Here is a 125,464-nt window from a genome sequence, read left to right as displayed (position 1 = left end):
TAGTCCTTACCTGCCAAAATTAGTCTGTAAAAACTGGAAGAAGTTTATGCTCTTCAAATATAAAGACACCAATGCAAGGCTAAACAGATTATGATGAATCAGGCTAACATGTTGCCTCCAAATGAAACTAATAAAGCTCTGGTAATTGACCTCAACAACAACAAAAAAAACAAACAAACAAACAAACAAACAAACAAAAACTGGAGACCGATGAATTACCTGACAGAATTCTAAATGATATTTTCTTTAAGTTCAATGAGATGCAAGAGAACACAGACAAATAAATGAAATCAGAAAAATAATACATGAACAAAATGATCATCTTAATAAAGAAAGAAAAACCATAAAAAAGAACCAAACAGAAATTCTCATGCTGAAGAATATAGTGAAAGACCTGAAAAATTTAACAGAGAACTTCAATAGCAGACTCGATCATGCAAAAGAATCAGCAAACTTGAAGATCAGTTGTTTGAAATTACCCAATTAGAGTGACAAAAGAAAACAAAATTATGCAGAAGAGTGAAGAAAATATAAGATATCTATGGGATAACACCAATGAATTATGGGAGTCTCAGAAGAAAGGGAGAGAGAGAGAAAAGCAGAAACTTATTAAAGACATAATGACTGAGAACTTCTAAAACCTTGAGAGATGGATATCCTGATTCTTGAATCCCCAGAAACCTCAAGAAAAACTAATTCAAAGAATAACCCCCAAACACATTATAATCCAACTGTCAAAAGCCAAAGACAAAGGAAAAATCTTGAAAGCAGTAAGACAAAAAAGAATCATCACATACAAGGAAACCTCCATAAGATAATTGGCAGATTTCTCAGCAGAAACTGTATAGGCCAGGGGGAAACGGGATGATATATTCAAAGTGCTAAAAGAAAATTCTGCTAGCCAAGAGTACAATATGCAGAAAAATTATCCTTCAGAAATGAAGGAGCAGAAAAGATAGTCCTCAGCATAGGCCAAAGGAACTCATAACCAGTAGTTCTTCCTCACAAGAAGTTCTAGAGGGAGTTCTTCCCATTGAAACAAAAGTATGCTAAATAACAATATGAAAGTATAAAAGTTACGGGTAAAGGTAAACAAACATGCAATCAAATTTAGAACACTCTAATACTATAATGGTAATGGGTAAATCATGTTTAACTCTAGGATAAGAGTCAAAAGACAAAAAACATTAAAAATACTTATACAATAATTTGTTAATAAATGCATAATATAAAAAGATGATATTGATACCATAAAATGCATATGGAAGGAAGTAGAGGTGTAGAGTTCTTATATCTGATTGAAGTTGTTAGCGGCTTAAAACAGAATACCATAGCTATAAGATGTTTTATGAAAACTTCACGATAGCCAGAAAGAAAATGACTCTAGTATATACACAAAAGTTAAAGAGAAGGAAATCCAAGTATAGCACTAAAAAAGAAAATAGCACATCACCATAGAAGACAGAAAAAGAGGAAGAAATAAAGGAACTACAAAAGTTAAAAAACAATTAACAAAATGGCAATCGTAAGTCCTTTCTATTGTTAATTACTTAATGTCAATGGGTTGAATTATCTAATCAAAAAGAGTGACTGAATGAGCAAAAAATTAGATCCATCAATATGGTGCCTACTAGACACTCGCTTTAGCCTTAAGGATACAAATAGGCTGAGAGTGAAGGGAAAGAAAAAGAGATTTCAGGCAAATGCTAACCAAAAGAGAGTAGGTGTAGGTGGCTATATTGTATTAGCCAACGTAGACTTTCGGTTAAAATTTGTCACAAGAGACAAAGATTATTGTATTATGATAAAGGGGTTAGTTCATCAAGAGGCTACAGTAATTATAAATACATATGTACCCACAATGGAGTACCCAAATATCTAAAACAAGTATTAACAGAACTGGGGAGTGGGGAAATAGCAATACAGTAATAGTTGGGAACTTCAATACCCCACTTTCAACAGAATATTGATAGAAAATCAATAAGGAAACTTCAGACTTGAATAACATCATAGACCAAACAGACCTAACAGACAAACACAGAACATTCCATCCAATAGTGCCATACTACACATTCTTCTCAAGCTTATATGGAACATTCTACAGTGTAGATCATATGTTAGGCCATAAAACAAGTCTTCACCAATGGGTCAATAAATTAAATAAATTAAAAAGAAAATTAAAATGTATCTTGAGACAAATAAAAATAGAAACTCAATATACCAACAAGTGCAGTAAAACAAGTTCTGAGAGGGAAGTTTATAGCAATAAATGTCAATATAAAGAAAAAAAGAAATATCTCAATAAATAACCTAACTTTACATCTTAAGGAATTATAAAAGAACAATCTAAGCTCAGAATTATCAGAAGGAAGGAAATAATAAAGATAAGAGGAGAAATAAATAAAATAGAGACTAGAGAGATGATAGCAAAAATCAATGAAACAGAGTTGCTTCTTGAAAAAATAAACAAGATTGACTAACATTTAGGTAGACTAACCCATGAAAATAGATCAAAATAAGTAAAATTACAAATGAAAGAGGAAACATTACAACTGACACAGCAGAAATGCAAAGGAGCACAAGAGACTATGATAAGCAATTATGGACCAACAAATTAGATAACCTAGAAGAAAGGTCTAAATTCCTGGGAAAATATAACTTATGAAGAATGAATCGTGAAGAAGTAGAAAATATGAGCAGTAGGAATGAGATTAATGTGTAAAGAGATTGACTCAGTAATCAAAAATATCCCAACATAGAGCACCCCAGGACCAGAAAACATACTGAGCATTTAAAAGAAGAGCTAACAGCAATCTTTTTCAAATTCTTAAAATATTGACGAGGAAGGAACACTTTCAAACTCATTTGGCCAGACCAGCATTACTCTCACACCAAAGCAATAGAAGGATACTGCAAGGCAGGATAATTAAGTTACAGGTCAACATCCCTGGTGAACATGGATTTAAAAATCCTTAACAAAATCCTATTGAACCAAATTTAACTGCACATTAAAAGGATCACACATCATGAACGAGTGGGATTTCTTGCAAGTGTGGTTCAACATATGCAAATCAAAAAATGTGATGTGTCATATTAACAGAATGAAGAATTAAAATCATGTGATCATCTCAATAGATGGACAAAAATCATCTGAAAACGTTCAACATATTTTCATGTTAAAAATTTTAAACAAATTAGGAAAGAATGTACCCCAACATAATTAGGCCATATATGATAAGCCCGCAGCTACCATATATGATAAGCTCACAACTTAACATCACACACAATGGTGGAAGACTGAAAGATTTTTTTCTAAGATCAGAAACAAAATAATGACTCTTGACACATCTATTCAACACAATGCTAGATGTTCTAGCCAGAGCAATTAGGCAGAAGAAAGAAGGCAGGTAGGCAGACAGGCAGGAATGGGGGGAGAGAGAGGAGGAATTCCAAGTCAGAAAGGAAGAATTCAAATTGTAGAAGACATGATCTTATATGTAGAAAAAGGAAATAAAGAAACAATCCCATTTACAACAGCATCCAAAAAGTACTTAGGAGTAAATCTGTTCAAGGAGGTGGAAGATCTATACCTTGAAAACTACAAATTGATTAAAGAAATTGAAGACATAAATAAATGGAAAGAGGGGCTGGAGTTGTAGCTCAGTGGAAGAACGTTTTCCTCGTATGGGTAAGGCACTGGGTTCGATGCTCAGCACCACATATAAATAAATAAAATAAAGGTCTAACAACTAAAAAACATTTAAAAAATAAAATTAAAAAAAATGGAAAGATATTCTGTGTACATGGTTGGAAGAATGAATATTGTTAAAATATCCATACAACCCAAAGTAATCTACAGGTTCAGTGCAATCACTGTCAGAACCCCCAGTACTTTCTTTGTTAACAAATAGAAAAAAAAAATCCTCATATTTGTATGGAACCACAGTAGACCCCAAATATTAAAAAAAAAAAAAAATTCTTGAGGAAGAAGAACAAAGCTGGAGGTGTCACACTTCCTGATTTCAAATCTACTACAAACATATAGTAATCAAAACAGCATGTACTAGGCAGGGAAAACAGCTCAATGGCACAGAATAGAGCACTTAAAAATAAGTCTACACTTTGATCCCATTTATGGTCAACTACTCTTTGACACCAAGAAAACACAATGGGAAAAGAAGTGTCTCTTCAACAAATAGTGCTGGGGAAACTGGATATCCACATGTAAAAGAAGTTATTGGACTTTTATCTTATACCATATACAGAAGTTAACTCTAAATGGATTAAAATTTTACATGTATACTATAAAAATATACCTGATACTATAAAAATCCTTAAAGAAAACATATTAAGAAAGTACTTTGACATCACTCTTAGGTTTGATTTTGTTAAAAATATGATACCTAAAGTACAGGCAACAAAAGCAACAGGAAACAATTGGGACTCCGTTGAACTTCTGTACAGCAAAGGAAACAATTGATAAAATGAAATGCAACCCATGGAATGAGAGAAAATATTTGCAAGCTATGCATATAATAACAGGGAGTGTTAGTCAGCTTTTGTCATTGACAAAATTACCCCACAAGAACAAGTTGGAGAAAGAAAAGTTGGTTTGGGGCTCACAGTTTAAGAGATCTCAGTCCATGGTCAGCTGACTCCATTGCTCTGGAACTGAGCTAGGCAGGACATGGTGGAGAAAAACTGTTCAGTTCATAGTGGCTGGGAAGAGGGGGGGGAGAGAGAGAGAGAGAGAGAGAGAGAGAGAGAGGAGCCATGGGCAAAATGTATTCCCAAGGGAAGACCCCCAGTAACCTACTTCGTCTAGCCAAGCCCTGCCTACCTATTGTTACCACCCAGTAATCCATTCAAATTATCAATCCATGAAATGGATTAATCCACAGCTGAAGTCATAGCTCTCATAATCTAATAAATTCATTTCTGAACATTGCCTTATACATGAGCTTTTCCAGAGACATCTCGTATCCAAACCATAGCATGGAGGTTAATATCCAAAATATGTAAGGAATTCATACAATTCAACTGGTGGTCTTGGAGACCCCAAGGCTGTTATACACGTGGTTATGATTTATTACAGCGGAAGGAGTCATATTAAAATCAGTAAAGGCAAAGGTGCATTAAGCAGAGTCCAGAAGAATCCAGGCACAGGCTTCTAGTTGTCTTCTCATGGGGCAGCTGTACAGACAGTGCTTAATTTTCTCAGCAGCTATGCATGAAAACCCATTCAAAGTATTATTGCCAACAAGGGAGCTTCAGTGTCTAGAGTCTGAGCTTTGTTGTCCAGAGTTGGTATTGAAGGTCAGGCAGGTAGGCCTGGAATACCTGAGTGACTGTCCTTAGTGCTGGGTCTCCATGCCTCCATAGGCCAAACTGATATAGCACACTCCAGGCTGCAGGTGGACAAACCATCTTTCACCATAATCACATTGTAGCCCAAATTATCTACCATGGCCTAGTTATATAAGGTTTCAGTTATACACCGATGCTCTCGTCAGAAAGGATGTTCTGTGGGCCCAGAGGTTATCTCCTAGGGTCCAGTCAAGGACCAGTCCTTTCTTCAAACTGTGCAATGTTTGAGCATCAGAGTCTGTTGAATTAACTCTTTCCTACACAGGGCAGGTATAGTGCCTGGGAATTCTGAAGACACCAGAACACTGCAAGAGATGTAGAGGCAGACCCAGCCCAAATGTGACCCTACAAACTAATTTCTAAACTTGGTCTATATATCAATCCTCAGACAGACTCTGCACATTTCTGCTTTAGAGGGATTGATATTCTAAGAGTGTCACAGTCTGCCCACTCTAGGAGTTCTCCCACAGAGTAAAAGGGAGAGAAGCCATATTGTCACTCAATAATCTCCACTGAAGTAAGTGTTTTATTGCTGGCATATTGAAAACTTCATTGTAAGAGAAAGACAATGAAATGTATGGGATTCAGGTCATGGAAAACTCAGAATGGCTAGAACAGATAATGGATTTAGTATGTCACATCACAAGAAGTTCCAAGATAGTAGAGCCCCAGGGTTGTTCAATTCAGCACCTTGACAACATCATCAGGAACAAAAGTTCATTCATTTGCTCCAGCATTTTGAGAGTATTAATCTCTCTGGTTGCTATAACAAAATACCATCATGTGCTTAGTTTATAAACAATAGAAATTTTTTTCTTACAGTGAAGCTGGGAGGTCCAAGATTGAGGCCTTGGCAGATTCAGTATCTGATGAGGGCCCACATTTTGCTTCATAGGCAGTGAGATCTTGCTCTGGCTTCACATGATTGAGGGGGCAGAGGATTTTGGGGCCTCTTTTAAGTACACTGATCTCATTCATGAAGGCTCTGAACTCATGACCTGATCATTCCACCCCCCTAGGCCACACCTACTATCATCGCCTTGGGAGTAAATATTTCAACATATGAATTTGGAGGAAAAACAACTATTCAGATCACAGAACAGAGTATATGAATTAACTTTTCTTATAGCCAAAAAAAAAAAAAAAAATGGCTGCCGCAGTTCCAAGAATCATGTCTTCATACTCTATTATATACAGGGGACGGAAATGAGATTTTTTTTTTCCTTATTTATTTATTTTTGAGATGGGATCTTACTCTGTTGCCTAGGCTGGCCTTGAACTCATGATCATCCAGCCTCAACCTCCAAATACCTAAGATTACAAGTGCATGCCACCACACCTGATTCTTCTGTCTTTTTAAAAAAGCTAAGAGGCCTTTCCTAGAAGCCTCCTCTGCTAGTTTCCCTCCTGTCCTCCTGGCCAAAACTGCTCTCCCAAAGCCAATCATTGGCAAAGAAAATGAAATGCTCACCTTTAGGTTAATATAATCAAACTTCAATGCTTAGAAATGGGAATGGGACTGACATTACCTAAAGTTCATGATTTCTTGGAAAAAAATGTGGATATAAGAACAAATTCAGGTCTTGAGAACAGACGAAGCTGGTTGGGTAGGCAACCAAAGGTGTCTTGGGCTGCAGACACAGGCAGAGAGGAGCACCACACCAGAAGGATTCTCCACCATTTCTGAAACCTGTCCTCATGGGGGCCTCAGTGTTTTTTCTGTACCAGTGTCCTGGAGTTAAGTAATTTCTAGTACAAACAACAAAAGCCTAAGAGCTGTATTTAATATTCATATAAGCTTTATTTTCCCACATTTTGTCCAGATGTTCTCCACAAAGCCCTCTACTCTAGAAAAGAAATATTCCCTTTGTTTCACAAATTTATGCATCATTGATTCTTTAATTTGCCTCTAGAGTTTGAAGATACTAATTAGAGCCTCTTAAATATCACTTAAGGAATCCAGAGAGACCACACCTGTTTTTTCAACATTTGTTACCCATAAGTCTTTCCTGTATCCCATGGGACTCTCCAAAATTAACTCTTTCTGTCTTCCTCTTTCTCTTCCTCAACTCTCAGTCTAAGGGTCCACAGACCTCCAGCTTGATAATATTCCATGGGAAATGGTGCTGCTGAGATTCTTCCCCAGAAAACCCAGTGGAAGATTCTACCCCTTTGGCTAGTCCCAGTCTTCTCATTTGATAGGAACAAATCTATGCTTTCCACTGGAAAAACAACTTTCTAGCTACTATTTCTTAGTTTAGACATTCAGTTTCTTTCATAATTTGGTATCTTGTATCTGGCTTTTAATACAAGTTCACTTGCCCTTAAAAGCTTGCCCTCCAGAGTTTTTACCTCCTTCATTGTGTTAAAATGCAGGAAAAGACATTGACATCCTGACCCCACTAGAACTCAATCCCTTTTTCTTCTCACCTCTCTGTCCCTTTGTCAAGTTCCCTGAAAACCAGCACAATGGTGACCTCCCATTTTCAACCACCTGTTGTTTCCTTCTTCTACCTGTTCCTGTTAAGTGATTTGGGATAACTGTCTTTTTGTAGGTTGGCTTACACAATAGTAAATAGCTTATCTGTAGGTGCAAATATGCTCTGGGATAATTTTTTTTCAAACAAATACTTTCCAGTTGACAGGTTCCAGAATCAACTTTGATTGATACTGGAGCCTGTCAACATGAAAGATCCCTCAGGAGAATGAAGAATGAGAAACAGTATCACAATAATTCAAGGGTAGGCGAAGACTTATGCTTTAACATATGAACATGTTGTTTTAATAGTTTTTGCTTCTTCTCTGATTATAAAAATAATACTTATTCATTGTAGAGTATCACAGAGGGGAAAAAAATTGTTTGCTTTATATAAGGGCAGGCAGCTGTTAGAAAAGATATGGAGGAGTATGTTGAAGGCAAACATTCTAATGAATAGACTGAATCACATACTGTACTTACAGTTGCTGTAATATGAATCCAAGGGAGAAATACAGATTGTTGGTCCTTATGTCGACAATTTGTTATCAGTTAACACTTACCACCAACATCTAAAACATTTAAGATATTTCCTACAGAAATATGAATCAGGTTAATTCAACAAATGTTTGATGGTAATGAGCTTGAGTGTGGTAATCATTTTACAATGTGTCTGTATATCAAATCATCAGGTTGCGGCCCTCAAATATATACAATTTTTATTTGCCAATCATACCTGAATAAAGCTGGGGAAAACCCACTCTCTATAGAGATGTATGTTTCTATATAGTTTATATATGTATGTGTGTGTATTTATTTATTTTGTCTTACTAGCAATTGTTCCAGGTGATATTCTAGATAAGAGAGGATGGCAGAGAACAAAACAAAGTTCTTATGGAACTTACTTTCTTATAACTAAGACAAAGAAACAAATGTATAAGGTGTCTCTTGAACAGAATTTTGAAGGAAGTGAGGAACTTGGTTACGTTGATATCTCGGGGAGAACATTCAAGCCGAGGGACTTGTGATATGTTGAAGGAACAGAAAAGAGGTCAGAGAACCTTGACTGGGGTAAGCAAAGGATTGGGTGTAAGGAGAGGAGGTCAGAGAGACATAGGAGGCCAGATCATGTGGGGCTCAGACCCTGAAAGGACTTCTAATTTGATCCTGAGTAAGATAGAAAATCTTGGAAGGTTTTGTGCACATACAATCAGACTTAAGTCTTAAGATATAAATGGTAAACAATGAACCATTACAAATTAGAAACATAATCACAATGAAGGGGATACAAAGGGAAAAGACTAAGTAATTTTGGGGAAATAATATTTTCTTTATTTAATATGTATTAGTCTGTGTTCTCTGGGAAAATGAAGAGATTCATTATAAGGAATTAGATCATGTGGTTATGGAGATCAAGAAATCCCAAGATTTGCTGGAGACCCAGATAAACCAATGGTATAGTGCTAGTCTGAATTTGAAAGCAAGAGAAGCAGGAAAGCTGAAGATTAAGTTCTAGTCCAAGTCCAAAGGCCGGAGAACCAGGAGAGCCGGCCATGTATGTTCCATTCTGAACCCAAATCTAAAGCAAGAGAAAATCAGTGTCCCCACATGGGACAGTCATGCACAGAGAAAGGATTCTTTGTTTTTTTAGTTTTTTATTCTATTCAGCACTTCAACCAATTTGATGAGGCCCACACACATTGGGGAGGACAAATAATTCAAATGTTCTCAGTTCTCAGGCAAATTCAGATAGTCTCAGTCTGTTCATTCAAATGTTAATCTCACCCATAAACACTCTCTCAGGCATGCCAGAAGTAATATTTAATCAAATATCTGGGTACCCTCTGGCCCAGTCAGGTGGCACATAAAATCACCATCACATATCTTAAGGCTAAAAACAAAGAGAAATTTTTTTTTTCTAATTAGTAAGTTTTCCCAGAGGTACAAGTTAGTGCCTCTGAAACTGTACACATTACAGGATTGTACACCTAATTTAAAAGGTTGTGGATATGGAGAGCCAGATATAATATTAGAAGACAAAGAAGTTATAAATGGAAAGGAGGAGATTATAGTGGACTTGTGATTTGGGGTTGGATCAGAGATTCCAGTGTAAATCATGGCTTCAGACAAACAGATCCATAGATCAATAGAGATGTATTGGCATGTGTGTATACATACATGTATTTCCTAGTTGTTTCCTGAAAGGACCTAGAAGCAATGGCACCCCAATAATGATGAGCATACCTACCACCCAGATGCTTGTTTCTAAACATTATTCACCAATAAAAGCAGACCTGGTTCCTTAAAGAGGCTGATTCCAGTGGTGATAAGTTTTAAACAAGGTAAGTCTGAACCATACTGTTATGCCAGAAAGTAAGGAAATGCTAAAAAATATGATGGAGGCATACCCAGAGAACTCAGGGGCCAATGTGAGGGAGCTTCCCAGGGCCAGATAGGGGACCAATTGAACAAGATGATAAATAAAATAAATATCTATGAGTTTGTACTGATATAAATAAATGAATGAATAAATTATTCAATTCTTCTTTACAATATAATTCTAATTTATAAATGCAGAGGAATGATAGAAATAGAAAATCCCTCTTGGGTAAATGCTATGATAACTGTTTTAGTGTAGCAATACCAATAGATGCTACGATTAGTGGACAACACTCTGCTGAGAAACAGGATATTTCTACAGTCGTTGTTTCTCTCCACAAGACACCTAGTTTCAATGTGAAAACTCAGTTCAGAAACCTAGTAGACACCACCCCAATCACATGATCAGAGCCAGCATCACCGAAAATGAGACACAGTACCATCACATACCTCCTGACACCATACACTGAGAGGGAAACAATACAATTTTTGCATTTTTTTGACAAAGATTCATAATCCCTGAGAAAATATCAAACAAACCCAAGTTAGAAGACTCTAAAACATTGAAGGTCATAGAAAATAAACACTGAGGAATAGTTCAAGATGCAGGAGACTAAGGGATCATGAAAAAAATAGTAATGTAGGATCCCAAATTAAACTTTAGACCAGAGAGAGGAAATTTTAAAAGATGTAAATTATATCTACAGATTAGTTAATATTAATATATCTGTTATTTTCTAAAATAACAGTAAGCTTTTCCTTAGAAAATGTTTTTAGGAAAATGATAATTACATAGAAGACTATTATCTATTGTAATCATTCTAGAAAAAGAGAAAAGGCTTAGAATTTAGAAATTTAGACATTCAAAAATTCAAGTTAGCTAAATTACACACTTTAAAATTACACCAAAAATTTCCAATTGATTTGATATGTACATTTGAAATGATTCAAGTTCCATTCATATTAAATCTGATAACTCTGTTTATCTCCCAATTGAAGTCCTTCAAATATGAGGACAAGGAACTGTGAACTGATAACATAGAGAAAAGAAAGGAGAAGGCCTGTGTCCACACAAAGGGGAAAAAAAAAAAAACTAGTTCTCCATAACTTAACTTTGAACCCATGGATGGTTTTCAGAGAAAGATTTTTTTTCCAACTACTTTTTAAACATTCGATTTATTCTTTCCTCTGAATCATGAAATGCATAATATGTATGTCTCTGAACAAAGAGGATAAAGATCTGTGGTTTCCTTTGTCCCATTTCCTTCTCTGGTAATTGATGTTTTCATCCAAGTTCCTTCCCATGAGATGGCGAGAGCTGGCCCATGAACTTTCCACACAGTCTAGGAATCTATGCCTCGTCATGCTGATATTCCTTCTGCATGTTTCAATATGTGGTTGTTTAGTGGAGTGGGAAGTGCTATGCTGTTTTCCACCATGTCACATGCATGTAACATATTATGTCACCATTGGGAGACAATTCTCCAGGGTCTTCACATTTCTGTACATCTTGTAAGCCAAGTGCTGACTGGCCCTTTGTTCCACACCGTAGGACTCAGATTTGTGTCATGAAACAGCAGCAGGCTGACTTGTGAACTTGTCATGAAGGTACAATCTTAGGTCCTGGGCAGTCCTTGGCTACTTTTACCTTACTGACCAATTATTAATTTCAGGTACAGAATTTATAGGATCAGTGGTCTATACTGGAAGTGATACTCATGAGGACCACAAAAATATTCATTTGAAACAGGTTTAGCACATAAAAGAGTTGGGATTTTATTTTGTTTTGTTTTAAACTATTTCTCCTAAAGCAAATGTCTTCTTTATTGGGTACAGGACCAAACTTATGTTTTAGTCACCATGTAGAGTTGCTTTCAAAAACCAGAATTAACTGGAATTATATTCCTGATTTGTGGTATTTGATGATATTTTAGTGTCCTTGTAAATGGATTCTTTAGGCAAGTACCTCTTAGCCATTTTATAATCAGAATCTGCTACCTAAAGGATAAATGTGAGTGTGTGTGTGTGTGTGTGTGTATTCTTCCTGACACTAAATAGGTGACACCAGCAGCTCCAGGGTCACAAGTACCTGTCTCTCTGAACAGCTCCCTATTGTCTCCCCCAACAATAAGACTTGCTGTTGTGATCAGTACATTTTCTACAAGTCTGAAAAATTACATTCATTACATTCTTGCCTGGTTCTATTTTAGAAATAGCTTTGAAAATCTGAACTTCATTATTTTTGGTTTGGTTTTGCTTTAGCAGGAACCCATTTAGTGGGGAGAAGAAGGTTGAGGAGATATGGGGAGGGTGGGGCCAGGTGGCATGGATCACATGGGAGCCTGAGTCGCTGGATGATTCTGACGTGCCTTCTCTTAGGAACAGATGTGTTGCCAGGTTGCAACAGTTCAGAAAGATGAGATGAGTACTTGCCATGAATCTTATCTTTTCTGTCAGATTTATTGAACAGGAATAGGATTTGGCTCCTTTTTTTATGTTGGCCTGTAACCAAAATAAAGTATTCCATATGCTGGAAGGAACTACCCTCTTTCATCCAATGTAAGATTTCCTCCATTGTAAGGTGCTCTGTTATTCTAGGATTAACTAAGAAAGAAAAAAATCACTATGAAATTATAAAACATCACCTGCTGTGAGACACATTCCAGTTTCAGGGATATTAAAACATGACAGCTCTTAGAACAGAAGGAATCTGATATGTAAATCAGGGATTGCAGACTTTTTGCCTGGACCATTTCACAGCATTTCATGATCCCTGTTATACTTTGAGTTTGTGACCACGATGTTGAACACATGCTATGTCCCTGTCACATTTGCATTCATTATCTGCAGTCCTTTCAACTAGGCTGCAAGGAAGAGGTATAAATCCCCATTTTACAAGCAAGAAGCTGAGCTGGAGGTTAGGAGGGTAGGATAGGCGATGCTGTCATGTGCAAGAACGGTGATTTGAATGGAGCCAGGTCTCTCTTCAAAGCTGAGATGCTTCCAAGTACTCTAGGAACTGCTTTCTTTGAAGAAGCTGCCAGAGTTGAGAGTGGCTTTGAGAATGGTACTAAATCTAAATATTTGTGCATTGTTTTAGAAACGAGTTTCCACCCATCACACAGCAACAATTGTGAGACCCAGCTCCTCTCTTTCAACTGAAATCAAAAATGAAAGGGCGGTGAAAGGTGGCTTTCCCCTGCCCAGAGACCATTATAGACAAATGGGGCTAATGCTTTGTGAAGCTGCAAGGTGCCTCGTCATTGTTTACCTTCTGTGGAGTCTTCTTAAGAGGGAGAAAGCCCTTTCTGAACTCTGCCTTGATAAGGTTTTTAGCCTTTCAAGTGCCTGAAATGTTGGAGCTTTGAATTCTTACGGCATATGCATGAAGTATTTCTAGTACATTATTTAAAATCTACTTTTTTATTTTTCTTTTAAGTCTTCACCATAGTCAGGAACAGAATTTTAAGTGATGGCAAAAATACAAAGCCCTGAGGTAATGTTTTTATCACTATTTATTATTGTATCCAAAGAAGAGGCCTTGACAAGTGTTGGCTTCTGCTGGGTTACCATGGCAGTAATCAGTCAAACAGGGATGGGGATTTTAAAGCCTGCTTAACCCTTTCTCTTACTCCACAGTGCAGAATGGATAGATTTTCATTTTGCACAATTCCACTGGATGAAGCAAATGTATCTCTTTGTGATGAGGTTCCAGCTTTGCACCTGGCCCCCAGGAACATCGTGCCTCCCAGCCCCCTGGCTCCATCATACTACACCAGGCTCATTAATTGAGTGTGCTGTGGTGTCTTGGACCTCTGAGCAACACATGGTTGCTTCTGCCCCAACACCCTTGAGCTCCTTGCCTTACTCTAACCGCTGTGCATGTTCAGTTCTGTGAAGATGCCACCTCCTCCAAGATGCCTTCCCCATCCTTTCCTCCACGAAGTATTGATTATGCTCCACTAACACTCTATTTACCTCTATCTCAGCACATGCCACCTAGATTACAGTCGTTTGAGCAGTCTTGGTAAAGACTATCTGGAGCAGGTCTGCCTGGGTTTGAAGTTCTGTTTCATTTCTTCCATGTGTCAACTTGAGCAAATCATTTGCTTCTCTAAGCTTCTGCTTCCCACCATGCCAAAGGAGAATAATCATGAGATCTAGTCCCCAGAATTACTGTGGGGATTAAATGACAAAACCTAAGTAAAATGTTTACATCAGTGAATGCTCAATAAACATTATAGTGAAACTTGTCTTCTCATAGAGTCTAAGCTCCCTAAGGACAGGAATCGTGTCTTTTATCTTTGAATACTCAGAACCCAACAAACATCAGGGACACAGAGGATATTCCTAATTGTCTAACACAGTATGATCAAGGAATGGGCTTCTCACATAAATGAATTTCCATGTAGGTAAAGCGTATCCTTAAACACACGCAAAATCCTTTATTGTTTCTCATAAAATTAATTCATATCCTTTGATGAAAATTGGGGAAACAGAATTATAAAGATCAAAATAAAAACCATCTGTGATCCTACCATCCACTATTAATGTAAGACTATACCCATTTAATGTGCATTTATACATTTGTATCATAATGAGACATTCTAATTTAACATTCTTTTGTTTATATTTTTTTCTAATACTAGGGATTGAACCCCAGGGGCACTCTAGCCCTGAGGGTTCTATATTCCCAGTTCATTTTATTTTTTATTTTGATTCTGGATTTCCTTAAGTTCCTGAGGCTGGCTTCAAATTCATAATTCTCCCTTCTTGGCCTCCTGAGTCTCTGGGATTACTGGCTGGCTTTAACAGGCCCAGCTCTAATTTAACTAATTTTCAAATTGTTTTGTGATAAAAGCATATATCATAAAATTTCCCATCTTAACCATAGAAAGATGGACAGCTCCCATGTACAGCTTTCTAAGTGTACAGCTCAGTGATATTAAATATATCTGTAATGTGTGACCATCACCATCTCTGTACAATCATCCATCTCCCTAACAGCATGTATTAGTCAGCTTTTTATCACTGTGACCAAAATACTTGACAAGAACAACTTAGGGGAGGAAAAGGTTATTTTGACTCAAGGTTCAGAGGTTTAGTCCGAGGTAGTTCAATTCCATTGCTCTGGGCCCAAGGTAAGGTAGCTTATCCATTCATCTGTCAATGGATACTTGAGTTACTTTCATGTTTTAGTTATCGTGAATAATGCTGCTACAGACATAGGTGTATAAATATTCCTTTGATGCTCTGCTTTAAATTCTCTTGGTTATATACCCAGAAATATAACTGCTGAATCATATGGTTATTCTATCTTTAATTTTTGCCCACAGTATACTGTTTTCCATAGCAGCTGTATCCTTTTATCCTTTTCATCAACAATATACAAGTGTTCCAAATTCTCCAGTCTTACAACATTTGTTACTTTCTGTTTTGTTTTGTTTGTGGTTCTGGAGATTGAGTCTAGAACCTTATGAATGCTAAGCACATGCTCTACCACTAAGCTATACCTGCTAGCCTTGTTTTAATTTTTATAGCTGCTATCCTGATAGGTACTATCTCCTTGATGGTTTGATTTGTATTTTCCTAGTGATTAGTGATTTGAGCATTTCTTTCATGTGTCTACTGTTTGTATATCTTCTTTGGAGAAATGCTTATTCAAATCTTTGGCTGATTCGGATTAGACTGCTTGGTTTTTGTTGTTGAATTTTGGCAGTCTTCTATGTTATTTGGCTGATACAAAGATGTCACAAAATGACATCTTGAAATATTTGTGTCCAAATATATGAATTAGAATTTTAACACATTAGTCCCTTAAATGATTTGGAAAACAAAATGAAGAATGACAAGCCAAAGTTATGTAGTGTTATCTCTTAGGCTAAAGCTTTTTCATGTATTAATTTATTATATAATGTAGAAACAAGTGGAATTATAAACCCTCATTATAATAATACTAGCTTTTGTATTTGCCCATGTATTTACCTTTATTGAGATCTTTCTTTATATGTCTTCAAGTTACTACCTAGGGCCCTTTCATTTCACTGTGCAGAACATCCTTGAGCATTTCCTTTTTCTTTCTTTTCGATTTATTTTCTGATGGAAATTGAACTCACCTAAGCATATGCTTTACTACTGACGAATTCCCTCAACTTTTGTTTATCTGGAAATGTCTTAGCTTCTTCCTTACTTTTGAAGACAGTTTTACCAGATATAGGATTTTTGTTTGATTAGAGTTTTTAGTTTGTGTGTTTTCTTTTCTTTCTTTCTCTTAGCCTTTTGAATATATTGACTCAATCTTTTCAGGTTTCAGATAAGAAATCTACTGATAATCTTCATTTGTTTGTTTATTCTTTTTTAGTTACACATGACAGTAGAGTGTATTTTGACATATTATACATACATGGGGTATAACTTCCCATCCTTGTGGTTGTACATGATGTGGAGTTACACTGGCCGTGTATTTATGTAGGAACATTGGAAAGTTATGTCTACTGAAAAATCTTATTGAGGATTTCTTGTATAACAAGTCACTTTTTTCTTAATGCTTTCAAGATTCTTTGTTTTTCCAAAGTTTGATTTAATGAGCATTAATGTGAGTTTTTTGAGTTCATCTTATCTGGAGTTAGTTCAGTTTTTCAAATGTCTATATCCATGTCTTTCTTCAGATTTGGGAAGTTTTCACTAATTTTTTCTTCAAATATTTTCTCTTTTTTTTTTCTTAGACTGCTACCATAAGTATGTTGTACTTTCTGTTCCTCAGTCTTGATAATTTCCATTATCCAATCTTCAAGTTTACTGATTATTTCTTCCATTTGATCAAATATGCTTTCAAATCTCTCTAGTGAATTTTCATTTCAGTTATATTTTTGAGTTCTAGAATTTCTTTTTGGTTTCTCTTTAAGTTGCCTATTTTTTCATTGATATTTCCATTTTGTTTATACATTATTTCTCTTGACTTTCTCCATATCTTTTAATTCTAACTAATCTAAAAGGCAGTGGTTTTAAAGTTTTTATCTATTAGACTTGTCATAAGGACTTTTCAGGGGATAGTTTATGTTGATTTGTTGTTATTGATGTTGATTTGTTGTTATTGATGTTATTTGTTGTTATTTGATGTTATTGTTCCTCTGAATAGCCCATATTTTCATGTTTGCTTGTGTACCCTATGATTTTTTGTTGATAACAAGGCATTTGAATTGAATAATGTAGTAACTGGAAATCAGATTTCCTACTGCCCTCTGCAGGGTTTGTTATTTTTGTTATTGTTTTATTTATTTATTTTTTATTGTTGTAGGCAGTCTCTGTATCAAAGTTAAGCATGAGGCATAAACTTAAGATCTCCTCAAGTCTTTTCTTGAGACTATGTCTTTCCTTGGACATGCATAGTTGCTTAATTTTCCCATATATGTGGTTGCTTTTGAATGTACTGGTCTCTGATATGTGACTTCTAAAAAGGCGGGGGGGGGGGGGGGGGCATTAACTTCAAATCTCTGGAAATCACTACAACTGGAATGAGAGGGACTTGCAATAATTAGGAGAGGTACAACAACAGTGGTTGTCTTCCTTTTTGTCTGCACCTCTGTGATCAGAAACATCTATCAGTTCTCGGAGCATGGATTCCCAGTATATGGAGGACAGAGGATGCTTTGCTTATCTTGGCACCCGCAGACTGTGTGTAATCTGCTCCAAAAATACTCACCTACTCACCATGGAGCTTTGGGTATGGGGAACAGCTACTGTGTTAAGAACTGAAATTTATAGATATTAACTCCAATTTGCCATCCACTCATTGTGCTTAATGTGCATTTGTTCATCCAGCTTCCCCTGGAAGTTGCAAGCTTTCAATGGACTTCAGGGTTCTACTTAATCAGGTAAAGTCTATCAGTATCATTGTTATCAAGATGGGGAGAAAGGGCTGGGGATGTGGCTCAAGTGGTAGCGCGCTCGCCTGGCATGCGTGCGGCCTGGGTTCGATCCTCAGCACCACATACAAACAAAGATGTTGTGTCTGTTTATAACTAAAAAATAAATATTAAAATTCTCTCTCTCTCTCCCTCTCTCTTTAAAAAAAAAAAAAAGATGGGGAGAAAGGCTCTTGGCTTCCCAGAATTCTCTAATTAAAAAAAAATATATGTTGAATAATACTCCTCTATTGTTGGTTATTTTCATAGTATATATTAATACTGCAATGATTAGCCGGGCTTGTAACTCCAGTGACTTAGGAGACTGAGGCAGGAATAGTTCAAGACCAACCTCAGCAAATTAGGGAGGGGGTAAGCAACTTAGCAATACCCTGTCTCAAAATAAAAATAAAAAGGACTGGGTGAAAGGAAAGTGACCACTGGGGGCGACCAGTGTTGCAGCAGTGAGAAAGAGAAGAAAAAGAGAGAGAGAGAGAAAGTAAGGGGGCGGTGGTAAGAGAGAGAAGAAAGAGAGAAAGAGGGGAGAGGGGGTGAGAGAGTATGAGAGAGAGAAGAAAAAGAGAGTAAGAGATGGGGGCCCAGCAGGAGAGAGTTTTTATAGCCAAAATCTAATGGGGTCTTTGGCCCTGCAAGCTGCCTGTTGGTGTACAGTGATTGGATCATACAGTAGTTGCTAAGGGTGTCATCTTCTGCCTTCAGGCAGACGGAGCAGGGGTCAGATGTGGGTTTCCGTTGCACCAGACGGATGGGGGTTGAGTGTTCAGCCTTGAGTGGAGTTGAGTGTTCAGACTTGAGGCAAACAAGCGATAAGGAACCAGACGGGTGAGGGTCCAGTGCTCAGCCCACCCTGCAGCTAACATTCGGTCAGCCTGCTTTGCAACTAACACTGGGGATGTAGTTCAGGGGCAAATCATTCCTTGGTTCAATCCCCAGTACCCCCAATAAATAAATAAATATCAAAAAATAAAAAATAAGAATATTGTAATGATCATCTTTGTACCACAAAAGCTTTGTAATTATCTGACCTTGTTCTTAAGACTTGTTCCTAAATTGTTCACACAACTTCCAACAGTCTACAAGCATGCCCCATTTACTGTGCCCTAGCATCACCGGTTTTATCAAAAGGAAACATAGTTGACAATTTAAAGGTGAATAGTTATCTCATCCCCATCCCCCTCTGTAAACCAATCACAAAGCTCATCATTGAAACCCGGCTGATGATTCAGCGTGGTCATTCGGAGCACTAGGTACTGCAGCCCTCTGTATCTCCCTGCTGTTCTCATGAATTTAGGATGCCTGTGGAGCTCTTCATCCCTACACTGAACTGCTCCCAGTGACTGGGTTTTCTCCTATGTTGGTCCTTTGATTTTGTGTCTTCCTACACTATCAGCCTCTATATGTGACTTCTTGCTGTTTCCAAAAGAACTTCTAATTCCCCGATTTTGATTCATCATGCTTAATGTGCATTTGTTCTATGCCTAGACTTCAAGGTTTTCAGAAGGATTTAGAAGTAAAGAGGAATATAAATATTAATAAGACATAGTAAACTACCTGCCCTGAAAAAGGAGACAAAGGTATAAAAAAAACTAGGGAGAGAGGAAGTGCTGAGATAAGACTGAGGATAAAAGGAAATGGCCTCGAACTCCAATGTGGGATGGGAGCTTGCTTTAAAATTCTGCCCAAGGAAATTAGCATTGTATGAAATCCTTCTTTCTGGTTGACATAGAAACCAAATAAACAAAATTAAGTCCTGTGCTAAATGAGATTAAATAAGCTTTGATTTGGGACCTGAGTGTTCTTCTGAGACAAAGGCTTTAAACCTGCTGGCACTGATTCTAGGAGCTTCAGTTAACAGTTCAAAGGACATTCCGGCTTATTTCTTGGGTCTCAGCTATATTTTTTAGAGGGGAGATTTGGTTCTATCAATCTCCAATTAAATTAAATGTATGTAACAATGAGAAAGGATGATGTTAATAACATGGCTTATTTGTGATTGAACAAGCTGAGTGTCTTCACTTTTGCCATCTCTTTAAGAAAGAGGCTTATATGGGGATGACCCAACTGGTTGAAATGTAAATAACACTCAACATTTTATTGTTTTATTTACGTGTGGCAAAAATATACATTTAAAGACTCTGCTTATGTGAATCCCTACTGTGTGCCAGGCCAAATATTTGGCTATGAGTTTGTTAATCTTCATGTAGGACTATTTCATCCAATTGTCATCTTGATCTACTGGCATCTTCTGAGCCCAAATGTGGTTTGTTCTAAGATGATTACCCCTGCCCATTGGACCTTCAACCTGCACTGATGTAGCAAAACATTTATCCCATTTTCCTAGAGCAGATTGTTGCACATAGTACTGCCTTTGACTGCAAAGATAAAACCATTTGATGACAATAATGAATGAATGATGGGCACTTTCACTAGAATTGCTTTTCATTTTTGTCAGCTTTATGAAGGTTTTCGCATTTTCACACATACATTTCCAAAGAGTATGTGTGCATCAGGCAAATATTTTGAGAACTAATTTGACACGTATTCTTTTAACAGCTCCAGTGAGAATACATTCATTCCATCCTGTATTTACTTGTTCAAGGGCTTATTTATATAGGTTTTTTTATGACTAACTTCTTGAATTTATTATCACGATCTAAAGTTGGACAAAGTTGACTGAGTTACATACTCACAAAATTTTGCTTCTCTGTTTCAAAAAAGTTGTTCCAGAAGGCTCACTTAAGGCAATCATTTGGAGCATAACATATACATTATTGTGCATATTATTATGTTATTTAGGAATGTCTTCAGGGGCTACTGAAGCATTATATGCCAATTAGTCCTCTTAAATTAAAAAGTCATGAGCAATAAAAATCTGACTTTATATTAGCAAATGAAAATTTAAATTTAATGACAAAGTAGAGTCATTTGGCAACAGCTGTACATATTAACATCATTATTGTAGCATGATTTCTTTGGGTTACGTGTGAAAATTCTCCTTCCTCTCATCACAACTGATTTCTTCCTCACTCCCCACCCTCTACACATACATACATTGAGCCCACCCTCTACACATACATACATTGAGATTTAAACACTAGCATGGTTTTTGACAGCTCAAGGCCATGTCTCAAGGTCAACCCATCCCTCTAAATTAGGCCTGGAAAATCTCAAGGCTGTCAAAAGAATTTACTCTTTGTTCTGGCCAACACCTGCAGATAGGACTCCTGTCTCCTGTCTCTGTGGGAGGATAGGAGCCTAACTTTTAATAAGTGTCTGTTAACAAACCCAGATGGTCTAATTACATCGACCAACCGCCCTACCTGACTTTTGTAATTTTCCACTTGCCTGATTCTGCTTGAGCCTCCTGTCATTTCCCCTCCCTCCTTTCATTCTTCCTTTAAAATGCTCAGTCACCTCCATATGGACTGGAGTTGAGCTCAGTTCTATACTGATCTCTCTCTCTCTCTTTTAAAGGATTTAAATTTTTTTTCCATATCTTTATTTTATTTATTTTTATGTGGTGCTGAGGATCAAACCCAGTGCCTCATATGCACGATGCAAGTGCTTTGCCACTGAGCTCCAGCCCTAGCCCGACCTTTCTTTTTTCCTACTTCAATAGTTACTGAACAGGGGCTGGGGATGTGGCTCAAGTGGTAGCGCGCTCGCCTGGCATGCCTGCGGCCCGGGTTCGATCCTCAGCACCACATACAAAACAAAGATGTTGTATCCGCCGATAACTAAAAAATAAATATTAAAATTCTCACTCTCTTTAAAAAAAAAATAGTTACTGAATAAAGTCTGTCTTTACGACCTTTAACTAGTGTTCAGTTTTGTTAGTTTGTTTTAACCTATCCCGCCAAAAACTTGAACTAAACCAATTAAAGAATGGATGTGTAGAAACTTAGCTTGCCTCAGAAACATATCAACGGCCACAGTCTATAATTTAATATAGTTGAATGGCAACTTGCCATAGTTGTGACAGTAAGTGATTTACAACCCATTCTAATTAAAAAGAAAAAAAATAAAAACACCTGAAATTAATGTTCTGCTCATCTCAATCAAAAAATTTTAATACAAGTGCTATATTGAAGTGGCACCCCCTTTCTCCACAGAAAAGCCCTCTTCACCATGGCTGATTTTAGGACTGTCAGCAAAAGAGTTCAATGTAGATAAACTTCCTATTTTCGTGTCACCCTGTTTACTTGGCCACTGGCCGAGAAGATACCAGCACTCCAGGTGCTGGACACCCCCTTACTAGTTTTTCACAAACGTATCCAGTATAGTACTTTGAAGAAATGTGCAAACAAAGCCTCTGGCCTTGAGCTGGGCTTCATAGAGATGTCTACATTTTTAAGATAAGTTACAATTGGGCTCCATGGTAACAGCTGGCAGGAGGAGGAAAGAAAGAAGAGAAGAAGCTCCCCCCTTCTCAGGTGTTGTCCTTGAAGAGTTAACATGCCCAGAACAGTGAAAGGAAAAGCTGCTTTTATGTGAACTTCTGCAGACTGTGATCTTCTGAGCCCCTCCCCTTTCATGCTGGGTATAAAACTCTGAAACTCCCTGAACTCGGGGTTCAGGGGATTGATTGATTACAGCAAAGGCTGTGCCCTCTGAACCTGGCTGCAGCCAAATAAAACTGTTTCCTGCTATCTTGGGTGCCTTGCCTCGTTTGTCCCTACAACAATATAACACAGAAATCTTTATGAGGAAATGAAGGCCCCAGGAAGCAGTTAGACCTGAGTGTTTTTCTACTAGATTTGATGAAAAGTGGAAAGTCATAGAAAAGTAAGATAGCATGAGGGAGGTTTGAGGTCAGAGTCATTAACTGAAGGACACTTAGTCAGGCCTGTTTGCAGGCCCCTCATCAAGTCCTATCTTGCAGGCTTTGGAGATGGGGATGTTCCTTCCCTCTCGGTGTAGGGAGGGTGTCTCTCACAGGAGTGTCCTCTGTCCTGTTTCAGGGGAGGAGGGAAGGTCAGAGGACCCTTCCTGCACCTGCCATTTCTCAGATTCCTTCAGCTTAAAATATCCAATATGCAACGGCACCATATTTCAGGGTAGTATGTTTGGATAACTTTACTGTTTAGTTTCTGTTTATTATTATAACTAATTCTTCCCCCTTCACACACTAGATTGGAATGGTTCTGAATAAAATTTTATCATTATTATTGTTATGGTTTGGATGTGAGGTGTCCTCCGATAGCTCACGAGTGGGACAATGCAAGAAGATTTGGAGGAAAAATGATTGGGTTATAGCCTTAACCTAATCCGTGAATTAATCCCTGGTGGGATTAACTGAGTGGTAACTGGAGGCAGCTGGGGTGTGGCTGGAGGAAATGGTTCATTGGAGGCTTGGCTTTGGGGTATGTATTTGTATCTGATAAGTGGCGAACTCTCTGCTTTCTGATCACCATGTGAGTTGCTTCCTTCTACCACACTCTTCCACCATGATGTTCAACTTCACTTGAGCCCCGAGGAATGGAGCCGGTCTTCTATGGACTGAGACGTCTGAAACTGTGAGCCCTCAATAAACCTTTCCTCCTCTAAGGTTGTTTTGGTTGGGTCTTTAAGTCACAGTGGCGGAAAAGCTGACTAAAATAATAATATAATAATAATAATTATTATTATTATTTTGATACTGGGGACTGAACACAGGTGCACTCTGACACTAAGCTATATCCCCAGCCCTTTTTAATTTTATTTTGAGACAAGTCTTACTAAGTTGCCTGGAACTTGTGCTCATCCTGCCTCAGCCTCCCAGGTAGCTAGAATTAATTCATGTACCACTGTGTCTGGCTTAAAACATTAATTTTAATTGTACTTTTAATGAAATTCTCCTTGAATTTCTAACAGTTTATATATGTAGCTACTATTTTTTTAACACATACAAGATAATGACTGTTATATCTTTTACATAAATTATATTTTTAAGTCATTATATAATGCTCATTTTGACCTTCATTGGTTTTTGAAACTTAAATTCTTTCTTATCTGGTATTAACATTAATTTCTAATTTCTTTTGTGATATCTCTTTGTTCATTTCTTTATTCTTTAATCTTTTTTAAAAATCACTTCTTTTAAGCATTAAAAACAATATATTTCTGAGTTCTGTTATATTTGTTATCTAACTCAACTGTCAATTTCCATTTTTCAACAGAAAAATTTAGCTCATTCATATAAAGTATAACAGCTTTTTTATTGCTTAATGTTTACTTTTTGGACTTGCTTTCTTTTCACTTTTAATTTAGTTAATTTATTTTGCTGTTTTGTTCAAGGTAATCTGCATTCCCCAGTTTTCCTGTTAATTGGAGGTCCTACTAAACTCCTCATTCCATGGTAGTTACCTTCCCTTCTTCATGCCATACAGGTTTCTGGACTAATATATTAGTCCATTTCCTGTTGTTATAACAAAATACCTGAAGCTGGTACTTCATAGAGAAAAACGTTCAATTAGCTCACAGTTTTGGAGGCTTGAAGTCCAAGTTTGGACGGCCCCATCTGTTCATCCTCTGGCGAGCATCTTCTGGCTATCTTATGACATGGCAGATGGCATTGTGGTGGAAGCACATAAGACGGGGAGAGATCATGATAAGACAAGAAGCCAGAGACCAGAGAGGAATTAATTCAATCTGTAAGACAGCAATGAATCCCTGCTAAGGGACTTTTTTTTTTTTAAGTATTTAAAGTAATACCCTTAATTGCACTTCCCCCCAAAACCCCTGTTCAGATTGTTGCCTCTCTCAAGTAGCAATTCTGTCTTGCTCAGAGCTCCTACTATGAAGGTTGTTTTCTCTCCCTCCATCTGTCTGAGAGCCTTAAGCCATTTAAGGCTTAAATCATGGCTTCCTCAGACTTTAAGCTGTATGTGGATCACTGGGAGCTTTTCAAACTGTAGATTCAAACTCAGCCATCTTGAATGCCTTTTCTTCCTTCCTTCTTTTCTTTTCTCATGCAGTACTTGGGATTGAACCCAGGTCCTCTAGCATGATTGGCAAGCTCTCTAGCTTCAGACTGCACCCCTAGCCTAACTATGGGCATCTCTAACAAGCTCAAAGGTGCCACCAGTGCTGCCAGTCCCTGGACTACAATTATGGCAGGTGGAAGAAACCAACCACCAGAAGAGTTGTAGATTCCCCTCAAATATATGTTTTGCAACTAAATAGCTATATACCATATATGCTTATATATCTGGATAGTAAACACATAATTATTTTAAAATACCCTTATTTTAAAATATAATTATTTTAAATATGATATTATTCTTTAAGTCAGGTGTGGTAGTGCACACCTGTAATCCCAGTGGGTGGGGAGGCTGAAGCAGGAGGATCACGAGTTCAAAGCCAGCCTCAGCAATTTAGCAAGGCCCTAAGCAACTCAGCAAGACCCCGTCTCTAAATAAAATATGAAAAAGGGCTGTGGCTCACAGGTTAAGCTCCTCTGAATTCAGTGTGTGTGTGCATGTGTGTGTGTGTGAGTGTATTCTTTAAAAATTTCTCGAATTTCTGTTATTCTGTACTTTCTGGTGTTTAGCATGGAAAAACTGAATTACAAGTTGTGGAAAAACTGAATTGCTAGTTGAGTAAAATATTTATAGTTAACATATGTATCTAGCTGATAATGATAAATATTTAATTTTTTAAATATCATAATATACTAGACAGAAAGTAGACAAATGCCTCTAATCTATGAGCAACAAAAACAACTTCAGTGTAAAAGTATTTATCCACTCTTAGCCTCTCATATTTATTTGAGATGCTAAATTGATATTAACTTGCACAGTATCTTTATAATTAAATTAGTTCAAGACACTTTTCCAAAGGAGCCAAACATCATTATTAATTTATTTGCTCATTATTAGAATATTATAATGATTTTTTTAAGTTGGGTTGTAGCAATTTCTAATGTACAGAATTTTTTTTCTAATGTATAATGTGTAGTGTGAGATTAAGAAACCTGTATATTTGCTCCTCTTAATGATGGCTTGTCTTAGCCAACATTTCTTTAAAAATTATTGCTCAGTGCTTTCCTTCTTAAAATGTAGCTGGATTTCAGACCTGCTAAAATCAGGAAAACAATAAGGAAAAGAAGCATGATATCATGACTTCTAATAAGAAATATATATATTTTGGTCTTCTGTGGGAGACCAACCTTGCACGTGACTGAGTCACACTCCTCGGCTGGGTGCTGAGGTGCTCAATCACAGAAATGTGGCAGAGCTTTCCCCACCCTTCATGGATTCAAGGGTCCGTGCATGGGTGTGTCTTGCTACAGCCCCATGGGTGGAACTATGCTCACCTGTTCCTTTGTAATATAATCCCTTGCCCTGTTTAGGATAGAATCTTCCATGGAAGTGCCTTGTCTGTGCCCCCTTCTCTTTCTGTGCCTTTGGGTGTGGCCTACCCAGATGTCAGTCAACCTGCTGACAGTGGACATCATGAAGATAGACTCAGCCCCCTGAAACCTGACCCCTTGCCTCATTTGAATAGCTTCTCCTCAATAAAAGGGGTCAGTGTTCCTGCAGACCCTTAAGGTCAGAGGAGCCGTCACAGCGACCCTAATGAAAAAGGTATTTGTGTCTCTTGTGTGGTTATTTTGTGCCCAGTTCAACTGGAGTGACCCCTGAGCTTTTCAGTTGTGAGAACAGAAACCCAGCAGTCTTCATCTCTGGTTCCTGGCACAGAGCGCCTAACCCCTTGGAAATTGCTAGGTGACAGGAGTGTTTTTTGCTCTAATGAGGTAGCTCTTGCTGGGTTCCTGGATAGGGGCTGGTCACCAAGAAGATCAAGCCATGATTAGGAGCTTAGAAACATCAACACCAACCCCATCCTCTGGGGAGGAGAGACTAAAGATTGAGGTAATAATCATGCCAACATGATGAAGGCTCCATAAAATCCCTGAGCTCTGGGGTTCAGAGAGCTTCTGGGTTGCTGAACACAAGAAGGTATTGGGAAGGCGGCCTGCCCAGAAATGACATGGAAACTTCATGCCTCTTCCCCCATACCTTGCCCTGTGCATCTCTTCCACATGGCTGTTCATTTCTTACAAAAGACCCTTTATAATAAGTTGGCAACTGTTAGTGAGCTATTTTCCTGAATCCCGTGAGCTGCTCTAGAAAAATTTAAAACCTAAATAGGGATGGGAGAGATCTCCGATTTACAGCCAGGGTGACATGTGGGTCATCTGAGGACCAACTACTTGTGACTGGCATATGAAGTGCAGATGTCTTATGGGACTGAGCCCTTAACCCATGGGATCTCACACTCTCCAGTGTCAGGATTGAGTTAAAGTGTAGGACACCCAGTTGGTGTTGAAGAACTGGTCAGCAGGGGGAAAACCCTACACATCTGTTCAGACCAGTGTTGAGAAGTAGTAGGAATTAAAACAGATTGTTTAATCTTTTTTCTCTAAACAAGAAATCTAAGCTCTTCCCAATGAGGATGGCAAGAAAATACAATTGTAGCTGAGTAATGAAAGAAGTGGAGTGAGAGAAAGCAAATAAAAAGTCTCTCCCTTTGATTAAACTGATCAGTCCAACCTGCATTCACACCTGCGAACTCTGAGATGCCTTAGAGAAAAAATGAGCAGCTTAAGGCTAAATTTTTCATCTTCACTGTGGAGGAGCAGAAAGGGGATGCTCCCCAGTGACAGGGTGCCCCACAGACACAAATACTCATCTAGGGCAAGGAGGAATTGCCTCAAAGGATAACTAATTCCAGGCACTGGAAAGGCAGGTGGGCAATGCCCACCCAGAGGATGCACTGAGGGAAATTACAAGTGGTCCCCAACTTAGGATGATTTGACTTATGATAGTTTGGCTTTATGACATTTGAAAGTAATACACCGTCAGTGGAAACTGGACTGTGAACTTTGGATTTGAATCTTCTAGTGGGCTAGTGAGGTGTAGTCCAGCCCTCTCCTGCCATGTTGTGCAGTGGCTGTGAGCCACAGCTCCCAGGCAGCTGCACAGATCACCAGGGTCAAGAACTGACCACCCACTCTGCTGTGTTGCTCAATATCTGCTAGTTTAGGTGTATTAGATGCATTTTCAACTTACAGTATTTTAGATTTACTACAGGTTTATTGTGAGTTGAGAAACACCTATGGATTGTGGGGGAACCGAGGATGTTAGGCTATGCTCATGTGCACACTCACCCCACTGCCTCACGTGCTCCCCATCATCACCCTCACACTAAACCATATGCCCCTGGGGGTGTATGTGGAGGCTTCTGCTTTGTGACTGAGATGAGGAAAGAGTTTAGTTGGAGATAATATGCCAAGAGAGGAAAGAGATGAGGATTCTGACATGTGCACCCAACTTCAGCTCAGACTGGGGTGGGGCTGGAGGTTGCAACTAGAGATCAGGGACTGCATTTGATAGACCTATATAAGGCCAATGGGAAGTACCCACATTTGGGAGTCCCCAACACAAATAGGGACCCTGCGGGAGGGGTTGCTAAGTTACCACTTGAGAAGATGGAGTGTTGCCACAGGAACTTCCATGAGCTGGTGAGGCCAAACAGCATCAGGCTCAGACTCCAAACAATAGACTGGCAACAGTTAGATATTTCCTATGGCTCTTGCCACTGTTAAAAATTAAAGAATAAAAAACATGAAATGATGAAAGCACCTCAACTGTACCAGTGTCAGGAACTGAGTGGAAGACTGACTGAATTTGTGCTGATGATATTAAAAATTCATTGCCATCATTTTTTAATTTTGAAAAGAATTGGTCATGTAAATGTGTACCTAGATGATATAACTTAGAAATGGAAACATTGCCAAAATTTGCTTTGATTTGCTTCATGAAGTGCCCCTACATACCATGAAATTGCAACCACAATTTAGACCATAACAATTTCTACCTTTCCTTTCTCTCTTTTGTAGATATACATTAACAAGAGAATAAACTACATATTGTGTGTGTGTGTATATATATATATATATATATATATATATATATATACAGAGAGAGATGTAGTTTATTCTCTTGTTAATGTATATCTACAAAAGAGAGAAAGGAAAGGTAGAAATTGTTATGGTCTAAATTGTGGTTGCAACCATATATATATATATATATATATATATATATATATATATATATATATATATATATATAATCAACTATTTAAGCCATCGTTTCAGGGAGCTGGGTTCTGGTTAGTTAAGGTATTTTCAACTGAATTTTCTTGATTGAGTACAATGAGATAGAAAAAAACCATATGTATTAGAAAGAATGCCGGATCTCTAAATTCTTTTAAACTTGGAACTTTTTTCTGTCTCATTTAGTCTCCTCTACTGGGAAAAAAAATTAAAATAACTCAACTCTCTGTCAGTGCTAAACAGGGGACAACACATCATTACCAACCATTACACCCTTCTGTCACAAGAAACATCCTGTAATTTCCCCCCTTCAAAATCAGAACTGAATCCAACAAGATCAGAGCAGAGCTGGATGCTAATAATAGTCCACTCCCACTGATAACAGAAAGGCTGAAGGCTTCACAACCCTTTTCAAAGAACAGATTGATGTAATTTTGAAGTCACAAATAGTTCTGTTTCTCTAGGCAGGCATGTTTCAGAGGACTGAGCCCCATTAGAAATCCTTAAACTGAAGAGAGGCAGTGAAACATGAAGATAGCTCAGAAGAGAGCAGCAGAAGTGATTGAAAGCTTGGGTGATCCTCCTGGTGAGGAGATGCTGGAGGAACTGAATTTATTTATCTCAATTGGTTGGATAAGAAAAAAAGAAGCCTTAGAAGAATTCAAATGTGCAAGGCAATGAATCTCTGTAAGCAAGAGAGCTTAAGTTAAAGAATACTACATTGTGTGCTTTATTTTTATTTTTTTAAGGCTTTCCCTGGCCCAGGAGGCAGACACTTCTGTTATTATTCTCATTGCACAGTTGAGAAAAACTGAGGTGAAGTAACTCTCACAAGTCTACATGGTAGTAAGGGCAGAGCTGGAACTTATACCCACGCTGGCTCCAGAACCCAGCTGTTGGTCACCGTATCACACTTCCTTCAGAGCAGACATATCCAGCTGCCTTGTGAGGTTGTTAGAAAATAAGGACATGTAAACAAACAAGACTATGATGTGTTTCACTCCAGAGACTGTCAACACAAATGGAATGTCTCATTGGGATGAATGGGGGTTCCTTCTGCCTAAAAACTGAAAGCTAAATTAGAATGGCTGTCAGCAGTTGAGGCAGGGGTGCTCTCTTTCTTTCTGGTAATAAATGAAAGGATGATTTTTACTCTGTCATTTGAAAAACAGGTGACATACAGGAAGTTAATGTCTTGAATAAATAATATTTGATACCTTGGGAGTGCTAACTACCCAATTAGGGAGTAAACTTTTGCCAATACAGGAAAGTAGAGTAACTACATTTTGGGTACTCCAAAATTCTAAGAGTCAAGTGAGAGTATGTCATAGTGATTCTATATAGGTAAAGAAATGGACAGAATACACACAGAAAAATTCTGAACTGTCCATCTCTCACTTCCTAGGAATGGAATTCCTCAATATATTTTTGCTTTAATACCTAATAGAAAAGACTCTCAAGAAAATTAGTTGAAGCATTTTAAGAAATCTAGGGTGTCAGTATGTTAATATTTCCTAAAATAGCTCTGTGGAGCACTTATTATAGGTGATGCACCTCAAAAGTAGAAATAGATTCACAAGCACCTCAGTATCAAATTAAAGGCTCTGAGAACTTGCACAATAAAGAAACCAGCTGGCTTGGGCTAACCAACACTTTCCAAATCTATTAGCTACAGAACAATTTCATATTTTTAAACACCTACAAACCACCCATTGAATGAGTGTTTTACTGAACACACTACTGTGAATTATTTAAAACACAACTGGTGATTTTTACTACTTTAAATTAAAGTGCCTTTCTTAATGATGATTTCTTGCCTGGCCATCTTAGAACATGTACGCGTGACAACAGGGACCCATCTGTCTACACTGCTGAATATTTTTGTGTTCCAACAGCATTTTCTTTCCAAAGTGTTCTATAGCTGTGGAATCTCTGATAATGACTCCTGGGATAGCGAGGCCCCCTGCACCCCCTCAGTTATGCTAGGCAGTGGGATGTTGGTCACTAGAACAGATGATATGTTTCCTGCTAAGGCAGAGCTGATGCATTCATGAGGGAAATGGACCATCCAATGACTAAACCAGCACTGAGAACACTTTTCATTGTGAATCTATGAATCGGTCAGTGAAGTCCATATCAATGTCATGTGTGTCTTGTGTGATGCAAGTTGTACCTGGCATGCTTGCCCCCACACCCATACATGCAGAGGCAGGTTCCAGGCAGTGAACAACCAGCTTGAGAGGTGATTTATAGCATTTGCAGATTTCCATGATGCAAATACTCCCACCACGTTGGATTTCAGGCTACCAAGGTGATGCCAAGCAGCTTCCCGGAAATTCAACCATCTGCTCTTGTGAGCTGCTGCCAGCGGCTCAAGCACACTGTGGGCTCTAGGCCTTCAGGGCTAGTTCAGCCAGCATTCTTCTCAACACAGAATTTTGGAAATCATAAGCTAAAAAGTTTTTTTTTTTTTTAATTTTCAGATAGACAAATTTCTAAGATCTTTTTTTCCCCTGCTTCTTTCCTTTCTTCACCAAGCCAGGACACTATAAAGCAAATGACAATCTATAATCACCAACCATCATTTCATAAAGGATATTACATCATTCCCATGTTTTTGGTATTCAAATATCAGAAAAAATAAATTGAATGAATTTAGATTTGTGAAAATTGTATTGTCTATTTTTTCTGACTTTATTATGAACTAGGGGAAATTTGGTGTGTCCATCAGGATGTTTTTTGACCTCAAGTGACAAAAATACCTGGCAGTGGCTTGGATGACTTGGGATCATTTTCCCACATTCCAGAGTCCTCGAGGTTAGTGGCTGCTGGCAGTAGTTCACCTGCAATGATGCTCGGACTCCTGCCTTTCCCCAGCTTTCCTTTCCACCGTCTTTTTTTTTTTTTTTTTTAATAATTAACTCCAAGTCAACTTTTTTTTTTTTTAAAGAAAGAGAGAGAGAGAGAATTTTTTAATATATTTTTTAAAATTTTCGGCAGACACAACATCTTTATTTGTACGTGGTGCTACCCCTTGAGCCACATCCCCAGCCCCTCCTTTCCACCATCTTTACCTTGTAGACCTTCTTCCTCACACTGGAAGCCTCAGAGTCACAAGAGAGCTTTCGCGCTTCCAGAGAGATGAAAGGAAAGGGACAAAAGGCCTTGGGATGGATTGAATTGTGTCTCCCCCACCCAAAATATGTCAAGGTACTAACTCTGGGTATCTGCAAATGTGGCCTTATCTGGAAGCAGGGTCTATGCAGATGTCATTAGTGAAGATGAGGGTGTAGTTCGTTAGGGTAGGCCCCAATCCAATAACTACCGTTCTTCTGAGTAGACAAGAGACAGGCACAAAGAGGAGAATGCTATGGGAAGGCACAGACACAACAGAGGGAGGACAGCCACGTGAAGACAGAGGCTGGAGTGATGAAGCTTCAGGCCAAGGAATGCCAGGGACTCCTGGTTTGGAGAAGGGAAGAAGTCTTTTTTTCTCTCCCAAAATTGGTTCTGCAGTGGAGCCCTGCAGGTGAGACAGCTTACATGAGGAAAAGGAACACTTACCCGCAGGAGTGTTTGGTGATAAGTAACTCATAGAGGTCTTTAGAACTTGAACTTATTTAGCACTTAGCAAAGAATAATTTTGTAGAGAAGTGACAAGACAAAGGAAAATGACTTTGAGTACTAGGGTCAGCAAATTGTGGGACAGTAAATGTATGGGGAAAACTAATTAATAGGATTTGTTTGAAGAGGTCCTACTAGATGCCATCTTGTGTCCAGTGATAAGGTTGTGGCCTTATTACCTTATCACTGTTCCTGGTACAGAAGCAGAGGTGAAACCTTAGCAAGGGGGTTCATGTTCTGTTTTCAGGTAGGTAGTGGGACTAAGAACTCATCCTGCATCTGCTTTTTCTCATTTGCCTTAAGCTCAGAATAATTTATATGCGAGAGTGGCATATTTTAGAGTGGTCTACTCCAAATCCCTTCATTGGCAGCCGTAATGAAGTAGGAAGAGGCGAAGAAGGATGATCTCTCTACAAATTTCAGAGGGAGCACAACCCTAAAAACACATTAATTTAGAATTCAGGCTTTCAGACCTGTGGTACAATAAATTTCTCTTGTTGAAAGCCACCCAGTTTGTGGAACAGGTTGAGCGTCTCTAATCTGAAAACCCCAAATCCAAAATGCTCCAAATTCTCAAACTTTTTGACCACTGGCATGATGTCACTAGTGGAAAATTCCACATCTGACTTCACTTGATGGGTGGCCATCAAAATGCAGGCACATTGGGGCTGGGGTTATGGCTCAGTGGTAGAGTGCTTGCCTAGCATGTGTGAGGCACTGGGTTCAATTCTCAGTACCGCATATACATAAAATAAATAAAGGGCCATTGACAACTAAAAAAAATATTTTTAAAAATGCAGGCACATTAAAATATTGCATAAAATTATCTTCAGGTTATTGTGTATAAGGGGTATATAAAACAGAAATGAACTGGACAAAGTGGTACATGCCCATAATTCCAGCTACTCAGAGAATTTCAAGTTCAAGGCCAGCCTGGACAATTTAGAAAGACCCTGTTTCAAAATTTAAAAAAGGCTGAGGATACAGCTCAGTGGTAGAATGCTTGCCTAGCATATATGAGGCCCTAGGTTCAACACCATGCACTACCAAAACAAAACAAAAAAAAAAGTGTATTTCTCAAATAAAATGAACAGGGCTGGAGAGGTGCACGAGCTCACTACTACTACTACTGAGTACAAGGCCTTTAGTTCAATCCCCAGTACCACAAAATCATCATCATTGTCATGGTTGTCATCATCGTTGTCGTCATCATCATCATCATCATCTTGTCTTCACTTAGAACATCTCCAACTGACAACATTTTTTTTTTAATATTCCATTGGCAAGAACTGGGCAGACCCCCAAACAGAACAATCAATGCCAAAATAGAAGAAGATTCCCATGAGTTATTAGACCTGTCCCCTAGGCCTGGGGTAGGGTACCATCCTTGCCATCAAGAATCTGTCCCACCACCTGAGCCTCTAGGGAGGCAGCTGGAAGTGACAGTCACATTGGAAGCTGGACTTCTGTGCTGCTGTGTGGGCCACATTTAGAAATGCTGTCTAACAGTGTTTGAGATTCATCTCAGAAGACATCTTTACATTCTCCAGAAGCACTCAGGAGTTTAGGTAAAGGATCCAAGTAGAGAGATCCCAGGTAAGAAGTTAGACGTGCTAAGGGAATCTGAGGTAGCACTCATGGGGAGATACCATGGACTCACCTAAAACCAAGAGACAGATATTAATTTGAGTGAAAATGAACTGAAGTCAGGAGTTGGAAATTTCAGAAAGGAGAAAAGGCAGGAGAAGTAACCTGGTGCTGATGAAAACCCCCCATTCCAGGGGGAAAGTGCTGGGGGTGATATTGGCCAAGTTATTGTTATAGTGCAAGTATGCACAACTACAATGCGACAATTAAAAAATGTGGGGAAAAAAGAAAGAAAATCCCCCATTTCTGCTCCAAGGGAGTTATCCACCCAGTTTTTAAAAAGAGAATGTGTGAGAGAAGAGGGCAAACAGGGATGCTGTTTTAGTGGTAAGCAGCAATGGGTGTAGTAGGACATGTTTTTAATCTTCAATCTTCAACTATTTAATTTAAATAGTTAAACCCAACATCGGTGCTTTTAAATGTATATTATTCCAGCTAAGATGAGAGATAAGCACACTAACAAATCCAGCTCTCAGGAGCACTTTAAGTGGGAAGAACATTCCATATCCAATTCTGGAATCCATCAATCTCTCTTCCCTCCCTCCGTCCCTCCCTCCCTCCCTTCCTCCCTTCCTCCTTTCCTCCTTTCCCTCCTTCCTTCCTTCCAAGTGCTGGGAATTGAATTAGCACTTCATGTACTGTGCACACTAGGCAAGCACTGTACCATGGATAAACCCCCATCCCTAGTTCTGGAATTCTTAAATGTTAAATTGTCTTCATAAAAGGAATATCTAAGAACTACAGCCTTGTCATATGGAGGCCAAGCCTTATGCTCTGCCCAATAGCAGTGTGACTTTATGGGTTACAGGATTGTCATGTTCCCACTGGAATCTTCCTCCTACATGCCAGCCAAACCCAGCTGTTACACCTGAGCCTGTTTTTTTCCCACCTGCTCTAACAGAATTTTAATAGGCCAACTGGTCTACCTGTATCTTTTGACTGCCTCAAGGCTGGTTTATTTCCAGTTTATTCTTCCAGAAAGCACCTCTTCTTCCTTGGTGTCCTCTCTATTCCCCAAACATATGTATACGTAGGATACCATAACATTTTATGTCATTTCTTAAATTATATATTATTAGCTTTCCATTGCTATGACAAAATACATGAGATAATCAATTTATGAAAATGAAAGGTCTATTTTGGCTCATTGTTTTAGAGATTTCAGTCCATGGTCACTTGGTTCTGTGGCAGCACAGTATATCATAGTGGGAGCACATTATAGAGGAAGTCTATCCACCTTATGGTTTTCTATAAGCAAAGAGAGAAAGGGACCAAATGTCCCAATATCCCCTTCAAGTGCATGCCCTTGATGACCTAATTTTTATTAGGTCTTGCCTCTTAAAGATTCTACAACCTCCCAATAGGGCTAAACGGTTGGCAGCCAACTCTAACACATGGGCCTTTGAAGAACACTTATCTAAACCATAGCACAGGCCTATCTCCTCCTGGTAAGGACTCTAGGGACAGTTACCATGCCCTAGGTATTTTTGTGTGACTAGCATCTAACACAATCAGGGTCTATTAAACATTGAGTCAGTAAAGAAATTATTAAAGGCTAATCTGAATGGGAAAATAACATGTCATAAATTTCCTAGCTGGAATTCATAGGAATCCATAATGTCCCACCCAAATGCTCTGTAGGGATAAGAATTCAGGAAGGGTGTTGGCCATAGGCCTTCCTGGTCTGTGGAGAAACAGGGGGTACACTGGGAGCCATAAAGCAAATATCCCTGGAACTAATCCGTTATAATCTCTGTAAAATTTTATGCCTGGGTATTGTTATTCTTCTTTATATTGTGCTAATGCTGCTTTCCTAGGAAACTGAAAAGAATTTGAGCCATTTCCTATGTTGTTTCAGGATCAAATTGCTCCTCAGAGTTAAGGGCTTCTTTCTCTGGATGTGTTCCTGAACCTTCAGAGTTAGGAACAGTAGATGCAAACACTAAAGCAGCTCTCGTCCTCCAAAGGGAAATGTGAAACGTAAGCTGTAGCCGTCCAGCCTCACTGTGGTGCTGGAGGGGGCCGAGGAGGAAGGGAGCCTAGATGGAAGTGAAGAGGATGGTTGAAGCACACTCCTCTGACTGTTCTCCCTAAAAGCAAACCTGTTACTGATAACGTGGACTCTTTCCAGCCTTGGTTATCCAATTGTTGGACTCAGGTGCCAGACTCACTTCTTATTGCAATATGCCTCTATATTGTGTTTTGCCCTCATTTTATTTTGGCTGCAGATTAGGTCACTGTGAACTTTCCCTCAAGTTTACTCATAATACCAGAAATATGTGGGGGCCACCTCCTCTTATCTCAAGACCTACCATTCCTCGTGATTTGTCTCACTTTGTTGTTATTTTCCAGTTCTTCTACCTTATATTTTTATGAGTTTTATTCTCTAACCCCCCACACATCCTCCCTCTCTCTCCCTCTCTTGCTCTTTCTCTTGCTCTCTCCCTCTCTCCCTGTCCCACTTCTTTGCTCTTCTTATTGGTTTCCTACCCAGGGTCTAGAAGTCACCCTGATAAGTGATCTAAGTAGAAGAGAAGCATTGGGTTTTCAGACCTTCAGAGACTGGGCTGCCACTACCCCATGGGGTGCCTTTGTGTGACCTGGAAAAAGACATCCCTTCCTCTGGGCAGGTGCATCCCCACACGAGTGTGCACAGCTCAGGGAGCAGAAGGCAGACTGATCAGCACTATTCTGATGTGCCATGAACGTGTCCCTACCAGAAGGGACAGCCCTTTTTAGAGAAAAACATATAATCTTGCTTAAATAAATCATCACAGCAACCATGATCCTCATGATGAAAGTATTCTTTAAAGTTCATTTTATAAATGAGTGGCCTTGGACACTTTGTATAATAGCTTTCTGCAGCCAGAAACATAGAGTCCAATATGCCATGGCCTTATTTGCAAAGCCATTTCCCTTTGTGGTGCTATATTTACCTTTATCTCCATTTCAGCAAACAATTAATGAATGTTGACTGGGAGCCAAATGCTTGAATCCCATGTTCGTTTCTCTCCAGCTGAGCATTTTCACTTCATCTAACCCTATTAAAAAAGGTGCATCCTTGAAACTTCCAGGCACAAACCCTCATGGATGTGAGGATGTGAAGGCAAGCCCTTGGCATAACTTTCTACAATCCCAGGCCTGAGATCTGCAAGAGCTGCCTCCAACCCTGGCCAGCATTGCCCTTGCCCTTTGTCGCCCTCCTCCTCCTCGGGAACCCACACACCATGATGCACTGTGCTCAGAAGCCTACTCAGAGTGCACAAATTAGCTCAATATCATTTGAGGAAATCTATATATATATATATATAAGCTCAATAAAGAAAAACAATGCTAAACTTTATTCACATGATATTTTGCAATTTAGAAAACATTTTCACATGCATCAGCTCATGTAATTCTGAGTTGGAATTAGCAACCAAAACGAAAAAAAAAAAAAGATGAATGTAAAAAAAAAAAAAATGACTAGTAAAATTCAATTATCTTTCAGGTTGTCTATTCTACCATCTTTTTTGTCCATGATGCTGATTGATTCATAAAAGGGAACGAGTGGAAGCCCATGTCAGTGTGGCTCCAGTTTCTGGGCCTCAGCCTCCAAAATGGGTACAGACCTCACCCCAGTTTCATCTCTTCTACCTACTTCCTCCCTGCTCTAGAGTCTACCTTTGGCCTCCAGACCTTTTCTCTGGTCCCCTCTGTGAGGTCTTCCTTCCAGTTCCCCACAGACTAAGTGGTTTCCTGTGGACTGGAGATCCAAGGCTCTCCAGGCCTGTACCAGTTTTCTAGAGAAACCCTCTTAGGATGCAGCCACCCAAATCCCAAGTCTGGGATACTGTAATTCATTCAAAGGGAATGTTCATCCTTCTCAAATAACAAGAGTACCGTCAACTGTTGCTTACTACTGTCTGTGGCAGGCACAGAGCTCTGAGCTGCCTGCAGACGGTCCCATTTCATGTTCACAACAAACACAGGCGGCTAGCGTGACCATGCCATGTACAGCTGCTGCTGAAGTTAAACAAGGTCCACCAAGCCCACCCTCACCAGCCCCAAAGCTCTGAGCAGGTTTTAAACTTATTTTGCTCTTTGGTTTTCTGCCAGCTACACAATTCCATAATTTAATTAAGCTCCTCAGAGACGCACTATTTTTACTTAAAATTTCTTGGTTTCTTTTTGGTGCTGTATTACCCTGCATTAGCATTCTGCAATCCTTCTACTGGATCTCAGATGATCTCTCCCAAATCCTCACCTTGACCTTCCCCAGGCAAACACAATATTCACAATCCAGCGTATTCTCTTTGCTCTTATCCTAGGTGAACTCAAGAAAGCCATGTTTTCATTATAGTCAGGAAGAAGAAACACTCACCACAGGCCTGCTTCTTTCTATACAGGACTTATAAAGATTCCCCATCTGGTCAAGAACTGAGGTTTGCATCCTGGGTTGCACATTAGAATGGGGGGGGGGGGCATCCATAAAGCTGGAAACCTGGGCTTCCCACCCCCAAGGGTAGCAGAATCTCTGGGGAGATGGAACCTAAGCACAGGCGTTTGAATTTTTAAGATCTAGTGATGCTAATGAGAACCACTGCCTGCCTATCTCTTTGCCAGTCCACCTCCATTACCATTTTCTAGAGCAGTCTCAGGAATCACTTTCTCCAGAGTCTATACGGATCTCCTAGTGCAGACTTTATAAAAAAAAAATTGCTTTCTCTTATTCTCATTTTCTCCTGTCCAAGAGAACACCAATTTAACTCATCACTTTGTGTGAATATATCCAGCCACCCATGTCACTGTGGAATATCTCTACATTGTTCTGAAATTATTGTTTTCTCATTCCATACAGATCTGTTTAACTATGTCACAAATGGTGGCTATGCTGTGTAATCATTTTCATCACTTTCCAAACTGCCAGCAAACAGCTTCTAAACCATAAGACAATAATTAAATGTTGATTATAAGTAAAACTTGTTGGCACAACTACAGCCATCTTCCTTTCCCCCACCCCCATTTTATAACTACCGTTCTTCTTATTAAGAAATAATTGCCAGGGGCTGGAGATGTGGCTCAAGCAGTAGCGTGCTCGCCTGGCATGCGTGCGGCCCGGGTTCGATCCTCAGCACCACATACAAACAAAGATGTTGTGTCTGCCAAGAACTGAAAAATAAATGTTAAAAAATTCTCTCTCCCACCCAGGACATTCCTTTGTCTCGTGTATCCACAATGTTTATCCTACCTGCCCATTACTCACTTAGTAGTGATCTTAGTTATCAGATTGACTGTCATTGTGCTTCAGTAGCTATTATTTTACTAAATAATGGCCTCAAAGTGAAAGATTGGTGATAATGACAATTTTATTACAGTCTACTATTATAGTTGCTCTATCTCATTATTAGTTCTTTTTGTTAATCTCTTTCAATATGCATAATTTACAAATAAGCTTTATCATAGGTATGTATGTGTAGGAAAATATATAGGGTTCAGAGCTATGTGTACTTCCAGGCATCTGCTGTGGGTTCTAGAATGTATCTCTGTGAATAAAGAAGGACTATTATAAAAAAAAAAAAATGTAATTGGTAGTGAAAGGGTAAATTGTAAAACCATAATGTAAAATCTCACTTAATAGCTTCATTGTTTCTGAATAACAACAGGAAGAAAGTATTCTAATTGTATAGAAAGAAGTTCACTAGGTTGGTACAGAATTGAGGGCTGCACAAATGTTTGTGTGGCTTCCTTAAAGCAACTGTTTTGATACTGTTCTTGTGAATTAATTAGAATAAAGTGATTTTCTTAATTAAAAAAAAAAATTCTCTCTCTCTCTCTCTCTCTCTCCTCTCTCAAAAAGAAATAATTGCCAGTTTCTGTTCTTGAGAAATGGAAACCTGTCCGCTTCTGCCCCTAAGAAATAGAAACTTGCTTTTCGTGAAATCAGGTAGCGTCTGCTGTGCCAACCACAAAGACTAACCCTACCTCAAACAGAGTCCCTTTCCCCTTAACCATGACCTTGCTGACAAAAGAAAACTCTAAGAAGGAAATTGCTGTTGTTCTGTGTGCGAGGCAGCCTGTCAGATTTCTGACAATAAACTTGCTTTGCTTGTCTTTGGTGTGTCCAAGTGGTCAGTCCTGTGACCAGTTTCCTTTCAGAACTTATTCTGTTTACTTTTATTTTCCTTTGAAATGAAAGTCAATTAAATAGCCTCCAGAGAACTGAGTGCCTAGAGGTATGAAATAAGAGAAATATATATAGCCTAGGAAAAAATAATTGAGTTATTCAGTTAGCAAAAGTGAATTTATATATACAGACTGGCTATCTCCCTGGAAGTAAGTAACCCTTTTAGATATGAGCTCCTTCAAATGTTGAATGACTTTATTCAAAACTTTCTTTTGGAAAAACTCAATGGAGTACCCACTTTACACAAAAGGATTCCATTTCATCTTTAGTGGAAAAGTGGGGTTGGAGGAACATAAAGCTCTACTTCCATTTTGGAGCATAAAATTGGCAGCCTGAATCCTAGTTTAGGCTCTACTATTAGCTGCGACCTTGATATGTCCTTGAATCCAGCAGAACTGAATGACTCCCTGAGTTCTCCAAAGAGAACAATGGTAATAGAACAGCTAATGTGCACAGAGATCTGCTGTGTACCAGGCACAGTTCTGAACATTTTTCATGCATTATTTCACTTAACCCTCAATATCCCTCCTTGAGCTGGGTGCTATTATCCCCAGATGAGAAAACTGAGACCCAGAGAAATGAATGTGTCCAAGTTCACAAGTGAAAGTCATTTTGGAGAAACTGTATTTGTTTAAGCCTAGCTCCCATGGCCATTCCTCTTTCCCTCATCCACCAGAGTCCTTTCTGTGGCTCCACATTTGTAAGCAGAGTGCATTATTTTGGACTCCTCTAACACCTTATGCACGCTGATATTTTAGTGCTTCTTGCATTGTATTGTGTTAATTGTTTTTGCATATCTCTTCCAGCTAACAGAGAATACTTTGAATTCAGAGGCTGTGTTGCGTTTATTATTCTCAGCACTTCCTCCAGGACTCGGCAATTACTAGAGACTCAATATAAGCACCAAGGTATAAACTCTCAAGTTTGTGTCTCATTTAGTCTCCACAATAACTTTGAGAAGCAAAATTATCCTTTTTGGCAGATAATGACTCAGAGAGGTTAAGTAATTGACTCAAGTTCAAAGAGTGAACCAAATTTTGCATCCAGGCATCAGACAGTCCCCATTCCTGCCAGCACTGTCCACTCAGTTATCCAAACCAGCCCAGAAACCAGGGAACCACTATGTTTTCTTATTCATGATCTATTACCCCCACCTCCAAGTCACCCTCCTAATTCAGATTACTGCCTTCACCTATATGGATCACAAGAGCTAGGGAATTTGGATTTTTGGTTGACCCCTAAAACAAAAGGTTAAAAACTATGGGTGACTCTTAAGCACAAGCATTTCTTATGATCTTCCTTAGAGACAAAGACATACTTCCACCCTCTCAACCCAGAGTAGCTTAAATCATGGTCTTTTAAAAAGTTAGAATTATATCTTCACCCTGTGACATAAATTTCAGCATGAGGATCAGCACATTGCTCCAGTCCTATAAATTATATGAGGCAACCAGACAGTCTCCAAGATTTCAGTTTCATTTGCTGTTCATATTTTCAGATTGCACCTCACCTGGTTTTGTTTATGCAGAGTATCTGCCATTCTCTCTTCAGTTCTGGCAGCTGTACTTTGTTTCCTGTGTTTTTGTTTTTAACCCATCACATTGCTCAGTCATCACCCGTGCTGGGGCTCTACCTTGTTCTGGCCCTCGCTAAGGTGTATTCCTGGTTTTCTTCCTTACTATCTTGATTTTGAGTAAATGTCACATGTTGTTTTATGTGCTCTGCCTCCTGGAGGGAACTTGGTGTCGTGTTAAGACCTCCTTGCAGAACTGGCTATTTGTCCCTGGCTGCCAGGATTCTTCAGATCACTTCCCTCTGTCTCCTGGAACAGGTGCATCTGCCACAACCTACCTTGTCATGGGGCAGGGTGCGGGGTGGTGCCTCTTTACAGATATTGGAACTAGTTAAGAACTATTAATGTCCCTTGGATATCTACTTTATTGCAAACATAAGATAAATTTGTTCAGAGCAAATGACATCAATCATTTCTGGCAGATGCTTAGACTCTCAACAATGAGGCTTCTCAGAATATTAAGATTTCCTGCCCCTCTGGGAGCCCTGGAATAAAGTACTCTCGTTAATATTCCTAAATGACCTGTGAAGAAGAAAGTCTCACTGTAGGAGCTCCATGTGCTATTTAAAGAATAGACCTTATATCAGAGAGAAGCAGAGACAGAGGGCCTGGATTTTCACTGAGGATAAAAAAGGTGCCACCTGTCTAAGTCAGATAGTAAATGAAATTGTATGAAAAAGGCCTTTGACCCCATGTCACTATTCCCCTTAAAGTTATTGTCTTCGTTTTGAATGTTGTGAATTATTTATTAATATTCTATATTTAACTTGTTAAATGAAGAAATGTGTTCTTGTGGGGGTGGGAGTGTGTTTTAGTCTCTTATAGTTAGTCTTTAGAAAGAATTCTAAAAGCTAGAGCTATGTCTCAAGGGATGAGATGAGGATGAGGAGAGAGTGAGTATGTCCTCTCTGTATTATGTTTACAATTCTATTCCATCTACTGGCGGTTTAAGCTTATTTCTTTTCCCTTCACCATCCTCTTTCCTCTTCTGATTATCTTTCTAAATTCAGAGACAGAAACTACCCCCAAACACAACACGCTAGTAGGGCAGAGGATGGGTGGGTATTATGTTAAGGAGGATGTGGTCCCTGTAAGTGTCATGCTACAGTGAGCACCAGACACAAGATTACTCACGGAAGCCCCAGGGTAGTTTGAGATCAGATATGGAGGCAAGTCAGGAAGGTCTCAGAAAATCATGCCTGAGTCTAGCAGAGCTGTCTGTTCTTATTTTTTCCATTTTCCACTTTCTGACCTTTCATCCAGTTTTTTCTTTCTTTTTTTGGGGGGGGAGTATAGTTAAATATTCATTGTTTACTTCATTATACCCATAAAAGGCAGAAATCACAACAGAGTGTTATAGTACATTCTGATTAGACTTTTTGAACCCCTTGATTTTTTTTTTTCTTAAAGTTAATACAGATTGAGCATCCCTAATCTGGAAATCCAAAATCCAAATTTAGTGCCAACTTGATGCCACAAGTGGGAAATTCCACATCATGAAACCTCGTTTCTTACACAAAACTGTTTAAGATATTATATAAAAATCACCTTTGGGCTATGTATGTAAGGTGCATATGAAACACATATGAATGTTATGTTTACATTTGGGTCTCTCATCCCCCAGATATCTCTTTCTCTCTCCCCCCTCCTCCCCCTCCCTCCCTGTGTCTCTCTCTCTCTCCCTGTCTTTCCCCCCACCTACCCATATGCAAATATTCTGAGATCTGAAAAAATTCAAGCTCTAAAACACTCTGGTTCTAAGGGATATTCAATCTATAATTGCCTTTTTGATAAAAGAAAACTGCTTAGTTTTCTTTATCTCTTGTGCAATTATTTCCACATCTTCCAATATTCCATCAGCCTCATTTTCTTTTACATCAGTCAAACCAGTTAACATCAACCCTATATCAAATTGAAGAAGTTCTTTTAACTTTTCAAAAATTATGAAACATAGCTATTATGTTATAGAATTTGAAAATCTTGTCATTTTGGAAGTCGTGTAATGAGTATAACTTTTTAAAATATGTAAAACACACAAAAAATGTAAGCTTATTTATTTTCCCTTCACCTACTTTCCTTCCTCTTCCGATTGTCTTTCTGAATTCATTTAGAGACAGAAACTCCCCCAAGCACAGCATGCTAGTAAGCATGGGTAAGTAATATCATATTCAAATGGAGTGTTTTGCTAAGAGGCAGTAGAATTTAGATGTGCCCACGTTTTTTTTGTGGGGAGAGGGGTCTCTGGGGATTTAACTCTGGGGCAGCCTACCACTGAGCCACATCTCCAGCCCTATTTTGTATTTTATTTAGGGACAGGGTCTCACTGAGTTGCTTAGTGCCTTGCTTTTGCTGAGGCTGACTTTGAACTTGCAATCCTCCTGCCTCAGCCTTCCAAGCCACTGGGATTACAGGCATGCGCCACTGTGCCTGGCACAGATGTGCCCACCTTAAACAGGATATTCAACCTATTTGTGCCTCAGTTTTCTGATTCATAAAATGGAGATAAAAATACCTTTAGGTTTAATTGAGGTAAATCACTCTATATTTTGCCTGATACAGAGTAAATGCTCTATAAACGTTAGGTATTATTTAGCACAACAGCAAAGGACAAAATAATTTAAAAATACTGAAAGACTTTTTAGCTTATGTAAGAGGAAATATAAAAATAAAATTATAGGAAAATAAGAAGTTGGAAAAAAAACATGTGCAGCATGTATGACAGGTCAAAAGTTTAGTTGCATTTAATATATAGTAAGCCTTAGATAGAATGGAAAAATAGAGCACATAAATTGGCAGCTTAGAAAAGAAATAAAACAGGTATACAAAAATATATCTACACTCATTTATAATAAAAATAGTATAGCTAAAATATAATGATATACAAAATGAGAGAAAACAGAAATTACTGATATCAGAAATGAAAAAGGAGTCATTATTACTGATTCCATGGATGTTAAAGGAATAACAAAGCAATATTAGGAATAATTCTATGCTCACAGATATGATAACTTGCGTGAATTGGACCATTTCCTTGAAGAGATTCAGTGCAATAGAAATCCAAATTCTAGCCAGTTATTTGTGAATATCAGCAAATTTATTCTAAATTTAGAAGGAAAGGCAAAAGTCACAGAGCAGCCAACATAATATTAAAGAAGAACAGAAGTGGAAGATGGACACTGTGCAACCTCAAGACTTGACCATAAACCTGTAACAATCAAGATAGCATATTAGTGAAAGAATAGACGAATAGATCAAAGGAGGGTAATAGAGTCCAGAAATAGACCTATAAAAAAAATATAGTCAACTGATCTTCCACAAAGGAGCAGGTGCCATTCAATGGAAAAGGATAGTTTGTTTATTTTTTAACAAATGGACATCCACATTGAAAAAGAAAAGAAGGAAGGAAAGGAAAGAGAGAAAAAGAGAAAGAAAAATTAACACAGACTTTACACATTTCACAAAAATTAACTCAAAATGTGTCATGGACCTAAGTGTAAAATGCAAAATTAACAAAACTTCTAAAAGATAACATAAAAGAAAGTCTAGGTGATGAGCTATTTGGTGATGAGCTTTACTTCAATACTAAAAGCATAATCCATGAGAGAGAAAATGATAAATGGGACTTTGTTAATATTGAAAGCTTCTACTCTGCAAAAGAAATTTTTGGGGGGTATTGGTTTGTGATACTGGGGCTGGAACCAGGAATGTTTAACCACCAAGCCACATCCTCAGCCCTTCTTTTTTTTTTTTTTTTTTTTTTGTTGGGGGGAGGACAGGGTTTTGCTAAGTTGCTTAGGGCCTCCCTAAATTGCTGAGGCTGGCCTTGAACCTGCAGTCTTCCTGCCTCAGCCTCCCAAGCCTCTGAGATTACAGGCCTCCACCCTGCAAAAGATACTGTTAAAGGAATAAAAAGCAAGCCACAGACTACGATTTGCAAAATACATATTAATAACTTTATCCAAAATATATAAAGATGTCTTCACACTGAACCATAAGCAAGCAAACAACCCAATTTTTTTAAATTCAAAAGACCCAAATAAACGTGGCTATATAACCAATGTGATCCTGCAATCTGTACACGTGGAAAAATAAGAATTCATACCCCATTTGAATCAAATGTATGATATGTCAAGATCATTGTAATGTTTTGAGCAACTAATAAAAAAATTAAAAGAGAAAAAAAAAGAACTGAATAGACACCTCACTAAAGAAGATAGACAGGGCTGGGGATGTGGTTCAGTGGTTAAGTGTCCCTGAGTTCAATCCCTGGTACCAAAAAAAAAAAAAAAAAAGAAGAAAGACAATAAGAAAATAGACAATATAAGATGGAAAATAAGCATATGAAAAGATGCTCAACATCATATGTCATTTGGGAATTACAAACTAAAGCAGTGATATACTATTACACCCCTATTAAAATCTAAATCACTGAAATCACTGACAACACCAAATGCTGGTGAGGACACGGAATAACAGGAATTCTCATTCATTGCTGGTAGGAATGCAAAATGGTGCAACTACTTCAGAAGACAGGTAGTTTCTTACAAAGCTAAACATAGCCTTACTATATAATTCAGCTATCATATTCCTTGATATTTACCCAGATGAAGTGAAAATTTTTAGCTACACAAAGTCCTACATTTGAAAGTTTTTAGCAGTTCTTTCACAATTTTTAAATCTTGGCAGCAACCAAGATGTCCTTCACTGGTGAATGAATAAAAAAATCATGGTACCTCCATACAATGGAATATGATTTAATTATAACATGAAATGAACTATCAGGCAAAAGCATGGTGTAGCCTTTCATACTTATTGCTAGGTGAAGAAAGTCAGTTTAAAAAGGTCATGCTCTTTGGACTATCTGTGGGGTTATATCCCAATGAACTCATCAGAAATTGAAAATAGTGTAAGTCAAGAATGCACTTAAGGGCTGGGGATGTGGCTCAAGCGGTAGCACACTCGCCTGGCATGCGTGCAGCCCGGGTTCGATCCTCAGCACCACATACAAACAAAGATGTTGTGTCTGCTGAAAACTAAAAAAAAATAAATATAAAAAAAAATTTTTAAAAAAAGAATGCACTTAATATTACCTTCCCCTACTGAACATCATAGCTGAGCAAACACCACACCCTAGATATGGGTTATTTACTCTCCCCATCACGTGGTGGACCAGAAATTGCAGCTTATTGCTGCTGCTTATCATCACAAGAAATGGTGTACCACATATCTAGCCCCGGAAAAAATTTTAAAATTTGAAGTATGCTCTCTACTGCATGTATACCAATTCTGCACCGCAATAATGTTGAGAAACTGCGAAGTGAAACTATGTTAAGTTGGGGCCTGTCTATATACTGTATGACTCCAACTTCATGACATTCCAGAAAAGGCAAACTGGAGAGAGCGAAAAGAACAATGGTAGCGAAGGAAGGAAGGATGGGATGAGCAGGTAGAACATAGGGACTGATACCAGTCTGTATGAAACTGTAACGGTGGAGACGTTTGTTGTCAAAATCTTGTAGAACTTTACAGCTCAAAGAGTGAACACTGCTATACACTATGGACTTTAACTAATATTACATCGATATTGGTTTATCCATTGTAGCAAATTAATACAAAATGTTAATAACAGAGGAATGTGAGGGGGAAGTAGAAGAAAGGATATTTTTATGGATTGGATCTGGAATGTACCCCCAACGGCTTCTGTGTTGAAGGTCTGGTCCCAAATGCAGCAGTGTTCAAAGGTAGGGTTTTGGGGAAGTGGTGGGATCATGATAGGTTCTGATATTGTCAATGTATTAATTCATTGACGGTTTCATAGTCAAATGGATTGTTGGGAGGTGATGGAAATTCAGGAGGTGAGGTCTGTTAGAGAAGTTGGTCACTGAGGATGTGCCCTAGAAGGGTATGTCTTGTCCCCTTCTCGTTCTCCCTCTTTCTCTCTGACTGCCATGAGATGAGCAGCTTTGCTCCGTCACACCCTCCCTGACATGATGTTCTGCCTCACGTCAGGCCCACAGTGTTGAGGCCAAGTGATTATGGACTGAAACCACAAGCCAAAATAAGTCTTTCCTCCTTTAAGTTGGTTTTCCCAGGTATTTTGTCACACAACAAAAAGCCGACTAATGCAGGTATATTAGAACTCTGTACTTTCTGCTCAATTTTTCTGTAAACTTAAAATTGTTCTAAAAATAGAAAATTAATGTTTAGGTGTATCATCTTCTATAGTGATATGCCATGTTTCACCTATGAGATTCTGAAATTATTTTAATATTGCAATATGCGCTTTGGGTGAATAAACAATCCATTCTCCAGTCAAGACTACAGTTACCTTCTTAAAAAGTATGTGTGTGTGTGTGTGTGTGTGTGTCCCTGATTTAAAGCTTCTATTTTCTTGCCGATACCTTCTACAAAAAAAATAAATAAATAAGAAACATTTTTTGTTCCTCTTCTCAGAACCTAGAGCAGTGCTAGTCTATAAATATCCAATAAATATTTGCTGAGTAAACGTTGAATGATATGCTGAATATGGATGACTCTGATCACACTGACATGTGCTCTTATCTAGTCTATGCAAATGTCTTCATCTTATCTGTAATGCTAAGGCTTTGCCAAATGCCTGGCTGCTGTCAAGATATAATGTGCCCACAGCATTCCACTGCTGTATCAGACCAATAACCTGATCCATGACAGTTGAGCTCATTGAAAAGTAAGTAGAAAAATTGAGACAGTTGAACAAAACCAGACATGTGTGATATGGATTGAAAGGTCGATTGTTGACTTAAATTCTATTTCCCCAGTATTCTAGAAAACACTGATTTGTTTGAAGTTGTATGAAAAGTGTTATAGAAAACCCTGGTCCTAATGTTTGAGAACTTGTCACCAGATGTGGAAGGGGCTAAGAGACAAGAAAGAGGTAGGCAGATATCCAGGACTGCACAATGAAAAGAAACTGTGTGGCCTCGGTGACAGGTACCACATGCACAGCTGACCACATTAATGACTTTGTTTGCCCTGTAGGGTTTGTGTTGTATGCCAGGGTCACCTGGCAGGCAAGACGGTGGTTATGATCAAGGTGACTGGTCTTTCAACCTGGACCCCTAAAGAAGGTTTTTAGACAGGGTAGTTATTGGCACTGCCCTAACACTATTTTATTATCATTATTCTTTAGCAAAGGAAGCAAATTTGTTGGGGGGGGAGGTTGTTTGTTTGTTTGGGTTCTTTTTGTTGTTGTTTTGTGTTGTGTTTTGAGATAAGAATGTGCTAGGTTGCCCAACCTGCCCATGAACTCTTAGGCTCAAGTGATCCTCCCTCTTGAGACGCCTTAGTAGCAGGAAGCATATATATATATATATATATATATATATATATATATATATATATATATATATATACCTTTATTTTGTTTCTTTATTTTTATGTGGTCTGAGGATCGAACCCAGGGCCTCATACATGCTAGGCGAGCGCTACCACTGAGCCACAACCCCAGCCAGGAAACAGATATCTTTAAATTTGTCTTTGAGGAGTAATCTATATAAACCTGAGCATCTACCTGAAAGCAGCCACTCAGATCAATTATTGTATCAATATATTGGTGTTACAAGTATCCAATTATCTATATTCATCCACCATAAGCACCATAGATAAAATATAAACAACACCTAAAAGATACTTATGAGGCATTTAGGTTTTGAGAACCTGATTCCAAGATGTTACAAACATAAAGACCAGGAGAACTCATTAAGAACTCTTTGCACTTAAAAGAAGGGTTGAAATGTGCTGCAATAGGGAGTTGAGACCATCTCCGCTCCCATTCCTGGATTGGCAGTCTCTGGGGAATCGTGCCAAAACCTGCCCATCAAGAAATGATGCAGCATTGCCAAAACACGTGAGCTTCCAGACTGTGCCAGACCGGACGTTGCCCGGGAAACCATTGCTTGTTTTCTTCCAGCTAGAAGAAAAAGCCTGTTCCTGAGGCAAAGATGGGTTCAGATTTCTCCACTGCTCCCCCTTTTATAGCCTCTGCACCTCACTACCTGCCTGTCTTCTACCCACTGCCCCACTTTGATCTGATGCTATGTGGTCCCTGATTCCCAAATATTTGCTTAAATTGGACACCTTTACTGTCTAGCTCGAAGTGTAACCCAATAAGTGCAAAGCCACAAAGCTGTTTGATTTTACCCGTGTGGTGTTTGTGTGTGTGTGTGTGTGTGTGTGTGTTGCACCAATATTTAAAAATCAGGATATAGTTCATAAAATCTATATATCCAGCTTTTTCTTCTGAAATATTGGAATATCTGACAGTATTGAAGACGTATTGTTACAAAACCTAGGTTCAGAAGCTCATCCCACAGTTGCAGGAATGATGAGGGAGAGAGAAAGGCTGATGCATGGGAGGAATCCTCTTGTCTTTTCTGGGAATAGGTGGAGACATTCCAGAAACTCAAGTGCCACCTCTTTTCACTCCTTTCATGGTCTTATACTTCCAATAATGGCTGTTGGTAGGTGTCTTTAGCACTAGAGGGAGGAGAGAGAGACTAAACAAGTCTAGGACCAATTATCTCTATATTATAGTTTTGGACAAAACATTTCTCAAATGTCCAACATGTCCACATGAAGAGCTGAGTAGACTCCAACCCATCATAGGCACAAAGGAGACAGAATGTGAAGGCAGAGATTCCTTTTTATCCCATTCCTATCAGACATCAGCAGGTCCAAATGAAGAGTCAGTGTTTTCAGCAAAAGCAGTCTTCAAGTCCTAAAGTTCCTAAGTTAGTACTTACGCAAACATTATTATCATGAACCACATGCCGGAGGTATTATCTACAGCAAGGTCAGTGAGAGACTAATAATGCCTTGTCCAGCTGTTTGGCCTCCAAAATTAGTGATTTCTAAGTCAACTAAGAACAAGTGAGGGCTGGGGATGTGGCTCAAGCGGTAGCACGCTCATCTGGTATGCGTGCGGCCTGGGTTCGATCCTCAGCACCACATACAAACAGAGATGTTGTGTCCGCTGAAAAAAACTAAAAAATAAATATTAAAAAAATTCTCTCTCTCTTTAAAAAAAAAAAAAAAAAAGAACAAGTGAAACTAAAGGGTATAATTAGGTTCCCCCCCACACCAGTATCAATACTTCCTCAAGAAGTAATCTGCTAAAAGAGAATGGCTACTGTCCACTTAATTGGCACATGCATTCTCCAGTTTTCCACAATCCTCACCTTCCCCTATTGTCTCCAACACTAAAGATGATTATATATTTTCACTTACTACCACCATGCTCTCATTTCTGTTTCTTCCTTATAGTAGAGAAGCATTTTTCTTTTCCCATGTATATATAAGAAGTGGCCAAAGAAGAGATATAATGAGAGCTTTAAGAATTTCAAGAGTGGCTCAAGCGGTAGCGCGCTCACCTGGCATGCGTGCGGCCCGGGTTCAATCCTTAGCACCACATACAAACAAAGATGTTGTGTCTGCCGAAAACTAAAAAATAAATATTAAAATTCTCTCTCTCTCTCTCTGTTTTTAAAAACAAACAAAAAAAGAATTTCAGGAAAAAAATACAATTCTTGGAAGAAGTGAGGACTAATCTTCCATGTTTAATATGCAAAATGAATATAGTTACCAAGAATAGTTACTGGACATTTACTCATTGACATCTCCTATCTGGTCCCACAATCATTATTTGCCTTTGAAACTCCTGGTCTGGTGTTCTTAGGGTATTTATGCTCTGGATTTTTTCCTAGTCCTAGTTTTCCAAATCTGCCACCGCCTACTGTCCAGAGAAGGCAGTCGGGCATATAGAAGAGGTTCTAGGTGGCTCTTAATTGCTCCTCCAAATTTGCCTCCCTGATTTTCTGCAAATGCAAATAACCTGATTCCTACAGATGGATCATAACCATATCATTTCTTTCTAATTTAGCAAAAAAAAAAAAAAAAAAAAATGCTATTCACACAGTGATTCTTCCCATAAAAGAATCGGAACATCCTAACTTAGTTAATCTCCTAACTACTTGATTTTCCTTGTAATTGAAGTTATATGTAGATACTGTAAACATAAACTAATTTATCCAATAGTTTTTGTTTTGATTTTATGAAAAGGAGGAAAGGAATGAAGGAAGGGGAAGGGGGAGATAGGGAAGGTGGGAGGAAAAAGCAAGAAGGACCATGGGCAGCACTCAGTGGATATGAGCATAATATGGTCTACAGCTGGCTTGGGGCTGAAGCCAGAAATAGATAGACAGTCAGTGTAAATAGGTAAATTGAGTCAGGTCGGATCTAGGAGGTCAATTTTGAGTGAGTCTGGGAAGTGAAGACTGTCCCCTGAGGGTGACTGTTTACCAAGATGTAGGGCCTGCCCAAATAAACCTCCAACTGAGGGAACCATGATTGGTACCCAAGTTTCCAGACAAAGGGGGGGATGAGAAACTGATGTGACTCCATTTTTGAGAAACCAGCCTCTACCTCAGAGCAAAGCCTGTCCAAGGAAAGGGGAGTGACCCTTGTCCTTGGAAAAACCCACAGAGTACTCCTAGGCATATACCCACCCTGCTGAGTTGTTTGTCTGCAAATAACAGTAGAGATCTGCGGTGCCAGGTGTCCCTGACTCAGTTAGGCTAGGTGAGGACCTATAGCAACCCCTAGCAACCACCAATGGGCATGAGACAGGAAAAATACCTGGGATGCCAGATGACCCCCAAGTAGTTTATGGTGGTTGATAACATGTTGGGAAACTATGTAGTTCAGCACATACTCCCCTCATGGCTTAAACCAATCAGTTCAAAGGAATCCCCCTCTTGTACTAACCAATCACCCCTACCCAACTTGTTCCGGCCAGTGAATGTGCTAATCAATGTTAAGAGTTGTCGTTTGACTTTCCTGCGGTGTGAAATGATTTGCTGTGACATGTTGTGACCCTTAGAGTATCCCCCCCAAACCTATAAAATCTCACTGAACAAAGGACCAGGACTCATTCCCTGGGACCGCTGCATCCGGAATGGTTGTGAGTCCAGGCTCAATAAAGCTTGCAATAAAGACTCTTGTGTGATTGCATCGGATTCGGCTCCTGGAGGTCTATTGGGGTCCCACGAATCGAATCTGGCATTACAGGGCCTGGTGGTTTTGTTCTGCATCTCCCTCCTTGGCAATTCCTTCAATCTTCTGGGGACAAGCAGGAGTTTCTTCCATTTTCTTCAGCCTCTTTTATATGAATTCATCAATTAAAAAGTCCCAGGTATTAAGGACCAACCTTGGAAAAGAAAACCAAGAAACAGATCTGAGTGTAGTTAGGGAGCTGCTCTAGTTCCACTGTTCCCTAAAACACCAACACCCCCAAAACACATAAATGGTGACTAGATGGCTTAACCAGCGGCTGTCCTCCTAAGTGGTTTGGCCTTGAATGACCAGGAATTTTGACAGTCTGTCATGCAACCAAAGCTGGAACCAACTTTGCTGGTATCAGAAGCAAATGCCTCACTGCACAGGTTGGAAGGGACTTTGAAGGGGTTGCTAGCAAATTATTAGATAATTCCAAATTATTATTAGGAGAGTGCACATAGAGTTACCACGGTGGTCTCTACTGGACCTAGGTGGAACCCCATAGTCAAAGCACCTGAAAACAAAGGGGCTTTGGCTTGAAAGTGATAGATGAAGAGCTAAATTAGCTTAGGTACTTTTTCCCCAAATATGGAAAATAAATTGCTGGTGTCACAGGAAAACAGGGAGTGAAACTCTAAAGCTTGGTTCTTATGTTCTGATAAAAGAAATTTTAAAGTCAGACACCAAGAGCCATGCAAGATAACTTTATTATAGAGGGTTAAGCAGAGAGCAGGAGAGACAGAGAGAGAGAGGTGGGGGGGGGGAAGAGGGAGGGAGGGGGAGGGAAGGGGGGAAGGAAGGGGGGAGGGGATGACTCTGAGCAGACAATGACAAAGGAGACAATGCTGTCTCCAAGTTTATTACTGTTTGATGTTTACTGGGACAACTGGAATCACCTTCTATACTCTTTGCCAATCAGGTGTTCAACTCCTCCTTCACTTCAGGAAGTGGAGTTTTTTACTTTACTTGCTCTTCTCTGGAACTGTCTTGGTGGCTATGCTATTTAGGGGTGTTAGTGCAGAAAGATCAGGACAAATGCAAACTTCACAAATCAGCTCAGAGCTTTATTCAGGAATGAAGTTTCACACAGGGGCAGGGGATGCAGGGACGAAATGACGCCATGGTGGGACCCACTTTCCTGGTAGAAAATGAGCCCCCGAAAAAAAGAAAGGGCCTGGGCTTCTATAGGTTATTCTGAGAGGTGGTCTAGTGAGCATATCAGTTTTCTTTGGGCGCCCAGGAATTTGGAGTTTGTTCTATCAATCAGTGAAGGGGTCAGTTTTAGTGCTTAGGAATTTGGGGTCTTTTTTACAGGGCAAAATGGGAGGGAGTCTAGGGTCAGTGGTCAGTTTCTGGGATTTATCTTACTGGCCTGATGGAGAGCCAGGGGTCAGTGGTTGGTATTTGGAAAGAAGTTTTTACAGAAGTGAAGCCAGATTTAAAGCTAGGTAGGTAGTGTAGTTAGGTAAATCGAGTCTAATATAAGTAAGATAAACAAAATGGAGGCCATTATTGAGAATGTAGTCCAGGAAAGCAGAGCAGCACTTGGGGAAGTTGAAATGTTAATGTCCCCAAGGCCCTGGAGCCCTTCCTAAGGAAATGTTAATGAAGCAGCTCCCAGCAAACTGGGAGGTGCTAATCCAAAAGCCGCCCCAGGCCCTTTCTGCCCAGATTACTCCTCCAGCCCACCTATTCCCCGGACCTTTTGGCCTTCCCACCTGCATTCTATCACTGCAAGATAACAGAAAACAAAGGACAGGAGTGTGGGGAAGCTGAAAGAAGATTTTAGCTATAAAAAAGGGAAGACCTCCCCCTTCCATGGATTCCAACTTTTGGGTCCCCTTTTTCCTCTGGGGAGAAGTCTTTTCTGCTGTCCTTTAATAAGCTTCTATTTTCCATTCTACACTTGCCTCGGCGTGCTTCTCTGGTGTTATACTTCAGCAAGGAAGCAAGGACTCATCACAGGTAAACAGCAGTAACAGAAGGATTAATGCTTTGATCTCTTCCCAAAGACTGCCTTTCCAGGTTTGACGGACACTTCTTCCTCAGGGTTTGTTTTATTCACCGGGAAAGAATGTACTGGGAAAGGATCAGTGCTCTCAATGTATGGCTTTCCTTCTTACTCCCCTTTTCCCAGGTCTCACTACTTTTGGGGTTTGTCATTTTCTACATGTAATAAGGGGTGCTTCATCTACAAGTCAATCCCATGTTAAAGTGGGCGCTGGGGTCAATAGCTGGTCAGAAGTTACCTTAGTGTGCTGTTAAAGGAATCTTCCTTCCCAGATAAATAGAGACGACTCTAGCTCCACATCAACATCAATGGACCCTGCCAAGTTTATCCCATAAATTCTTTTCTCTTGACATGTTTTCCCATTAGCTCCTTTGCTTCTGCTTATTTATTTATTTTATGAATGAACTACTACCCTTTGCTTTCTACCACCCTTTGCTAGTTACTACCTAACCCTGGGATAATATCACTGGTTGGTTTGAGTAGCCTATTAGATTGCTTGAGAAGTAGGGAGCTAGCAGCTGGGCTTATCTGGTAACACCAAGAAGAGCCAAAGCAAAAATTGCATCTAATTAGCTTCTTATGAAAGGAAGGCCCGACTGCCCCCCTCCCCCCCAGAGCAGCCTGAGGCCACAGGGACCTGCCCTCCAGCCACCCAGCCTACTGACGGAAGTGCTGTCTCTCTTGATAGGTCCAGGATGACTCAGCCGACCAGCAGGTGACCAAGCAGAGCTCCCAACAAACTTTTTCTCCTCTTAGCAAGGGTGCCAGTGGGCCATGCCCACAGACCTCCCTTTCTTCCTCTTCCCATCTCCTCAGGACCCAAGGATGAATGGAGAGGACAAGGAAACCTTCTTTGCACAAACAGGTAAGGATTCATTCAGCGCCTAAAGAAATTGCATCCACCCCATGACATACACTGAGGACTTACTCAGACAAAACACCTGGGGGCTTTTTTCCATTTGGGTTTTTCCATTTAAAGAAATCGTAAGCTCTTTCTCTGGTTTTCTTTCACAAACTAAGCATATGACAGGCCAGGGTTGCAGATTTTTCTTAGCCTACTTCCTCCTAAAATATCAGTCTGTGGTTAATCAAGCTCTGTGAATGAGAATTTCTCCTTCAGACATTGTGGGCTAACACGGTTCTCTGAACCCCCACCATTTGCTGGTTTTCTTTCCCCTCTGAGGAGTGTAAGCAGTCACCAGAAAGCTTTTTAAAGAAAGGAAGTATAAGAAATTTTTCCATGCTCCTGACCCTTTGAGTCTACAAGTTGTAGGACTCCTGAACCTGCTGTCTCTAGACTAAAGCAGCCACACACTGTTGACCGAATGTCAGCCCCTGTTCCCTTCCAAGTAATAAGTAATAAGTCAAAACAGCCTGCTTGAGGTGGCTACAGTTAATTTGCACATACATCACTACTGCAGGTGTGGCATCTGTGCCTTCCGGGGTGCAGTGAGGCATCCCATGCTGGTGGTGAGTGGAGAGCAGGCAGGCAGACCCCAGGTTGATTCACACCTTGTTCCTTACCATTTGACTGACCTCAGGCAAACCAAGTTCTTTCTCTCCTCATTTTCCCCGTGGAGACAGTAATGCCTACCCTGCGGGTGCTCTGAGGTAACTAATGGATATATTATGCTTGGATATAAAGGAGGCTCTCAATAAATGGCAGCAATATTTATTATTGTTGATTTTGTAAAAAGATTTACTACCCCTAAAGCACTTGGAACAGTCTACTGAGTAGTGTTGGTCATGACTGTTATTATCTAAGGGGCTGGGGATGCCTTGTCAACAGGATCTTCAGGCTTCTCCTAGGAATGGTTCTGGATCTGGCTAATGTGCCTAAGGCAGAAAGGCTGGTCTCTTCAGAAACATTTCAGCGTGGTTGAGGAGGTGAAATTGGGCCTATGGAAGGAAGTGAAATTGTAAGGTCTGCATCTTAGAAAGAGCAAAGACCACAGATTAGAGAACGGACCCGGAGGAAGAAAACTATGGCCCGAAGAATTAGGAAGCCACAGCAGGAGTCCATATTTGAACTGGACTCTTGGTAGAGGCTGTGGAGGGGAGAGAAGTGGACTGTGGATCAGAGTGGTTTCAGAGGTATGGTCTACTCTTTTGTGGTGGACAAAGGGGAGGAAGGAGCCACAGAGGATCTTGAGATTTCTGTCTGGTCCAATCAAGGGGATATTGATCTCACTTATTGAGAGAAGGTACAGACTTGAGAAATAAAATAATTCACTTAGCATTTATTTTAAATTGTTTCTTTGCATAGACACAGAGTTTATTCAATCAGCAGCAAAGAGACATTCTTGCTAGGCTCAGTGGTATCCACCTGTAACCCCAGAAACTTGGGAGACTGAGGCAAGATGATCACAAGTTTGAGGCCAGCTTCAGCAACTTAGTGAGAGACCCTGTCTCAAAATGAAAAGGCTGGGATGTAGCTCAGTGGTGAAGCACCCCTGGATTCAATCTCCAGTACCAGCAGGAAAAAAGAGAGAGAGAGAGAGAGAGATTTCTTTGCTCTTGGTAATTCTTGTATATTTTAGAATATTGGATACCAAGTATTGTGCCTTGCTGAGAGAGGCATCAGGTGAATATATTTTATCTAATGAAGAAAGAAAGGAAGAACAGAAGATACCAAAAATATTAAGCTATTTCTACCTTACTAGATGAAGCAACTTCACATTCAAGAATTTAGCTTTTAATAACATTTTTTAAAATATTTTTTTAAGTTTTAGGTGGATACAATATCTTTATTTTATTTTTATGTGGTGCTGAGGATCGAACCCAGTTCCTCAAGCCACAACCCCAGCTCCTGCTAATAACATTTTAAAATTTGAGAACATTTGCTTTATAAATATATGTCTTTGGGTGCAGTGGTGCACACCTGTAATCCCAGCAGCTAAGGAGGCCTAGGACGGAGGATCACAAGTTCAAAGCCAGCCTCAGCAATTTAGCTAGGTCCTAAGAAATCTGGATGTCTCAAATAGAAAATTTTTAAAAGGGCTGGGAATGTGGCTCAGTGGTTAAACACCCCAAGTTAAACACCCCTGGATTAAAAACAAACAAACAAACAAAAAAAAACTTAATAAATAAATGTAGTATGACCAAGTTTTAGATAATTTTAAAAATTGGGAAAATTACTGCATCTGTAATGCTACCACTTAAGTAAATGAATGGTTGCATTTAGTGTTAACAAAGATAACAGCACCACTGTTATAGTTAATTGATAATGCCACTTAAAAGCACCAAGTTTTTGAACATCCAGATTTCTTAAATTGACAATGTTGTTGATAGAGCTGTAAAGTATGACAAGTTAAAAATAAAGATTAAAGGCATTTTTAAGAGAAATTTTTGAAGTACAGATTATGAGTATAAACCATAAAGAAGATTCTCTGCCAGCTTCTGCTGATCAGGTCCTTCTGGTATTTTTCAGACCTAAGGGTAAAACTTCTTTGTGTGCATGGTTTATGGCAGCATGGATTGAGGAAAGGAAAATTTGTTGTAACTAAAAAATAGCTGTCATCTGACTAGAAATAAAACATAGAGGATCTGAGAGCTCCCAGCCTGGGATTTGACAAAGCTGTGCTCTGAAAGATGTAGTAATCAGGTGAATGTAAGGGAGGGAAGTGGACAATGGAATAGGAAGTTACCAGGGGCTAGGGAGTGGGGAGCAGGGCATGGGGCTGTTCAATGGTACAGAGTTTCAGATTTGCAAGATGAAAAAAGGTCTGGAGATCTGTTTGACAAGTATGAATAGACCAAATACTGACCTGCACATTTTAAACAAGTGGTTAAGTCATTAAAAGAGAGAGAAAAACTGGAAGGAGAGAGAACTGGAATCAGGAAACTATAAGCTAGTGATTTAGTCTTCTAATGCAATATAATATTATTTAGAGGTGAGGAATAATGCTACATAATGTAAGCCCCAATTCTCCTTTCTCATTAAATTATTTAGGCTTGGTAAAAAAGATTTATGATCTTTTTTTTTTTTTTTGTACCAGGGATTGAACCCAGGGACACTTAACCACCGAGCCACATCCCAAGCCCTTTTTTAAAAATTTTATTCTGAAACAGGGTCTTACTAAGTTGCTTAGGGCCTTGCTAAATTGCTGAGGCTGGCTTTGAATTTGGGACCCTCCTGCCTCAACCTCTAAGCCTCTGAGCCAAAGGTTTATAATCTTTAAAAAATAAATAAATAAAATCATGAACTGTGGCTGTGGAACTATGGGTCCAGGATCCAGGAAGCCGGGTCCCTGGTCCAAGTTCAGCCTGACTGTGTGGTTCCAACAGTTGCTCAGTCTCCCTGAGCCTCACTTGGCCTCAGGATGGTTTCTGTAGTCTTCTCTCCTGCAGAGACTGTTCCTGCAGGGAGAAGGTCACACAAGTCCACGGAGCTGGGCCTATCAAATAGGGTGCCTGTCGGTATTTATGTTTTATTTTGTACTTTGTCCTTTAAAGTATTGTTTTATACTACAAAAGCAAGGATGTCCGTATACTATTTCAGAAAATCCCAGTCCCAGGGCACGCATACCAGCTGCCAAAGGCAGCAGGAGATGTGAGACCAAAAACAGAGGCAGATGGATCTATAGTGCACAAAGGGAATTTATCAGAGCCTTAAGGACAGAGAGTGTCTTGGGCAGCAATAACACATGTGAATCCCCACACCCCAAGGCAGGAGGAAGGGGTTTTTGCACTAAGCGAGATAAAGGTGGGCTAGAGTCAACTGATAAACCTGACTTCTCTCAAAACAGTTAAGAAACAGTCTGGAGCCGGGGACAGTGGTGTATACCTATAATCTTAGACGCCCTAAGCAACTCAGTGAGACCCTGTCTCTAAAATACAAAAAAAGGCTGGGGGTGTGGCTCAGTGGTTAAGCGCTCCTGGGTTTAATCTCCAGATCAAAAAGAAAAAAGAAAAAGAAAGAAACAGTCTGGGTGTCAGTGGTCAGGACACCGTGCTCCGCTGACTATCCTAACAACTTTGTTTGTCTGTAGAGCTTGGGATGTGTGCCAGGGTCACCTGATAGTCAAAAAGGTGGCTATGACCAAAATGACTTAGTTTTGTTGAACTAGACTCCTCCATCTACTAATGCCTAGAATAAACTGAGCATTTACTAAGTGCCCAGCATTCTATTTAGCACTTTGCATGTTCATCTTTGAAATCAGAAAGGACACAGAGGGGTTGAGTATCATTCCCATAGTCATACAGCTCTCGGGTTAAGGACCTTGGGACTCTGAACTCAACTTTTTAGCCTGCAAAGTCATGCTCTGAACTACTAAGCTACTAAGCTACAGAATGCAGGATTTGCATAAAACATAATACATCTAAGAAAACTTGCAGAAAGGTTAAGAAATCCTGACAGAAGAGGATCTTTTATAAATTTACTTCTCAGGGCTGGGGTTCTGGCTCAGTGGTATAATACTTGCCTACCATGCATGAAGCCCTAGGTTAAATCCCCAGCTCCACAAAAAATAATGGTAACAATAAAAATAATAAATAAAAATAAATTCACTTCTCATCTCATCCATCCTGCATAGTGAAACCTCTGATTTGGTTTGGGATGAAACCTCTGATTTGGCTTCTCAACCCATAACCTCCCAAATCCCTACAACCTTAGCCTTGCAATAGAAACAAATTATTTATTCTTATGTCCTTGAAAGTGCTAAATGCAAATGCTTTGAAGAGAAATTATCAAAAGCATGCAGGCTGTTAAAGTCATACAAGAAAAAAAAATTGTTTTGTGATTTGCCAAATTTTGTCACGTTTTTAAGGTAACTAGGCATGGATCTAAATACAAACACACACCAACTGGCTGTAATAAATGCATCTATAAGTAAATATTTAATGAGCTGATTTGTGGCCTGTGTATAGCATTCCATTCCAAGAAGATAAGAAAAATAATCATGTTCCTTAAAATAGAAAATGTGGATAAAATGATCGTGGCTTTCATAAAGTTCAATTAATCTGTGACTGAAATTATTAAAAGGTTGTTGATATTAAGGGAATATTATTTTTGCCCTTATACCCAGAATATTTTTCACTGCCTAATTAAAATTTTTCATTTTTATGGTTTTGGTTTCACATAAATCATCATTTTAAGTAAATTATAATTTTGGAACATCATATGAATGTACATTAATACAGACCAAAAGGCAAAACTCTAAGCTTGACTATAATTTTTTGCCTACTCTGCGCCTATACCCATGTAGCTAGGTCAGAGGAGAGAAAACCAAGGGACGCAGCTACCACCTGATGTGACCTCTTCACGATGCTCAGAGTTACAGCCTCTCTTATGCTTCCCCAGATGAGTATTTCATGTCTTCTGTTTCTCCGTCTTCTAATATCACCTTCCCCACCATCACTATCAGCTGATGACCTGATGTGTTCCTGACCAAGGACAATCCCTCCACCAGGTACTAGATCACACCTTTTTTTAAAAAAAATTTTTAGTTGTAGATGAACACAATACCTTTATTTATTTATTTTTATGTGGTGCTGAGGATCGAATCCAGGGCCTCTCACGTGCTAGCCAAGTGCTCTTCCACTTAGCTAACCCCCAGCCCATAGACCACACCCTTTTTTAACCGACATTGCTCCATCAGTCCTGCCCTATTCCCCATCCCCCCACATCAACTGCTTTTCCCTGTTTACTGGATCATTCCTGTAAGCATACAAGCCAGCTATCATCATTCCCATCTTAAAAGCCCATAAAACTTTCATAACTCCACTTTGCTCTCCAGCAGACAATCAGATCCATTTTCTACTACTTCTCTATTTGTAGCAAAACTCCTTGAGCCAGGTACTGTCCCCAATCCTATTCCTACTCTCTCTTGAAGCATTCCAATTAGCCTTTGTCCCCACCCTCCATCAAGGCCACCAATATTCAACATGCTGTTATTACCAGTGGTTTTAACATTCCGCTTGACTTATCAACTGTCTCTTCTGAATCTTTCCTGGAAACACTTTCTCCACTTCCAAAGCCCCACAGTCTTATGGTTTTCCCGATTCACTACCATGTCTTCTCAGAATCAGTCACAGCTTCACCCTCATCTCCCAGCCTTCCTATATCTGGACTGTCCTGGGGTTCAATTATTGAGACTCTAATTCTTCTCTAGTTTCACCAAATCAAGTTGAAATTCCTGCTAGGACCTCTCTAAACTCCAGACTTGTAGATTCAAATGCCCATTCAACCTCCCTAACAAGCTCCAAATGAAACACTTGACTTTCACTCTCCATACCTGTTTCTCCCTATTTTTTTCCTCCTCAGGAAATGGCTCAGGCCAAAAAACCAAGGACCCATCCTCGTCACCTCTTCTTACACTGCACCTCTCCCCACTGGCAAATTCTATTGCCTCTATTTTAACACTACATCCAGAATCAGACCATTTTTCATCCCTTGGCCAATGCCACTCTGATCCAAGCCACAACTCCCTCAATATTCAGGAACCTCCTTCTTGGTCCTCTCAGCCACAATCTTTGCCCCATACAATTTTCTTAATGGAGCAACAAGCATGACCATGTTAAAAATGGTGAGAAGTGTCATTTTTCTGTTCAAACCCTTCACAATGGCTCCCCAAATAAAAGCCCATGTCTTTTAGATGGCCTGTGATCTGTCCCCCTTTCTTCCTTGATTCTTTTTCCTTCCAACCTAGTCAGACTTGCCTCCTGACTGCTGCTTCTCACAGAATGTGTCTTCCCCAGAGTTCACCATAGTTTGCTCTAACACCTTCCTCAGGATTTTACACATTTGTTGTCTTCTCCAGAAGGCTTTTTCAAATCACTTTTATTTAAAATGCCAACTTATGCCTCAAGCAGTAGCAGTTGACTGTACTCATAGCAACTCCGGAGTCTGAGGCAGGAAGATCACAAGTTTGAGGCTGGCCTCAGCGACTTAGTGAGACTCTGTCTCAAAATAAAATTTAAAAAAATGGCTGGGGGTCTAGCTCAATCAATGGTAGAGTGCCCTGGGATTCAATCCCAAGTACTACCAAAATTTTTTATTTAAATAAAAATAAAATGCCAACTCATAGTCCCTGCAATCTTCTCACCCAGCACTTATTATCCTCTGGTCTTTCACCTATTTATTATTTTATGTATTATTTAATTGTCTGCCTTCCCCAACTCAATTATGTAAGGTCAAGGCCTTTTGTTTTGTTTTGTTTTTTCTGCCGTGCATGGTAGCACATGCCTATAATCCCAAGAACTCTGGAGGCTGAAGCAGGAGGATTGCAAATTTGAGGCCAACCTTTGTGCCAGGGTCCTGCCCTTACAAGATCCAGGGAGTCCTGGAGGAAGAGTGGGTTGGTAAAAGAAGCAAGACAGCGTGCTTGCCTTGCATGCACAAAGCCCTGGGTTCAATCCCCCAGCACCACCAAAAAAAAGAAAAAAAAAAAATTCATGGGTTGGAGTTGTGGCTCAGTGGGAAAGCACTTGCCTGGCATGTATGAGGCCCTGGGTTTGATCCTCAGCACTGCATATAAATGAATAAATAAAATAAAAAATACATTTACATATATATATATATATATATATAGAGAGAGAGAGAGAGAGAGAGAGAGAGAGAGAGAGAGAGAAGAAGAAGAAGAAGAAGCAAGACAAAACACTGGTTGCAACTTCAAACAGTCTTCAGAAAGATCTGCTGCTCCCTGTGGAGCCTTTTATTCTTTTTTGTTCTTATTTTTTTGGGGGCGGGGCGGGGTTTCAGGGATTGAACTCAGTGGCACTCAACCACTGAGCCACATCCCCAGCCCAATTTTGTATTTTTTATTAGAGACAGGGTATCACTGAGTTGTTTACAGCCTTGCAGTTGCTGAGGCTGGCTTTGAACTCACAATCCTCCTGTCTCAGCCCCCGGGGCCGCTGGGATTACAGGCATGCGCCACAGCTCAAGGCTCTTGTATTCTTAAATACACTTTTTCAGATGGTTAACAGGTGGCCTTATGGCCTGATTTTCCTGATTTACATATTTCCCTTGTGAGTTCCACAACCTTTTAGCATGCATTCTACTTTTACATGGAACATGGATCACGCTTCTATTTTTGCTTTTCCTTTTGATCTTTTACTAAGCTATGATTAACCTTTTAAACTGCTAAAGAGTTTCTTTGTTCCTTGGTCAAGGTACACCAATTTTTGAACCTTTGTAACCTCTAACTAAAGGGCAGATTCTGCACTGTCAGTCCATTTTCCATTTACATTAACTATATGTCTTCCATTTTCGTCAGGTATTCCCATAAATGGCAAGGGAGGGTCTGTGGGTAAGGGGAATGTATTCTGATTAGCTTCCCTGCCCCTAGGAGGGTACCATAGTCTTCCTTGAATTAAATAAGCTATAAAAGGTGGGCCTTGCACTGTTGGCACAACAATTCTTTTCCTGTGATTAGGCTTACGCACAGGTTGCACTTTTGGATCAGGAGACCTAGTAGAAAATGTCAACTGTGGAGCAAAGAGTTCTTGTAATCTACGCTTTTCCCAGAAATCCTGGTCTGGGACTACGTATTTGTGTTTACTTATATTCTAGATAACGTTAGTCTTAAAACAAATCTCAGGACATTTTTTTTGTCATATTCTTAGTCTCCTTCTGGGAACTTTCCCAAACATTCTAACAACATATGTTTTTAGTTTGGATTGAGATGCTTCCTGTTAACCACATTAATATTTCCAGGATCAGAGCAGCCATAGCACCCCATGGTTTTGGTTTCCAGATGTGTCGGCCCTGCTGCAATATCTCCCACGCTGTGACCCTGTCAGACAGCAGGGGCAGGAACACCTTCACCACCTTAGCAACGTGGACCCTGTCTCAAAAAAAAAAAAAAAAAAAAAATGGCTGAGGATGTAACTCAGTGGTAAAATACCCCTGAGTACAATTCCCAGTACACAAAAGTCTTATTCACTACTTTATCCTTACTACTTAGAATAGTGCCTATCAGAATTATTTTTATTTATTATATTTTATTTTTTGACTGAAATAAAGAGAGAATGACTAAATGGGCCATGGTTAATGATACAGAGCTCCTTTTATATACAGTCCTGTGGACACCGTATTCTGGGTTTGTTTTCTCAATCTTTGCATCTATCTAGGTTGTGTTATTATTATCACCATTTTGTAAATGAGAAAATAGTCACAGGGGAATTAAGTGACTGCCAAGGTCATGCAGCCATATGACTAAAAGGGTTTTTAAACCCAAGTCTGTTGGCTGCAAAGCCAGAGACTCTCACAGCTCACTTGCTTCACAGCATCACACCTTTAGCTTCAACCCATACCATGAGCAGACATGCTATCACCACGGCTCACCATAGGCCCAGGTTGGTCATGGTGCTGCCTCCCAGAACAGATTTGTCTGCCTCTTGTGGCAGGCTGCTGTGAGGAATGGGTTTCCTATATCATTTTAAATATCTGCGTGTTTGAAACAATCTGTTTACCAAAGCATTTCTACAGTTTAACATCCATTCTAAGTGAAGCCTATACCCAAACAACTGCCTTTAATAAAAAGCAATATTAGATCTTCAAGAAGAAAGGAAGAGAGAATAATATATCTCAGAAAGATATAGAACATCTATATAGAAGCTTTTAGGCACAACAGGCAAGAAGAAAGAGGCAGGCAGTATTGCTTCTAGAAGAGAAACAAGGATTTGGAAACCTAAAGTGTGCATGACTCCTTCTCACTCATGCTTCTTATGCCCTTCGAAGTTTTGTGCCATGTGCATGCATTACCTTCTAAAAATGAGCAACATAATTTAAGAATGACAATGATGACAGTGCACCCTGTTTGGCCTCCCACTGAGGAGGCAGCAAAGGTCACACACTATGCAGTTATAAGAGTTGGCTCCAGCCTGCCTGCTCTGTCAAGATCACACGTCACCCAAGTTCTGTTCTCTCCGTGCCTGTTTCATCATCTGCAGAGTGAAGATAACAACGAGAGCTGACTTTATGAAAGAAGGTCTGTATGAGAACGCACATTTGAGGGACAAAACATTTGTAAGTTGTCATCTTTGAGGAAAAAGTCAAATGTGGTGAAGAAAAACAGACAACTCCCCAAAACTTTTGGAGAATGAAATGGAGCCAGAATCACAATAGAAGCTGGAACAGTTATCGTAGCTGTTAACATTGTGTTAGTCCTTTTTCTGCTGCTGTACAAAATACCTGAGAAAATCAACTTAAAGGAGGAAGGATTTACTTTTGGCTCATGGTTTCATAAGTTTTAGGCCATGGTCATTTGGCTTCATTGCTTCTGGGCATGTGGTGGGGAAAAACACCATAGTAGTGAGCATATAGTAGAGTAAAACTGATCACCTCATGGCAGCTGGGTTGCAAAAAGGGAGAGAGAAAAGAAGAAAACAAGAGAACAAGATAGATGCTTCCAGGGCACTTCTCCAAGGACCTACTTTCTCCAACTAGGCTCTACTTCCCAAACTTCCACCAATTCCCAACAGCAAAATAAAGTATGACTCCATCAATGAATTAATCCATTAATGAAATCAGAGCTTTCATGAATGAAGGCTCCAAAGACTCCCACCTCTCAGCTGCTACCTTGGGGATCAAGCCTTCAACACACCTAGCTGTTGAGGTACATTTCAAATCCAAATCGTATTACAATGTTCTTTTATTTGTTTTACTTTATTTTGTCCTGGGGATTGAACAACAGGGCTGCTTCACCACTGAGCTACATTCCCAGCCCTTTTCATTTTTTATTTTGAGACAGGTTCTCAGGTTCTCACTAAATTCGCCCATTCTGTCCTTGAACTTGTGATCCTCCTGCCTCAGCCTTGCAGTCGCTGGGATTTGATATGTGCCAAAGTAGCCAGTTATCATGATTAACTCTTTTTTTTTTTTTTTTTAAGAGAGAGAGAGAATTTTAAATATTTATTTATTTTTTAGTTTTTGGCGGACACAATATCTTTGTATGTGGTGCTGAGGATCGAACCCAGGCCGCGTGCATGTCAGGCGAGCGGGATACCGCTTGAGCCACATCCCCAGCCCCATGATTAACTCTTAGAAGCAAGAAAATCTTTTGGATGACCTTAAACAACTTCATTTTAAATTTAAACAGCATAAGCCTGATTATCCTTTTGCATTAGTCCAGCTCTTCTGTTCTCTGTGATGATAAGAGGAATTTTACTCATGCACCCGTAGCTTGTTATTTTATTCTCACAGTGCACAGGCTAGCTGAAATCTAAAACACTTGAAAGATTTGCCACTCACAGAATTGCTAGGATAAAATAATGGCAGATTTTTCGAGTTATGAAATGCGAATTTTAAAATATCAGGGGTTCTAGATTGCAGCCCTTCCCTTCCCTTCCCTTCCCTTCCCGGAGACACAGTAATGATTGCATTCAAATTCATGGGAAAGAATGTTAAAGTAATTTGACCGGTGGCTCTAGATAGGAAGATGAAAACAATGAGTAATGAAAACTGCACCATTTTATAGGTCATCTTATCTAAGTAGCATAGTATTTAAAAAACAAAATCAAAAACAGAGCATGGACGGCATGTAATTCAGGACTGTTTTGGAATCTGTTAGTCTTGTTTTTTAATTATTTTATACTATTTAATGTTATGGAGGTTGCAGGTAAAGCTCAATGATAGAGCAACTGCTTAGCATGTGCAAGGCCTGGGTTCAATTCCAGGGGTGGGGGGAAGAATTAATGTAATGGAAAAATTCTCTATCCTAAAGTGTTTAAAACACTATAGAAGTCTCACTATTTTGAGAAAAGTTTTCTTTCTTTTTTTTTTTTTTTTTTCTGATTAATTTCCTCCTTTTCTTTCATTTTGGTATTTGTACAAGAGGAGATAATGTTTCTCCCCCTAAATACTACCATTCCAAACAAAAAACAAAAGCCCTGTGCTTATCTGGTCAATCAAAGAACCATTTCCTTCTAAGCACATGGTCCTGCTTGAGTTACCTGCTGGTTTTCAATGGAAGCAAGGGAGAAGCTCTGTGGCTTGCTATGTTTAGCTGGGGACTTAGCTCAGTCCTTTAATTTTCTTTGTTTTCCCCTAGCTATTCCCGGGGCTAATCTTCCAACAAGAGGGCAGAATCAAGTGAAAGAATTTGAAAGTGTTTTGTAAACCATAGGTGCCACACTAAGGTACAGGATCTCTGTTCCTAAGCACAAGTTAGAACACAAATACCATCTCCCTAGCAGTCCTTTCTCACTTCCTCCCTCTGGCTTCTAACAACCCTTTTGGCCTTGGAGGCACAATGCAAGGGAGAATAATAAGAGCTGGGGAACTGACTTGTTAGAATAAAAAAGAGTTGAGATAAGTTACATTCCAATTACTGAGAAAGGTGAAGTAAAAACAAGTTCAGAGCCAATTTTCAGGAAGATTCTGGGGTTTGGGGGAATTTTTTTCAGTATTTATTTACCACTTCATGTTTTCATATATACCAAAGCCTTGAAGTCATAATTCATCCATTTTCGAAAGCAAGAAACTGAATGCTGACCCGTGTCATTTGCCCCACATGCCACCGGAAATGGCATCACTCCCCAGATGCTGGTTTGTAAATGCAGCACCACCCAGAGGTGAACTTATTTACCCTGTATGCCAGACTCTAGGCCACTCTGATCTACAGCCTGGAAAGTTCTCCAACTAGGGAAGAGATCTAGAATCAACTGAGTGATAATATTTTAAAACCACCAATTGCTTCAATGAGTAAGTACTTTGAGGTTTTTTCCCATTTTCTTTTAACATTCATTTTGCATTTCTAACTTCTTACAGTTAGTGCCCAAGAAAGGAGGATCCCAGTTCTTGGGCACTTAGGAAGGTATCACTGTCTCAGCCAGCCTCTCCTAACAGCACTGAAGAGTCAGCTGTTACTTAATAATGAAGTATTAATGATTGATAAACTACTACATTTCTAAAAATGGGGTGCGCCAGGAAACAGCCAGTTTAGTTGTGAACTGGAGAAAGGATGTGAAGTGCCTATTTTCTGTGCAATCTTGTATGTTGTGGTTGACCACAAAGTCTTGGCCTCAGGTTTGATTCACAGCCTTGTCTTTTGTAAAACTGGATGATCATGGCCATAGGCAGATAACTCCATCTTTTAACCTTGATTTTTGATGTGTAAAATGGAAAAAGATAATGTAATAATTTCTTAGCATTCTTAAGACGAATAAATAAACAAGCAGATAAAGGACTTAAATCCTGTTGGAGGTAGACTAAACAATGTCTCTAAACCACTACTGTTGCTAAATAGTTAAGTACTGACTGTAACTGGAAAGCTCTCTTTGACGCTAAGCCCACCCCCTCATATGCTGAGGTAGCTCAGAACAGCAGTGACACTGGACATGTGTGGAGCTCACAGAGCATTCTATTTGATTTCCACAGTTTACTCCAAAGTGGGCAATGCAGAACTGTTGCTTGGTTTTGGGGACTGGGGGACAAGGGAGAAGCAGATAGTTCTGTTGGGCATGACCACAGAAAGAAACACTCCAAACTTGGAGCTCAAAAGAGAAGAGCCATGGCTTTCCTCACCCCCTGAACCTTGTCCCTCCTCCTGTTCTGAGGCATGAAGCTTGAAACCAGGCAAGTCACCAAGTGCCACTGACAACAGATAGATGAGCGGTGGGAACACAGGTCTCCAGGTCCCTCTGTGAGACAGTGTAGGTAGAGACAAAGCAGGCAGAGACCTGCTCTTAGAGACCTTTTGTTTTTTCTTGGTGGTGACAGGGATTCCATTCCTTGTGCTTGTTAGGCAAGAGCTCTACCACTGAGCTAGGCCCCCAACCCCTGAACCTCATTTTTAATTCACAGTGTTTTCCCACAGAAACACTATTGCACACAGAACTCAAATACTGCCGTGTTGAGGACTACAACAATAATAAATTATGCTCATTTTTAAAGTACCTTTGCGTAATTTCCCTGAAAGAACACGACCATTGGACAGGCGGAAACCCAGGCTTGCTGACTCAGCCCTGTGTTCCTGGCACAGATTGAATGGGCTTTTGTGGCCAGTCCTGGAGACACCAGAATCCAGCTTGATCACTGGTTGAAAGCAAGCAGTCATTATTAGCTACCCAATATTTTCTTCAACCATGGGAACTTTTTATCCAGTCATGGGTGAGAATCTCAAGTTGTAACATGAGTATAGAATTTCTTGAAACAAAAATAGAGCTTCAGTGCAGAACTGGGTTTTCCATTGACCCTGAAGAGTTCTAGAAGCTAATAATCTGATGAAAATTTAACTAAGTTAACTTCATGCCCGCTTTGTTTCCTCATAGAAAAATTTTAAGCTGTGCACAAAGTGTTATTTTGAATAACAAAGATAAAAGGTACATACAGATTTTTTTTTTTTCTAGAGAATTACTTTTTCCTCCTAATTTCAAAAGTATTTATAGGTGAGGTTTAACAAGCTCAGGGCCTGGTGCCCTATTTTCTCCTAAAGAAAGAAAATAAAACCTTAAACTTTAAGGGAGGCTGAGGCAAGAGGATCCCAGATTCAAGCCAGCCTCAGCAACTTAGTGAGATCCTGTTGCAAAATTAAAAATTAAAAGAGCTGGAGATGTGGTTTAATAGTTGAGTACCCCTGGGCTCTGCAGTGCCACCAAAAAAACAAAAACCAACCAAACAAAAAAATCTACTGTCAATAACAGACTAGTTCTGCCAAGATTGTAGGGCAATCTTGGGCAATTTACGTAACCCCTCTCTGCCTCTCTTTACTCACCTGTGAAACGGAGGTGTAGCAGAAGTTCTTACCCCACTGGGTTGTGAGAACTGAACCAGCTGGCACTGAGCCAATATTCCATGACTACTGTTAGGACACTAAAGCCTTGGGTAGTCAGGGGACTAGGCTGGGTGAGAGCTAGTCTGCCATCACAGACTAGGGCAGGCTGGAATTGAGAGGCACACAGGCAGCTAAGTGTAGTAGAAACTAAAATCAGTGTTAAATAAAGCCCTTTGGCAGAGGAAGGAGAGATTTTTCTGTCCAGGGGAATAGAAAAGTTTCCCTGACAAATTTGCTTTTTTAAAAATCAGTCTTGCTGGGTTCAATGGTGTACACCTGTAATCACAGCGGCTTGGAAGGCTGAGGCAAGAAGATCGAAAGTTCAAAGCCAGCCTCAGCAATTTAGTGAGGCCCTGAGCAACTTAGTGAGACTCTGTCTCAAAATAGAATTTTTTTTTTTTTAAAGGAGGCAGCGGCTGGAGATGTGGCTCAGTCTTTAAGCACCCCTGGGTTCAATCCCTGCCCTCCCCCGTCCCCCCAAAAATATATCATTTTAGAAATAATATTTTAATCAAACTAAGACAAAAAAACTTAAGGATTAAGAAAGATTAGTGAAAATAAAAAAGACTAACCGTGGACTTACAACAGAAGAAATTTGTCACTGTGCTCAGCTTTTCAAAATATATTGAAAATATATCCTCCTTTGTAAAGTATGTTTTCAAGATACGTATGTATATATGTATATCAAGAAATAGTTGAGCCAGGTGCAGTGATACATGCATGTAATCCCAGTGGCTCTGAAGGCTGAGACAGGAGGATTGCAAGTTCAAAGCCAGCCTCAGCAAAAAGCGAGGCCCTAAGCAACTCAGTGAGACCCTATCTCTAAAGAAATTACAAAATAGGGCTGGGAATGAATTTCATTGGTTGAGTGCTCCTGAGTTCAATCCATGTAGTCCTCCCACCTTTTAAAAAAGAAAGAAATAGTTGAACTGACATATATCAAGGAACTCATCCAAGGATTTTGATGTCTCAGGAATAGTGAAAACAGTCATAAAAAATAAAAATGACTTGCCCAAAGCATTTCAGAGGCAGTTTGTTTTCACCCAGTTACATATCTCCAGTGTTTTAGAGCAATATTATACAGCAGCTCTCCGAAAACCCATGGTGAGAATATGCTGCCCCTATTCCCATCAATGATCAATATTTACCTTTAGGAAGATGGTTCAAAGGTCAAGAGAGAATCATCTCAGGAATTCAGCCACTATTGGATGGGAGGATAAATGAGTATCTACAGAATTTGTTACTTCTCACTCCCCAGTGAACTTTAATCTACACTTGAATATGTCTGGGAGACATGCCTGGACTAGAGAATAGCAGAATTCATTGAGCATTTAAAATGTGGCAGCTTGGTGCTAATGACCTTGCCAATGTTCTTTTCCCCTGGCTTGTTAAGAAATCCATAGTAAGACTTTGCTTGTTAATGGAACAAGGCTTCCTCAAAGCTGGGAGGCTACTCCACTTGTCAGTGAGACAGGATATGAACCCTAGGGATCCAACTCCAGGGCCCTCCCTCTTAGCCACTGCCCCCCTCCCCCCCCTCCATTCCTGAGTCATCTGCATACAAATGGTATTGCTATTGATAAGGTGATTGGCCAATTGTCATTATTCAAACTAGGACTCCAGAGCAGGGAGTGGGTGCTATTTATTATTATGCTAGGGAAAACAGGCCCAAACAACTGTAGCAGGCTGGCGGGGAAGTGCTGTCTCCTTACTGCCTGTATGTCTGAGCGTGGATGAACAAAGAAGAAAGAAACCAATTAGTGGACTTTAAGAAAGATCAAGTTTGGGGAATTCCCAGAGATCGAGAAACCTGCCAAGGATCCCGGGAAGAGATACAGGATTGTCACAGACTCATAGTTTCAGCCCAGTTTTTCAGAGGTGGCAAGTCAACAGCACCCCAGCCTCAGGGGCTGGGAACCTAAAAGTGGCCACTGAAAGGGGCAACGAAGAAACCAGTGATGATCGGCAGACAAACAGCTTTGGTTTTGTGGAGCTGGAAACCAAATCAAACCCGGAGGAGGAGTGAGTGGGAGGTAAGGACAGGGACTGGCCAGCGCAAACAACACTTTAAAATGTGGCCTTGAAGCCCAGGAAAAAGATAGGACTGTCCTGGGGGTGGAGTCAAGAAGTTTCCTTTCTTTTTTTGAAGCAAGAAATTAGAATGTATTTAATGATGAAAGCAAGGAGCCAACCTAAGGAGAGTTTAAAAAAAAATGCAGAATGCATAATTAGCCCCTCACGGGGACATCCTGAAGTGGAGTCCCTGAGGAAGCCGGAGGAGGACCCGAGACCAGCGTGGAAGGATTAACTTTGCTCCTATGTAGGTACATTTCTGCCTTTGTGCACAGATAAGAAGGGGCTTGTGGGGCTGAAGTTTTCAGCAGAGATTCTGATCGAGGTCCTATGTTTTCTCTAGGAGCCAAATGGGGACGACTTGCTGTGCCAGAGGTTATTACAGGGGCTTAATGTTTGGTGGGAGCTGAACTGGCCCTAATATGGGCTCTCTTTTCATCTTCACTATTACTCAGACAGGTGATCACATACCTGTTTTACAGAATGGGAAGGTCAGGACGGTGAAGGGGAGAACCAGGTTACTGCCTTCTGATGTCATTCATTCCTGTTAGAGGGGTAATAGGTAGCAAGTTAGCAAATGTTGTTTTCTTTATTGTGTGGTGCTGGGGATGGAACTCAGAGCATCATTCATGCTGGGTAAGCACTCCACCACTGAGCTCTATTCCCAACTCCGAAAATGTAGCTTAAATAATGGCTCACAACATAATATGAACATTTACCATAGACAACATATGATTGGTATCAAATTTTTGTTTTTATGAATTGCTTTGATTATTTACTTTAGGGGATCCCTTTGTAAAAAAAAAAAAAATTCTTTTCCTTAATAAGGCCATTTGAATAAGTGCTCCATAGTTTATCTTTTTTTTTTTTTTTTTTTTTTCTTTCCGGTACTGAGGATTGAACTCAGAGGCACTTTACCACTGAGCCACATCCCCAGCTTTTTTCTATCTTTTTTAAAATTTTCCTTCTGAGACAGGGTCTTAATAAGTTGCTGAGGTTGGCCCCCAACTTGCCATCTCCTGCATTATTAGTCTCCACATCTAGCTTATCTTTTGTTTTTATTAAAAAATATCTTTTTATATGGCACCATGAACTTGTACTTCATTTTTTAATTGATTTATTTGTTCTAATTAGGTATACATGACAGCAGAATGCAGTTAAGGATGTTCCTTGCGTTTCTTTCTATTCGGAAATATTTTTAGTTCCCCATGATTACTTTGGGGGAAAACATTCTGCTTTCAGAGTTTTTGAACTTGTTAATTTTCAGATTTGAAGTATTTGAAATTCTTCCAAAGATATTTGTTGCAAAAGAATCACAAGTTTAAGAACTGTAGGGATGATACAACTACAAATTAGATATGTGCACAGTGATTCCTGCCTCCACAAAATAAATTTGTAGTCACGTGGTACCCAGTTTGGAGATCATTATTGTAGTTTTTTGGTTTGGGGCTTTGGCACTAGAAATTGAACCAGGAGTGTTTTATTACTGAGATACATCCCCAGCCCTTTTAATTTTTTAACTTTGAGACAGGGTCTCACTAAGTTGCTGTGGATAGCCTCCAACTGTGGTTCTCCTGCCTCAGCAATCTGAGTGGAGTCACTGGGATTAGTTTTTTATTTATTTCACCTGTCAGACCTTATGTGTGTCTAAGAACTATCTGAATAATCAAGTGAGGGATGTGAAGCCATATACTGGGGTTTATAATGCAGGGTAGAGGAACTACTATGATGGTTTGGTAGGGGTGAGAATCAAATTTGCAGGCTGACTTCTGTCACAGCCCTCAGTAGACAGGGGTGTTCTCTAAATTTTTATTGAAATAATAGGCTGCAATGTCGAGATGTATTTAAGAGGTGAGGTCTTTGGAGGTGGTGGACTAGAATCGATCTTTCTGGCAGCTGTTTGGCAATTATTTCTCTATTGCATTACTTACCTTAGTATCTTACAGTACTTCTATATAGGTATTTTTATTTGCTCCTAAAACCTCTTTTTAAAATAGTAGGCCTGCATTATCTTCCCCACTTGAGGGATATATGGAGAAATGGATATTAATGAACTTGTTTCAAATTAAAAGATGAGTCCAGAAAACCCTCAAAACATAGGTCATTAAGCTTTTCCAAAGAGAAATTTTAATTGTTAGCTCTTTGTTTTTCTTTTAAAATTTTATATGACATTCAATTTAATTTTTGACAAGTTTAAATAGAAAAATGAAGCAAATGCCAAGAAACCCGTAATTCAAACAGGTAAATTCATGAAAAATAATTAGACTTTTATCTGTACCATATATTCCATTAAAATTTAAGGGGATCTTGGAAAGTTCCAAGTATTGGTTTGATTTCAAAATAGGTAGTCAGAAGAAATGAACTTTTTATAATTTCAATACCATGTTGCATTAAGATAGTCATATGCCAGAAACTTTTAAAAATAGCTAAGTACTTCCTACAAGTAATCAAAACAGCATCCTAATTGTTAATGACCATCTCTGACTTAAGACTTATCTGCAGGGTCTCTGGAACAACTAGCCTGTTTCAGTGTCGCTCATCCTCAAAAATTAACCTAATTATTACAAATATTGATTAATGAAAAATAAATGCTATTTGGTTTGTGATGGTTATAAAGCAATAGTTAATGGTTAATAATTCATGGCTTATGAAGTTACTAAAAAATTAATTATCCCCAGGTGGAAAAATACAGGCAAATTGCTTAGGATTTATCATAGAGGTGGCCATTAATACTGCATATTTCTTGCCACCACTTTAATCTAAGTCCAAATTTTGCTTTGAAAAAAGACAAACATGGGGAACTTTTATAACCATGAGGTGGGGAATCACCTTGAAACTTTTTATTTTTGATTTTGAGACAGGGTCTTATTAAGTTGCTGAGGCTGGCCTCAAATTTGTGCTCCTCTTGCCTCAGCCTCCCAAATTGCTGGGATTACAGGCATGTACTACCATGCCTGGCAAGCATTTTTTTCATATTTCACTTATAAGTAGGACTATTAAATCTTCCTGCCTCAGCCTTCCCAGTTGCTGGGATTATAGGTAGGTGTATGGCACTATGCCTGGCTGGAAAAAAAAAAAAATCTTTTAATCCTGCTTTAATTTAAGACTGAAATAACAGAAATAACAGATTGCATGGCTGTCCATACACACCTCCCTCCTCCCCCTCAACTCTTCCAACAGTCTAGGAGACTTCATTTGCATACATCACCATCCTGCTCTTTCTTTGATATCTATCTTTGAATATCCATTTCCTTACCTCTCTCCTTGGGGGATGAGATTGTCTTTTTATACCCACTCCTTGAACCTCCTAGCACAATATCTGGTTCTCCAGGATTTTTAATAATTAGCTTATATTAATCTGTAAAATAGCTTCCAAAACTAATAAGTGAGTTTAGCAAATTTGAAGCAAAGAAATAAGCCTAAGCTTAAAAGACCACTGATTTGGCTTTCAAACCCCTTTTTGTTTCACTTTTTTTTTTTTTTTTTTTGTTTCTTTCTTTTTTTCCCCCCTTTTTTAAAAATTTTTTTAGTTTTCAGTGGACACAACATCCTTTTTTTTTTTTTTATGTGATGCTGAGGCTCGAACCCAGGTGAACGCGCTACCGCTACCGTTTGAGCCACATCCCCAGCCCCTTGTTTCACTTTTTATAAATAAAAAAAGCCTGAAAATAGAAGTTATTTGCCTAAAAAAAAAAAAAAAAAGAGAGAGAGAGAGAGAGAGACACACACACAGATGATTTAACCTCTCTCAATTCTTTTTTCCAGCTCCCTTACTTATCCATGGTTTTAGTTTGTTACACTTTGGTTTTGACACTTGGACTCTTAGATTAAATGATCCTTTCCCACAGTGGGAGTCCAGTGTCTGATTTTGTTAATCCTTTTGGAGTTGCTGGTGTTCTTTACCAAGAAGTTCATGAGTTTCCTTTCAGTTTCAGCTTCTTGTGAAAATGATCCTTCCGTCACCCACGCCCCTTGTCTCACAGTCACATCTACATATCCCACTGGTGAAGAACAATGAGAAATTCTTGGTCATACAGCAGAAATATTGTATCCCTATTTTATAAATGATTAACTTGGTGTTCTGCAACTTGCTTAGGAATAATAACTTATCAACACTTGCTATTTGTCAGGCATTATTCAAAACATTTTACATTTAATCTCACATCAAATCTCTAAAGTGGGTATTAACAGTCCCAATTCACAGATGAATAAAAATAAGGCACAGAGAGACAAAATAATTAGCCTAAAGTCAAACAGCTAGGAAGTAGTACCATATAAGCTAAGTTCTATTTTAAGTATTTCTGTTTTTTTGTTTTTTTTTTAATACTGGGAATTACATCCCCATCCCTTTTTATTTTGATATTTTGAGACAGGGTCTCTGAGTTGCTGAGATTGGCCTCAAATTTGGGATTCTCCTGCCTCAGCCTCCCAAGTCACTGGGATTATAGGCATAGGCCATACATGGTGCCTGGCTCAAGGTTTTTCTTTTCTTTCTTTTTTTTTCCTAATTTTCATTGTATTTTTCTGATAGTAAAATTATTCTATGAAGATGAGGATGATGATCCAATATTCTCAACTGTTTTATAGAAATTTAATATTCTACCTATTTTCACATTTTATTTTTTTTTTACTTTTAACCATTAAAACCACAAGTAGTACGACTTTTAAAAATTGAATTTGGCCAGGCACTGTGATAGAGGCCTGTAATCTCATCAACTAGGGAAACTAAAGCAGATGACCACAGGTTTGAAGCCAGCCTCAGCAACTTAGTGAGATGCTGTCTCAAAATTTAAAAAAAAAAAAAAAAAGATATAGCTCAGTGATAAAGTGACCCAGGGTTCAATCCCCAAACCAACCCCCCCCCAAAAAAATTGAATTTGTAATTGAATGATAGCTGTCCATCTCCACCTATTAAAATGCAATAAAATTTTTACAACTGTCAAGCCTTAGTGGATTCTAATAGCTTCTGGCTAAGTATATAAGTGGATGCCATGTTCCTCCCCAATCAGGATTTGTCAGCAGTGTTTCTCCCATAGTCATTGAAGTGTTTTCTCCCATAGTCATTCCTGAAGACAGCCATAAGTGGCAGCTTGAAATAAACAATCCAAAGTTTTGAAGATGAGTTTCACAGCTTTTAACATTTTCATCCAATGTGTTGGAAAGGAAAACCTTTTTCTCTACTTTTTAGTTCAGCCCCTGTGGGCATGCAAATGAGACAGATGAACAGGAGTAAACTCAGAATTTTAGTTAATATTTATATGCAAAGAATGCACAGAAAAGAAGTGAAACTCAACACTTAGATTTGAGGATATATATATATATAAACAGAAAGCTGAAAAATGCACAGGCAGAGTTAATGGAAGATAAGGACTACTTTATTTATGTAAGATCAAATTCCCACAACCTGTCCGAAGTTAAGTGATTGAAAGAAGCTCTTCCTGGTTGAGGGGGAAGGGGTGTCACCTTCCTCAAAGGGAAATTTTTGCCCAGACTTCAGATAGATAAAGGGAGGTCAGGGGGGAAAAAAAATCAGTTTATTAATTTTAACAAATAAAAATTACAAGAAATTAAAAAGGGGATATGTTATAGAATTTTCTGCATCTGTTTTCAGTGGAAAATATCCCTTATCAAAGGGTATATTTTGGGGTGGCATATTCTGATCCTTTTCAAATGGAAAGCAAAGAATATAGCCACACCGTAACTAAATTTTATCTTGATTAGTATTTTTCAGTCCTACTGATAAGCAGCCACTTCCTTACTAAATAAACCTTTTAATATTTTCTGACCTTGTACACATACTCTTTTCTGTTACTTGTTGCATTTCTTTTTAAGTTACAAAAAGCAATATAAAACTATAAAATATATTTAGAAAAAAGGTGGAAGGCTACTCACCCATAATTCTACTACTCTTACAAACTATGTTCTTACATACTTCCTTTCAATGTTATTGTTGAACCCACGACGCAAAGAAAAGACCACTGACTCCAATTTTAAACCAAATTAAAGCAAGCTTATTTTGTGTACATGAGGGAGATGCTCAGCCACTGCCTTGCCTAAAAGCATGGCCAGAGGACACTGCCTGGTCTAAGAGCAGGGAGGTTTTTATAACACAAAGTTACAAAGGTGGGTATATTGGGAACTTACAGCTGACAGGGTTCTGGTAATACAAGGGCAGACAGCAGGTTAATGATCTACATGGCTTAACATCTCAAGGTGGGGAGTAAATTCAGATTCCAACATCAGAATTAAGGAGGAGCAGCTGAGATCTCAGGGAGGGTTGTTATCTGGTGAGGGAGAGTCAGGCACTGGTAAGTTCAAAGCACAGGCAGGAATTCCAAGCAAGTTTAAAATATCAAAGTATGGTCAGGAGAAATAGAAATCTTAGTATTTTACAGTAAAACAGAAATGAATTTTTCATGACCTCATAACAAGATGGCTCCCAATCTTAAGGTGGAATTAGGTTATCTATATCTATTTCACAGAATTGTAGTGATAAGGGCACAGAATGTATAATATAACTTTTTAAAATAACATTGCATTACAAACAGTCTCCATGTTCTTAACCTCAGTCCTCATATTATTTCATAGCTGCAAAGTTTGCCTAACTTTTCTCTAGTTGTTAGGCATCTTGTCTACATTTAGATTTTTTTTTTTTTTCCCTTGTACTAGGGATTGAACCTAGGGCCTAGCACATGCTAGGCAAGGGCTCTACCTCTGAGCTATATATACCCAGCTCTTTTAAAAAATTTTTATTTTGAGACAAGGTCTCCCTAAATTGCTCAGACTGGCCTGGAGCTTGTGATCCCCCTGCTTCCTTCTCCCAATATCTGGGATTAGGAGTGTCTGGCTGCTTCCATGTTCTCATTGGGTCATCCAGCTGTTATCAGGGCAGGGCTGTTTGGAGTTGGCCTCTCCCTTCTGGGTGGAGCCTGAAACTCCTAGAACAATTTGCCTAGTTTAAGAGGTCAAGTCCCAGGCTAAAGGGCAGCCAGACCACCAAGGGCTCCCAGATCTCTGTCATTGCTCTCTCCCCTTTTGGAGGCCCAGATTTGGTGGCGCTAGCCAGGCAGGCGCCTCAGGCGCACTTCCTCTGGGCAGAGGCCGCGACTCCCAGGGCTTTTCCTTGTTTTCTTTGCTTTACCTGCCCTGGCGAGGGGTGAGTCCCTCCCAGCGCTCTCTCCTTCTGTCCTAGTAATCTGCAGCGTCACCCTGTGCAAAGAAAGGAACTAAGCTGCGCTCCCCAGGCATCATGGGCCGTCTGCTGGCCTCCGAAGTACAGCAGCTGCTCCATAACAAATTTGTGGTCATCCTGGGGGACTCCGTGCAGAGGGCCGTGTACAAAGACCTGGTGCTCCTGCTGCAGAAGGACTGCTTGCTCACTCCCAGCCAACTCAAGGCCAAGGGCGAACTGACCTTCGAACAGGACAAGCTGGTGAAAGGAGGTCAGCTGGGCCCCTTGCACAATGGCACCAACTACCGCGAGGTCCGCCAGTTCAGCTCAGATCACCATCTAGTGCGCTTTTACTTCCTCACGCGCGTTTACTCCAAGTACCTGGAGGCCATCTTGGAGGAACTCCATTCCGGTGAGCATGCCCCGGACCTGATCATCATGAACTCCTGCCTCTGGGACGTCTCCAGGTATGGTCCGCACTCCTGGAACAGCTATCTGCAGAACCTGGAGAACCTGTTTGGGCGATTGGGCGAAGTTCTGCCTGAGTCTTGCCTCCTGGTGTGGAACACGGCCATGCCTGTAGGTAAGAAAATTACTGCACGTTTTCTCCCACGCAAGCCCCTGCCCTGGGCCATCCCTCTGCGAAGGATCGTGGTGCATGCCAACTTCTACAGCTCCATCAAGGCAAGTAAACATGGCTTCGATGTGCTAGACTTGCATTTCCACTTTCGTCATGCTTGGAATTGCCTGCAGTCAGATGGGGTGCACTGGAATGAGCACGCACACCGCCAGCTCTCCTACCTGCTGCTGAGCCACGTGGCTGAGGCCTGGGGTGTGGAGCTACCCTGCCGCCCACCCGCACCCATAGGTGAGCTGATCCAGGACGCCCCTGAGTGGGAACACCGTGGCCAGGCAGCTGGGAGGCAGCCCCAGGCCAACCGAGATCAATTGGACTTATCCCTGTCCCCGCCCCTGCCTTCTCCCAGGCGTCGCCCCCTGCTGGAGACCCCACGGCCCTGCTTGCGCCCCTTGCTGCCCCCTCCCGTTCCCCCACATCACAGGTCACCCCCGTCCCCGCACTATCCCCAAGATTGCTACTTTTCCTCCGACCATGTTTTCCAGTCGGATCAATTCTATTTCCAATCAGATGTCCCCTCATCTACCCAGCCAGGATTTGCCTTCGAAGCTGACTTTAACTTTTGTTCCCCTCCACCTATGGCCAGCTTCTCACCCTGTTATCAGCAGCGGGCCCCAGTGGTGTACAGGGGTTTTTCCCGTTACCTAGTTCAAGGCCCCTATATGCCCTGGAGAGGGCGGCACAGACGATCAAAAAGAGGGGCCTCAGCCCCCCCAGAGTCAAGGCGCCAGTAGGTCCACCTGAGGGCCTTCATTCTCCTGCAGGCTAATGGCGTGGATTGTTTTGACCCTTCCGTTATGTTGGCACAGGCCGCAATACACTGACCTTAAGCCTTAATAGTTAGTCCATGTTTGGGCACCGTTGTGCTCATAGCTATTACAGATTACAGGACGGAGACCCGTCTGACCCATATTTGTTTCTTACCTTGTCTTCTGCATGGGGTAGGGCAGGAGGGACCAAGCATTATTCCTATCTCCCCATCCCCTATTGCCATTTCTTTTTTGTAAAAAATAAAATTGGTACACAGAAATTGTTTCACAAAATAGTTGTGGATTTGTGTGTGTGTGTGTGTGTGTGTGTGTAATTAATGGATGACTTTCCTTACAGTTTAAAAATTAGCTCTGTGAAAACAGGACACTGTTTACTGAAAAAGAATAGTTGTGGACTGGGGATATAGCTCAGTCGGTAGAGTGCTTAACTTTTTTTGTGATCATATTTTCCAGAAATTCTCAGAGAATCATTTAATTTTAGAGTTAGGAAAACAAAAGACATAAAACATACCCAACACTTAGCGAGAAAACTGAATACAAGAAAGATAAGTGACTTATTCCAAGTCGTTCAGACAACCATTATTCCACTAGTCTTTACTAGTTTACAGTGGTCTCCTTGATCCTGAGATTTGAAAGCTAATGTAAAACAAGCAGAAGTCCATCAAACGTAGTCTCACTATGCAAGTGGTGGCAAAACCATCTCTGGGACCATAGCTGGAAGTCTGTTACATATATGATGAATTATGCAAGCTAGAGGGGAAGGTATGATTGTGACAGTGTTATTCCCTTGAAGAGTCCTGATTTTCAGACTTAAGAAAATTAGATAAAAATAACCTGGGTTTTTCTTGTTTTCTTTGGCTTTTTTTTGTACCAGGGACTGAACTCAGGGGCCTTAACCACTGAGCCATATCACCAGCCCCTTTTTATATCTTATTTAGAGATAGGGTCTTGGTGAGTTACTTAGAGCCTCGCTAAGTTGCTGAGGCTGGCTTTAACTCAGTGGTCCTCTTGCCTCTGAGGTTACAAGCATGGGCCACTGTGCCTGACAATCAGCTGTTCTTAATGACCATGTAATTACCATCATGGAATAAAACTACAAGTTGGGACAGCCCAATCCACAGATCCCTTCTCCTTCAACTCTGACGGGTGCCTACCGTGGCTGTCACTCTGTTTTGTAGAAATGTTAACATCGCTAAGATTGTTTAAATGCTAGACCCCTTGTCCACAGGACCAGTGAAATGTTAATATTCAAATAAAATAGTCAAAAATAGGATGTTTTACTGAATTGATTCGACTGATTAGTCAGTCTCCAATACCACTACCCCTAAATTTGATAAGAGTGAGGAAATGTTAGTCTGCAAAAATGAAGATCGTGAAGTCACAAGAAATGGATGATATCAGGTAGTGATGGAAGAAAAACACAGTGACTCTTAACCCTCTAAAGGAACATGGGATTCCTGGAGAACAGGGCCTTGATCTCTACCTTTGTGTATAAAATAGTAGCAGTGCTGAGCACTTACCAGTTATTTTTCAGTGAATTAGGATGTAAAGAGGTGGCTTATAAATATGTTGATGATTGTCTAAGAGATCATGTAAGTTGGCATTTAGTCTCTGTAGCCCCTCTGAAGGAATACTGCTAAAACAGCATGAGGATGGTGGCTCTTCAGGACCCTGGAAAGAATGTTCCAGCAAGGTCAAGAAAGAGAGACATGCTTGGCCATGTAAATGTTCTAGTGCACTAGACTATCGGCCCTCAAGATGGGCAGTTGCCTTCCTCTGGGTTCACACTTCTCAAGCAGCATTTGGCTGCTGATCTGAGTAAATTGAAACACTTAGTACTTGTATTTCCAGAAATACACCAATAAATTGGTGTTCTGGTTACTAGCTCTCTCATGAATTAGGTTAGCACGTGCTAATCCTCCATAATCAGAACATGCCTGATAAATCAAGGAAAATGAGTTTTTATATATTCAGTGCTGAGAACCACACATGATGATCTACTGTTTTATGGATTAAATTGCGCCAATTACTCAACAACAGTTCTTCTTTTCTCAGGTGGGTAGGAAATCAGGTAGATTTGGAATGCAGGGACAATCTTCCTTCACAGGTATATTAACTTCATATGGCTGCTGTAAAAAATGCCAAGAATGTGATAACACACATTTAGCCAGGAGTGATGGTGCACCTTGTAATCCCAGCTACTCAAGAGTCTGAGGAAGGAGGATCATAAGTTTCAAGGCCAGCCTGGGGAACTTAGTAAGATCCTGCTCAAAATAAAATTTAAAAAGAGGGGGAATAACTCAGTGGTAGAGTACTCCTGGGTCCAATTCTCCATAGCATTAAAAAAAAAAAAAAAAAGGAAAAAAGTATCTGTCTCTCACAGTTTAGGAGTTCAGAAGTCTGAAACCCATTACTCCAAAATAAAATTCTTAACTTTACCTATGCCGTAGTACCTGATCAGACTTCTTTCTGCCCCTGCAATGTTATCTTCTGGAACTCTCTTCATTATTCTTAAAGCTTTACCTAAGTCACCCTGAGTGGCTACCCTTCCCCACTTTCCTGGGCCCAACCCCCTAGCCACTGGAGTCAGAACCTGATAGCACATTCAGTGGATGCTTACATTTAATTTCATACGTATCTTGGCCTTTCTTTCAGTCTAAGGCTTTCTTTGCCCATTTTTTGCTATTGTCATCTTGTTGCTTAAAATCCAGAAACCTAGCAATGCAATCAAGCTATTGTCTGATAAAAAGAGCTAAAATTATTCAGCATTGATGAGAGAAATTATTTCTCTATTGTTCGGACTTAGAATGCAGGGTTCATTTGGCCCAAACTGCAGCCTCAAGAAATGGCAGCACTCAGAGCTTTTCATACTTGACTCGTCTCAAGTTTTCCGGAAAAAGAAAAATAGAAGTAAAATTAATGATTAAGTTGACATTAAGCAAGCAGTGTACGTTTCTCACAAGATTCTATAAAACTATTATACCAAAGACCAAAACTTTAAAGCTATAACTATATTTTTCCATAAGTAAGAAGAAAGCAAGGCCCAGAATTTGAAAATAAGTGGAACCTTACCTCCTGCTATAGGAGCACCATCAGCCCCTCCTTCACTAGTCAGCCATGGAGCTCTCTGCGGTAATATTCACATTAAATGCTGGAGCTGTGCAAAGGGGTAGGTCTCTTTGACAACTGTATGTTCTTGCATTCTGCAAAGGTAAGTTGTTTTGAAAACAGATAATTAACATTTATGTCAGAGCCAGGCACAGGCGCTTGCTTGTAGTCCTAGCTACTTAGGGAGGCTGAGGCAGGTGGATCGCTTGAGCACAGGGGTTCAAGACAACCCTGGACAACCTTGTCTCAACAAAGGGGTGGGGAGAAAAAGGATTTACTATTGTTTTAAGCTATTATATATTCATTTCTATAAATTCTAGAAACAATATTCTTATCCTCACAGCTTCATGAAGGATTTCTATCACTGCATGCTTAATAAGACTTTACCAGTTTTTTTAATATTTATTTTTTAGTTGTAGGTGGACACAATACCTTTATTTTATTTTTATGTGATGCTGAGGATCGAACCCAGTGCCTCACGCATGCTAGGCGAGCGCTCTACCTCTGAGCCACAACCCCAGCCCAAGACTTTACCTCTTAAAGAACCATCCTGAAACATGTCCCTTTGAACCATAATTCTCTCTATATATGTATTCTAAGTGCAAGGATGTTTGCAAAATGAGTCTTTCCATAATAGCCCAATATGGAAATTCACAATGAAACTCTGAGTGGTTCTGCATAAAATCACTTGATTAAATGACTAAATTGGGAAGTCCAGAATTAGGGGACTGGGGATATAGCTCAGTTGGTAGAGTGCTTGCCTCGCATGGACAAAACCCTGGGTTCAATCCCCAACACCACAAAAATAAATAAATAAATAAATAAAAGAATTAACAGGATGCTGAAGCCATGCAGATAGTCATTCGATAATATCAACCCCTTCCAACATCTAAGGACAACATTGTTAGGTGCCAGATTCTGATCCCAAGGAAAAGGTCCTTAAAGAACAAGAGCACCAGCAAGAGCTGCTGTGGCAGATCAGACACGCGGTGCAGAAGCAACAACCCACCGGTGTCCGCTGACAACGCCTCCTCCGGACAGCTGCCTTCCTTCGGGCTGCAGTCATGACACCTCCAAACCAGCAGACACATGGCTGCTTTAGTGTCATCGCTTCTCATGTCTGTGTCTAAATAGCATTGGTTGAGTTTTGCCTGTACGTTTTGATCTTATATTTCATCTTGGCAACTATATCACACTACCAGGTTGACCTTCCCCTATCATCATCCTCTCTAACCCCAGCCTCTCCAGGCTCCGAGGCAGTGATTATCAATGGTATTTAGTATCAGAATCTCCTGGTGGGCTTGCTCAAACTCCACTGCTGCAAAGACACCACCCCCAAGCTTCAATCCAGTATGTTCAAAGTGGGACCCTAAAATTTGCATCTCTAGGAAGTACTTTTTCAGAAGATAAGGATCATACTTTGAAAACCACTAATCTAAGAGTTTTTTGGTTTGGGTTTATTTGTTTGTTTGGTTTTTCCCCTCAAATAAACGTATAAAAACTATAGAAAAACCTAAATTTAGGTTATGGCAGGTATTCCCACTCATGTAGTCATAAACTAGATTTAACCATTGTTACCATTTTACCATATTATTTCTTTTTGAAAGTGTTTTTGTTATTGTTGTTTGCACCTGGCATTGAACCCAGGGGTGCTTAACCACTGAGCCACATCCCCAGTCCTTTTTATTTTTTATCTGGAGAAAGGGTCTCACTAAGTTGCTTAGGGACGCACTAAGTTGCTGAGGCTGGCTTTGAACTTGCAATCCTCCTGCCTCAGCCTTCCAAGCTACAGGCATGCACCACCATGCCCAGCTTTTGAAGTATTTAAAGTAACCTATTTCATAATATTCCATCCATAAATACTTTGTGGGAAGTAAGGATATTTTCCTGGATAACTAGAAGATTAGTATGATGTAACTTGCTGATATCATTTGATACCCAGTCCCCAAAATGTTTTCTACAGCTATTCCAACTGAGATCCACTGAGGAATCACACATTGCATTATTTGTTGAAATCTCTTTTAAACTAGAAGAGAACCCAGCCACGATATTTTCTTTTAAAGACATCCACTTGCTAAAAAGACTTGTTCTATTGAAAGTTTCATTTTTTTTGAATTTGTCTAATAATTTCTTCATGGTATCATTTAACTTTTACCTTATCCCCTGTGTTTCCTATAAAGTGAATGTTAGATCCAAGAGCTCAATTATATTCAAGTGAAACATTTTTGGTAGGATACTTCATAGTTGAGGTAGTATCACAATAGTATCAGTGTATCACAATAGGAGGGACATACACTGGTTTCCCAGTGTTAGATGCTAATATTTATCACAGAAAGACAGCTGGAAGCCTACATTTTAAAGTTAGGTTTCCACATGTGCAACCAGCAAGTATCCTATGGGGTGATACAATGGTGCCATGTAAATTTCCCAACTCCTTCTCAATCTTTCACTTATTAATTTTGGAACCCATTAATAATTCTAGCTTGAAAAAACATGATATCATTAGGGATGGGAAAACTGTGATTTTCCTCATGTTATCATTACTTGCACTCCCTCTCCCACTTCCCATCCTTGTACTGGGGATTAAATTGAGGGGCACTCTACTACTAAGCTGTTAGTTATATCTCTAACACTTTTTGTTTTTTATTTTGAGATACAGTTTTGCTAAATTGCCAAGGCTGACTTCAAACTTGCAATCCTTCTGCCTCAGCCTCCCAAATCCCTGGGGCTACAGATGTATACCACCGTGCCCAGCATCTTGTGTTGTAGCTACGTATTTTTTGTTTTGTTTGTAAGATTCCCCCCCCCCCCCACCATCACCCAGAGCTATCTGGTCATCCTAAGACACACCCCCTCACCTCTTTTGGGAAAGCCTGGCTGTCATGAAGCATGACAATGAGTATAACTGGACCCCTTCCCCCCCCCCCACACACACACACCCAGCACACATACACAATTGGCTGGGGCTTTACCAACAAGGACCCAGCTACATGAAAAGAGACGTGACACTGGTATCTGAAATGTGGTTCTAGATAAAAACAGGTCTTTGAAACAACCCAAGGACCCCATCTCTCAACACTGAGAAATAAGCTCAGAGCTAGACTAATAGCAAAGATATAGACTGAGTGGAGATGAACCTATAGATACATAAGTGGTCTTGTTTCTAAGATGAGAAGGAGACAATGGTTGATGGTTAGGTAAAACTTTATAAAAAGAATCCAAAGTCCAGTTGACAATGGACATTAAAAGTGGAAAAATCTTCCTTTGCTTGTGAACTCATCTTCATTGTGAGATTATGCCTTTCCTAATCAAAAATAAATGTTTACATATTGAAATGAGGGTATTTATGTATCCATGTGAGTTGGCAAATGATGTACATATATATTATATACAAATGTATATTTATCAATTAAAAATGTTTATTTTGTATTAAGCAAGCATTACATTTCATGGCTAAAGATTTAGGTAAGAAAGCCATATTATATAAGAGTATTCAAGGAGATTACTACTAGGGTGAATTATTACTAGGTAAATCCTTAATACCGTATTCTCAAATCTTCCCAATGAAATACTTCTAATGAGAAAGAGACTGAACTTGCATATGTCTGCCTATAAGAGTCTAACTCAAAAATTAAATTTATTTCAAGCCCTATATTAGAATATTAACTGAATTTCTGGGTTCATTTTACATAGTATCACTTATTTTATAAATAATAATAATACTCTTCAAGAGAATGAGTAAAGTCAATGCTACAAAAATGCAGTGGGATTCAAGTAAAATGTGAAGGATGAGAGAATCTACCTCATAGGATGATTATGGACATCAACTGAGCCAGTGTTTACAAAGCCCTTAGAATTGTGATCAGTGCATAGTTAGTACTATAAAAATATTAGTTAAGTAAAATGAAAGCTGTATTCCATATTTATCCTATTGTTTTAGCTACCACCTTGAAATCACCTCCCAGGGTTTGTAACCCAGTTGGAATATGATTTTAATTTATAAAGATATAATTATGGTTGCAGTAGAAGAAAAAAGAGAATGCAAGTATTCATTAGGGAAAGGGTGGAAGACTGGAGGGAAATGGCATGAAGCTCAGAGTGTTGGCAGAGGGTAGCCACAATGGCCAGGCTGGTAAGGCAGACATTTAACACCTCAGACCACTGGCCACAGACCCAGTGCAAGGCACTAAGGACTATGGAATGAATAAACATTTATTGAGATGATACGGTACAGTAGCTCTTAGACTACTGTCACCACAGTCACCTCTGGTATTTGTTAAAAATGCAGAGTGTGGAGCTGGGGTTGTGGCTTAGTGGTAGAGCACTTGCCTAGCATGTGTGAGGCACTGGGTTTGATCCTCAGCCCCTGTAAAAATAAAATAAAGGTATTGTAGCCCTCTATAGCTAAAGATGATTTTAAAAAAAATGCAGAGTGTGCAGCCCCACCCTGGATCTAGTTAGAATCACCAGGCATGGGCCCAGGAATCAGGATGTTAGACAGTCTCCGAATCCTTATGTAACTAGAATGTGAAGATCATTGTTGTAAGGTGCATTGCTCAGTGTTAATGCCCTTTTCTCGTTACAAAGATAAATTTTAAAATAATAGTTTTTACAATGTTAAAAAACATATATTTTTTATCGCGTTAGAATAGCCTAGAATTTTTGCCTGAGAGAAAATTTAGCAATCACTGAGTTCAGTAATTTCTAAGTCTGATGTCACATTATAGTGACCTGGACAGTTAAAACAACACCAATACACAGGGCCCATTCCAAAACAATTAAATTAGAAATTCCAGAGGCAAAAAATCTGAACATAAGTGTATGTAAAATTCTTCAAATATTTATACTGTGTAGTCAGGATTAAGAATCAATTAATCGGGATTCCACCTCTTGGGTCCCCTTCTTCCTCCGAGAAGTCTTTTCTGCTGTCCTTTAATAAAGCTTCTACTTTCCACTCTAAAAAAAAAAAAAAAGAAAGAAAGAAAAAAAAAAGAATCAATTAATCTACTTCAACTCTTATTTTGTAGATTAAGAATCTGAGGAAGGAGAAATTAAATACTATAACTTAAGTGGTAGCGCTTTCTTCAAAAAGGTAATCATGCAAGACACACTCATTATGCATTAGTGTAGTATTTCTCAAAATAATGATCCATTAATGGAATTGTGAAAATAATTCAGTGCATCCTGATCAGAATTCTTTAAATACTGTATTGAAACAGAATAAGAAATATCAAATTTAAATCAAGTAGTAATGGTATTCCATGGGATGTTCATATATGTGTGTGCAATGTGTGCATGTACTCTGACTAAAACTAAAATTTAATTATTATGATGGATTATTATAGAATAAAATTGATATTACTGCTCTGGAATATCATTGAAATTCTAATATCTGAGCTGGTGCAATGGTGCACACCTGTACTCTCAATTACCTGGGAAGCTGAGGCACGAAGCTTACCTGAGCCCACAGTTTTGTCAGTCTGGGCAACATAAAGTGGCCCCATCTCAAAAAAAAAAAAAAAAAAAAAAAAAAAAAAAAAAAAAAATATATATATATATATATATATATATATATATATATATATATATGTATATATATCTCAGGTTAGATGCTGATGTCTAAGCAAGGATGCAGCTGCCTTCTCTGGTAAGTATCCTAGTGATAGATGATGTTGTATGGTGGGAAAAGACAGTGGAATGAATTGGATATAACTTTCCTGTGTTCTTATATGACTACACAACCAGTGTAACTCCACATCATATACAACCATAAGAATGGGAAGTTATACTCTATGTATGTATGATATGTCAGAATGTAATCTACTATCATATATAACTAAAAATAAAAAATAAACTCAAAAAAGATAAAACATGGTAGGGGATGCACAGGCCTTATTGAATCTATGCCCTTTATTGGTCATAGGAGTTTGTGTAAGAACCTTAAACTCTTGATGGTTCAGATACCTAAACTTTGAAATGAAAATAATAATACCCACTTCATGGGATTATTAGTTTTAAATGGCATGTGTAAAACACTTAGCATGTATGGGACACAGTAATTAGTCAATAAATACAAACAATTAAAAATGCATCCATGATCTAGCTTCTGAAAGGAAAAGAACTAAAAACATACCAGGATTAGAACAGTCCTTGGAGGGATGTATATTCTTGGGTCCAATGATTATTTTAGAATGACAAGAGCTAAAATAATTGCTTAACAGGTAACATATTTAAAAAACCATTTTTCTATTTTCATATAATTGGAAATTTTTGTGCCACAGAGATACCTGCTTATCTTGAAGACAAAACATTTCACATTTTTTGTTGTTAAGAATGGCCTATGTCATGGGGCTAGAGTTGTGGCTCAGTGGAGGAGTGCTTGCCTCATATGGGTGAGGCACTGGGTTCAATTCTCAGCACCGCATATAAATAAATAAAATAAAGGTCCAACAACTAAAAAAAAAAAGAATGGCCTATGTCAGTATGACAGTGGTAATTTGGATATTATGGCTCATTTAGTTTCATTCTTAGTTTCTCTCTAGAAAGAAAGATAATTGTTCAACAGCTGCATGGAAAAAAAATGATTTGCACTCATTCTGGGTGTAATAAATAAAATGAAAACTTTTAGCTGTTTACCTAAGAACACCTTACTCTTTCTCACATACCAGAATTCTCTTTGTTCAGATCTTGTGAATGTCTATAGAGGAGTTTCTGGCACAGCTCTCCATGTTTAATAGAGACCTCCTCAATCAGGTATGAACTCCCCACACTCATCCATTGTTCCACCTCAGTTTTAGACAAATGCTCTAGCTATTCCCAAATAACAATGTGCCTGGGATGCTTAACATTGTATGGCAGCTGATTATAAACCTCTGTTTTATTTCTCTTATTCCTTCCTACGAAGGCATATAGTTGTTCTAGAATGTCATTTGTATATATGCATATACTTATATAATATACATACATATATACTTGAACATATAAATACATATGCATATATATATATACACACATATAAAAGACTACGATTATATGTTTACAGTACAAAAACGTATCGGATTCAACACTGTAGATTTAGAGACGAATCAAACATTAACCTTGTCATCAGGAGCTTTGAATATGGTAGAGACAATATGGCACAAATAACTCCAGTCCAAAAGAAAACTCAGAAAGGCAGGAAAGAGAGACAGCTACAGCACTACAGGAGTTCAGGGGAGCAGAGAGAACATGCATCCCAGATGCAGGAACAGTGCAGACAGGGGCAAAGGAGGCATGTGAGCTGCCTTCTGAAAACTGGACAAGATTTTCCTCTGCTAACATGAGGTAGCCTTGAGAACATAAGCAAGGATCCAGAATTAGGTAGCAAAGCATGCCCAGTCACTGACCAATTTTCTGTTGTTAATAACAGGATGCCACAGACTGAGTAACTGATAAAGAAAACAGGGTTATTTGAGCCCATGATTCTGGTCCAAGGTCAAGGTGCCCTATCTGGGGATGGCCTTCTTGCTAGCAGAGTCCTGAGATTGCATAGGGTGTTATATGGTGAATTGGGGACCATGTGTTTGTATATGTGAGCATCTCCTGTTGCCTCTCCCTCTTCTTATAAAGCCATCAGATTCCATCTTAGGAGCTCCACCCTAATGACTTTATCTAATCTTAACCACCTCCTAAAATCGCCACCATAGTCAAGTGAAGTTTGCACCCTCTTAATACCCCACAATAGGGATTAAATTTCAACATGAGTTTTGGGAGGGGACAAAGTTCATTCCAATTATAGAACTCAGGGATCATGGAAGAGGTGACTTTGACCAGAGCACATGAAGGAAAGTAGAGATCAAGGAATTTGGGAAAATAAGTTATATGCAGTTTTCTTTGCTGCTATAACAACTTGCCACAAAACAGAGGCAAGGGACAGATTTAAGACAACACAAATATCTTATAGTTCTGAAGGTCAGAAGTCTGAACTGGGTCTCACTAAGCTACAACCAGGTGTAAGCAGGACAGTGTTTCTTTCTGGACACTTTGAAGGAGAATCTATTTCCTTGTCTTTTCCAGTTAAAAACTGCTCACATTCCTTGGCTTATAGCCTCCTTTCAACTTCAAAGCCAGCAATGAATGGCCAGTGGGGTCTTTCTGATGGCACATCACATCACATCACATCTTCTGTCTCCCATTTGCAAACTTAAGGGCACTTGTGATTACTTCGGACCAACCAGGTGATCTGGGCAATCTCCCCTTCAGTATCAGCAATCCTAATTCTACCTGCAATTTTTACTCCCCTTTGCTATGAAACCATGTATTTATAAGTTCTAGGCATTGCCACATAGATACTGGGGAGGGGGGGACTTTATTTTGCCAACCATTGGCTAGAACCTCAAATTGAAAGACCCTGAATGTCATCCTCATTCTTCATGCCAGGGAAGAGAATACAGTATTCTCATGTTTTCAGATTAAAGATGGTTTGGGGGCTGTGATTGTGGCTCAGCGATAGAGCACTCACTCGCCTAGCATGTACAGGGCCCTGGGTTCGATCCTTAGCACCACATAAAAATAAATGAATGGAATGGAGGTGTTGTGTCAAACTACAACGAAAAAAAATAATAATAATAAATATTTTTTAAAAAGATGGTTTCAATTCGAATATTTACTTGAACTCAATTTTTTTTTTAAATCTGGAATTATAACAATTCAGTATAGTAACTCAGGTTGATTCCTACTGATTGGATGTTCTGGTTGGCAGTTATAGATGACTTTGATTAATAAAAAATGGGGAAGTAAATTAAATATTGATAAATGCAGTTTGGTGTCAGCTTTTCAAAACAGAGAGCCATTTGGAAGAGGAAATCATAAAAGCAGATCTCAGCATTGAAAAAACTGGCAACTCTGCCTGAAAAGGAAGTTCTCTGATTTTTCTAGTTGGTCCTCCTGTGTATTCCTGTATGGCATTTTTCTCTATTGGTGATAGATCTCAAGAGTTAGAGGTCAAAAAGTTTAAAAAAATTTTTTTTAATAAACTGATTTGGTAATTGTATTTTATCTTCCAATTTATTTATGGTTTGATCAATAATTCATCCTTTAGCATCTGTCTCTTAAAGACTATCTAGTCTGTTGTCTTTATGGATGACAAATCAGGATGTTGGGGAAACAAAATATGTTCTTTTTAAAGCACACAGCATCTCAGATGAAATATCCCAAAATTTATAGCCTATAGATAAGAAAAACAAGACTTCAAGCTGTGGAACAGAAAGAGAAAAAGCTTCTTGAAAAGGATGGGAAGACAACTAAGGAGAGACAGTCCATCTGGACTTGGGCACTGAGCTTGTCAGATGGTGTTTATTTATTTGCTTATCCAATTTGAAGATTCTCCCTTTCAAAATATCATTTAAATTAAAATGTTCTACTATGAGCTTCTGGAATGTATGTTTACACAGCTGTTTAGCAACCTGAGCATAGATACCATTCTGTTAAAGATGTTTGTGTGGAATCAGTTTTCTCAGATTCCTGGTGCTTACCTTTCGGGTTGTACACAGAAAAATCTAGGCGGGGAGAGGAGTGTCTGCTGGGCACATGGTCTCTGGCCTGTGCAGTAGCTTTTCAACACATAACAGCTAGCACTTCTTGAGCACTTACTTTGCACCAGGCACTGGGCAGAATTAACAATCTTTACATTCACTCTGTGAACCATGCACTGTTTTTTATCTTGTTTCTGATGGAGAAACTGAGGCTTAGAGATATTAATTCACTAATATTGAGTGAAGGAGCAGGAAGAGAAAGTTAATCCCTGGGCTGTCCTATTTTTTTTTTCTGGTGCTGGGGAGTGAAACCAGGGTCTTGTGTATGCTAGGCAAACTCCCTATCATTGAGCTATGTGTCCCGTTGTTTTTATATTTTGAGACAATCTCTCACTGAGTTGCTAAGGCTGGCCTTGAACTTGTGATTATCCTGCCTCTGCCTCAGGAGTGGTTGGGATAACAAGTGCTGCCATTCTGGATGTCTTCTACAAACAGAAATGAGCCATTTCATTCCTCTTGTTTGTAAATGTTATCCCTTTAAACCTCAAAATCCTGTGATTCTTGGGCCTGGCGGCCTGGCGGCCTGGTGGCCTGGTGTAACATTAGAATTACGTGGGAAGCTTTTACACAATGCCATTGTTGAGAAACCATCCTACTTAAAAACAATTGTAATGACAGTAGTAATGATGTCAAATGCTTACTTTGGCTTACTACACACCAAGCATTTCTCTCTCATACACACATACAGAGTTTCATTTAATCCTCAAAACAACTGTGGGATAAAGTATCCCCAATTTCCAAGAGAACTGGAATACTACTGATTCCAAGCAGGCTGGCTTCAGGTTCAAACTCAGAAAACAGAGGTTAAACAATCAAATGAGATTAAACAATCAAATGAGTCAAACAACTACCATAGCCAAAAACCCATCACTGAAACCTGGATGATGCTAGAGAACCACCCCACAATTGTTAAATGGCAAGCAGAGAGGAAGAATCAAGCATTTATCCTGCCTTTACCTCTGCAAACTATGTCTCAGGGTGACCAGCAGAGGAGAGGGAGAGTCTCTATTGTTAGGAAAAAGCCAGCCAATGGATCAATGAATGATGGAATATCATTAGTTATGACCCTCAATGAGATCATCTAGACAATCAACAGATGCAAAATTCTCAAAAAGAGATGTCCAGATTTTTTGTTCTTCCTGATAGCAGTACTCAGTGGCTCTTATGAAGTGTTCTTGATAGAAAAATCCAATTTCTTCAAGCTTCTAGAATAAAATATCTTTTTCTATGAAACAAGGAGTCCAGGGCACATGTTGTATATGACACATGGGGAATGCCATCAGAAAAATCCAGACTCGGTAACTCGACAGATTTTAGTTCCTTCACACGCAAAGAAAGAGAAAACTAGAGAGAACCTATGGGCTTAAAAATTAATTTAAACTGGCTGCAATGTATACCTGCCTCATATTGGACATGATTTAGTCAGATACCTAAAAAACTGAGAAAATTTGAATATTGACTATATTTGATATTATTTAAATAATTGTTAATTTCCTCTTGGTGTGTTAATTATATTATAGTTATGTTTATTGAAAGAGTCCATTCCATTTATAGATAAACACTGAAATACTTATGGATAAAGTGGAAAATATTTATAGTAATAATAACTATTTATTTATTTTTTTTAAATATTTTTTCAGTTATACATGGGCACAATATCTTTATTTGGTTTATTTATTTTTTTTTATGTGGTGCTGAGGATTGAACCCAGTGCCTCACCTATGCAAGGCAAGCGCTCTGTCACTGAGCCACAACCCCGCCCAATAATAACTATTTAAATTAATATTTAAAGTTGTGTATTTAAAGCAGACCTGATTTGACTCCTGGATCTATTTAGTACTACTTGTTATTTTCTTTAAAAGTTTGAGATCATGATTTTCAACATCATCATTTTATAAAATACTTTTCTTATGGCAGGTTTTTAATTAGTGATTTTTAAAAATTAATGATAGCAATGACCAATTATGTGAGATTAGAGTGAAGCCCCAAATCCTTCTCTCTAGCCCCCTGACCAAGTGAGTGCTATTTAATAATCATTGACAGATTCACATAAACTTCTGAAGGGTTATCATTCCTGCTCAGATCTTTGAAGCCAGACTAAGATGGGCAGATAGGCAAGGGTTGGATCCAGAGAATGGAAGATTGAAATGTTAATGCCTTCAGAGCCCTTCATCCATGCTTATCTAGATAACCTGCCCCTGCTCCAACCTGTTGCTAAGGTAACCTGTCCCAGGGATTCTCCCTCCCTACAGGGAGTTATGAAAGTTGTTAATGATTGCCCCCTTTCTGCCCAGATCACTCCACCTTGGCCCCTCCAGCCCATCTGCTTCTCACCTTTTGGCCATCGTACCAGAGCATCTCCTGGGCCCACTCACATTTGTGTATGTATGTGTATGTACACAGGAAGGAGAGAGATAAGGGGAAGAGGGCAGAACAAAAGAAGCCTAGGTCATATAAAAAAGGCAGAACATGCTCACTTTTGGGGATACCAGGATACCAGCTATGGCCCCCTTCTCCCTAGCGGGAGAAGTCTATGTTACTCCTTTTTAAATAAACCCTGCTTTATATTGCTGGCCTCTGCGTGCTTCTCTAATGTTACACTTCAACATGTGGAGAAGCAGGACTCCTCACCAGTAACCAGCGGTATCACCTTCTTGCTTTCACCCTTTATTGACTTCTCAATCCTGTTTCCCAGGTCATAGTTCTGAAACTTTACTTTCCTCAACTCCTCACATCGTCTTTCAAGAAACAGAGGAGAGAGGCTAAAGTCACTCCGAAGTTCCTCATTTTCTCTTCTGTACTTCTGGAAAGTCTCTGTAACATTGTATTTATTTTTTCACGCATGCATTTGTAACAGGGGTTCACTTGATGCTCTGACTCTATCCCTCATGGCTTTGAAACTTACATGTTTTTCTCCCCCCCCCGCCCCCCATCCCCCGCCAATCTTCTTTTCCCTAAACTTCTCCTTCCTGATCTTTTCCCTAAACTTCTCCTCTCTGATCTTCTTTTCCCTAACCTTCTTCTCCCTGATCGTCTTTTCCCTGATCTCCTTCCTATCTCTCCTCCCTAATCTCATTTTCTCTGAATCACCTCTATAAAAGCCCCCTGTTCCTGTGGATCTGCAGAATTATAGCCTTTGGGACAGGAGTCCCCTGTGTTTCTGCTTTGCTAGAATAAACCTTCTTTTTCCTTTTTCTCAAAAACCTTGTCTTGTTATTGGATTGGCATCGAGGACAAGGACTGAGCTTTCGGTTACACATTCATTCATTCATTTGTTCACCCATTTATTCAAAAAACATGTATTGAACACCTAGGCCAGGCACTCACCTGTAATCCCAGCAACTCTAGAGGCTGAGGTAGGAGGATCATGAATTCGAGGCCAGGCTCAGCAACTTAGTGCGACTCTATTTCAAAATAGTAAAAATAAAAAGAACTGAGGATGTGGCTCAGTGGTAAAGTACCCCTAGGTTCAAAGAAAGAAAAGGAGAAAGAGAGAGAGAGAGAATGATAAACAAAGGAAGGGAAAGTTCACCTAGTCAGCACTGGCTCTGAAGATAAGATAGTGAAAAGACAAAGCTCTTTGCCTGTTGTTTTTTGGAGACCATTTGAATACATTTTGGTATCCTCACTCTTCTTTATCCTTTTCTCTCCTCCCTTCAAAGACTAATGCCTCCCATCTTCCCCAGAAACTTAGAAAAGTCAGTCCAGTCATAAGAAAAACAAAACCAGCTAACATTAATTTGGGCCAAATCATGGTTCTACCACTATCTGGTAGGTTTATGATTTTGAGCAGGTTAAGAACCCTCTGAGCCTCTGCCCTGATCTGCAAACCCAAAACAAAACAAAACAAAACCACCACCTAACTCATGGTGCTTTGGGAAGAGATAAATGTAGTCTACAGCCGAGTAGATAACTGGCATTGGGTAAGCACTTGATAAATGATAGGTATCATTATCACTATCACACCATCGATTTCCCCTCTCACATGTATGTTTAATTTCGCTTTCTCAGTTGTTCCTTCTCCTCCGTCTACCATCAGGACAAAGCCACACCATTATGACCCTGCTCTCGAAGTCACAGGGCCACACAGGAGTTTCTCTGCCAGCTTCCAGACAGCCTCCACCAGGGTTCCCCTCTGAGCCAGCCTCAGGGTCTCAGGGCCTCGCCTTTTCTCATCTCTCTGACTCTCTTGCACATACTTTCTGCCTTTCACATTGAAAGGACCAAAACATACACATAGTACCTCTGAGGGCCCAGTGACCTCAGAAGAATAAACATGTTGGTTCTCTAGCACTGGCTGTCACACTTGGTCACCAGGGAACAATGGTCTGCATATAAAAGGTAGGGCTTTTAACTTTTGGGATGGTGTTTTCAACTGTCTCTTTATCATTTACTCAAATTCATAGGACTGCTCTTACTAATGTTCCCCAGGAGTGAGAAAATTGAGTCCCAGAGAGGTTAAACAATTTGCCTAAGGACAGGCAGAATGGTAGCAGCAGGAAGGCCACTCCATTCTTTCTGGAGTCCATTAGCTAAAAGAGAATGTGATTTCCCTAATCATGTCACAGAACAAAGAGTATCTTGCCTACAGATAAGAGTCTGGAGGGAGAAATAGGGTAAAATAAGAGGACAAAGAGATCAAAGGAGAAGGAATTAAAATTAGGGTTGGAGAAACAAGAGGAAAGGACTAAAACAGCATTTTTTTAAAAAAAAAATTTTGTTGTTGACAGACCTTTATTTTATTCATTTATTTATATGCAGTGCTGTGAGGTAAGCACTCTACAACTGAGCCACAACTCCAGCCCCTAAAACAGCATTCTTAATATTTATTTATTGGTACTGAACATTGAGCCCAGGAGTGCTTAATCACTGAGCCACATCGCTAGGCCTTTTTTATTTTTTAATATTTTTATTCTGAGACAGTTGGCTAGGGACTCACTAAGTTGCTGAGGCTGGCTTTTATTACAAACAACCTCATTTTATCTCCGATTCCTTCTTGCTGGGGGCCAAGGATGTCCTCTGCAGCAGAGTCCTTATCTATTGCTCAGTTTAGCTATCTGTTGTCCCAGAACCCTGGCTCCATTATGGGATCCAAATGGATCTGGGATGAAATATGCTCTTCTGTCGGGTGCTCTTGTCTAACTTCCTTCCAAGAGCTCCAGTGTTGTCTGCTGGATTCATGGGGATTGATCCAGGAGCATGGAGACTAGAGAATTAGCGCAGAAGGGCTCCAAGAGGCAGAATTCTTAAACACAGGCTCTATTTTTCAAACACCTGTTGACACAAGGTCACAGGTGAGACAACAGGAGCTTCTGGAGAGTGTGGCTTGGAGATAACCCTCTCCTGGTAGATGCATTTAATCTCTATTTTACTCAGGAAAAAAGACTTGAAGAACATCCGTGAGAGGGACCAAACATCATCCACATGTTCACAGCATGCCAGGTAGCTCCAAGGTGGCCAGATTGTAGGAGAATGACAGGGATGGCTGAGGAAGAAGTCTACATGCGGGAGGCAGTGGTTCTAGAATCATACAGAAACTTATACTGGAAATCAGCCTCACTGACACCAAATACAGCAGGTCTCTCAACTTTCAACAGCAACAGCATATGACAGACAGTTGATTTTGGCTACTGCAGCAGTTAGACATTAGAAATAATATCCTACTTCAGTGACACCCCTGTAGTAGCAGGGCTGATCCTTGGACACAGGCATTCAACCAGAGAGTCCCCAAAACTGCTGAAGAAAACGTTCATCAGCAAAGCCCAGGTGCCTCTCCCTGCCTTTAGGCTTTTCTCTGCACCTAAAAACACCAGGAATCCAGTTCCCCAGGAATTGGGGGATAATGGTAAGGATCTGAAAGAGGGAGCCTCGGTACATAGCACTTCCCTTTTCCTCCTGAGTTCTGAGAAAGTTGAAATAAAACAAAAGTAGAAAAAAAATAAGGACACCTTCATGACTGCCAGAAGCGAGGATGGACATCTAGATCTGGTGGTCAAGTCAGCTAACTATAGAAAGACCTGCCCCAAATCATGCACTTTCTGGACTGGCTCAGGCCTGCCCAGGCAAGGCTATAACCACAGAGAGACTTGGTGCTCTCCCCTGGAAGGCTCACTCAGGAAGGAAGCAGCAGAGCTGAACAACAAGCCCAGAGATTCTTCCATAATTACTATCAGATATTTCACTCCAGAGTCCTAGGAATTGAATATGAGCAAAGAGAGAAAGAGAGATGAGACTATGTTTTTGGAAATCCCTCATTATAGAAGAGAGGGGAGAAGAGGAGGAGAGGGGAGGGGGAGGAAAGGGGTAGAGAGAAGAGGAAAGGAGCCGCTATCCATCAGGTTTCCACCAGGAAAACAAAATCCACCCAAGGTTATTAAACAGATGATAGTAACCAGAAGGAATTGGTTGCAAAGATATTAAAGGAGCTGAAAGAGTAACCAGGGTAGATGAGACAGCCCCAAGATTAGCAACTGGGAAGCTATGGCCCACCTTTGGGGCTGGAGGGATGGAAGAAAGAGCTGGTATTATTTTGAGCAGGTGCATTTTGAGCTGGTGTTATTTTGAGCTGGTGGCCCCTTGATAAACAGACACTGTCACCACAGAGGTCTATTTGGGCAAGAGCTGGAGCCATAGAGGAATTGCAGCTGCTGCCAAATATGTCTTCCAAGGCAGAGGAAAAGGGCAGGAGGGCTTCTCCTTCCCTCTCCATCTCCAGGCCCCACTGGGACCTCTCAATTTCCTGGGAATCAGCTTGCAACAATGAGACACAGGAGGAGAGACGGGCAATGGATCTGAGAGCAAATGGACCAGTTGGCAGCAACCTTCAACAGGGAAAAGTGTTGTTATGCTTTTGTAGATAAAGAGGAATTTATGTCACATTCTACACGCTCAATGTTTTAAAGTGTTTCTTTGTCATTCCTTCAAACTTTGCTCTTGCAGTAGCTTCCGAGTCTTGCTCCATCCTCCCTCCCATCTCAGCTCAGTCTCTATCCTACCGGCTCTCTTCCATCACCTCTCCTCCCACCCAATCTCTGAATTCCTTCAACAAAAGATCTGTGCAACAGTCTAGGAGATTCCAGTTCCTGCTCACCCTCTCTATCAACAGGAACTCTTCTTGGAGTTTCCTGGGTAACCATTTGAAACTTGGAATTTGGAATTGGGTAAACAGTATTTATGTGGCCAGCTTGGTACTTCCAGCTTCCTCAAGCCTGAGACTGTCAATTTACCCCACTAACAAAAAGAGTATGCACCTGCTCAAAATAACATAATCTCTAGGAGCTTTTCTGCCTCCCTTTCCACTTTCAAATTACAGCCATTGACCACTTAGTTAAATTGGTTGGTATCTAAGTCAAATGTGTTTCCTGTATCACCCATCCGGTCTGCATAGGTGTTTGTTTTGCATGTAAGAGAACTGAAAGAACTTTTTTCTGTTTCATTTCTTAGAACCAACAGAATTTAAGTATCTGATGATTTGTTTATGGATTCACTAAAGAGTGCTAATCATTGCTTGTTCAAAGTAGATCTAAAAAAATTAAAGATTACAATCTTCAAATTAAAATAGGGCTTGGGACATGGTGGGAATTTAAAAGCTCTGTGCTAATTAGGAAAAAAAAAACATTGTGATGCCATAGGTTATGATTACTCCAAGGTCATATCAAATCTCCTTCAACGACCTAATTATCCAAACTATAAAGAACAGAACAAATATTTGCATGGTTAATATTGTCACTGACAGCAACAGTGCCAAGATTAGAATATGGATTTCTTGGCTTCCCAATCCATGTCTGCTGGCTCTGTCACACTATTTTTCCAACATGTTGAAATTATAGCAGAGTTGTGAGGTGTTCAGGCAGTATGGTCCAAGTCCCAGATCTGCCACTGTTAGCTGCTTGACCTTGGACTAGCTCCTTAATGTCTTCGGTTTCTGTATCTAAAATATGGGATAATAGTAGTAACTTCCTCACTAAAAGGGATGAGGACTTAATAAGATATGTTTTTGAGGAGGAAAAACTAGTTTACTTCCTGGATGTCTACAAATTAACAAAACACAGATGAATAGGAGAAAAAGGTCATTTTTCTGAATGCTAATACAAAGAAGCATTCACAGAAAAGGAGTGTAACTCAAGGATGTGGTTAAACTCAGAGGCTTATATGCCATTTTAAACAAAGGAAAGCAGGTTTGGGCTACATAGAAAGATAAATCATGGGAAAATAAGATAAACTGGAAAATTAGGGAGAACTAAAAGAAGATAAGGGTTATTTTAGTTAGGTTTGTTTATGCAAACTCATCATGGTATTGACACTCAGTTTTCGGTGAAGAGTTGCTCTTCCTTTCCTGGCAGAAGGGAAATACCTTCACAGAGGGAAGTTTATACCCTGCTTTAGACAGCTTAGGGAAGAGTAGAGAATTCTTCCTGCATCTGATGATTATCAATTGTCTTCAGATCAAAAATAGCCCTGATGCTCAAGTGGCAGATTTCTGATCCCCTGCAATGTGAAGTGCGTTGGCCCCAGAGCTGTTTACAGTGAGTGCTGAATGGTCACCTATGGTTAGAGTAGACCTTGTCCCCCTCAAGGTAGTACTGGAGTTCAGCCATAGCAAGGTGGCATTCAAAGGGAGGAGGCTTTTTTTTTTCCCCCTCCCGTTTTTCTGCCTGTGCTTTCTTAAAATAAAGTTATCTTCACTTAAGACATATTTGATTCTACCCGAGTGTGTACTCCAGTCGGCCCTCTCGCTCTGCAATGCTCTGCCTTGGTGCTGGGTCGGCTCCCTGTTGTGCAGTCTGCAGAGGTCTTCCTGGGCTCCCCACGGCTTTCAGGGTACAGGTCATGTGCAAAGCCCCCCACCATCTGTGCTTCACCTTAGTTTTCAATCAGAATCCTTCTTCTGCTCACCACTCTTCCCTGTTTCCTACAGCCAACTGGGCACTGACCTAGGGGCACGTTCTCCTGCCTGCAGGCCTTTGAACCCATGTGCCACTGAATGAAGTGCCTCCCTCCCACTTTCCTGAATCACCTGCCCAGGCTGCCCTGCTTCTCCTCCTTGTCCTGTCCTGGCTAGTCAGGTGTCCCCTAACTAGTCTCCCTTCTCTGTAGAATGAGAACTCTGCTTTTCTTTCTTTGTCTCTGCCTTTAGGTCACAAGCTCTTTGCAGAAAGAAACGCATTAGGCTCCTCTCAGAATCCAGAGCCCAGTGCAGGCACTCCTTAAGTACCCATGACATCTGTGGCCTGGAAGCCAACTGTAGTTTCCTATCTTCATATCTGTATATCAAGGCTTCTGCAAGGAACATGTGAGGGGAAGAGGAGATGACTGGTAGTGACTCTGGAAAAAAAAAAAAAAAAAAAACAAACACAAAAACCTGGGTGAAAGGAATGGTTGAGACGTAAAAGAGAAATAGCCTTTGTAAGTTCCCTTGTAGAGTATATATGTTAATTTCCCAAATGTATGAGCATCTGCGTATTTATGTGGGGAATATACGGTGTCTTTTCTTATACTATGATGTTTGAAACAGGATTATTTCCCTTCCAAATGAAAACCAATTAAATAAATTGTATTTTTTTCCCCTTGGTGCTTACAAAGTGTGGGAGTTGTCACCAAACATTACTAAATGTTCTAATTTAGTCATAAATGGGCTGAAAGAATGTAGCATAATTGTAAGTCCAAAGCAAGTTGCTCTAAATATTTTATCATGTTCAGCATATGCTGTTAAAAAAAACCCTCGAACTATAATTGTCAACATTCGATTCACAGAAAGTAAACAACAGCTGAGCGTGACAGGATGGTAAAGAATCTCCCCATCGTCCCCGACACACGGCAAAGAGCGCGTCCATTCAGAAGTGGGAGACAATCTCGTTCACCAACCCAGACATTTTCTCTCTTCAGATTCTTCCAGTCAGCTCTGAGAAAAAGAAGGGCATTTTGCTGAAGCAGACAGGGGAACGGAAACACTTGTGTGGAACAGTTCCATCTCAGGCAGGAGGAATTTGGAACTCACGATGATTGCATGGGGCCAATGGAAGACCACCCCATGTACACCACCAGAACAGGGTGCGCTCCGTGGGAAACTGTGGGCAAGTTTCCATTGATTGGTTTCAGTTTCTATAAACAGAGTCCCAAGGGCTCAACCTGTGTCACGTCTTGCCATGTTTTAGATTCACTTTAAACTCATGTTTCTAGAAAAGGCCACTGAGAAGCAGCTTGAACTTTTGTTATCAGATGTTTACATACATGGGTTGTAAGCTCAAAGGAAATAACTAAAAGCCACAGATCTAAAGAGGGAAGCTGGAGGGTGGGGGCCTCCAGGACCTACTCTGGCCATACACTTCAAAGTCACCCAGAAGAGAAAGGCAGGGGCTGTCTCTGCAGAGCCGGCCTTGCCTCTTGGCCCAGATATATAAGGAGCAGGGGCCCAGCTTGGGAACAAAGGACTAGCAAAGAAGATGCTGGGTAACAAGACTGTCACTTTGTTTTTCCACACAAATGATAGCATTCTACCTGAAATCCTCTTGGAATGAGCAGTGGAGTTTGGGAGCAGGTACTGAATGAATAAATTAACAAACCATTGAATAATTAGTTAATTAGTGACAACCCAGGCTGAGAGAAATGAGCAGAAGGGGTGACTATGGCCTCTCTGAGGAGGGAAAGTGGCTATTTTATATTCCCATGTAGAGAGAGAGGACTGTTTTCTGAGCTCTGGTTTTCTGGAGATAATAATCAGGAGTGTTGTGTATGTGCTTTGCAATTCTAAAGTGCCACGCAATATTATTTACATCATTCTGCTTTTCTCCTTGATGAGCTGTTTAAAAAATGGTAATATTATAATCCGGCAGATTAATCTTGTGTGATAAAAACAAAGGCTCGCTTTTCAGAGTTCTCCATCATGCCAGCCAGTATACCTGTCCCTGCACAATGACTGTGTCTGTGTAGACTCTTGCTGAGCCCAAAGGAGCGTCAAGGGCAAGAGAGGTGGGTCCCACAGATCATCCATGGAACAGGCACAGGCACACCACTATGCTTAAGGCTACCCAAAGAAACACAAGAAGAGAATTCTAAGAAAACAAAGGGACTTCTGGGGAAACTCAAGATGACTTGTCTGGGGAGAGGAAAAATCTGTAAGGTTCATTGTACAGCTTCTTGATGAAAAGAAAAGATGGCGTTGTCATGGCCTGAGACGCGGAAAGGAAGAGTGAGGATCCCTAAGAATGAGAGGACAACCTGCATGGCTGAGCTGTTTGATTGACTGCATTTCTTACTAAATCTGTTGAAAGAATATGACAGGCTCCGAGAAAAGTGGGAGGAAGAAGGTGAGGCCTGGGCTCTGCCCTCTGCCCTCTGGAAACCCTTCAGGCAGGATGGAATCCCAGAAGCATTCCAAACCTATGGCAGGACAGGATGGATCATCAAAAAGAGCAGAAGTGCCAGGGGAAGAGCATCGCAGTGCTGGCAGGTCCTCTTTTTTTTTAAATATCTTTATTTATTTTCATGTGGTGCTGAGGATCGAACCCAGTGCCTCACATGTGCAAGGCAGCACTCTGCCGCTGAGCTATAACCCCAGCCCTTAACCCTACCTCTTATGAAGCACACACGGTTTCTTCCATGTTTGATGATGGTAATAATGACGGAAGAAAAACGTGTCTTAAAATGAAGTGAAATTGTAGAAAATGGTGTGGCTTGATCCTCACCTCAAGTAATTTAAATCATAGGTAACTGGATTTCATTACATGCACATTACACTGACACCTGATTCATGATGTAGATCCTAAAGGCAGTATTCTAGTCCTTCTCTTTCTTGAACAATTTTGACAGTTTCGATTCTGCCTCTTCACTCTGTCCCTTTTTGTCCATTATCATGTCTTACAGTGCTTACCTAATAACTAAATGTCAAGTTGGGAGCTGGTAATTACATGCCCTGACCTGTTCTCCTACTCTCACTTCATCTTTTTCTCAATGAGCATCTGGTGGAGTACCAACAATCTGATTTCACCCAGGTGAGCTGTCTTGGATGGCTCCTTGCTGCAGAACTTCTCAGATGAATGGTTTTCACAGGAAAAGCAAGTCTGTCTTCTCTCTCCACCCCCATTTCTCTCTTTTTGTGGGGTTAAGGAATCAGCCCCAGGATGTCACAAATACTAAGCAAGTACTCTACACTGAGCCTCATCCCCAGTACTGTCATTTGATTTTTTAAATTAAACTTTTTTTTTCTGATTTAAACAGTCTTTACCCAACTTTCTAGACAATGGCACAGAACGTATTTTGTATATTATGTGACAGGTGAAAAGTGCTTCCAATGTATATAAATCTAATTTTAGTTTCCAGATCTTTAACCTGTCTAACTTTCCATTGCTTAACTGAGATTCATAGAGATCTTCTTGCAAAAGGTATTTATTTTTTACTCAAATTGGGATTTATACTGACTCCTGAGCATATATATTTTGGGGGAATATTTGTAATGTGGTAGGAAGAGTGAATTACTTATGAATTTTCTAACTGGTTTTTCGTAACATTTATTCCCTTATCTCATTGTTCTTGGAGAGGTATTGATACTATGGTTTTTATTATTCTAAGGTAGATCTTTAAGCTGGAGAAATACTTACTTTAAACTTATTTATATGTCTAGAAAATAACCAAAAGAGCTTGTAGAATGCCAATATCTTTGCATTGCCCAATTAAATTATACTTGTAGAGGATACTGAATTTTCTGACCTATGTCTTCTTATTTGTTTCATTTTGAGGGAGTCAGAAGGATAAAGAAAGCCACTTGCCTGAGATGATTAGAAAGTAAAGAATTTATAGTGAGCATCTCCAGAAAGATTTATACTATTCTTTTTGAAAAAGTTATACTCTCAGGCTGGGGTTGTGGCTCAGTGGCAGAGTGCTCACCTAGCATGCATGAGGCATTGGGTTTGAACCTCAGCACCACATTAAAAAAATAAAATAAAGATATTGTGTCTACCTAAAACTAAAGTATAAGTGTTTTAAAAAAATATAGTCTGTAGGCTTGCTTGTTTAAAGAGATGACTCTTAAGCTTATAATTTTAGTTGGGTACTATGATGTATGTCTCTAATCCCAGCCACTCAGGAAGCAGGAGGATGGCAAGTTCAAGGCCAACTTGGGCAACTTAGACTCTATCTCCACAATAAAAAATAAAGAGGGGTGGGAATGTGGCAAGGGGGAAAAAAGTACAATTTTAAGTTAACTTGACATTGCCATAATTACAATACCACCACATATTTTTCTACATGGCCGTACAGCAAGATTTACAGATGTTTGCTAATTCCTGAAGCATCTGGAAGAGCTGTTGATTCATCCATCCACCAGTATTTTATAATCCCTTTCTAGGAGGAAGATGCTACAACAGTATTCAGGAGACACTTGTTAATCCTAGTTAAGACCCAGGTAGAGAATTAAACATTGTCTTTACAATGTTTATTACATTGTTCAAATATCTGGTACACATTTGCAAATCCTAAAAAGGTGAAACGTGAAATAAACTTATTGTGATTTAATCACGTGTACATCTCATTTTCATCATGTGTAAAATTATGCACTGTCTTTTTAATAGCTTTACACATGATCTTGGCTAAATAATTCTTTGTTGATGGCAGACCAGATGAAAGAAAAGATGAACTCCTTACCCCCACTCTACCTTCCACAATAGATTGCATTGTAGAGCTTTTTATCATTTTTTTTCCAATTAACTTTTGGAGGATATCAAGTGAGATGGGCTCAAACTCAGGCCCCAAATCTGTGCTTATAGCTTTCATCAGATTAACTTTCACTTTAAATGTGTGAGCACAAAACAATTAAATGAAGACAGAACCTTGTGAGATAGGAAGTAGATAGCCTGAATTGTAGCTGCTGCTGCTGCTGCTAGAGCTGTGGTCAAGTGGGTAGACTTTATTATGCAAGACAGGAAGTATCCAGAGGGAAGGAAGGGAAGAGGAACCAGACCAGACTGAGTGTTAAGTCTGTGTCAGGCTCCATGCCAGTTGCTTACATAAACCTTTTTTGACTCTCACAGCAATCCTGAGCCCCAGGCACTAAAGATAGAAAGGGCCAGTCTCAGGTCTCACCTTGCCCAAAGTCTCAGAGCTCACCTTTAGCAGATCCTGGATTGAAACTTGAGACAGCCCACACAGAAGACTGTTTCCATTCTACCTTTTGGAGTGAGGGACACCTGAATGACAAGCTTTCCTGATTTTTAAGTACAAGACTCGGGTCAGGCTGGAGAGGTAGCTGAGTGATGGAGCGCTTGCCCAGCATGTGCAAGGCCTAGGGTTCAATCCCCAGTACTGTGTGTGTATGGGGAGGGAGACTCCAGTCTATCTATCCCTCTAGAGATGAGCCAAGTCTCAGGGAGCTCAGCAAAAGCAGAACAACCAGAAAGGTAGGAGCAGTATCTGAGTCAGGCTCAAGGAGATTGGAATGAGAAGGTGGATTAGATGCCAAGTCATCTAATTCTGGGACCACAGGGGCTGGAGTTTCTGGGTCTTGGGGAAGGCCACCACCATTAATATAACCCATTTATTTACTCTCTGTGAGTTTGCTTCCCTGCACATCTCTGGTTCTCTTGTGCCTTCAGCTGGCTTTCCTACCCTTTAGGTTGTTTTTTGTTTTGCTTTGGCTTTGCTTACATATGCTCTTTTATCATCCCTCCTCCCTTGGCTGCTATTTCCTTTCTATTTCAACTTGTTCAGGGTTCCTCATGGTCCCCCTTTACTTCAAGCCTTCTTTTTTTTTTTTTTTTGCATATGTTCAACCACACTCACTACAAAGTGTCTCATTCTCTCTGTGCTTCTTAATTCTAATTCCTGAGAACAGACTGATGAAGCCCAACCTAACTAAAAAATACACATGGAACATGCTGAAACTTGGATTATACACTGTATGTGAAGGCCAGGATTCTGCCATTCGCTTCCAACATCCCTAACTGCCACCAACACTCGCACAGAGTGAACTGGCTATATATCTTAGCACATCTCATTCAATTGCAGCAAATGCATACTGGCTATTGTAAACACAAATACAGCAAAGCCCTGAAGACACAGGACCGAATTAGACAGATGCTTACCTGTGTCACAGAGCTAACACTGAGGTACTGGTGAAGACAGAAAATAACATACAAACTAATAAAGAAAACTTGTTCAGATGGTGATGAGTAAATCAAGAAAATAAAACAAGGTAAAAGAGAGAATGACTAGGCATGGGTATATTTTAGTTTGTCTGGGCTGGGAAGTTCTCTCTGAGGGACACATTTAAACCCAGACATGAATGATGAGAAAGAACCAGCCAGGCTGAGATCTATAGTGCAATTGGAGAAACCAAACAAATTCCCATGAAGCAATTCGCAAATCCTTAAGGACTATATGTACCACAAGGTGGTAGCCATGAGAGTGTTTTGGGTTAAAGAAGGGAAAGCTCTCCCTGGTCTTGGGGAAGGCAGTTGGGTAGGATTTCAGGGGAGAAGAGGAAGAAGGAAGGACAGAGACTGCACATAAAGATTTTGCAGAGTAGGTTAGAGGTGAGGTAACCGAGGAGCTTAAAGTACAAAATTCTAGGTGTCATGTAGAGACAGGGCTGGCACCCAAGGATGAGTTCTTCCTAAAGTTTGTGCCCTGTTTGCCTCACTTGCTTCAGCCAGCTCCATCTTTGAGGACTAGCCAAAAGCCTTATGCTCAGAAGACAGTAAGGGACTTTCTGTGCTGAGAAGGGAAAAAAGCAGTCCTGACATCCAGAGCTGGTACTATTAGTTGGCCTTGATGTTGTCTGAGCTGAGCTAGAACCAGTGGCTAAGCTTTGGTGTTCTCTGCTAAAGGAAAACAATTTCACAGGCCATTGACAACAGATAAGGCCACTCTGTTGTCATGATGGAGCAAACAAGACCACTTGGCAATCCTGTCTGAACAGAGAACAAAGCATGAGCCTGGCAGGAGCCACAAAATACCGCACAGCCTCTCTCCCAGCTAATACGAATGACAGCTTCTTCTTTACCAAGTGCAGCTTTAGCCTCCTTCTAGTCTGGCCTCCCTGTAAATTGCATTTATTAAGGTAGTGGTCATGGAATTACCCCAGCTTCCTGACAGCATCCACTCCAGGGCAAAACCCTGCTTCCTTGAACTCTCTGCCAAATCAGCAAACAGAAGCTCAAGTCCTATAAGTCTTTTCTAATACCTTCCCACTGAGACAGCCCATGGTTCCCTAAGATGTGTGTTCTTTCACTGTGAGTAATAAACTCAACATGTAGGGGATATTCCTGGTGCTCTTCCATGGGAGGACACTGACATAGATAAGAATTCATTCTGCTGAGGTGTAGAGAGAAATGAGATTGGTGGTAGAACCAGTTCAGTTTATTATGATGAGAGGATAGGTAAGTTCAGTCTTGAGAGCTAGACTGAGGCCCTGGAAAAGAAATGTGTTGTCAGCCATCAAGAAACAAATACTGACCCAAATGGAAATTATGCTATTAGAAAATTGTTCTCTGGCAGAAAGTACAGCTAATGTGAGGAAGGAGGAAGTGGCTTGACCTATTGCCTGTCTTTTTTTTTTTTTTTAATTATTTTTAAAATTGTGATTATTTTTTTCTTTTTTAAAAATATTTTTAGTTGTAGATGGACACAACACCTTTATTTATTTACTTTTATGTTGTACTGAGGAGCAAGCCCAGCTAGGCAAGCTCTCTACTGCAAAACTACAACCCCAACCCTATTGCCTGTCTTTTTTTTTTTTTTTTTTTTAAGATCAAAAAATTGAGGCAGAGTTAATTGACTACACAAGACTTGTGTATTGACTAAGAAGGGCTTCTAAATATCTTGTTCTTCATGTAGTAGCTCCCCATTGCCCTATCTTCACTCCTGCCTTAATCACATGTTATATTGCAAGAAAAATAAAAATATATACTCATTTAAAGAAATAATCTAATATGAAAATTTCAATGAGGAATTGAATAAATAAAGTCATTCACTCTGTACTCTTGAACCAAATTTTATCATCCATTAAGATGGCAGAGACAAGAGCATCTTTGCTAACTGCTCAGTGCGTCATCTTGTTTTTTTCTGGGAGCATGAACTCCACCCTCTCTCACAACTCCCCAAGCTTACAGAAAAATCTCCAGAACACACTTCAAACCCCAGTCTTGTTGTATTCTACACTTAGCCATTTACAAAGACACTGCTGATATCTCGAGAGGTCCAGTGGGAAGCAATGGCTGAGAAAACCTGATATCTGGTGGAAATGCATTCCAGAGAGCAGAAGGGTCCACGTTGGACTATTGGGGTGGAATGTCCATGAGCATTACCAATTTCTGACCCCAAACTTGGTTCTTTTTCCCTCTTGGAATCATGTAAACAATCACAAAACCAAGAGGTGATTGAACAGTAAATGAAGGTTTACTCTTGGTCAGAGAATAAAGAAAAGCCAGGGGGAAAGACTTACAAATGAGCTTTCAGTCTGAACAAAGGATGGGGTTTCTTTTTTTTTTAAGTTGTTGATGGAACTTTATTTTATTCACTTATTTATATGCAGTGCTGAGAATTGAACCCAGTGCCCCACACATGCCAGGCAAGCGCTTTTTACCACCGAGCCACAACACCAGTCCCAAGGATAGGGTTTCTTTTAAGGGTAAAAGAGAAGAGGGGAGAACTTCAGTTAATGACTGGAGGATTCTTAGTGGCTTTTTCCAGGGAGTGGAGGGGGTCCATCCCAGGATGGGGTACCACCTTCCTTCTGTCCTTATGTCATTGGATTACAGTCCAGGTGGAAGACAGTTGGGGCCAAGATTTACCAGGACAGTGTATTACAATGGACAGTGTGTAGTCAGCAAGCGCATAGCAGGTCCTTCTGGCATCCCCTATGGTTGAAACCAGTTTTGTCTGGTTCCATCCTGCATCCTGTTTCCTACAGCAGTTGTTGAGTCCTGGATGTGGGCAAGCCTGGCTAGGCAGGTATCCTGTCTGAAACAGCTAACCCTGGTTAACAAAAGGGTTGTTTCTCACTATTTGAGAGATATCTACCTGATGAAGATGGAGGCCTGATTTCCAAGGCAAATGAGTGTTCTAGGACTAAGTCACAAAAAAAGGCTTCTCGGTATGGAAAGGACAAGGCATTGGGCTGCACCCAGACTCTGAGGGAGAGACTGCTCATTTCCTTTACCTGTGTCTTTCCCCTGACTTTCTAGACTACCACAGTCCTGGGAATGGGACACATTGCTGATTTGCCTCTGCATTCTGCTCAGCGCTGGGCCAGTGCCTGCCATGAGTGGGTTCCTGCTTGGTTTCTGAGGCGTACTAAAGAAGCCTTCACAACCGGCTGACTTTCTCTGACGGGAATTTTGCTGGCTGGAGGGGGTGATGTAGGGTGACTTCTCAGCAGGGTATGAATTTTCAATACTATGGTAAGAGCAGCATGATTGGAAGAGAGGCATATTTCACTCAAATACACTCTGTTATCTTTGTTTTACATTTAAATGAAACATTTGGGCCTGCATGAAATTTGGATGACACATTAAGGGCAATTTCCGCAGCGTGATTCCTGTTGCTGATTAAAGACTCAAGGCCTCCTGGAGTACACTGTTTGGGTTACTGATTGGCCAAGAGCTGTTTCCCCACCGCGAGTAAGTTCCATTTTCCCTGGGAGAACTGAAGAGCAGGGCTTTTCAGGCACAGCCAAGGAGAACGCTCTCTTCCAGAAGTCCAAGCCCCTGAGTATAGCCCCTGAGCTCTCCTCCTAGCTACACACGAAACAAAGAAACGTCAGCTACACTGTGTAGTGAAGAATTAACCTTCTGCAAAAGAGGTCTGGCCTTTATCCTCGGCTTCTGGTGAATAATCTTTCTTTAGTGTCTTTCTTTGCCTGGGGGCTCATTGTTCACAGTGGATAGTCAACAAAATTCAGGGTTGGAACTGACCACTTCCATAGAGCCTTTGGATTGGGGCTGTCCTCCCCAGAAAAACCAACCGTGTGAATTTGGGCAGAGATTTTGAGTCTCCAGTGTCCGTGGCCTCGAGACTGAGATCATGCCTATGTAATGGAACACCAATGTAAACTAACCACTGAGTCTTAAGTGAATTTCCTTGATTAGCAATACTCTGTGCATATTGTCCAACATCAATGCCAGACATAAATATCACAAGGTGTCCTGACTCTACCAAGAAAAGACAACTGAAGCTCTGCATTTGAAAACTACCTGGACTCTGCCCCATGTGTCTCTACCTTTGACTGATTTATTTTTTAGGGAGGAAGTGGGGTACTGGGGATTGAACTCAGGGGCACTTGACCACTGAGCCATATCTCCAGACCTATTTTGTATTTTATTTAGAGACAGGGTCTCACTGAGTTGCTTAGTACCTCGCTTTTGCTGAGGCTGGCTTTGAACTTGGAATTCTCCTGTCTCAGCCTCTCCCCAGTCACTGGGATTACAGGTGTGTACCACCCGCCCAACCCTTTGACTGCTCTTAATCTGCATCCTTTCCTCCACAATAAACCCTAACTGTGACCATAACAGCTTTCGGGATGTTCTGTAACTCTTCCTAGATAATACCAAGCCAGAGGTGGTTTAGGGAGCCCTCTGTACTTGCAGCTGGCGTCAGAAGTGAGGGCAGCATTGGGAACTGTGCCCTCTAACTTTGTAATTGGCCCTACACTCCTCACACATGCTCTTCAAAAGAATCAGACCCAAGGGTCTGGGAATAAAAACTACTTTGACCTTAGGAGGATCTGCGCTAGAAACTAGGAGAGACCTTTTGGGTGCTGAAGGTGGAGGATGGGAGAGAATGTTCTGCACGTTCTCCTACAAGCCTAACAAAATCTATCAGTGGTATTGTTTTGGAAAACAGACTGGTCAAGAAGCAGCAACAGCACTCAGAGAAAACTCCAAACTTTATTTTACGCTGGCGAGCCCAGAGGAAAACAAATACTCCAAATTTGGAGCCCTGATCCATGATTTCTCACAATATTTCCATCCTATCATTGGGCCTTTTTCCTCTTTTTTTTAAAAATGTCTCATCTAGGTGGCTGAAGGCCTTGTGCAAGGTTGGTCACATAGAGCATGCTCAGAGAAACAGATAAGAGGAAAGGGCTCTTTTCACAGGTATCTGCTACATTTCAAAAGGGAGTAGTCAGACTCCTAGGTCAGTTATTTACAATCCAAAAGGTAGGGACCCAGGGTTAATTAGGCTTCCTGGAGAAAGGCTGAGAGAAAGGAGAGAACCTACCCCTACCCCAGGCATTGATTTCTTACCATAACATTTTTGTAATTGTATTTCATAACCAGGTCTGGTTGGTGGTTTTGCCATGACAGTGTATTTGCCAGCTAGGTAAAAATATCTAGGGGGAATTTGCTTTGATGGATTTTTCTTTCTTTCTTTCTTTTTTGAGACAGGGTCTTACTGTTTTGCCTAGACTCCAGATTGGCCTTAAACACTTGATCCTCTTGCCTCAGCCTCCCAAGTAGACTTTGATGACTTTTAAAGTATAAAGAGAGGACAGTGCAGAGGAAAGAACAGTAGAAAATACGAGACCACGCTTATAGCTCAGGTTCAACTTCAAACCTGAATCTGCACAAACTAGTCTCCTTGGCTTCAGTTCTTTCTATGTGTAAAATAGGAATGATACCCCCTGGCCCTATCAGTTCAAAGGTTATTAGAAGGAACAAATGAAATAATGCATGGGAAAAACTTTGCAAAACTGTGACATAATATTTATAAAAATGGATATTAATATTCTCATAGTATTCCATTTATTTGAAGGCAGAAATAACAATTATTGCAAATTCATAGTAGAAATAGGAATCCATGTCTTCCAACTCCCATACTGGTGACTTTTTAATTGAACTTAGTACAGGAGCATCCCCTTGTCCATAAGACAGGCTTTTGGCAGCCCCAACTATGTGGTGTGAGCAGGAGAATGTTTTTGAACTCAAAACAGCTGCCTTAAACAACACTTTCCAATGGACCTCTCCAACTACATATTTTTGCTCATGGAAAGCAGCCCAGAATTATGCCTCCTGAACAGTGTATTATTTATTAGATTAGAAACTGCAGAATAGATGAGGTAAAGTAGCTGGGAGCTAGTAAACACAAGTGATACCTAGGAAAATAACAGAAAGTATTAACAGGTTCAATTAGGGGCAAAAGGGCTTAATGTAATTTGTTGGCATTGCAGCAAAGGGCAGATAGCTAATCTCCCTCTGGATATGCCTGAGTCATTAAATCAGGCTTAACTGAAGTTCAGTTTTGCCTTAAAAAAAAAAAAAGGCAAAAGAAGGAAATAAAACTGTAATTATTGAAAAGGCAGAGACATTATCATTTTGTGCATACACTGGAAATGCAATCAGAGAAAATATTAGGTAACTTAATTGAAAAATTATGAAAATAACAAACAAATTTCAGTTTCCTCAGGGTTGCTGTAAAGGTTAGCCCTTGCACATGGCCTGGGACACAGTAGATATTTGACAAGTGATAGAGAGCAAGTACCAGGTTCCTATTAAAAAAAAAAAAAATCCAGAGCTTTCCCAACTAGAAACTAGAATGGGGAAAAATGGATTATATTAGGAGTACCAATGAAAGCCTCAAATCAAAACCCCAGGAAAGAAGAAGAGATATGTGGCACTTACACGAGGAACCTTATTAAGTTACACAGAGAGAGAAATGATTCAATAAATAGAAAAATATGCCCAGATCCTGAAGAGCCAAAGAGATAGTAAAGACAGAGTAGAGATGACATTCTCCTCCTGCAGGAAAAATCCCTGACCTACAATTTTTGGGACCTAAATATCTTAAAATTTCACTTAGAATCAACAATAGAGGAAACATGAGAGTATCTTGAAAGAGAGGCAAAGGTAGGGATGGCCCTAACATCCAGGGTGTCCTACATGGCTACAAGAATGAACTCAATGAGGGACAGGTGTGAGCCTGAGCACACCAATGGAGAAGGCAGCCCAGAATCAGAGAATTTGTTTCATGAAATTGAAGGCATCACACATCAATGGGAAGGAACCCTTACTCAGTATATGATTCCGGGACAAATGGTTGGCTAATCATTGGCGGGGGAGAAATCTATTTAGATCCTTACCTTATCCTCTACAACAAATTAATTCTACACAAACTAATTGAATTCTATGGATAATCTTGCTTCCTCCCTAAGTGAGAAATCTTCAGATCTGCACCACCCCTTCTATAAATGCTGCCTGATCCACCTTTTCCTACATGGAGCAGCCCATGAAGGTGCCAGGGTGAGGGCAGAGTCCTTGTCACCAGGAACTGGGAATAGTGGACGTGAATAAATTCACTAGAGTTAAAACCAAGCCTTTGCTCAATGGGCCACAACCATCTGCTGTGCTTTTACTAAAAGAAGGGCTTACAATTGTAAACATTCATTTTTACAACTCAGAAGTATCTCCCAAGGACCTGAGGGCCATCAAAAGGATAAGACTTAAGTTTCCAAGACTCCACCAGAGGCCAGAATTCTACCCTGGATAACTGTCAGCCAGCCAACACAGCTGGCCTGTTCTCATTTAGACTACTGATCCCTTGAAAGTTTTCCTTCTCCGACTCTGAACTTCTGGGCTCCCCCTTAGTTTCATGCTTTTAGTTGGCTTTAAAGATAACCAATTCTGAAGGTCACACAGCTGTGCTATATGTCACTAGTCTCTTACTAGTTTTGCTGTACAGAACACCTCTGGCATGTGGATTACGATAACGGTTGCCTAGGTTACTTTTCAAGGACTTGAAGGCCGCTTTCATCAAAACCATCAGCTCTTCATTTGGGCCTCCAAAGGTTTGGGATGGGGGATCTTTTGACATTAGGATGCCAGAAAAATTCTACCCTCACAGCAATGCTAAGGCGGTTAATTTTGTGAACATAGATCCTATGTAGAGCTGTGAAGACACTATACTTGTACAGATGACTAATTATTTCACCTCTAGTAATCTTTCCCCTTGCCTTAAATCACCCTGCTTCTTTATCCCATAAAAACTCCTAAACTCTATTCTTGGAAAAGCAGATTTGAAACTTGGGTCTCCCACCCCCATGCTTTGCTTCCTCACAAATAAACTTTCTCTTTTGCAAAACTTCTTTCAGTGATTGGCACACTGGAGCATTAGGCTAAAAAGGCTTGGTTCAGTAACAGAGGAACCTTTATCTTCCAATAGCTGTTCCCCATTGTCCCCCTCCCCCCATATCTCCTACTGATTTCCCAGAAATCATTTTTTTCTTATTATTTATTCACAAATGTATTGTTCTTTGTCTAAAAAGTAAAAGCATCTTGCATTGGCCATTTCTTTGGATCTTTCTTTACTCTCTTGTGAGGGTCCCTAGTGACATGTAAAATTAATAAAATTATTTAATTGATCTTATGTTGATTTGGTTTCTTGTCCCAGCGGAAGATCCTGTTCAAGATCTCAAATGGGTGGAGCTGATCATTAGCTTTCTCTACATAATCAACAAAACTATTAAGATATTTTACATTCTTTTCCTCACCCTGAATCTCAGAAATCTGAAGTGTACTTTTCACTTGTAGTATATTTCACTCTGGGCTCTCTACCCACATGCAGCTCCCACTCCCTTGCTGGACAGCACAGCCTCAATCCCATCCCTCTCCATACAGGACATCACCTAGTCCCTGAGTCTCCTGAAGGGCAGATTTTCACCTATCTCCTCATACTCCTTTGTAAACATTCTGTGATTTTTTTTTTTTTTCCATTTCAGAGTCACCTTCTCTTGATTCTATTAATTATCCGGAAATCCTATTTTAACTGCTCCTTTTTAAAGCAAAATTATGTTGTTTTGCAACAGACCCTGTTTAAAATTCCTTTTTCTCACATCCACCCCTAAGTCCCCCCACCGATCAGGCTTTCTCTCCAGCACTCCAACAAAACTCTCTTTGTCAACTTCTCCAAATGATCATCATATCAACCAATTCAGTGCTGACTTCTGATTTTTCCTCTTGCTTGATTACTCTCAATCTGAAAGACTTTCTTCATCTGACTTCCAGGACACCTCATTGAGCTTTTCTTCTTACCTCACGGGTGACTCTCCTCATCTTCCCAAACTCTTAATGTTGCGAGGGCCTAGAGCTTGGTTCTTGGTTCTTTCCTCTTCCCTATTTTCCTTCCTCCAAATTTATTAAATTTATTGAATTTTAAGTCCATGGCTTTAAATACTACCTATAAGTTTCCAACTTACAAATGGATATCTCTAGTCCAGAACTTTATTCTAAACTCTTATGTTGGTTCCCAGGGCTGCCATAACAAACTACTCCTGATGGGGTGGCTTAAAACAGAAGTTTGTTCCATCACAGTTCAGAAATCTAAGAGTCAAAGTCAAGGGGTCAGCTGGGTTGGTTCCTTCTAGAGAGTCTAAGGGAGAAGTCCTTCCACACTTTTCCCTGGGTTCTGGCTATCAATCCTTGGTGTTATTTGATTTGTAGAGATATCATTCCTGTCTCTGCCTCCATCCTTACCGGGCACTCTCCCCTAGGTCTCTCAGTGTCCTCCCATGGTTCTAATAAAGATTTCTAATTAATCTAATTCATTATGACTTCATCTTAATTTACTTGACTACATCTCTAAAGACCCTATTTCCTGAGGTTCCAGGTAGACGTAAATTTAGGGAGGACACTTTTCAACCCAATGCACTATTCAACATTATCATTCAGTTATCACAAGCTGAAGTAATCTTATCCATCTCTCCTCTGCCCTTATTCTTCTTCATCTCGATTAATGACTGTAAGCAAAAATAACCCATATGGTTTCAGCCTTATAATGAAAATACAAATAACTGGGATGGAAGCAGACCCCAAACAGATCAGCAAGCTCTCCTCTATTCCACAGCAGAGTCAATCAATCAATCAGGCACAGAAGGACTCATTTTCTGGGTACAGAAATGGCCCGCAGGTTCCTCAAGGAGTCTGGGTTTTATAGGTTACCATGAAGGTGAATTAATCATTGGAGACTGAGGCAGGATGTGTTGATTTGGGTAGTCAGGAAAGAAGTTGTAAAAAATGCAAAACTCATTATCACTGGAAAAAGCTCAGAGCTCAGGGTTCACTTGCTTATGTCTGTTAGGTCGGTGGCGACTTGGTGGTGACTTAGTGGCGACTTAGAACAAAGCAGCCCCCTCCGGAAAAGTACATCAATCAGATGCCGCCGGAAACGCCTGTCAATCAGCCAGATCTCCTGACTAACGCCTGTCAATCAGCAGGACCCCCTGGCCAATCCTGGAGTTCAGCCAACTCCCCTGACCAACTCCAAGGGGGCAAGGGACCCTAGAAACACCTTTTCCTGTCCCAAGCCCATCCCTTCCTGCTGTAAGCCCCATAAAAGTCCAGTCTGGTTGAGCTGCCACGCGGTTTCTCCTCAGACCCTTCCTCTGTCCCCTCTGTGGGTCTGATCGAGTTCCGCCCAGGAGTGATATCTCAATAAAGCCTGTCCAGCGGCCCTTTTAAGTCTGCCTCCTTTGGTCGCTGCCTGCCCCGCCTGATCTGACAATGTCCCTTCCTCTGGGACCCATTGTTACCTTGCTTTTCTCCTTCCAGGACTCTTCAGCCATGGGAAAGGGTGAAAGCCCAGGGCCCAGAGTTTCAGTATCCGCCTCCTCCCATCAGGACCCATTGTGGTTGGGAAGGGGTGAAGTTTGCTTTTGGAGGAGATGCTGGGGATGAACCCAGGAAGGGATGAAAGTTTGCTTTTTCCCTCGGGGCCATTGTTACTGGGAAAAGATTTACTGGGAGAAGTTTAATGTTTGGCTAATTTCCCTCTCTTCCCCTGAGCCACACTGTCTTTCCGTGTTTCTCCTGGGGACTGTCTTATAGGAATATTATTTTTCATAACCCTTCAATGACAGCTCCATCTTTCCATCAGAAAATCCTGTGGTCTCGACTTTGGCATATGTCCCAAATCTGATCACTTCCTTCCACCTCCATGTTCCACAGTGGTCCCCACCCTCATACCTCACCTAGATGATTGCAATACCTTTTAACAGGTCATTCTACCCTGGTTTTCCTATGATTTTTTTTTTTTTTCTTTTTCGACAGAACAGCTTTCAGAGTGATCCTGTCCAAACCCAGGTGAGATCACCAACAATCCAGTGGCCCTCATCTTGCTCAGAGTAAATGCCAGAGTCCTCACCACATCAGACAAGGCCACGTTTACTTCTGTAACCACATCTCTGGCCACTTCCCCCGTGTCTACTTTGCTCTCTGGTCATGCCAGAGAGCTCTCCAAGCTCTTCCTTGAACATTCCAAGAGCTCTCAGGCCTCAGAGACTTTGTACTCATGGTTCTCTTTGCTTATAATATTTTCCTTCCAAATATTTATGTGGTTTACTCCATTATCTCCTTTAAATCATCTTCCTCAAATGTGGTTTCCTCAAATGAGGTCTACTCTGACCATTTTCTTCATGATTGCAACAATCCCCACCAGCTAGACCCTGTCCTGGCACTAGTGATCTCTACAAGCCGGCACTAGTTTTTTCCTGTGGCCTTATTACCTTCTAACATATATCACACACTTACCACACTTTTTGTCTTTGTCCTCGAAAAATAAGGGCAGGAAATTTTATCTGTCCTATTTTCTGACATATACCTGAAACAATGTCTGCACATGGTAGATGCTCTGTATTTATTAAGTAAATAAATTAGATTACTTATATGATGAGTTATATATGGAGAAATATTTTCTAAGCATAAAAAAAGATAAAAAGGGATCACAAAGAAGGGGATTCTAGATTTTACTACATACCAATTTAAACTTGAGCATGTGTTAAAAAAACACATAGATAGGCTACTGTACTATATATTTTAGACAATTCTCAAGTCACCCTTAAGGTAAAAACTGTTTAAATTTTGGAGTGAATAAATGTTCTTAATAACATTTCAAGTTTTGAGTCATTTTTTTCTAACTCTGTAAAAAGAGAGTTTTATTACAAGCACTTTTGCTGAAGGCTGCCTACATAGTTTTGTATTTTCTACGTAGTACTGATAAAAATTCGGATTGATTTAGGATTTTTTACCAGTCTTTTATTTTTTTTAATTTGTTTTAATTAGTTACACATGACAGTACAATTTGAATCAAATGGGGTATAATTTCTCATTATTCTGAGTGTACAGGTTGCAGAATCACATTGGTCATGCAGTCACGTATATACATACAGCAATGCTAGTGTCTATTTTATTCTGCTGTCCTTCCCTTCTCCCCTTCCCCTCCCCTCCCATCACTTCTCTCTACCCAATCTAATGTGACACACTTCTTTTTTTTTTTCCCCTCACATCATCATATATGTAATCTGTATAACGATGAGGGTCTCTTCCCTATCCCATTGTGAGTCTCCCCCTTATATCAGAGAAGACAATCGGCCTCTGTTTTTTAGGGATTGGCTAACTTCACTTACATAATATGCTCTAATGCCATACATTTCCCTGCAAATGATCTTGTTAATTTTTAGTGCTGAGTAATATTCCATTGTGTATAAATGCCACATTTTTTTTTATCCATTCATCCATTGAAGGACATCTAGGTTGGTTCCACAGTCTAGCTATTGTGAATTGTGCTGCTATAAGCATTGATGTGGCTGTGTCCCTGTATTATGCTCTTTTTAGGTCTTTTGGGTATAGTCCAAGAAGGGGAATAGCTGGGTCAAAGGGTGGTTCCATTCCCAGCTTTCCAAGGAATCTCCTTACTGCTTTCCAAATTGGCTGCACCAATTTGCAGTCCCACCAGCAATGTATGAGCGTACCTTTTCCCCTGCATCCTCGCCAACACTTGTTGTTTGTCTTCATAATGGCTGCCAATCTTACTGTAGTGAGATGGTATCTTAGAGTAATTTTAATTTGCATTTATCTGATTGCTAGAGATGGTGAGCATTTTTTCGTGTATTTGTTGATTGATTGTATGTCCTCCTCTGAGAAGTGTCTGTTCAGGTCCTTGGCCCATTTGTTGTCTTAATTTGCTATCCATGCTTTTTTTCAAAGTTTAATTTTAAACAATATTTTAAGCAAGTGAAATCTAAAAAATTAGGAAAGTCATTTTAAGCCTTCACTAGAGTTTTTAAAAAGTTTTTTTTTTTTTAATGCACATGAAATTACCTTAATGATATTAAATGGCTCTGCTATAAATAACCTTCTAAGGAACTTATGTAAAAAGCTTTCAGGTAATTAAGGCCAATTTCTTATATTGTTTTTCAATCAGGCAGAGTTTTGATTGAAGCTGAAAACAGACTAAGGAGATCACTGACCGATGTTCCTATGACTGTAAATGTGGAATGGGCCCCACCCAGAGCTCACTCCAGGGTTTGGATGTTGAGTGTCCCCAAAGGCCCATGTGTTAAAGGCATGGTTCCCAGTTGGCACTGTTAGGAGGTGGGGTGATATTCTGGAGGTGATGCTTCACAGGAGGTCCTTGGGGGGTTATAGGGGGGATGTCGTTGAAGGAATTGTGGGACCATGGCCCATTCCTCTTTCTCCTGTGCTCCCTGGCTCATGATGCAAGCAGTTTTGCTCCACCATGTGCTTCTGCCACAATGTGCTACCTTGTCACATGCCCAAAAGCAATTTGGTCTGTTGGTCTGAGCCTCCAAAACTGAGAGCCAAAATAACCCTTTTCTCTTTATAATTACCTCAGATACTTTGTTATAGTGACAGAAAGCTGATTAACAAGAAGGACCATTTGCTAGCTTGTGCCTCACCACACAGATGAGAAAAACAAGACTCAGGAGTTATCCAAGAGTACACTTTCATGCCAAGTAGCTAAACCATGATCTTAGTTTGACTAAAACAAAAACTCCTTGACACAACCATATCAATGTTTATAGCAGCTCAATTCACAATAGCTAATCTATAGGATCAACCCAGGTGCCCTTCAACAGATCAATGGATAAAGAAAATGTAATATATATATATATATATATATATATATATATATATATATATATATATATATAATATTAAAAAATATATACACACAATGGAATATTACTCAGCCATAAAGGAGAATGCAATTATGGCATTTGCGCATATATGGATGGAGCTGGAGACTCTCATGCTAAGTGAAATAAGCCAATTCCAAAAAACCAAAGGCCAGATATTTTTTTTCCGATATCCAGATGCTAACATACAACAAAGGGTGGAGGGAAGAATAGAAGTTCATTAAATTAGACAAAAGGGAATAAAGGGAAGGGAGGAGGGATGGAAATTGGAAAGACGGTAGAATGGATTGAACATAACTTTCCTATGTTCACATATGAATACACACCAGTGAAACTCCATACCACGTACAACCTCAAGAATGGCGTCCTAATTAGAATAAGTCATACTCCATGTTATGTATATATCAAAATATACTCTACTGTCATTGGTATCTAATAAGAAAAAATATTTTTTAAAAAGCTCTTGAGGGCAGTTTATTACTTCTGTTTATTAATATTTGGTATTAATATTAAAAATATAGGAAGTTATGAGAAACAAGTTGTTAAATTTTGTTTCTAATAAAGCTAACATTGAAAAGGTTTTGCCTGAGGACATAGCTCAGTGGTAGAGTACTTTCCTATGATGTGCTAGGCTCTGGGTTTCATCCCCTATACTGCAAACACTGCCTAGCATAAGCAAGACCCTGGGTTTGATCTCTAGTACCATAACAAAAAGAACCTAATCATTTTTTCTTCAGCATTATATTGAGAAATATAATGCAAATACAGGGAAGCACATAGAACAAATGCAGTATACAACCTAACTGTTGTGACATGAATACCCATTAAAGCACCATGATTAGGTCAAGAAATAAACTATTGCCAACACACCCGACAGTCTTATTTGCTCCTTTTTGATTATAATTTCCTCCCTATCTCTTCTTAGAAGTGAGCTTGGATAATAATCAATTCCTTGCTCTGTTTTAGAGCTTTTCCATCTAAACATACGCCCCTAAAGAATACATAGCCGTCCACACCTACAGATGCAACTAATCATGCATTGAGAATATTTGAAAATCAATTGCATTTGAACCGAATACATGCCGACTTTTTCCTTGCCATTATTCCCTAAATAATACAGTCTAGCAAATATTCACATTGCACATTGTATTGGGTATTATTATTGGAAATCATAATCTAAAGATGATTTAAAATATACAGGGGAATGTGGGTAGATCATATGCAAATATTACATCATTTTACATAAGGACCTTAAGCATCCATGGATTTTTGTATCTGTGGGGGGATCCTGGAACCAACCCTCCCCTAAAGAAATGGAGGGATCACTGTCCTTATTTCTGATATTAAGGGGTCAAAAAATTCAGCCTTTTCCACCAAGCTTACTATTTGTGTAGGTTTTTGTAGATGCTTTATACGGCTAAATTGCCTTTTATTAGAAATTACCTTCTATTCTTAGTTTGCTTAATTTTTTTAAATCATGAATTAATATTTAATTTTTTTTCCAATGCTCTTTGTCAATTATGATTTTTCTTCTTTAGATTGTTAATATGGTGAATTGCATTGATTTTTTGAATACTGAACCAGTTTTTTCACTATTGGAATAAACCCACTTGATCATTGTGACTACTGAATTTTGTATCAATTTGAATACAAAAATCAGAGGGCACCCATATTAAACACAGTTTCTAGATGCATCTATGAGCGTGTTTCCATGTGTGATTGGCCCTTTAATTGGTGGACTCAGTAGACTATGCCCTGTGCAATTTGGATCAGCATCATCTAACCTGTTGAGGGCCTGAATAGATAAAAGGCAGAGGAAGAAGAGATTCTTCCCTTTTTTCCTAACTACTTGAGCTGAGACGTTTTATCTTCTCTTGCTCTGGGGCTAGGATTGACTTCACTGTCTCCGGGTTCTCAGGTGTTCAGACTCAGACTGAATTAAAGCATGAACTTTCCTAGGTCTTCATCTTGCAGATTTTTTTTTTTTTAGTTGGAGGAAATTTCTTCTTTTCTAATCCAAGCACTTAATGCCACAATTTCACCTCAAGGCCTGCTTTGTCTTTAGCCCACAATTTTTTTCCCTCTGAAATAGACTATTTTATTTTAAGCATCCCACAATTTTTGATAAGTTACATT

At 39.9% G+C, this 125,464-nt stretch overlaps 1 protein-coding gene across 10 annotated transcripts; it reads left to right on the top strand.

Moving 5' to 3' along the window:
- The first annotated feature begins 56,059 nt into the window (after positions 1-56,059).
- Pced1b (PC-esterase domain containing 1B) lies at positions 56,060-119,852 on the top strand. Of its 10 annotated transcripts, none has more exons than XR_011707091.1 (3): positions 56,060-56,225; positions 104,164-104,460; positions 119,473-119,852. XR_011707091.1 is itself a non-coding variant. In XM_027950065.2 (3 exons), exon 3 carries the CDS (start codon positions 80,402-80,404, stop codon positions 81,692-81,694), a length of 1,293 nt encoding a protein of 430 aa, XP_027805866.2. In that variant the 5' UTR covers positions 56,092-56,225; positions 61,567-61,770; positions 80,345-80,401; the 3' UTR covers positions 81,695-82,003. The 10 variants fall into 10 exon arrangements, 4 of the variants coding, with proteins under 4 accessions (XP_027805866.2, XP_027805865.2, XP_027805868.2 ...); XR_011707088.1 differs by lacking the exons at positions 104,164-104,460; positions 119,473-119,852 and adding exons at positions 61,567-61,770; positions 68,749-68,898; XR_011707087.1 differs by lacking the exons at positions 104,164-104,460; positions 119,473-119,852 and adding exons at positions 61,567-61,770; positions 66,257-68,724.
- The last annotated feature ends 5,612 nt before the right edge of the window (positions 119,853-125,464 follow it).

The sequence above is a fragment of the Marmota flaviventris genome, chromosome 3 (assembly GCF_047511675.1).
Source record: "Marmota flaviventris isolate mMarFla1 chromosome 3, mMarFla1.hap1, whole genome shotgun sequence".
Classification (NCBI taxonomy): Eukaryota; Metazoa; Chordata; class Mammalia; order Rodentia; family Sciuridae; genus Marmota; species Marmota flaviventris.
This window is presented reverse-complemented; position numbering and strand designations above follow the sequence as displayed.

Excerpts from the sequence above, each read along its gene's own strand:
- Pced1b (XM_027950064.3), top strand. The coding sequence starts at position 80,402 with ATGGGCCGTCTGCTGGCCTCCGAAGTACAGCAGCTGCTCCATAACAAA.